This window comes from Meriones unguiculatus, chromosome 11, assembly GCF_030254825.1.
Source record: "Meriones unguiculatus strain TT.TT164.6M chromosome 11, Bangor_MerUng_6.1, whole genome shotgun sequence".
NCBI classification, from domain to species: Eukaryota; Metazoa; Chordata; class Mammalia; order Rodentia; family Muridae; genus Meriones; species Meriones unguiculatus.
Window position 1 is genome coordinate 94,227,440 of NC_083359.1, and position 116,900 is coordinate 94,344,339.

The window sequence follows — 116,900 nt, forward strand, 5'->3', positions numbered from 1 at the left end:
CAGTAGTAACAGCTACAGAGCATGTGAATGAGTAACAGAAAGCTTTGTAAGGCAGCAGAGATTTTACCTAGAACAAAATATTTATGTGAACAATTTGCTTCCATCCTTCAAGAATGTTCATTGCTTACCCTATAAGTCTGCTACATGTACGGTTAGAAAAGTGTTCTGCAGAATCTGCTTATACCGAGACACACTGGGAAGTCCTAGATGGACTCTAAGACTCTTGAAAACAATAAGGTGGCTACAATATGCTCCATACCATCTTGGACCTCCTAATGCCACACCAGAAGAGCTCTATGATTTTCATCACTGTCACCCAACATCATATCTCATTATTACCCTGATAACTGCCCCAAATTGCCAGGACATCAGCTCGGTGGAGCAAAGCTGTCAACAGTAGTAACTAACAATACTGATGACAAAGCCCTTAGCCAACAATGAAATTAAATGAACACAAGGCTGAAACTGGAGAAAGCCAATCCCTCTCCCCTTCATTTGTATTAAATGGTAGTTAGGGTCAGAGAGATTGCTGCCTGCATAAATGGAGTTTATCCAGTGGTACGGATAAGATAAATGCAATGTGGAGAGTCAAAGCTTACCGCTGGCAAACTTTCCCCCAATTCTCCAAGTGTCATTTAAAACTGAAACCCCATATTGACGGACCCTTGCAAGCCTATGTTTGTGACAGTGCTTTTACCTTGTCCAAAATGTCATATGAAGCAGACATAAGCAGCATGTCGCCTTTGACTTCTTTCTCTGCATCTGACTTTCATTCATGCTGTTGTGTGTACCAGAAATTCATTATTTTCATTGTTGAATCACTCATTTCATGAATGTACCAGTTTATATAGTTGCCAATCAGCTGCCATTTAGATGGTAAATTTTTACTTTTATTTTATTTTATTTTTAGTATTAGTTACATTTTAACTCTGTATCCCAGCTGTATCCCTCTGCCTCATTCCCTCCCAATCCCACCCTCCCTCCCTCATCTCCTCCCTGCCCCTTTCCAAGTCCACTGTTTGGGGAGGACCTTCCCCCCTTTCATCTGACCCTGTTTTATCAGGTATCTTCAGGACTGGCTGCTAAGTCCTCCTCTGTGGCCTAGCAGGACTGCTCCTCCCTTGGGGTGTGGGGAGGTCAAAAAGCCAGTCATTGAGTTACTGTCAGAAATAGTCCTTGTTCCCCTTACTATGGGAAACCAGTTTGTTACTGAGCTACCACAGGCTACACCCGAGCAGAGGAAATTTCTAGTTTTATGAACAAGATTATTTTAACTATTTTATGACAAGTTTGGAGAAAAAAAATACATTTAAATTTTTCCTGGGTAAATATCTTGGAATGGGTTTCTGGATGAATAATCAACATATGTTTACTGTTGTGACAAGCTGCTTCTGTACTGACTGGAATATTTTACAGTTCTATCAGCAGCACATGATATTTGGTCATTACACGCCCCTTTCAGACTTAGTATTTTCAGGTAATTTGATAAAATTTATACTATAGACATTTTGTATTTCTATATTGACATTTTAGCTAGTGACTACTGATGCCACTGTGTATATGCTTTGCTCAATCTTGAGCTATCACTTTTTACAAAAAAAAAATTAATCAAATTAAAGTTTTTAACTGTATCCACTTGGAATTAATAGATTAATGTTCTTCCTCTGTGGCTATCAATAAACTGTTAATTCTTGCAAAATCATCTTGTAACAAAGCAATACCTTCTTTTAACTGGGTCCTCAGATTTATTTCTTTATATTTTCTTTCAGGAAGGTAAGCTTGGGCTAAGTAAACATCATTAATTCAACTTAAGGCATCAAATTTCAACTCAAATTGTGTATTTAAAATGATGATGTTCAAATCTGATGAATTAACTGTGATATCAATGAACTTTCTTATGAACACTTCAGTAAAATATTTTGTATGCTATGTATTCTCAGACACTTAACAAACAAAGGTTTTACTAGTCTGATAGTGCGAGGGAAGACTTGAAGCCCACTGTGAAGGAATTATCTCTAAAAGTAGGAAAAATGGTAAGAATGATATAGTTTGATAACTTTATAATATAAAAGTTACATACACACATTTGTCCATTCATATTCATGAACTGTTTCCATGAAAACTAAGATCTTCAGAGTTGCAAGATTTTCAGTTGTAATAATTCTGTTCCTTAAAATCCGAAGGATTAGTGTCTATAAGGCTAACCAAAATGTCCTAATTTTCTATATGTTCTTCATTTTCCAAAAGCTGTTAAAATGGTATTTGTCAACTCTAATCAGTAGAAACCAGTTGTTAAAATCATTTTCACGTATGTTTTTAGTAGTGAGATGCCTAGAAAATCTCTAATTATGCCAAATGATTTTTATTGGCTTTATCTATGTCTCACATTTTTTTCTCATTTGAATGTTTACAGTTTTTTGTCCAATGCTATATGAAATTTATTTAAAACTGTTGATTAATTAAAACTTATTTGTTTTGTTAGTGGGAGAACATATGCATACAACATAAAGAAAGGGCCCTAATTATCATATGAGTTCATTTTTTGGAGGAAGAAGGGTTGCTCACAGTTTGAGGGCAGAGTGCCTCGTGGGAGGGAAATGATGACTTTAGAAATGTGGGTGACCAGTTACGTTGTAGCCACAATCAGGAAGCAAAGAAAAATGAAGAGCTCCTCCTTTTACTCAGTTCAGGACACCAGACCATGAGAAGAGTCACCCACAGTCAGGGCCAGTCTTCCCTTTTCAGTTAAACATTCCTGGAAATGCCCTCATAGACACACCCAGAGGTTTGCCTCCATCATAATTCTAAATACAATCAAGTTAACAATGAGAATTAATAATCATGATACGGAGTCCAGAGAACTTCCAGAGGGTCACAGAGAGTGTAGGCTGCTTTGTACAGATGGGGTGGAGTAAGGAGGCCTCCTGATCTACGGGAGGAATGGTCTTTTGGACAAGATACCCACAAGTCAAATGTGTAAAAGCCATCAACATGATTCATTTACAGATTTCCTTGTAAATGAGTTATAAATATGCTTCTTTGATGACTAACTTGTTAGTCAGGGCAGCATCTGAATTATTTGGATGGTACTTTCTGGTGCTGCTTGTAAATTGCTTGGCACTGCTTCTAGAGAGCACAGTTCAATGCTACATGGCATTTTCAAGATACCTGGGAGCAAGAATTGCTCTATAATCCCACATTTGGCTTTTTTCACCTTACCTTTGCATGATCTTTTTCAGGATTCAGACTCTGAGTGGGGAGACTTTGGTAGTCTCTCCTAGATTAATGCTTTAGGATCCAGATTGAAATCTGCATTTCTCAGTGAATACATCTTTCTGGGCTCATTGGTTTCTGCTGGATTGATTTTTCTGCCTCTAGAAATGGTTTCCTACCTACATTTCACACTCGTGTGGTGCCTCAAATTGGAAGGGGAGCTATTTTTATGGGCCGATGAAAGCAAAATTCAGGAAACTTGAAATATTCAGCGTAAGGCAGAATACATCTTCCTATTGGCTATATGGACAGTAAGAGAACCAAGTACTTTATCTCATCTTTGAAGAACCTTCAGTGAATGTTCTTTGATAATGTGGCTCAAAACAACTTTAAAGTTAATATAAAAGTCAAATTTTATCAACCCTTGTTATCTCACTTTGTTGTAGTTATTGTAGCTTCTAAACTCTACTTTTTGTGTTTCTGTAAGACTGAGTTTTCTGTAGAGCCCTGGGTGTCTTGGAACTTGCTCTGTAGATCAGGCTGGACTCAAACTCAGAGATCCACCTGCCACTGTCTCTCGAGTGCTGGGATTAAAGACGTGCACCACCACTATGAAGCAAACTTTACACTTTTGATGTGTTAATTTCATATTTATTTTTTTTGTTTTTTGTTGTCTAGGATGGAACCCCAGGCTCTGTGCTTGGTAAGAAAATGATCTACCAATGAGCTACAGCCACACTCCATTTTTTACTTGTATTCCTCATTAGGTCATAAATTTTATGAAGATAGTCTCTTTTCTTCACCACTGGAAACAACAAATGCATAGATAGCTCAAGGACATCCCTGGTACCAAATGGACATCTACTTACCCACGAATAAAGAAAAACACATGATTTTTATGAATCTTGATTTCCTTTTTCTTCTTGCATGAACCAATATGTCTGACTTTTTACATTTTATCTAGGAACTGAGCTGTGCATTTCCACCCAGGAAAAGAAACCTTGCTGAGACTATAATGAAAATTAACAGAACCACTTCAGTGACAGAATTTCTCTTCTCTGGATTTCCCCAGTTTGAAGATGGTAGTTTCCTCTTCTTTATTCCTTTATTCTTTATTTACATATTCATTATTATTGGGAATCTCATTGTGTTTTTTGCAGTCAGGATGGATTCTCGTCTTCACAACCCCATGTATAATTTCATCAGCATTTTCTCATTTCTGGAGATCTGGTACACCACTGCAACTATTCCCAAAATGCTCTCCAATCTCATCAGTAAGCAGAGAACCATCTCCATTATTGGCTGCCTATTGCAGATGTACTTTTTCCATTCACTTGGAAATTCAGAGGGTATTTTGCTAACCACAATGGCTATTGACAGATATGTTGCTATCTGTAACCCTCTCCGGTATCCAACTATCATGACCCCTCGCCTCTGTGCTCAGCTTTCTGCTGGCTCCTGCATCTTTGGTTTTCTTGTGTTGCTCCCAGAGATTGCATGGATTTCCACACTGCCCTTCTGTGGTCCCAACCAAATTCATCAGATCTTCTGTGACTTTGAACCTGTGTTGCGTTTGGCCTGTACTGACACTTCCATGATTCTGGTTGAGGATGTGGTTCATGCTGTGGCCATTATCTTCTCTGTCTTGGTTATTGCCATCTCTTACATCAGAATAATCACTGTAATCCTGAGGATTCCATCTGGTGAAGGCCGTCAGAAGGCTTTCTCTACTTGTGCTGCCCATCTTGGTGTCTTTCTGATGTTCTATGGCAGTGTCTCTCTCATGTACCTGCGTTTCTCAGCTACATTCCCACCGGTTTTGGACACAGCCATTGCACTGATGTTTGCAGTCCTTGCTCCCCTTTTCAACCCTATCATCTATAGTCTGAGAAATAAGGACATGAAGATTGCAATTAAGAAGCTTTTCTTCTCTCAGAGGATATTGTCTACATCTGCCAGTTAATCTGGTCATAGATAACTCTCTCTGTAGATTTTGCTCCAACATATCAAACCATAAAATTAGCACATAATTAGCACATTCATTGGTACACTGATACTCTTCATGTCTTTATTATAGATGTGCTGTATTTATTGTTTAAACACATTTAATTTAATTCAGAAAGCAAATACTTGTCTATGTTATAATGAGAGGTGAAATATACAAGGAAATAAGAATGTCTTGGTAGTAACATGCTTTGGAAAATGAATTTTATATAAAATTACATATATATTATGAGTAACAAACACAGATTTTGAAATATAGTACTTAGAAAAATATAGATAGATGGAGATGTTAAAGTTTACACTTAAATGGTACTGCAAACTAACTTTGTTTCTTCAAAGACATGAGTAATTAATAATTTGCTTTTAATTTTAATGTCTGCAGTTTTAAAAGTAATATATTTTTAAATTAGGACAACATATATTAATTTAAAATTAAATCAGATATTCAAAGCTCTTTTGCAATATTATAAAAAGAAAATAAAAGGCAACTTTTAGCTGTTATTATTTGTCATTGATAGTGGTTGTGATACTATAATATAAACATATTAAGTAATGCTATAATATAAACATATTAAAACCATATATTTAGAAATCTTACATGTGGTTATTATTTATAGTTTCTGTTGTTATTATTTTTCTGAGGTCAGGAAGAATTCCACCTTCAATACCTTTGAATATTGATTAAATTCATTTAACTTAATTTAATTGCCTGTTTGGTTCAAAATAATCTTCATATATTCTCAAAATAGAAATTGATAATACATATATAGAGAGGAAGTGAAATAGATATAGATAGATGATAGATGGAAGATATCATAGACAGATGATTGATAGATATAGAGATAGATAGATAGATAGATAGATAGATAGATAGATAGATAAGAGGAACCTCCGGTGAGCTGCATTATTTTTGTGCCTTTTGGCATGGGTTTTATGCAATGCCACCAAGAACTGATTTTCTAAAATTCAAATGTAGATTTTTCTATTAATAGAGCAATTTAAACCCATATATTACAGCCAATGGACATGAAGTTAAGATTACTGTAAGCAATTACTGTAAGTAAAAATTGTTAAAAATAACAAAGAGTAAGATATGTACAAAATTGCGTGTTTCACACTGTACCTGAAGTGTATAATTATTGCCAAGTTATATACTACAGAGTCCAGTTGGTAACAACCTCAATACTACACATACCAAGCTGACATCCAAATATACATTTTCAGAGTGAATCTGCTCATAAAAAATGCAAAGAATACTGACCCTGAGATTTTACCTCACATCCATCAGAATGACTAAGATCAAAAACTTAATGAATGATACATGCTAGAGAGGATGTGGAGAAAGGGGAAAACTCCTCCATTGCTGGTAGGAATTTAACATTGTACAACCACTTTGGAAATCAATCTGGTACTTTCTCAGGAAATTAGAAATAGTGATACCTCAAGATACAGTTCTACCACTACTAGGCATATACCCAAAAGATGCCCTACCAGTCAATAAGGACATTTGCTCAACTATGTTCATAGCAGTTTTATTTGTAATAACCAGAACCTGGAAAAAACCTAGATGTCACTCAACCGAGGAATGGATACAGAAAAGTGTGGTACATTTAAACAATGGAATACTACTCAGCAACTGAAAACAAGGAAATCATGAAATTTACAGACAAATGGTGGGAACTAGAAAAGATCATCCTGAGTGATGTAACCAAGAAGCAGAAAGACACATATGGTATAAACTTACTTATAAGTAGATATTAGCCATGTAATACAGGATAAACATATTAAAATATATAGGCCTAAAAAAGCTAAACAACAATGAGGACCATAAGAAAGATGCTTAATCCTCATTCAGAGGGCCAAACAGGACAGACATTAGAAGTAGGAGAAGACAAGGAACAGGACAGGGGCCTTCCACAGAGGACCTCTGAAAGACTCTACCCAGCAGGGTATTGAAGGAGATACTGAGACTCACAGCCAAACTTTGGAAAATCTTATGGAAGAGGGAGATAGAAAGACCTGGAGGAGAAAGGAACTCCACAAGGAGAACAACAGAGCCACAATGCCTGGGCCCAGGGGGGCCTGCAGAGACCAATACTCCAACCAAGAACCATGCATGAAATGGACCTAGACTCCCTGTTCAGAGGAAGCCCATTGACTGCTCAGTTTCCAAGTGGGTTTCCTAGTAAGGTGTACAGGAGCTGTGTCTGACATGAAATCAGTGGCCGGGTTTGGGAGAGATTACAAAAGGGTCAGGAGTTGAAGTTATCAGAATGATTTGTATCCACATATGAAATTATCAAAGAACAAATTTCACAAAAAGTATAAAGCACTTACAGATGCCATGTAAACCCTATTAATAGAACAGTAACATTTTTCTCAGAAATAAAAATAAATTTTAAAGGTCATATGGAAGCACAAAGGATAAAACAATTCCTAAGCAAACAGATAAAAACTGAAGATAGCACAGTTGAGTTTTTGACAAACTTCAGAACTGCAGTGAACCAAGCAGCATGAAGTTGGCTTAAAGCAAATACAAAACCCAACCCAAACAAACAAGAACAATAGAGTCCAGAAATAATCCTATGCATCTGTAGTCAAATGATTCTTAACAGAACTGCCAAAAATATGCATTCAAGAAAGTATGTCCTTTTCAATAAATTAATGTGTTGATTAAGTTTTGGTCCCTATTTTACCTTATACAAAAGTCGAGTCAAAATGACTAAAATCCAAAATAAATCTTTGTTTCGATTTAAAAAAAAAAAAAATGACAACAGTTTCACAAGACAGCGAGTTTTCTTAAAAAAAAAAAAAAAATCACACTTAAAACATGAGTAGAACAGAAAACGTGACCAGAAAGATGGCTCTGTAGGTAAGAACACTGGCTGATCTTCTAGAAGATCAAAGTTCAAGTGGCAGCACCTAAGTGGAAGCTCACAAATGTCTGTTAATTTCCAGTTCTAGGAAACCCAACACCCTTCTCTGGCTGGCATGGGCACCAGGCATGCCTGCATGGTATACAGACAAACATATAGGAAAGCTGAAAAGGACTTTCCTCAATTATGCTTATGTTTATGACTAAATTTTCATTGATTATAATTTTGTTTCTTCTCATTGTTCCTTAATTTTGAAAGCAGTAGGTATACTGAAAGGAAATAAAAAACCTCTATTATTTTGTTTCTACTGCTACCTACTTATGTCAATCTTATATATGAAATGAATCTTCTTCTCCTATAAATTGCTACTATTTTATTGTAAAACAATCCCATTTTTTCCTTCTTATCTCAAGACTATACACCTGATCCTCTAATTAATCTTGGCCTTCCAATTATTGTGTATGTTACATACTCCGCACACATAAATTTTATTGAATTTGCGTCTGAATGGCAAAATAGTCATTAAATTAGAACAAATAATGTCCTATGATAATCATTCTCCCCATGCAGAAAAATCAATTCAATTTTGATGGTAATTCAATTCAGTAATAATTTTTTCACGCTGTTTCCTCTTGAGGAATATGAAGGAAATATAGAAGTAAGAGAAGAAAATGAATAGGAAGACACAGTCTGTGAAAAGGGAAATGGCAATCATCCATTGACACATTTTGTGGTGAAAAATAAGAAATATGTAGAGTTCAGAAGATCAATAGGACAAATTTAGTAAGACTTTGTACAGCCTTTGAAGAAATAAAATGTGAGGGTTTTTTTTTTGCATTTTTGTCTTTGAAACTCTCATGATTTTCTAACAGGGAAATTTTTAATAGAACTCACTTTCTAATTCTACTCATTAATTTAATTAATTTATTCATGATCTTGGCACAAAATCACCTTCAATATTGCCTCACTTATTCTTTTATTTTAATATATGTGTGTTCTATTATAAATTGAATTATATATAAGTTGGTTTACCATCTATGTGTACACATATACAGTATTTATACATACATACACATACATATATATACAAAATGCACAGATACAGATATATACATACATAATGTATACATATGTATGATGACAGCATCTTTACATGGCTGCATTTGGCATAGCAGTCCTAAGTGCCATGTCTAAATGGAGAATTGGCTTTTTCAAGTATAACAGCGATAAAAGAGGGAGAAACAAGGTTTAGCTCAATCTGCAGGGGTCCCACTGAGCACTTACTTTCTCTTATCTGAGGCTCTAATAAACAGAAAGCAAAGAGTGTGATCTTCCGTCAGTTGACCCCAAGAGGGAAGTGTTTTCTACCTATTATTGAGGAAATAAAACCTCAGTGGGGTTCATATTTTCTTCATGATCTCTCCAAAGATGATTATAAGAACCCGTTAGAGGTTTAAAAAGAGCACATACAGAGATACCTAGGGATAAAGGAAAGAACCAGACAGAGGTGAGTTTGGTTTTCCTGAGGTCAATGGAATGAGGTTCTCAGGAACTGAATGCCGAAGGTTCAAATAATGAGAACTTTGGGTTGTGTGGAGCTTAAAACTTGGTTTGGGTTTATGAGAAATTTCGTCTTTGGATCTCTAGGCTCTGTAGAATTGCATGATAAATAGTAGTCAGTTATACATCCTGTGTTCAGCTTCTTGGGTGTCAATGATGACAGATTCCCTTCCCACCTGTCTTTGTTGCAGATTTCTTCTGTTTTAATTGTGCCTTTAAGTCCAATTTAATTTTTTTATTAGTAAATAAACTATTTCCAAGTGAGTAATATCTATCAGGAGTAAACTGTGCCTTAATAGAACCCAGTGGCATTAAAAAAATAATAACAAGAACTGCAGTGACAGTGTCAGGATTATGGTATTGACTATCTAGAAGATGCATGTAAGAGTTATAAGCTAAAAAGTTTGCATGTGTGTGTTTGTGTGTGTGTGTGTGTGCTCACATGTGTGCATCTGTGTGCGCATGTGTGCACATGTGTGCGCAGGTGTATGTGTGCGTGCTTAAATATGTGGAGGAGATGATATTAGTAACAGTCTTCTTATGAGAGAAAAGAGATTAATTGAGACTTGTGGTAAGATCAGAGCTAACCAGATAAATAAGCATGAACAAGGGGTATCCTAGGAAGAAAGCTAAATGTCACCAAAGCTCTAGAGAGTAGATCATGGTGAACTTTGAAACTGCCACAGTCAAATAGGAGAAAGTGAAGATGGAGAGTATTATATAGATGTGTCAAAGGCTTGAGATTTGAGATAAGGGAAAACTATGGGAGACCATTTTCTTCAACAAAAAGTGTGTATTGACCACATCCTAAGGATCAAGACTTCAGTGTTCCTGCAGACATACAGAACAAGTAATGAACATGACATTTAATACATAAAAGTACAGAACAGTGATTTAAATAACAAATCATCAGAAAGAAAACATCACTATAGGACAACAGAAATGTAGAAAAGATGATTTTGTAGAAATTAATAACAAAACCTTCAAAGAGTAGTAGGCTGCTATGCCTGATTCAAAGGTGTAATCATAGTATAAGGACTATGATTTCCATTTTTTTTTGTGTGTGTGTTATTATAACAGGGATACAAAAGGCAGAATGTATTCTGAGTAGCCAAAAGGAACAAACCACCTAATAAATGGTTGAGGAGGGAACATGATCTGTAGAACACATAATTACCATAACTCTGTGAGGTATCTGCTCTATAAAGAAATAGATAAGATAAATATCAATAATGGGTTCTTTTATAAATTAACTCATTCGATTAACATTTCTCAACACAAGTACTCTACATGCACAATGGAAGACATAGATTCAGAGAGATTCTCTGCCTTGCCCACTCTCCAGTTAATAGTGGACAGGATGAAAATTCAGGCACAGTATGTTTGACATGAATCCACAGAATACACGCTCACCCAAAAAGCAAAACTGTGGATACAGGCAAGTTACTGCATGTTTTGAATCTTAGACTTTTCAAATAACAAGTTCCATTTAAAGAAAGCAGCACTTACATTTACATGTAAGTATTTGGTGTGTGTGTGTGTGCATTTTTCCATGTGTGTGCAATGAGATACTTGCAAGTGTGCTTGTGCAGGTAGAGGCTAGAGGTCAAGGTTAGGTGTCTCCTTCCAACATTTTCTCCCTTATTTTATTGGACAGGTACTCTCAGTGAACCTGAAGATCACCTGTTTGGCCAATTAGCTAACTAGCAAGTTTCTGGATTTGTCTTGTCTCCACCTCTCAGCACTGGGGTTATAAGTGTGGATCTCAACAGACAACATTTTCACATGGACCCTGAATTCAGGTCCTCGTTCCGGTGTGACAAACATTTTACCAATTGAACCATCTATTCTTACATCTCCAGTATTTACATTTGTACTGCTTTGACTTTCATGATAGCTGAGTGTGGACTTTCCCTCATCCGTGGGTCACTCAGATGGGACTATGGAAAATGGAAGCCTATCCTTGGTGACCGTGTTTGTCTTCAGTGCATTCCCCGAGCTCAAGAATGGCGGCCTCCTGTACTTTTTCCCTTTACTTTTCATCTACATCTTTATTTTGACAGGAAACCTGATGATTTTCTTTGCTGTAAGGCTGGACTCCCGTCTTCACAATCCCATGTATAATTTCATAAGTATCTTCTCATTTCTTGAAATGTGGTATACAACAACTACTATCCCCAAGATGCTCTCCAATCTGATCAGTGAGCAAAAACCATTTCTTTCATTGGATGCCTCTTGCAGATGTATTTCTTCCATTCACTTGGCAACACTGAAGGGACTCTTCTGACCGTCATGGCTATTGACAGGTATGTTGTCATCTACAGCCCCCTCCGCTACCCCAACATCATGACACCCTGGCTGTGTGCTCAGCTCACTGCTGGCTCATGTATATTTGGCTTCCTCATCCTTCTATCTGAGATTGTGTGGATTTCTACTCTACCTTTTTGTGGCCCCAATCAAATCACGCAGATATTCTGTGATTTCACCCCTTTGTTGAAGTTAGCCTGTACGGACGCCTCGGTAATCTTAATTCAAGATGTGATTCATGCTCTTGCCATTCTGATAACAAGTCTGATTATTTCTTTCTTATATAAGAATTATTATGGTTATCCTAAGCATCACCTCAACAGAGGGTCGCAAAAGGCTTTTTCCACTTGCGCTGCCCACATCGCTGTCTTCCTGTTGTTTTTTGGCAGTGTGGCCCTTATGTATCTTCGATTCTCTGCAACTTATACACCATTCTGGGAAAATACCATTGCTCTTACATTTTCTGTATTTGCCCCTCTTTTCAATCCTATTATGTACAGCCTGAGAAACAAGGACAAGAAAGATGCAATTAACAAACTCTTTTGCTCTCAAAAGGTGTACAATGAATCTGGTAGGTAATTTAAGTGGATGCCTTTTTAACCTAAATAAGATCTATATTAAAAAACTGATTTCAGAGAATGCCTACAACTTAAGAGATTATGCAACTGATCAACCACTTTCTCAAATGGGGTAACAGATGAATACATAAATTCTATCTTCTCAGAATTCACAGGGACTATAAAATTAACATTTTTGTCTTAATTTCTCCAACTATTGAAAAGGTTTTTACTTACACACACACATGCACACACACACATGCACACACACACATTTAACTTTAGAATTGTTAAGTGTACAGCTATGAAGAGGGCTGGCACCTTTGGATTCTGCTTCTTGGCCTCTTCAATCTTCACTATTATCTTCACAATAACCTTAGAATTCTTGCAGACGCATGTCAAACAGTGACTCTCTTTGTTGGTGAGTGATTAGTCTAAAGCCTTTTGACAAGTTTTGGAGAAAGAACTCTTTCTTGCATCCAAACTATAGAGATTTTCCTTTTGTCTTTGTCTCCTTTCCAGTTAGTGCTCTAATTTTTAAGACACGTGTATCTGTGTGATGTATGGATAAAATTTCATCAGCTGGATATTATAGGTTATATCTGGTATTGTATCAATCACTATAAAAGGAAACTGGATTTTTATAGAGTTAATATGAGTAAACTGAGATGGGATAAATACACATATCTTGTTCATTACTCTAAAATATTTGCATCTTTTTCCTTTGACTAAAGTGGCAAAATAAATAAATATTTTTTATTTAAAAAAATAAATAAAATTTTCCTCTTTCTTTAGTTTCCCCTCCCCTTTCTTCTCCTCCTCCTGTTTCTATTGTGGTCTTCTCTAAACTCTATCATGTATAAAGAAACATCTCATCAAGGGACAAAAGTGGCTTCCGTTCTAAGAGTAGACATCTGGATGTTCTTTTAAGCCCTTAAAGTGGGATGGATATGTCCTGTGAGATATTGAGAAGAAGCTGACCCAGATAAAACAAAACTGGATTCTCTAGTGGAAAGTTTGAGGAGGAGGAAAACTGAAAAAAGATGGAGCAAACACTCAACAAATAAAAAATTGGAAATCACATGTGGTGCAGAACAGCAGCTCTATGTTGAAAAATGAGACTACTGTGAAGATGGAACCCGAGGCAGATCAGAAGTGGAGCCTAGAAAAGAGTGATGACAAGGACGAAGGAGATGGCCATTTGATGTTCATCAAGGATGATGTGTCTGAGGAAGGAGAGCATGACAGAGATGGTGTCAATGATGACGAGATACTTAAATACACAGAAGGCTTTAAATACCTTATATTTCTTTTCCTAGACACTTGTCCAACATGAGAACTATACTTATCTCCTCTCTTTAAAAAATATTTATTTTTTATTAATTATGGTTTAATCAATTTGTATCCCAGCTGTATCCCCTCCCTCATCTCCTCCCAATCTCACCCTCCCTCCTTTTTCTCCTCCCATGCTCCTCCCCAAGTCCACTGATAGGGAGATCCTCCTCCCCTTCCGTCTGACCTTAGCCTATAGGGTCTCATCAGGACTGGCTTCATTGTCTATCTTTCTATCTCCCCCTTCTTTTTATTCTGTAATTTATTTATTTATATCTTTACAATTGAATTTATAATCCACATTACTCCTGTTTATCCTTTTTATTCTGCAATTTTTGCTTTTAGTTTTGACAACTCTTTGATTTTTATTTTGATGAATCTTTATGACAATAATATAGCACATTTTTTAATCAACTGTCTCCAAAGTAACCTACCCTTGTGCAGGAAATATAGTTCTTTATATTTCTATATAATTTTATTCGTTGCTTCCATGCATGCAAAAGACATATCATTTAGTTGTAGCAGCTGAGAACAACTTTTAGTTACAGCAACTTATGCTTTCCCCCTGAGTACCCTGTTCGACACAAATGTAGCAGTGTAATTTTGTGAGTGGGACTTGTTCTGTGAAACATAACCTTTAGAAAAATGGTATAATAATCTTTATGTTTATTTACTCGAGAGGATATTGTGGATTTATAAAGAGACTGATTTGTTGAATCTTTTTTTTCTCAAAATAAAAAAAAAAACCTTATTAAAGCAATAATCTGGAGAAGGGAAAATGTCTGCCACATATTTTATTAATCTTACACTGTTTGAAACTATAAAAGAATAGTGTATGCACGATATATTAAAATTTATATGTTAAATGTCATAATTTATAGATATTTTTCAAATAAATTTAAGATACAACTACTAAATCTCCTAGATATATCATTATACATGAATGGGAGGCCACCAGTATTTAAGTACATAATTAATCACCATATAATACAATGTTATGTGCTTTTAACAGCACATGTCTTGAAGTAAATAGACTCTTTGTTTTACAGAGTTTCAGAAAACATATGCAATATCAAAATTATTTTGGTCTTAAATTTAACTTTGAGAACAACATTTTATAATAGGAGAGGTTGTAGAAGATGCCTTTGAGTCACGTGTTTAATCAAACACTGATAATGGAATTTGATGTTTTCAGTTGCAGTGTTCTTTATTCATTTTTCTTAAGGGGACTTATCACTGAGATGTAACCAGAAATATCCTGGATCGTTGAGGGTAATTATTTCTGTATTCTAATTACATTTTTTTTAATGTGCAAACATTAAAAACTGATTTAGAGATACCTCACCTGTCATGTAACATATTACTCAAAGAAAAAAATATAATTTATTTTCATAAAATTTATACATAGGTTTCAAATTTTCTTTTCCATACAGGAAAAAGGGCTTTTTGAAGAAGAGCTTATATCAGATTATGGGACAAGAGATATGCAAATGGAGAAAAACAAAACTCAATTGATTGTTTAAAAGTTGGGACTATAATTTATTCTTATGAGATCATCACATGACGTAGCATTAGTCTTTGGGAACCTTTCTTACCAGTCATTTGTCTTCATTGGGAAGTCCTGATCTCAATGCATAAAGTATGTAAAGAAAAAATGAATAAACAAAAACAAACAAAACAACCCACCCCCCCAAAAAAACACTGTTGCCCTAAATTCAATAAGAAGTTAGTAGGTGAAATATTCAAATGGCCAACTAAGTTTCTAAAAACTAAGCTGAATGGTCTAGAGATAATCAAGAAGTAAGCCCAGCTCCCCCTTTTCATCATTCCACAGAAACCCCTTCTTTACTATGCTAACATCCCTCAAATGTGAGTCGTAGATATTCTTGATTTTGATTCATTAAACATCAGCACCATTAGGAGAGCCACAGAAAGGAAGGTTAAATTAAATTAAAAAAACAAAAAAAAGAAGAGTAAACTGACTCTGATGTCTACAACTCCCAAGCCCATTTGAAATGAGCTGGAGATTTTGGGGGCTGAGATTCTCCTAATTACTAGGCAAGGTTTTTCCCAATTGAAGCTCTTAAGGGGATGATTTTTTTTCTACTAATCTTGAATCGCTTTTGTACAATTCCCAAGAGAGTCAATCATTTCACTCATCTTTAAAAAACAAGAGAAGGAAAAAAAAGGGGGGAGAACCACAAGGACAATCAGAGCTATATATCAATTTCTTTAATAATGAAAGAAACTGAGGTTAGATAGGAGACTCAAATGGAAGATAGTAAGGAAAGATAGTTCTGCGGCACTTAGAGACCTCACACACATCGGTGTAGCAAAGGAAGCATCTTCATCCATTTTTATTCTGACTTTGGACTCCAACAGCCAAAAGGTCAGTGGATTGAATATTTGAAGGGGTGATGGGAAGCACATAGAGAAAAAAACAACACTCCCACAGTAGCAGTGGACAATGTCACCAGGTCTGCAGGTACTGTAAATAACCTTCGGGGTGGCTTTTAAGAGACGTGAAAGAGTATTCAAGGCTATCCCGATATAACACACAAAGGTTTGGATTAGTAGATTCCTCACACGGAGGTCTGCTTTTAAATTTAACACAGACAGACATTGAGTTTGATTTCTGAAAATTTTCAGGAGTATGTGTATAATTATATGTGCTTTCCAGTTAGGATTTGGAAGTTGATGTCACTGATAATTGTACTAGACTCATTTCTACTGTAATTTGAATAAGGAAAGCAGAGGATTCAGTGGACAAAGATGAATACTGCTGCTTTTGGTTCAGAGTTTCCTCATGCTTTTTGTTGTGTAACAGCATAAATTTAGAGATTACAGAAAGGTCTAGACCTACTTAGAAGCTACTTTTTTGAGCAAGTGTGTGATTCATATTTTAGAACCATATTCTCAGGGCCACAGTTAAAAAGATGTGCTGGCTACAGTTGAGACTATCAAGAATTATAGAAAAAAAAACGTTATGTATATTTAAAAACTCAAGAAAAGAAAATTTTAAATTATGAGCATGAATATATAAACATATAGATAGATGATGGTAGATGATGCTAGAATGATAGGTAGATAGATAGAGATAGATAGATAGATAGATAGATAGATAGATAGATGAAAGATAGACCAATAGATAGATGATAGATAGATAAGCACAGGTAAGAGAATAAGCCACATTCTCCTACCACATAGCACAAGTAAAAGAATAAGCAGACATACAAAAACTACAAGAAACACATGAATTTGGTTATAAAATAAAGAAGCAGAATTTGAAAAAAAAACAAGATATTTCTGTAAAGAGAGACTCCTCTTACAGATTTTTATAAACTAGAAAATGTAAGTTACATGAGTAGAATAATAATGACTTTTCTAAACTGAATGGGTAAGTAGCAAGTTACTATAGCAACGGGAGATAAGGCAACTTTTATTTCTATAGAATAACAACTATTTTCAGTATAGAGTTAAAAGAAAATGGTATGGTTATTTTATGCAAACAAAAAGAGTTTGATGGGACTTAATGACATAATCAAGATAGTGAAAATAAAAGAGATTTTTTATATAATAAGAAAAAAATAAATAGAACTTGACAATTGATGTGATTTGGAAACTAATGAAAAGATAGTCATAAAATGAGTATGACTGTATGAAAGTCAGTGAAGATACTGGCTGAATGTTGATACCAAGTCATGTACCAGCTTGTTAGGGGGGTATTTTTAAGAAAGAAATTTAACTTTCCACTATTTGGGGAACTAGAAGGTTGAACTCAGGTTTTGACATAGTTGCTTTATTCTGAGGCCTGTCAGCTTGTCCATCTTTCATGGAGTCTTCCTTTGCCTTGCCACTGAAAATGCTTATATTTTTTTCTTACAGAAATACCAGTCAGTGTGGAGTAGGATCAACTTTAGTGGCCTTATTTTAACTCAAATACTTTCTTAGATGCTATGTGTAAAATGCAGTCATGCTCTGAGGTCCTGAGGGTTAGAAAAAGCTCAGCATATGATTCTCAAAAGAGATGGCCTCATGGCTCAATAGGTGATTCTTAAAAACTGGGAGAAGATAAAGCTTCCGAGGTGAGAGTCAATGTGGGACCAAGAGAGATAAAGAATAGGGATTCACAAAGTATTATTAATTACAAAGAACAACAATCAAGAGAAACTTGGAATCTTGACTAAGTGAAATGTTGAAATAAAAAGACTTTTTGTGAGGAAAGGAATAGATGTGAAGAATAATATGAGATCAGAATTTTGAGTTATCCATACACCTGGGGGATGAGAAATGGAGCATCTCAGATGGAAACCTAAGTAGGATGGTCTCAATAGGCAGAAGACTGCTGAGAGTTGAGCACCTGGCCTTTGGAGGTGAGTGGAAGTGAATATAGAAAGATGTAGGTAATGTATTTGAAGAGGTTGGAATAAAGAGAATAATTATCCATAGCATTAGGAAAAACTATATATAAAAAGGCTGACTAGATATCCACTGTCCTCTGAGTGAACGTATTTGATACTAAAAGAAAAATAAGTCAGTAAAGGTGAAACAAAGCATTGTGAGAAGAGAGTAAATTGCCAGGTCAATGCCCTGTACTGTGTTATGTTCTAATTAGGGTCACTTTACATCTCTCCCTTTCCATTGAGCTGCTCCACAAAATTATACAGACAAGCCCACATGTATTATGTATATGTATTATGTATAACTTAATACATTCAATTTTTAAAAACTGTGTAATTCTATCAAAGGCTTTTTGCACAAAACACCTTCAAGTCTCTTGTACATAAAAGATAAAAGGAAGAAGAGTGGAACATCATTTAAATAACACCAAAGAAGCACAAAAACACCATTGTAGTTTATCCTCAGAATCATTTTAAGCACAGACATATAAAGAGGTGGTGAGCTAGTTAAAAGAAAGGGCAGAAGATGGGTAGAAATCCCTAGTAATGCCTTATTATTATCCCCCAGGTAGCTGTTTTCTAATAAGAGACAAAAATGTGTGTAGATCTGGATGAGAGGGAGGATGAGGAGGAACTGAGAGGAGGCCGCAAAGGGAATAAACACACTCATGATTTTAAAAATGACAGCCTATTGATTGGGAAAGAATCTTTATCAACAACCCTATATCTGACAAGGGGATAATATCTAAAATGTGTAAAGAACTTAAGAAGTTAAATACCAAAAAAAAAAAATCAAGTAATCCAATTAAAAAATCGGGTACAGAGTGAAACAGAATTCTCAACAGAGGAATATCAAATGGCAGAGAAACTTAAAGAAATGGTCAACATCCGTAGTCAACAGGGAGATGCAAATCAAAACAACCCTGAGGTTTCACTTTACAACCATCAGAATGGCTAAGATAAAAAAACTCAAGTGACGACACATGTTGGAGAGGATATGGAAAAAGGGGAACCCTCCTCCATTGATGGTGAAAATAAAAATGTAAACTTGTACAACCACTTTGGAAATCAGTCTGGTGCTTTCTCAGAAAATTGGGAACAGTGCTACCTCAAGATCCAGCTATACCACTCCTAGGCATGTATCCAAAATATGTTCAACTATACAACAAGGACATTTGCTCAGCTATGTTCATAGCAGCTCTGTTCATAATACCCAGAATCTGGAAACAACCTAGATGACCCTCAATGGATGATGAATACAGAAATTGTGTTACATTTATACAATGGAATACTACTCAGCTATTAAAAAAAAAAAAAAAAAAAGGAAATCCTGAAATTTGCAAACAAATGGTGGGAACTAGAAAAGATCATTCTGAGTGAGGTATCCTAGAAGCAGAAAGACATTCATGGTATATTCTCACTCATAAGTGGATATTAGCCATACAATATAGGATAAACATACTAAAATCTATACTCCTAAAGAAGCTAAACAACAAGGAAGACCCTAGGGAAGTTGTTCAATCCTCATTCAGAAGGACAAAAGCGATAGACGTCGGAAGCATGAGAGGACAGGCAACAGGACAGGAGCCTACCACAGAGGGCCTCTGAAAAACTACTGATCGAGGTATCAGAGCAGAGGCTGAAATTCATAGCCAAACTTTGGGGAGAGTGCAGGGAATCTTAGGAAAGTAGGGGGAGAAAGAAAGACCTGGAGGGGACAGGAGCTCCAAAAGGAGACCAATAGAGCCATAAAAACTGAACCCTGGGAGTCTTGAAGAGAATGATACCAGACCAAGGACAATGCATGGAGAGGACCTAAAATCCCTGCTCAGATGTAGCCCACACACTCAGTCTCCAAGTAAGTTCCCTAATAAGGGGAGGAGGAATTTTCTCTAGCATGAACTCAGTGGCTGGCTCTCTGATCTCCTCCTTCTGAGGTGTGTACTTTTGCCAGGCCACAGAGGAAAACAATGCAACCAGTCTTGATGAGTCCTGATAGGCTAGGGTCAAATAGAAGGGGAGGAGGATCTCTTCTTTCAGTGGACTAGGGGAGGATCATAGGGGGAGGAGGATGGGATTGGGAGGAGACAAGGAAGGGGGTCACAGCAGGGATACAAATTGAACAAATTGTAATAAATGATAATAACAAGAAAATTTTTCTAGCAAAAATTTCTAACCCCAAATAAACAAACAAAAAAAAAAACCAATAAAACAAAAAAAAAAAATTCAGATCATATGCAAAGAGTCAGATGCACTGGGCTGAAATAAAGAATTTTGTTGGGGAATTAAATCAGTAAGACTAGAACTCAGAAATCATTTTTTCCCCCTATCTCCTCAGGTCCTCCTCCAGACATCTAAACATGACGGTTTTAAATTACTAGTTTCTGACTAGCAGGATCAACATTGCCTGTAAATCTTCATTCTCTACCTCAGACATCCTGAATACGATTTTCAGTAAGGCCACTGGGAATCTGAGCTTTGATAACCCACCCACCAATTTTGATTCATGCTAGGACTTAAGAGTTACTAGACTAAATATGGATTGTGTTTTCTATCTTTTTTTTTCTCTCCTGTGACAAATTTAATTGAAAGCCAACACTGAAGGCACATGATCTCATTATTCATTTCTCTTCATCTAAGTCCACAGAGCAGATGTTTTCTGAAAGACTGCTTTTTGCTTAGTGTGTTTTCAGCCAGAACTGTACTAGACACTTTCTGAAAAGCTGGACTTTACTAGGAGTTGTTGACACTCACACTTCTTACTGAGAGATGGAGTTCTCCAATTGGACCACTGCTCAGGAGTTCATTTTTTCTGCTTTCCCTTGCTCCTGGGGAGATTCTGTCATCTGCTTCATCCCACTGCTCTTCATCTATGCTTTCATTATTGTTGGAAACCTTGTTATCATCACAGTGGTCCAGCTAAATGTGCACCTCCACACACCCATGTACTTTTTTATCAGTGCCCTGTCTTTTCTGGAGATTTGGTACACCACAGCCACCATCCCAAAGATGCTTTCTAGCTTGCTGAGTGAACGAAGGAGTATTACCTTGAATGGTTGTGTCCTGCAGATGTATTTCTTCCATTCCACAGGCATAAGTGAGGTTTGTCTCTTGACAGCTATGGCCTTTGATCGCTACCTGGCCATCTGCAGCCCTCTTCATTATCCTACCATCATGACTCCTAGGCTGTGTGCCCAACTGACCCTAGGCTGCTGTGTCTGTGGCTTTCTCACACCCCTCCCTGAGATTGCCTGGATCTCTACATTGCCTTTCTGTGGCTCCAATCGCCTTGAGCACATCTTCTGTGATTTCCTCCCAGTGTTGCGCCTGGCCTGCACAGATACCCACACCATCGTCATAATTCAGGTGGTGGATATTGTCCATGCTGTGGAGATCATTACGGCAGTGATGCTCATTTTCATGTCCTATGTTGGTATTGTGGCTGTGATTCTGCGCATCCGTTCTGCTGAAGGCCGCCGCAAAGCATTTTCCACCTGCGTCTCTCACCTTACAGTCTTTTTTCTCTTCTTTGGCAGCGTGGCTCTCATGTATCTTCGCTTCTCTGCTACCTACTCCTTGTTCTGGGACACTGCCATTGCTCTGGCCTTTGCAGTTCTATCACCCTTCTTCAATCCCATTATCTATAGCCTGAGGAATAAAGAGATAAAAGAAGCCATTAAAAAGCACATAGGTCAAGCTAGCATCCTAATTCATAAGAGCAGGAACCTCACATAACAACTCTTCCTTGGGAGGGCCTGTTTTTTATTCTCTTTCATTCTCACACCTCAGATTTTTTTATGACCCTATTACTGAAACTTGTTTCCTAAATGTCCCTGATACGCCAAATTTACAAATAAACTAAATTATGCATATTATATATTATTTATCGGATCATGTGTTCGTGTGTGTGTGTTCAAGCATGTAGAATGCATGTGTTTATGAGTGACAAGGCTAGAAATAGACATTAGATGTCTTCTTCCATTGCTTCCCTACCTTAATTTTTTGAGACAGTGTGTCTCACTGAATCAGGAGTTCATCCACTGACTGAACTGGCTGGCCAGGAAGCCTAAAAATCTATCATGTCCCATCCCAGCTGCTGGGCCCAGCTTTTGGAAATTTTTGTAAATCTGATGGATTCTTTTAATATTTATCCAATCCATCATATTTTGTGTATAACTTCAAATGTACGTTATGCCACTCCAGTTACGTGTAGTGACTTCGTCTTACTGAAGTTATCTTGATAAATACTTTAATTTTAACATAACCTGAACAGTTATTTGAAGAGTTGGAGTGAAGCTCAGTTGATAGAGTGCCAATCTAGCAAACATGAGGCCCTGGGAATGATCTTCACTTAGTACAAATAATAAACAACAAAAAAGAATGACAGCAAAGCTGATGTGGCAGTGCATATCTTTAACCACAGAACTTGAAAAGTAGAGGCAGGCATATCTCTGTGAGTTCAAGACCAATTTCTACTTAGAGAGTTCCAGGACAGCTGTGACTACATAAAGAAATCCTTGCTGATTGAGACTATACTAAGTTAGAGTTTTCATAAAACTACACTTTCTCTATCATGCCACTGTGTATAGAATTGAAGGACAACCTTAACCTAAAGACTGAATATTTGAATTTTGATCAAGAATCAACGAAGTTAAGTTATACACCAAATAATCATTTTTTATAATAAATTAAAATACAACCTTTTTTCAGTATGCTCTTGTGTCATGCATATTAAGCAATGTATATTAGTTCTATAAATGTCTGTTGAATTAACAAACCAGCATCACAAATCATCACACCAAACAAATCATCACACCAAGTTTTAATTGTTTTAGCCAATAAGCCAACATAATGAAGAGAAATCTACATTCAAGACACTTTTTCCCATTGGCTTTAACAATTCCATATTCTTTATGCTGCAGTGTTGTGGATTTCCTCTTTGGCAGCATGTTTCAGAAAGCCATTTTCTTGAGGACCTACACTTCAGTTTGGATGGAAGGAAGCTCATTACTCTGTATATACTGACAAAATATTACCCCTTTTCTTTCCTTCATGAACACAAACCCCGTAGTTGACAGCCTGCTTTCCTTGCTTCTGTACTATAAGCTTTCACTTTATTCCTAACTTCTATGGAAAGTAAAAAGTAAAAAGGACGGTCTTACATTTCAACAGTTAATGCCATTTATTGTTAAGCTCCACTGAAGAAAAGGAGGAAAATGAGAAAAGTTATGTGCTGTGAGAAGTCAAAGGAAGACTACACAGGATACTTCATTTTGGAAAGAAGAGAAAAACAAAGAAGGAATTCAGTCAATAGTGTTGGACCATATGATTATTTTTTTTCTTTCTGAGAATGTGTAACCTCACTTAACGTTATGAATTCCAAGTCATTGTATTTTCTTGAAATTTGTGATTTCACAAAATTTGCAGGAAAATTGTGTATTTTTAATACTCCTTACATACAAGTTAATATTTTTGCAGTATCATTATTAAAGTGACACTTAAGACTAAGTATTGTATGAAGAAATTATTCCATGTACTTTTCTGACCACTACATTCTTAAATTTTGTAATATGTAACTATATTTTAGACACAGACAATGCCTTTAGAAACTAATATAGCTAACTCTTACCTCTACACTTTACTCCATTGAAGCCACCCCTTCCTGATCCACACAGAATGGGTTATTTCTTAAAGTTTCGATATTGCCAGTTTGCTACCCTACCTAAGAACCTTCCACAGTCACTAGAACTTATTTTAGCACTTTCACTAACATGTGTGTGTTTGTGTATACATTGTAAATACAATCTTCATGAGTACATAGAATTTAAGACACATGCTTTCTGACTTGGATATAATGGATGTTACTAATGCATTCTCTGTTGACATTGAACATACTTGTTTAACAAAAGAGTCATTGAATTTATTAACACGATATTGTAAAAATAAAATAACAATGTGATTCCATACTTATATTTCTATTTTTTATAGTAATGCAATTTTCTACTTATTGCACATTAATATTTTTAAGATACTGTACTAATTGTCTCTTATATATTGTTTTTAGGAATAATTTTCAATATTAATTTTATTATTTCTGTTTTAAGAGGGACAAAATTGGCTTATGGTAGTTAAGTGACTTGACTAAGTGTATTTATTTTATAAAAAGCTAAGCTATAGTTCAACTCAAATCTAACCTTCTGCAGAAGCTTTGCTTTAACCACCATGAAGTATTTTCTAATACTCCTGCTTTGAGAAAGCTGAGAAGTACCATATTACCTGGAATATTAATCAGTTGACTGAGGCTCTATTTGATCTGTCTTGATGGGAATCACAAATAGTCAAGGCATTTGATATGGCCTGAGGTATGTCCAGGGACCCACGATGTCCCAGCCCAAACACTTACGGCTCTGGATCTTAAGAACTAGGAGCTTTTAGCTCCAAACTTCGGAATTCAGAAATGTTCAGTTCTTGATATTTAAGTCAGAGGCTACCTGTAATGGTTCTTGAATCCCAGTGCCATGCACTCACTGAACAGTGACCCACAACTCATTGGTAGTTGGTGATGGCCAGTGAAACAGATTTAAAATTCTACTTGTTAAAATCCTCAGGTCTTGGGTTCACATTATGGTTTTCAGGTCTTGAGGATCAAGACCCTCTCTGTTCTTGAAGGTTGGCATATCTGTGGGCATTCTGGACACTTCCAGGGATCAGCGCCTGCAGTCTCTCATCTTCAGCGCTTGCTTACAGCTTTCTGCCTCTCACACTCATTGCTTTCTGCCTGCTCTTCCTTGTCTTCTGCCAATTTTGTCTTCATGGTCCCTGCTCCCTAATGTTTCTATTCCCCTTTGCTGGAGGTTTTTCAATGCCTTCTTGTTGCCACTATTACTACTTCTCAGAGGCTGCTTTTGCTGATATCACTGCCTGCTCTTTGTGTTACCAGCTTAACATGCTCTACCAATTACACAGATCACACCAACGCAGGGAAAAATCTGCCTATTGAGCTGAATCTCACAAAACCAATAGAATGGGCTGACTTTTGGCTCACTCAATAAAGGAACTGAAAGCCTGATTTACAGAGGAAATTGTATTTGTATCAATCAACAAGGCTCCATTAGTCACAGTCCCTGCAGTACTAGATATCTCACTAATCACTTGCTTCTTACCAAGTTACTGAGGAAGTATTTTCCTTGAGTGATGATAGGTTCAGAGTCACCTATGTTTTCAGAGGCTTATCTTTATTTCAGGGCTCTTTCTAAAACCTATGTATTAAGTAAAATTTGTACATAGCTATCGTGACTGGAGAAAGGTCTTCTAAACAGACATCATAGCTTCAGTATTCATTACACCTGGAGTCAGGCTGTTACAATAGCATCTGTCCAAGCAAGGTCTTCTAAAACAGACATCATGACTACAATATTCATTGCACCTGCAGTCAGGCTGTTATAATGGCATCTGTCCAAGCAAAAAAACAAATATCTCAGTTAATTGTTCTCTGTTTGCTTAATGTAATCAGGCATATAAAAAATTCTAACCATTGTCAATCAAAGGTTCAAATCCACCCATCCCCCAACATTTAGTTTTATTTGAAGGAAAAAAAATGGCCTTGCAATAAATTTCTCTCATTAATATTAGCATTTTCAAAGTTATGTAGCAGTGTGTAACTGCTTACAAAGTGCACCTAAGAGGGTTGTGCCCCTCTAAACTCTCTTAAGGCTACATTAGAGAAGTGGTGATTTGGAATATCTGGGGCTCACTAAAACAGTGTATCTGTTACTTTTCTATTACTGTTGTGAAATACCATGACCAAGGCAACTTATAGAAGAAAGAGCTTATGGTTTATAGTTCCAGAGTGTTAGAGTCCATGATGGAGGAGCAGAGGAGGTAGGTGTCAGGCATGGCGGCTGGAGCAGTAGCTGAGAATTCACATCTTAAACCACAAGCATGAAGCAGAAAAGGTAAAATCAAAATGGCTTGAGTCTTTATATTCTCAGAGCCTGCCTCCAGTGAGATACCTCCTCCAGTGAGGCCTCATTTCCTAAATACCCCATATAGTACTATGACCTATGGATCACAGATTTTGCAAGACATCTTATTTAAAGCACCACAAACACCGAATGAGGAAACCATTCCTCTCTTGAATTTTTTTGGCCTGCGGCATCTGGTAGGATCTTTGCCCAATACCCATTATAAATTAAGACTCTTTAAACTTTTATATATGTGTTCCTGTGTATTTGGGGGAGCTTCTACAGTAGTAAACTTCCATATGACACTTTTCAAACATTTTCAGGGTTTTTTTCCCCTTTATTCCTCTTCTCCTTTTTTATTCCCCACCCTGATTTAACTCTTCCTGCTTCTCTTGTCCTCTTTAACTATACCACAGCATTCTTTCTTGGCTCGCTTGAAATGTCTCCCTTCCTATGAACCGTCACTAGTTTCCCAACTCCAGTAGGTACTCCATGTCGAACACACGTCTTAAGATTCAAGGTTAATACTCACACATAAGAGAAAGCATGAACACTCTGTTTATTCCTCTGGGCCTGGGTTAGCTCACATAGAGTGATCATTTCTTCCTCCAACTAGTTACTTTCAGCATTCATAATTTCATTTTTTAACAGCTAGATAATATTCAAATATGTAAAAAGTGCACATTTTTATTATCTATTCACCAGTTGAGAGAAATTTGAGCTGTTTCCATTTCCTGGCTACTGTGCAGGTATCTCTAGAGTAGGAGAGACTCCATTTGGGAAAATGGTCAACCTTGGTCACATACATTTCTGTTCATCATGGCAGCAGGCAGTGGAGGGATACCTAAGTGGCCAAAGTGCTGAGAATAATAAAAAAACAAGTGGGTACTTAGACCTAAATAGACCATTTATATTAGCCGCATCCCACCAAGGCTCAATGAACATGGAATACAAGTAGGTGGAAAGAATGGAAGAGCCAGAGAGTGATGGGTGGTACTGTGAAAATATGTACACTTCTGGCTCTCACACTTATACTAGATGTGAATCCAGCATCTAGTCTTACCTGTATAAGACCCTCATACGACCAAGCCAGCCAACATTCCTGCATAGACTGGACAGATATCTCCATAGCTTGCTCCCTACTGAGGAAGTATTTATTGTTGAGTTTCCAAGGAAGGGGAGACCATTCTTCTTGGAGGATGAGAATAGGTTAAACAACACATATTTATTTTCTCATAGGTCTAGACGTTAGAGAGTCTAAGATGAAGGTAAGAGGTAATTCACTTCTTGGTGAAGGTTCTCTTTCAGGATTATAGATGTTCACCTTGTATGTTTCCTCACATAGGAGGGAAGGAGGGAGAGAGGAGACAGAGAGAAAGAGAAAGAGAGAGAGAAAGAAAGAGAGAGAGAGTCACAGTATCTTTCTGAGAAAACCTGCTTTTTTCAATTTTTAAAATGGTTTATATTTGTATGCATATGTACTTGAGTGTGTGTGTGTGTGTGTGTGTGTGTGTGTGTGCGTGTGTGTGTGAGTGAGTCTGTGTATCACTTGAGTGTAGGCTACTAAGAATGCCGGAATAGGGTGTCAGATTGCACAGCACTGTAGTTACAAGCAGTTATAGTTGCCTGATATAGGTGCAGTGAACCAAACCTAGGTCCTCTGCAAGAGCAGTCAGTGTTTTTATCTGCTGAAACCATCTATCCAGCCCCAGATTTTTTAAATTACATATTCACAGGCTGTAACAGGCTGTAGATTGCCTACATAAATATATTAGTGATTAGTGTAAGTTCAGCTTACAAATTTGGTTAAGAGAGGGTCACAAAAATTTGGTTCAAAACATGGAGTTAATTCATAGCTTTGTCTTATTTTACTCATTTTTCTAAGCAAATGCACTATTATAGAAGCAAGAAGGCGCGGATGTGAATTATTTCCCAACAGAAAAGAAATGTCAGGGAAAAGGGTCCTGCTAATTATAGAAGCGTGCCTTTTGTAGCAGGGTTAATTAATTGTTCAAGGTGAATCTCATGGAATATATGGTTAGGAAACTCAAGCAATGAATGGATTTTGGAGAATTATGTATTCTTTAATGATTTCTCATTTTGGCACAATATATAGTACATGGAATGCAGCAAGCACTTAAATTTTGAATGAGAAAAAGAAAAATGAGGAAATTAGTAAAGTGAATAGTTAACTACTATTTAAAACTAGATGTCCAAGAAAACACACACACCAGTAAGAACTAGATAGTAATGGTTGAATTTGTAATCACTGTGTATTTTTCCCTTGTAGGAAAATGGGCTTTTGCTATCCCCCTTGCTTCTTGTCTACCTGATCATCAGCATGTGGAACTTTATGATCTTCTTTGCATCAAATTGGGCCCATACTTAGACAGCCCTATGCAATTTTTCATTAGTTTCTTCCTCTTCCTGGATATCTGATTTACAGCAACCATCCTCCCCAGAATGTCATCTGACCTTGTCAGTGATCAAGAAACCATCTTCTCAGCTGGTTGAATTAGCTAGATGCATTCCATTTGCTCTCTTGGTATCAGGTTTTCTCATGCTCATCAGTATGGGTGTGAAAAGATTTCTGACTGGGTTATGTGAACTGTAAACAGGGAAAACCGGCCTGGAGCTAGAGTGTAGTTGAGACATCCAGACCCCGAAAATCTAAATCTTGAGACCAGCAGGAGTAAAGGTTGCTTCCTCCCTGTTCTGAAGGTAATCATTTAGTCTAGGACCTGAAATCCCTCGCCATGCAAAGAAAGCATCCACAGCACTTCAGCCCCAGCTAGTAGTATACACTTGCCCCAAAAACCCCTACCCACTTTCCCAAGGTTTAGAAAGCCCTATTCTCCTCAATAAAGAGAGCTGTTTCACTGAATATCATCTAAGGGAGCTGTAACTCTGAAATCCTCAGAGAAGTCTCCCCTTTCCCCTCCCCCACCTAACCTCCCCCCCCCCCCCCCCCGGCACTTCCAGCAGGACTGGGATCCTGCAGACCCACTTGCTCCTGGCTTCGCTTCGTCCTTTCCAGCCTGGTATACAGTGGTGCCTGGGCGCCCCAGGAAGAAGCAGAATGCAGGACCACAACTGACTGCCTGTAACTTCCTCTAATACACAGGTTATAGCTCAGCTGTTCACCCAGCTGACCACTCGTTCTGATTGCCCATTCCTCTTTATGATTGCACTGTCATTTTATGGTTCAGATCACATTCAGAATATCTTCTGTGACACTGATCTCAAATGGGAATCTGGTGTGTGTGGACATGATTATAATAACACTGATCAAAGTTTGGACATCGTACGTGCTGTGGTGATCATCCCAACTGCAAAGCTCATGACCTTGGGTTGTGTGTGTGTGTGTGTGTGTGTGTGTGTGTGTGTGTGTAAGCCAGGATTCTCCAGGGGAGCAAAACTGACAATATATACTATAAAAGGAATGTGTAAGATTGGCTTCCATGCTATGGGCAGGGTATAGACTAACAATAGCTGTCGACCCACTGAAGAGGCTAGGAACGTGGTAGCTACTTAGTCAACAGGGCTGAATGCCTCAGCAGTCTCCGACACTGAAGACATGGAGAGCTCCTAGATAGCTGCTCATCTTCAGGCCATACTGAAAAACCGACAAGGCTTAGTTTCTATGTTAGCAAAGGCTGGCAGGAACAGCTATAAACTACATGCACTCACCAGCAATGATGGAAGACAGGCAGGCAAAATCAAAAACTTATTACATCTTGGCTGCCACCAAGAGGCGCTGCTACTCTGCAGGAGCAGTAAGCTCTCCTGGGAGAGCTCCAGTTATGCTCCTAGGTGATACCTTCACAAAGCCACCTGGAGATGTAGCTCTCAGTCAGATCCATTGAATCAAGTGAACAGTCGTATTTAACTATCACAGTATGGATCCCTCCATTAAGCATCCACTCTGCTGGCAGACACACAAAAAGGCCCTTTTAAACCTCAGCCTCCCACTTTGCTCTTTTCTGAATATTGTTTGAGAATGTGCTTATGCTGCTCAATTTTCCCTTTTCGGAGACACGGCTGTCAGCTCTAGGTTTGCAGTGTTTGCTGCATTCTTCAACTGAATTTCTATGCTCCAAAAAGAAAGAAAACCATAAAAAAAAAAGAAAGAAAAAAAGCTTAAAAATAAAAAAGCATGCATGCCATTCTAATGTACTGCTGCATATGTCAATTAGGACAAAATGCACACCATTTGCACGTGGAACTGTCTACAATTATGTTTTCAGTGTTTGTTGTAGCCGAGTTGGTTCTGTGCATAGATGGTCAAAGGAGTTCTTAGCAGCTCATGCTACAAGTATGAAGAGTAAATGTTCTCGGAGGTTGGCGAGCCACAGATGCACAGAAGGGGAGACAAAACAACACTCTCCTAACCAGTTAATTTTGAACCAAGGGAAGTCATGCAAGATGCCATATCTTCTCTGAAATTTTCTCTTCTAAACCACTGAAATATAAGTAAGCTTACCTTTCTGTTTCAATATTGCACATTGCTTAACCCTCTATTTAGCATGGTGTTATTTTCTTATCTTATAATTTACCTGGCCTATGTGCCTTCTGATTAAGAAGGTGATTTTAGGTACCCATTTAAATTATCTCCATATCCACAATGTCTGAGAGAATGTTTTATCTACCAAAACAATGAATGATGGTTTGTTAAAAGAGTAAATGAATAATTAGGGGCAAACTTTATCGTTGAAGTTATAGGAGAAGAAAACCTCAGACAATTCTCACAATTGGAAGAGAATCATAGGTAGCAGAGAAAAAGCAAAAAGAAAATGTATTTGTGAATAGAAGATTTTAGTAGCACAGCAAAGCCACAAGCCAATACAGCAACCCAATTCAAATCAATTGGCAGAGATTTGAAGGTATGACTATGATTTTCATGATAGATTGGAAATAAAGAAATAGAAATAAGGAATGAATTTTCAACCAGAGCTAAGGAGTGAATAACTTCAGTTGTTAGGAGCTGAAACAGATGGTTAACACAGAACAATCTTCTTTGCTTGTGTGGTAGTGATACCTGCCTGTAATTCCAGCAGGCAGAAAGCCAAGGCAGGGCGGACTAAAGTCCCAGGCCAGTTTGAGTTATGTTGGGAAATTCTATGCCGCCAAGGAAATACATTTTTTTTCATTTTCTGGACAACATGTTCCACTATCTTGACTCGTTTTGTAGACAAAAATCAAAGAAAAATTTAAATATGAAGTAGCTCCAGAAAAGTAAAGGTGAAATTTTCAGAGACTAGATGAATGACAAATTCTATTGTGTGGGAAATATTAGTTTTGCATTAAATGTAATGTGTTTGTCTGTATTGACAAATCTGTACAGAAAACTTGACTCCAGAATAAGTTTACAGTATAGAAACTGTAAATGTTTGACTGTGAAGCTCTTGGATCTGCTGAGCCCAAGAGGAGGACATCACCACCTCACTTTGTTCTGACGTCTGAGCCTGGCTGAAGCAAGCTGCTCAGGGCTGATTACTGCTATATGAATATAGATCTGCCCGGAGCTGATAACCAAGGCCGAGAACGACAGCCCTCCATATCACCCCACCCATGCACAGGAGACTTCTCTTGTAAAAATCGTTCATTTCATAATTTCCCTAAGGTTTGATTAAAAAAACAAGTCGGAAAAATAAACAATGTCATTTAAAATTTAAAAGTACTTTTTGCAGTCAATAATGGACCATTAGTCTTGTCATTAAAGGTCTTCTAAGGCTATTTTCCTGTAATTATATTTGAACACATTTGAATTACTCTAATTAGTACTTTTTAATTAAATAATTATCTCCCTGTGCCTTCTCATTAACCTACCTATACACGAACAGTTCTGGATTTTAATTAACAGATTAATATTCCTTTACGTACCTCACTAACTGAACAGTTTTTGACTGTTTAGTCTTTCTGTGGAATACGCCAAGCCCTCTTTTCTAAGATTTTATAAAATTTGAGGTTATGATTACAACATTTCTCTGTTCTCTTTTCTCCTTCCCAACTCTCCCATATATCTCTGATGGCTTGTTTTCAAATGTATGGCTTTTTACATTAATTGTTGTCACATGCATACACACACACACACACACACACATTTATACCTAAATATAACCTGCTCAGTAGATGTAATGTTACTTGTGTGTATGTTTCATGGGCTGACCTTTTGGTATGGGATAAACAATTGGTATGTTTCTTCTTGGAAAAGTCTACTTCTTGCACTCTCAGCACTCCTTAGTTGCCTGTAGTTCTTTGTCTAGGGTTAAGGTCTCCTGAGCTTTCCACCCGCTGTGACATGTCTATTGGGCTTATCTTTGTACATCTCATGTTTAGGTGTTTTGGTGAGACTTTATGTTTTAGTCAAATATATTTTAATTTCTTTCCTTCCCTTGTATAGGTTCCCCTGGGATTTTGTTGATTGCTTTCTTGACTGTTCAGAAGCTTTTCAATTTAATGTGCCGCTTGTCTTCCGTGGTTCCTGCTTTTTCATTTTCAGACTCAAGAGTTTATTACCTAGACCAATTTCATGAAACTCCTGCATATTTTATTCTAAGAGTTTTATATAGTTTTAATCTATTCAAATAAAAAATGTATGGAAAAACAAAGGCACCAGTTTAGTAAACATGTCATATAACATATATGCCTAGAGCTGAAATGAGGAAAAGAAAATATTTTATTTTTATCCCAGAGATGTGTTTAATATCTACCAGATAGACTGATGTGATTAGTTCATATTAAAATTATAATTTTAATTTTATGGGTGAAAACATAACAATTAGATACAATACAAAGATTTATCTTGTAGCTACGGCTTTGATATATTCAAATAATGAGTCAAGACTACACCAATACGAATGTCGTGACATTCTGCTTCTTGCTGTTTCAGTCAGTCTTCGGTTAGGCCATCAACATTTACGGTTCTGAGCTCTACTCTCTGGAGCCATACCACCCTAAGTTCAGAACGTTTAGCAATTTATAATCACATGGGCACACACACACACACACACACACTGACATACACAGAGAGAGAGAGTGGCCCAACTGACAGGGCTGGGTGTCAGGAAACAAAAGTGTCTTCATTATATGAAAGGGGTAAGTGTAATACAAAACTGTTGGAAGAAAAACTGGGAGAAAGCTTCATGACAGGCCTTGACAATGATTTCTGGGACACAGGAGCAAAAAGATGAAGGTGCAGCTGGCTAGCGCCACTGCCTTGTGGTAGAGTATTAAACAATGTTTGCTTATATTTTGCTTTCTTGTTTTTCTTTAGTAAAGTAACCTAAAAGAATAAACCTGGTAAAGGAAGTTCTGTCTACTTATATATGTAAAATAGTGTGGTTTCTGCCCGTATCTTAGGCATGTTTAAACATGCTATGAATAATTTATGTAGATTTTCAAATGATAATTATTGCTTCATTAATTTTAAAATAAACACATCTATATATCTTACTGTTCCGGTACCTTCTACTTGAATGATTAAAGGTAAAGCTAGAACATATTTTTAAGAATCTGTTTTATGAGGTCACAAATAACATCTTTCAATTTTCAGAAAGATCCTGAAGCAAAATTTCAAATAAATTATTGACTAAAAGACATTTTATTACTTGAAATTGTATCTTGTCAAACAAATTTAGTTGTACTTCCTAGAAAGAGATCAGAATGAGAAAGCTATGTCCTCACTGATTTTTTTTTTTTTTTTTTTTTTTTTTTTTTTTTTTTTTTAGCTCTTTAGGGTGGAATCAGAAGAAATGGCTCACTGGAAGTCATTCCTGGTTTATAAATTATCTAGCCTTAGCAGATTTAAGAAAAAATAAAACACAACCTAGCACAGTCACTTGCCTTTCACCAGTCACTGTTTTTCCTCCTTACTTTTGCATATGAAAACTTTTCTATTCTTTTTAAAATTCCTGTTGAGGTCCTGAGAGCCACAGCCCCCCAAAACTGCTGAGTCACCTTGTCTGTGGAAGTCAGCTGCTGCCTCAGCTGAGTATGTCCCCTGGAGATAGTGCTGATTGTCCATGCTTGGCGGGATTCTAAAACATTTTTTCTCTTGGTCTTTGCCACATTCACATTTCTGACATCCAATTAGAAGTGGACTTAGACACTCAAAGAATATTTTTTTCTCTTTTAGCTGCATTTCATCTGGCAAAGTTTTAGACTTTAAGGAGAGATGGAGCACCCTCCAAAGGAAACTGTGAGTACAGATGAATTCTCATCCCTGGGGATATTAGGAAAGCTGACTCCTCTGAACCTTCTACTCCATCTTCACAGGGCCATTAAAATTATACTTATTTGACCTTAAAGCAGCAGAGAACTTTGATTTTAAATCTTTTGTGAATGTTTCACTTCTAAAAATAGCCTAGAACTTTATATAATACATAATATAACCTATATAATAAGAAAAATTCCACAATTACTTGTTAAAGTCAGATATATCATATGGAAAACTAGTAGGTAATTTGAAAACAATTAAAATCTTTAAAAGTTTGTGTCTCTGTGGAATGACTTAATTTTATAGTCATCTCAGTAATTACTGTCCATAAAACTATTTTAGAAAGTTAAACATTGAAATATAAATTCTGTACTGCATGCTTTGGATATAAGAAGCAGGGAGAGTGGTGCCCTATAGAATATTTCATGGATATTGTTATACACAGCTGGCTTTCTTTAAATGAAAGCATAATTTTCTGTTGACAAATAATACAGTATTTTAAATTCCCCAAACCAATTAGTAAAACATTATTTACAATTTGTAACAAATGAGTAGAATACAGGTTGTATTTAGATTTTTTTTAATATTACTTTTAGTAAAAAAAAAAAAAAAGAAAAGAAAAGTACATAATACATGAGCTAGACTTTTAAGTAAGAAGAAAAGCACTCAAATTTGTGTGTGTGATTCCTTAAAGTAATCGCAAACCAACCCTGACTATTCCTTAACTTTACAGCATGAGCCTCACTTATTAATGCTGTTTAGTCTTTGAAGGGTATAGGATAGCATTTCTTTATTGTCTATCTAAAATTCTGTAATGTTGCTTCAGCAATCCAAATATTTTCTTTCTATAGAAAATGTTGGATGACTAAGAACAATTAATCTAAACAACAGCTATTTACACAGTTTTAAAAATTATACTTAAAAATTTATATTACAGCCCCCACCAATGATATGAAATTAACAGGCCTAACAATGTGCACACATAGATTCTATGTGGGTGAAGCCTTGGGATATATAAGAGAGATAGTATTCTAAATAACTAGCAACAGTTAGAGCCATTACTTATTTTTCTTTGTATAATTTTTAATTGACATAGTAACAACACTCATAGTATTTTGGTATACAGAATAGTATTTCAAAACATGAAGAGACTTTTTAACTTATAGGCAGGGGAAAGCAGTGGACCAAAGGTTTTGGAAACAGCAGAAGAAATCCAGCAGAGACGACAGGAGGTGTTAGACCAGTACCAGAGGTTCAAGCAACGCGTTGCTGAGAGGGGTCAGAAGCTTGAAGAGTCTTACCACTATCAAGTTTTCAGGAGAGATGCAGATGACCTGGAGAAGTGGATCATGGAGAAGCTTGAGATTGCAAAGGATAAGTCCTATGAACCCACAAATATACAGGTGACTCAGTCCCCCAGATGTTCCCAGAAGTGACCCTAGTTCTCTAGAGAATGAAATGAGCCTTTTACTCTATGATAATATTGAGGGGCGGGAGTAAGTACTACTTGATTTCTATATGTACAGAACAAAGCCAAACTGTGGAATGTGAAGTTGCAAAGTTCAGTTAAGATAGAAGCTAAAGTTACTCCTTCTTTATAATGTTTGAAAGATGAGATAGAAGAAAGAAAAAAAATGACAGTATATCAGTTGTTGATAATACAGTCGTACCGCATCAAATTGAAGTCATTCAGAACTAACATTTTTATAATTATGTAGATGTTTTAGAAAGATTAGTCTGTTATAGATAAAAGGTATACCTCTAAATTTTCTAAGCCTCCCTCTTCTTAACTTTTAGAATCTTATCTGCAAATAAAACTCATCCTGGACATCATTTTATAGTAGCTTATTAGACAAAATAGTGGCTGAAAGTACAAAAACTTTCGACATACCATGTGTTTTCAATATTGTGACATTAATGATGAATCGGTTATTTCTAAACCGCAGGGGAAATATCAAAAGCATGAGTCCTTTGTGGCAGAGGTACAAGCCAAATCAAGAGTGCTTCCTGAGCTTGAAGAAATCAGGGAAACTAGATTTGCAGAAGATCATTTTGCCCATGAAGCCACCAAGGTAAATGGATGGTAGAGTCTCAATTTTAGTTGCTGATTGTGTTATCAGGGTTTCAGTGGACTGTGCTGGATAAACGTCAGTGTAGCTGCCTTAGAACAAAAGCTAAGAGCTCTTGCTCCTTATTGAAATTGTCACAGATGAAATGATAAAAACCCTTGTCTTGAATAGGTGGAGAAGAACTATGGTATGGAAATACCATTGGGCAGTCCTTTACACTTGCCTTATGTCAAGATCAAGCTCACTTCAGCCTACCCCACACTTCCCAGTTAAAATGACTTTTCTAAAGAGTCTTATATTAATTATCAATTTTGAATTCAAAGTGATGTTTACTCATTTGATTCTTCTTTGATATCTTCGTGTTTGCCAGTGAGGGTTTTTTCTTTTTCTTTTTTCTTTTCTCACACAAGACTCCTCATTTGTGAAAGCATACTTTTCTTCCTATTTACAAAACAAAAAACAGAACAGTACCAAAATCTAACAACTTCAGAAAAATTTTCCTTGGATAGACTTAAAGATCACAGTCATTTTAACAACCATTGACCACCTATTCTTAATGACACAACTACTTTCGGAGTAAATCATATATTCTTCCTTTTGTATGAGTAAAATTTCAGCTTATGTTTTAAAAAGCAATTTATAAGACATAACTTACAACTGAGGCTTGTCTTTCTATATGCAGCATAAACAGCCTATTTTATGTTAATGTTAGCAAAAAATAAAATAAACTAAATTTTAACTAGAAATATAATCTAATTAGAAAAAAATGTATAACCAAGAAAACATCAAGTCTTTTCCATTTGTTTAAAATAGAAAGAACATTTATATTATACTGCTCTGTGTAAACTCTTATATTAATTAAAGTATTTAAAACTGGATATGATGGTGTATGCCTATAATCTCAGAGTGACGACATGGAGACAGAGGGTGGTAAGTTCAAGTCTAGTCCAGGCTACTGTCTTAGTTAGGGTTTTACTCCTTTGAAGAGACACAATACCATGACAACTCTTATAAAGGAAACATTTAATTGGGGCTGGCTTACAGTCCAGTGGTTTAGTCCATTATCATCTTGGCAGGAAGCATACCAGCATGCAGGCAGACAAGGTTCTGGAAGAACCAAGAGTTCTACATCTTGATCTACAGGCAGCAGAAGGAGACTGTGCCACACTGGGCTTAGCTTGAGCATGGGAGACCTTGAACCCGCCCCTATAGTTTCACACTTCTTCCAACAAGGCTATACCTCCTAATAGTGCCATTCTCTGTCTGCCAAACAAACACATGAGTCTATGGGGACCATACCTATTCAAAGCATCAAATCTACAGAGTGAGACGTTGTTTTCTAAAACTTATGAGTAAAACAAAACAAAAATGTCTGAGAAGTGTTTAAAACAACCATCTGTTACCACTGCTGAGGTTCTGCTGGACACCACAGCAGAGTTCAGAGTAATATGTCCTATGTACTACACTGAACAAAGGTCAAAGATACATGGTTCTTAAAATGACGGTTGGGTGCTAATCAGGTTCACATAATTAGTGGATCAGGATGTTCTGGTCTGCTCTGGCATTCAGTTTCCTCTATACGTTGTCAAACTATGTAGTACCAAAGTGTTCTTTCCGTTTTAATGAAAGCGTTTTCCAATTATTCAGCAAAACTGTTTTGTATGCTACACTTTAACCATTCTCTATCTACTGTCTACCCATCAGGAGTCTTTCTGTCCTTAAGGCTCAATCAGGAAGAGTGCTTCCCCCAATGCAAACTTCCCCCAAGTCATGGTTTTTCCCATTTTGCCATCTTACTGCTTGTGTTTTTCAATTCTTTACAAGGTCAAGACATTTCAATAGAATTTTCTCTTATTGAAGATTGCATTTGGTTTAGCTTAGTTACTATTTTCATTCGTATTTTTCTCTCATTAGATATTTGTTGAGCAATTAGTACAGGAATGAATAGGAGAGGTTGTTTTCTATTACACCCCAAATACTGTTTCTCCCCTCCCCTTCCCAATCCTTCCCCTCCACCAGTTGCCTGCATCCACTTCTTCTCCCTTTCTCTTCAGGGAGGCCTCCCATGGTTATCAACCAGCCTTGGCACATCAAGTTGCAGTACAACTAGGCATATCTTCTCCTCCTGAGGCCAGACAAGGCAGCCCACTGGGGGGAACAGAGTCAAAGAAGACCCCTGATCCTCCTGTTAGGAGTCCCACATGAAGACCAAGCTGCACAACAGTTACATGCATGCAGGGGGCCTCGGTCAGTCCCAAGCATGCTCACTGTTGGCAGCTCAGTCTATGTGTGCATTTCTGTATGTGTTTGAGTGTGTGCCTTTAGGTGTGTGTGCATGAGTGTATGTGTGTGGTCTGTAGCATAGTGCGTTTTTAGAGATCAGTTTTCTCTTTCCACCATAATTTTCAGGGATTGGGTTGTAGGGTTTGGAAGGCAAAGGCTTTTAACCCCTGAACTATTTGCTAGCCCAACCGTTCTGTCTCTTTCCCTTAAAGACCCATCTGAAGGAACTTCGCCACCTGTGGGATCTGCTCTGGGAGTTGACCCAAGAGAAAAGTGATGTGCTGCTGCGGGCGCTCAAGTTCTACCAATACTTGCAAGAGTGTGAAGACATCCTGGAGTGGATCAAAGAGAAGGTACAGGACTACATACTTGTGGGTGCTCTGGTGGCTCCGTCCAAACACTCCAGAGTAACTTTCTACTTCTTACTTTGGTAGCTTTACTAGTTGAGAAATCTGTTCCTAATTTTCATTATTTGGAGAAAAGGTAAATTCTGGCAAAGATTTGGGAAGATTCTGAAGATTAATGGTATAGGGAATGAGCCTAAATCTATGGCCATGATTATGACAAAACCAAGCCTCATGCCACACTTTAAATATGTATGGTCCAGGCTCATTACTCTTCCTATGCTGTTTTTCTTACACTCTGAGACTTGACTGAACTAATTTTCAACTATTGTTTCTCAGTATCTACAACCATGGCTTTTAAAATTTTCTCTAAATACTTCAAATATAGTACCTCAGTTGGGACTGGAGTTTTACACACACAAGAGCTCAATGCAGTGCTTCTTGAGGATGCTTGATTCTAAAGGAGGCAGAGTGGGGGGATTTGTTCCCTCATCTTCTAAAACATACAAGAAACTTCCAGAGGCTTGACCAGCAATACCTTTAATCTCATAAAAAGATTACCCTCAAAAGACACTGGTTCCCAGACCAAGGTGCCATCCCAAGACATACTCCTGCTTTTGACTCTTCTCAGAAAGGGTTCCCATATGAGTTATCCTGAGAAGTAAACAGGGACTTGGGGCTTTTGACTTGCAGAAAGTTCTGAAATTGACTAGTGATTCTGTGAACTTTTCCATGATCTCAGGAAGCTATAGTGACATTAGTGGAGCTGGGTGATGACTGGGAGCGAACTGAAGTCCTACATAAGAAGTTTGAAGAGTTCCAGGAAGAACTGACTGCTCGGAAGGGAAAAGTGGACAGAGTGAACCAGTATGCTAATGAGTGTGCCCAGGTAAGGTGGAAACAAAAGAGGCCTTCCAGAGCAAGAACTCCTTTCGGGCCTCTAGCAGACAGGATACAAGGGAAATGTGTCATTGTAAGAAAGCAGAAGGATGCACGTGCATGGAGCAACATGCCATGAGCAGCTTCTTCTCTCCTCCAGTGCCACCTTCCCCTCTCTGGTCCATGAGAATGGTAGTACACACTTGTCTCTGTGTGTGTTTAAGAAAAAGAAATAGCGAGGCAGAGAAAATTAAATCCTACAAGTAGCAGAGGCCATTTCTGTACCACAAAGCTAATTGATTGAGTGCTTTATTATTAACTACTCTTCATGAGAGACGTAAGACTAACATAGCATAGAATTTATAATAATGTTTGCCTGTCAACATATATGTGTCATATATCTGTGTGTACATATGTGTGTATATTATATACATATATGATACTTACATGCACTGTCAATAGATAATATTGTATAAGAGAGTGAGAGGGGGATGGAGATACACTCTCATCTAATTTTAAAGCAATGTTCACATAAGTTCACAATGTTGAGTTAACTAAGATTTAGTATGAGGTTAAATAACCCTAATATACAAGACAAAATTGAGACACTTGATTGTATGTCTGTATGTATAATAAGACTTATATTTATGCATACATACAGGTATATGTAATAGTATAATATAATATATGCACATTGTACAGAGTATTTAGGTTTCATGTGCTCTCGGCTCTATGGTGAACTTATTAACAGATGTGTTAGCAGCAGCAAGGATTCAGAATGAACAGAAACTAGAAAAAAGTAAGGAAATAATTGCTCGCCAATTTTCTCAAGGCCATTTGCTCAGCCGTTCCTACATTTTTTTGTCTTAACCAATTTTTTTATATTAAAATCTCTCGTTTATTTATTTACTACCTTCTAAAACAACCACCATAAAACTTAGAATGAGTGTATTTTTGTGCATGGCTCAGTGAGCCCGCTGTTGAGCTGCTTGGCTGGGCCGTTCTGATGTCGCCTGGTATGGTGCATGGCTGCAGTTAATTTGGCGGCTGAGTTGGAGTAGAGGGCATAAGACAACTTCATTCTGATTTGAGGCCTTGGTGCGTATGGCAAAGGCTTTCTCTACGTGGTTTTCTATTGTTTAAAGGGTCATGTGTCGTTTTATACCGGGGTGACAAGGTATGATGTACAAAGGTCACTGCTAAGGTGATTTGGGGTATGATATCATCTTCATTGGTCTCCCTTCTTAGGAAAAGCATCCCAAGTTACCTGAGATAACAGCAAAGCAGGAAGAAGTCAATGCTGCCTGGGATCGTCTCTGGAATATGGCTCTCAAGAGACGAGAAAGTCTGTCGAATGCCGCAGACCTCCAACGATTCAAAAGGTGTGGTGCTGAAAGTGTAGCACAGTGTGCAGAGGGCTGGCCTAGCACAGCAGGGGCCCTGGTTCTGATCCCCATCACCACCCGAAGTAGAATATACAGGCCAAGAAACTGTAATCCATTCCAGAAGTGGAAGCTGCTGGCTGAAGGCTTCAAAAAGTGTGGGCTTGGCTCTTGTTGATGCATGGCTCTTGATTTAAAAAAAAAAAAAAATAGCGCGGCTGAATTAATTGCCTCTGTGGAGTGTAAGAATTAGATGAGTTGGAGGGCAAGAGTGGCATTCATGAATAACTTCTCACAGGCCAGACACGAGAAGTGTCTCTGGCAGCTAAGAGTCAAGAACCTTTGGCGAGAACATCTCAGTGGGGAAAAATACTGACAAAACAAGAATTTTTTAAGTCTCCCATAAAACTCTAGTTTGTTGAAAAGGAGTTGTTGTTACCTGTGGTAACTAAGCTAGTCCTATGGTGAGTGCTGTGGGTCTGTCTGGCCTGCCATGCCTGTCTTATTGGTGCTCATGACATTGTCTGGTAGGGATGTCAATGAAGCTGTCCAGTGGATGGAGGAGAAGGAGCCTCTCCTCACCTCTGAAGACTATGGCAAAGATCTTGTTAGTTCTGAGGCACTGTTTCACAGTCACAAGAGGCTGGAGAGGAATCTTGCTGTCATGGATGACAAGGTAAGCCTCTGTTGGGGAATGGCTAGGCTCCAGGCATAGAAAAGGTGTGGGGTGAGCCTCCTGCCTAGTACATCTTCAAGAAGACACAGTGAATTCACTCTTTTCAATAAAGGATGGATTCTTCTGTGGCATTGTAGTATGCCTCCTCATTCTAAGTCATATTTGTTCATCAACGCCACTTATTTTAACTCAGGTTACACACGCACACGTACACGCACATGTTTCATATGCTGTGGTGTTTTGTGTTATGATTTACAACTAAACAAAATACCTCCGAGGACAGTCTGTTTATCTTTCTCATCTTGGGACTAGACTATTCCCTCTGAACACAGTTCTTCTGTTGCAGGTGGACCCTGGTTTTTGCCCTTTACACTGTAAATCAGAGAATTTTCTTCTTTCATAATGAACTTTAAATTCTACACTACATTTTAATCTTCCTTCTAAAAGCTGAAAAGCTGTCATTTCTACATCTAGAGGAACAAACACAGGCATACTAGAACTCAGAGCAAGCCTATATTCGTCAACAATTTCCATCCTTTATTCCTTCCTCTATTACTGACATTTCTACCACTGTGGCCACAATACCCTGCAGAAACTATTCAAGGGTAGACACACTTACTTTGGATCATAGTTTCAGAGACTTCAGTCCACAATTTCTTGACCTCATGTGCCTTGAAAGAACATCATGGTAATGGAAAAGTGTGGTAGAGAAGAGCCGTTTACTTCATGGCTGATGGGGAAGTTGAGAAGACTTCACAATAAAGGTATAGAGTAAAATAGAGCTCCAACAAACATGCTCCCAGTTACCTGCTTTCTGCAGCTAGAAGCAGCCTCTTATCTTCAACACCCCCCAAATACAAGATTATGAGTCCCTCAAGAGATTGATTTACTGGCTAGTTAGTTAGTTAGTTTGTTATTTTCTCATTATCTCTGGAAACACTGTTCTCACAGACAGCCATAGAGGTGCTTTACTAGGTTAGAACTTTATCAACCCAATCATATTGGTAGTTAAAACTTAACATAATACTGCATTCATAACTTTACCTACAATTAAGGTAGATACTCTTGTTTCCAGTGAAGAGCCAGAATACAGAAAGATGACACCTGTTTGGTTTGAATAAAGCCATGTTCCGGTGACCATTTCCACCATTCTGCTTTCATTCTTCTTCATTTCTTGTTTTGTTCTTAGCCTTTTTTTGCAATAATAAATGCTGGAGTTACAGGATTTAATGTCTTATGATAACAAAACCTCAAACTCTCAACAATATTTTATTACGTTTGAGAATAATGGCAGAAATAACAGTGACACATGAAAAGTCACCTGTGTCTACACTTTTCTATAGTATCCCTGGCCTGCAGCCCTAAAGGAGTTATGTGGTTTTTTGTTGTTATTGTTTGGGCAAAAATGTCCTTTCTGACTATGCGATAACAGCACAGAGAGTTGATGCAATATTAACTTTTTGTTAAACCTTGCTTCAGACGAGAGCTAAATGACTGAATGAGTCAAACAGTACTTCTCTGTTGTCACTCATATAACATAGGGATAAGAACAATTTCTCAAAAAAGAGAAACAAAAAAAGAAGAAAAAACCAGTTTTTTATGATATTATTAAATAAACAATGTAAAATGAGGAAATGTTTGTAAAATGCTATACATGATAAGGATTTGAAAATTATTGTTCATGGGCTATTTTGTATTAATCAAGTGTGTTAATATAAATATACTCTTCAATTATTACTGTTCAAATGATTGTTTTTATTACAATTTCTCCCATAAAACTCTTCCAGGAGTCACAGTGCTCGGGTTTTTTAGTAGGCTTCTTTTTTATTCCGAAGGTGAAGGAGTTATGTGCCAAAGCAGACAAGCTGATGATTTCCCATCCTTCAGATGCCCCCCAAGTCCAGCAGATGAAAGCAGATCTGGTCTCCAACTGGGAACGCATCCGTGCCTTGGCCACTAACAGATATGCAAAGCTGAAGGCTTCCTATGGGTCAGAACTTGTGCATGTTTTTCTACCTCTTCCGGAGGGTGGGGGAGCAAAGGAAAAAAAATGCTGAAAGGACTTAGGTCTCCTGCCTACTATTATAAAGTAGCCTATAAAACTGGAAAACTCTTGACTCCAGGAAAGAAAAAAAAAGGTGTAAATTAAGTTTCAAGGTAAAGAGAGTCACAGTAGTTCCAGAATTCTGTCTTGTTAAAAGTTATTAAAAAGTAATCTGTGATAATAAGGCATCGTTTTAGTAGTTAATTCTTAGAGTCAGGAATCCAATCAGTAAACCATCAGGAAATACAAGATAGCACTCATGTTATTATGATTTACAAACTAATGATGAACTTTTCACTTTTTCAATAGACAGTGACCTCACCAGCATTCTCGATTAATAGAGTAAATAGTAGCTAGGATACTCAGGGAAATCCCAACTCTAGCCCCACTCTGATAATTGCATAACAAGTATCCATTTTCTGCCTGGACCATGACACTTTACTCTGATGTAGGTGTGACATTAAGGTGACAGAACTGTAACACACACACAGTGATGTACCTACTCTAGGATCTCCAGCCCGTGTAGAAAGGCTTCATAAACTATTCCTCTGTAGGGGAGGGGAGATATTAGGAGAAGGGGAACACTGAATGCCACAGCTTATCCCATTTATAACCCTTTGTTCATATTCTTTTTAAATCAGTTAACTCATTCCTGTCTTTTACCTTATTTTTCCCACAGGTACCATCGGTTCTTATCTGACTATGATGAGCTCTCAGGGTGGATGAAGGAAAAGACTGCTCTGATCAATGCTGATGAGCTGCCAACAGATGTGGCCAGTGGTGAAGCCCTACTAGCCAGGCACCAGCAGCATAAGGTAAGGAGCAAAGGCTTCCAAATAGGAGAAAGAAGGGAGGGTTTTTGATCAATGTTGAGAAATCTAGGTCCCTTGACACATTTGAGTCATTCTGTTTTATGACTGCAGCATGAGATTGACTCTTATGATGAACGATTTCTATCTGCTGATGCAACTGGCCAAGAACTTCTGGATAGCAATCACGAAGCTTCTGAGGAAATTCGTGAGAAGGTAGGCTGCTTTTACACAGTGTGTGAAGTTTCAGTAACATAGTCAGGCTTCATCTAGCTCATGTTCATATGGTAATCTCTTTGTATAGTGGTCAGTGGGCATCTAAACATGATAATGGTGTATCTGGCATCCATCTGTTTCTTATCATATATGCTGGCTAAACTGAGTCATATGAAATCCTTAGAAGATGAGTGATCGCTCTATTTTGGGCCTCACTTCATAAATTTTCTGACTTCCATCTAATATAAAACCTTTATACCATCTTATCTCCTTGCTTTATATTATCACATTCTCAAACTCATGCTCTAGAGGATAAATTCAGTGATATGTGAACTTCAATAACCTTTGGGTCCCCTACAGTTTCTAGTCCATGATGTACCCTTTGTACAACCTCAAACTAAACTGATTTTTCACCACTGAGGAAGTCAAATGTTTTAGGCCCTACATTTATTCTCCAAACAACAATGTATAACCTAAGTGCTCATATCCTGACATAATTTTCTTATGTTCTGATGTTATTCCTCATCTCTGATGCTCTTCACTGTACATTTCTTGGTAAAATAGTCTTTCTACTTCCTGTATTTTCGTTCCCAAACTGAATTAATCTTTTCTTTGTTTATACATATTAAAACATCCCTCTTTTTCCTACACTGCACTTATTTGCTCGGATGTTGAGACCTTAGGAGAATAGTTCATTTCTTCTTCACTTTTGAGCTTTCAACTGGCATTTCATTTATTTGCTGCTAAGTAAATATAGAATAAAATGTGTTAGTTTATTGGTTAATTTTTTTGATACAGTGTCTGTTCCTTTCTTAAGATGACAACACTTGCCAATGACTGGGCGGCCCTGCGGGAACTCTGGGACAAGTGTCAGCATCAGTACCGCCAGTGCCTGGATTTCCACCTCTTCTACCGAGACAGTGAACAAGTGGATAGTTGGATGAGCAGACAAGAGGTAACAGAAGACAATTGGACAATCTTCAGATACCACCTCTTCTACTCTTTATTTGACTCTTTGACTACTGTCAGCACCCTCAAAGTCATTTCTTTACAACAAACTTGTCTTGGGAATTGAAGGTTGATTTTAGATGACAAAAAGTAAAGGCAAGATTGTAAAAATCCCTTCGTGTGCAAAGGCGGAGAAAGATATTGAAGTACAAGTTGGACAAGGTAGGAAGATCTGCAATTCCAGCACTCAGGAGGCTGAGGCCACAGCAGCATCAGAAGTTTGAAATCAGTCTAATCTACCAAGTGGCGCTCTCTCAACAACTGCGGTTTTAAGGATGTGGCGTAGAGATTTTGACGTCAGTTAAAGGAAATTCAAATGAGTATCAAATTGGTAAGGGTTCAGGAAGAAAAATTTATAATAAGTCAGACAGGATTAATGAAAGATTTCTTAGGGAGAAAGTAGTCTTTTGGGGTAGTTTTGAGAATTTGAATAATAGTGAATTTCTTTTTAATTTAATTTTTTTTTTCAATGCAGTTTATTCAGGAACATTGAACAATCCTCGGACCCCGGGGAAAGCCAGCCCACAGCTTAAATAGCCTCTGGGTAGCCAACCCAGGCGTGCCACGTGGGCAATGCAGATAGGTCCACATACATGGAAGCAAGCCAGATCCTCGGCCTTAGCCAAATGTGGAGTTGTTCGTGACAGAGAGCACTCACCATCGGGAAGGTGGAAGGTGGAAACCAGCTCCATCTTTAAGGCATAGCATTCCGCAGCTCTCTACAGTTCCCCCTTTTTGTTTTAGACGCATCAGGCAAGAGTAGAGGTCTGATCTCTGATATTAGAAATAAATTGGGACTTTGTACAGATGTTCATTTAGGTGTCATCCACCCAAAGAGCATCAGACCCGTCCGATACCTTTTTCTCAGAGGCGGGACCTGGGGCATCAACCCGTATGCAATCAGACATGCTCTTCTCTGGGTCCAAAGCGGCTGACCCTGAGTGCAGTGCTTAGCCTCGCATCCTGAGCGTATCATTTTAGCTTTTTATGGTATCCAACCATGCTTGGGGAGAATGTCCTGCTTCAATGGCTGTAAAGGCCTGAATGATCATGGCTGCATCACACTGTTGTGAGACTCTAATCTTGCATATATACCACAGGCAAACCAAGGAGACCAACACCAGAAGGCCTGCTAACACTCCCATGCCCGCCCATTCCTTCAGATGATTCATGGCTGCAGCAATCCATGTTGATAATCCTGTGGCTAGTCCTGCGTCCACTCCGGTAGAATTTACTGTGACAATGGCCACTCTCAGCTGCTCCATCGTAGTATCGAATTCTCCAGTCCAATTACCTAAAATATAGCTCGACAATTGTTTAGACAGATTTGCAGCACAGGAAAAATTCTCATGTTGTATGCTAGTGACACAAAGTCCAGCATACTTTCATTGACAGCCAGGTTGAGCGATTTGCCATAGGGTATCAATTTGCTCCTGCAAGAGGTCAATCCTCTGATTGAACACCATCAAGCTTCCTTTTAGTTGAGCATTAATTCCTTTATGTACAACTAAGGCATGAGCTAGATTGGCTAAATGATTATTCAGGGTCTGAGCAGTCTGCCCAGTATGACTCATGGCTGATGCCCTGGTGGTAGCTCCAACAGCCGTCAATGAGATGGTAGTAACAATGGTGGCTGTAGTTCCAAGATCCCTTTTCTGTCTGAAGAGAGTCATAGCGTGAGGGGCATCAATGGGCATAGGCACCCAGTGAGGCATGCGAGTAACCAGGGCATACCTAACTTTACTAGCATTCCAGCACTGGGCAAAAAAGCAAGTATCATTACCACAATTACTTGGCTCTATCTGGCTAATAATGAATAAAAATGGGGGATATAGACAAACAGGTGTGGGCTTATAGGAAATATTATGAGAAGCCTTAACCCCTCGTTGGAACATCCTGCGTCAGTTCTAGAACTAGCAGTGGTGGTGTCCGAGGTCTGAGTAGGTTCAGGAGACCATTGCCCCCAGGGGCGAGACGTGCTCCATGCCAATTGACTAACTCCATGTTTTCCTCCAATTTTGAAAGTCATTTAAGGTTCTTAAATTACTTTTTTCCCTTTTTTCTTAAATTTTTCATCAATTACACTTTATTTATTCTGCATCCCCCCATAAGCCCCTCCCTCCTCCCATCCCAATCCCACCCTCCCTCCTCCCTCTGCTTGCATGCCACTCCCCAAGTCCACTAATAGTGGAGGTTCTCCTCTCCTTTCTGATCTTAGTCTGTCAGTTCACATCAAAAGTGGCTGTATTGTCCTCTACTGTGGCCTGGTAAGGCTGCTCCCCCCCCCCAGAGGGAGGTGATCAAAGAGCAGGCCAATCAGATTATGTCAGAGGCAGTCCCTCTTCACATTACTATGTAACCCAATTGGACTCTGAACTGCCCTGGGCTACATCTGTGCAGGGGTTCTAGGTTATCTCCATGAATAGTCCTTGGTTGGAGTATGAGTCTCTGGGAAGTTCCCTATGTTCAAATTTTCTTGTTCTGTTGCTCTCCTTGTGGAGACCCTGTCCTCTCCAGCTCTTACTATTTCCCAGTTCTTACCTAAGATTCCGTTCACTCTGCCCAACAGTTGCCCATCAGGCTCAGCATCTGCTTTGATAGTCTGAAGGGCAGAGGCTTTCAGAGGCCCTCTGTGGTAGGTTCCTAGGTTGTTTCCTGTTTTCTTCTTCTTCTGATGTCCATCCTCTTTGCCTTTCTGGATGGGGATTGGACGTTTTAGTTAGGGTCCTCTCTCTTGCTTAGTTTCTTTAGATGCACAGGTTTTAGTGGGTTTGTCCTATGTTGTATGTCTATATGAGTGAGTATATACCATGTGTGTCTTTTTGCTTCTGGGACAACTCACTCAGGATGATCCTTTCCAGATCCCACCATTTACCTGCAAATTTCATGATTTCCTTATTTTTCATTGCTGAGTAATATTCCATTGTGTAGATGTACCACAATTTCTGCATCCATTCTTCAGTTGAGGGGCATCTGGGTTGTTTCCAGCTTCTGGCTATTACAAATAAAGCTGCTACAAACATGGTTGAGCAAATGTCCTTTTTGTGTACTTGAGCCTCTTTTGGATATATGCCCAGTAGTGGTATGGCTGGATCTTGAGGAAGTGCTATTCCTAGTTGTCTGAGAAAGCGCCAGATTGATTTCCAGAGTGGTTGTACAAGTTTACATTCCCACCAGCAGTGGAAAAGGGTTCCCCTTTCTCCACAACCTCTCCAGCATGTGTTGTCACTTGAGTTTTTGATCTTGGCCATTCTCATGGGTGTAAGGTGAAATCTCAGGGTTGTTTTGATTTGCATTTCCCTAATGGCTAATGAGGTTGAGCATTTCTTTAAGTGCTTCTCTGCCATTCGGTATTCCTCTACAGAGAATTCTCTGTTTAGCTCTGTTCCCCATTTTTTAAGTGGATTACTTGGATTGCTGCTTTTCAGCTTCTTTAGTTCTTTATATATACTGGATATGAGTCCTCTGTCAGATAAAGGGTTGGTGAAGATTCTTTCCCAATCTGTAGGTGGTCGCTTTGTTTTGATGATGGTGTCCTTTGCTTTACAGAAGCTTTTCAATTCATGAGGTCCCATTTATTGGTTGTTGTTCTTAGAGCCTGTGCTGTTGGTGTTCTGTTCAGGAAGTTTCCCCCTGTACCAATGAGTTCTAGGGTATTTCCCACTTTTTTTTCAAGCCGATTTAATGTGTCTGGTTTTATGTTGAGGTCTTTGATCCACTTGGACTTCAGTTTTGTGCAGGGTGACAAGTATGGATCTATTTTCATTTTTCTACATGTAGACATCCAGTTAGACCAGCACCATTTGTTGAAGATGCTATCTTTTTTCCATTGTATGGTTTTGGTGTCTTTGTCAAAGATCAGGTGTCCATAAGTGTGTGGATTTATTTCTGGGTCCTCTGTTCGGTTCCATTGATCCACCATTCTGTTTCTATGCCAGTACCATGCAGTTTTTAAAACTGTTGCTCTATAGTACAACTTGAGATCAGGGATGGAGATACCTCCAGAAGATCTTTTATTGTAGAGGATTGTTTTAGCAATTCTGGGTTTCTTGTTATTCCATATGAAGTTGAGAATTTTCCTTTCCAGGTCTGTAAAGAATTGTGTTGGTAATTTGATGGGCATTGCATTGAATCTGTAGATTGCTTTTGGTAAGATGGCCATTTTTACTATGTTAATCCTACCAAGCCATGAGCATGGGAGATCTTTCCATCTTCTCATATCTTCTTCTAATTCTTTCTTCAGAGATTTGAAATTTTTTTCATACAAGTCTTTGACTTCCTTGGTTAGGGTTACTCCGAGGTACTTTATATCATTTGTGGCTATTGTGAAGGGTGTTGTTTCCTTAATTTCTTTCTCAGCCCTTTTGTCTTTTGTATACAGGAGGGCTACTGATTTTTTTTGAGTTAATTTTGTATCCTGCCACTTTGCTGAAGGTGTTTATCAGCTGTAGGAGTTCCCTGGTAGAGTTTTTGGGGTCACTCACGTATACTATCATATCATCTGCAAATAGTGATAATTTGACTTCTTCCTTTCCAATTTGTATCCCCTTGATCTCCTTCAACTGTCTTATTGCTCTAGCAAGGACTTCCAACACTATGTTGAAGAGATATGGAGAGAGTGGGCAGCCTTGTCTTGTCCCTGATTTCAGTGGGATTGCTTTAAGTTTCTCTCCATTCAGTTTGATGTTGGCTATAGGCTTGCTGTATATCGCCTTTACTATGTTTAGATATGTGCCTTTTATCCCTGATCTCTCCAATACTTTGAACATGAATGGATGTTGGATTTTGTCAAAGGCTTTTTCAGCATCTAGGGAGATTATCATGTGGTTTTTTCCTTTCAGTTTGTTAATATGGTGGATCACATTGATGGATTTCCATATATTGAACCACCCCTGCATACCTGGGATGAAGCCTACTTGGTCATAATGGATAATATCTTTGATGTGTTCTTGGATTCGGTTTGCAAGTATTTTATTAAGTATTTTTGCATCAATGTTCATAAGGGAGATTGGCCGGAAATTCTCTTTGTTGAGTCTTTGTGAGGTTTAGGTACCAAGGTGACTGTGGCTTCATAGAATGAATTTGGTAATATTCCTTCTGTTTCTATTTTGTGGAATAGTTTGAAGAGAATTGGTGTTAGCTCTTCTTTGAAGGTTTGGTAGAATTCTGCGCTGAAGCCATCTGGTCCTGGGCTTTTTTTGGATGGGAGACTTTTGATGACTGCCTCTATTTCTTTGGGGGATATAGGTCTATTTAGTTGATTTACCTGGTCCTGGTTCAGCTTTGGTAAGTCAAATCGATCAAGAAAATTGTCCATTTCATTTAGATTTTCAAATTTTGTGGCATATAGACTTTTGAAGTAAGTCCTAATGATTGTTTGGATTTCCTCAGTGTCTGTAGTTATATCCCCCTTTTCATTTCTGATTTTGTTGATTTGGGTGGTGTCTCTCTGCCTTTTAGTTAGCCTGGCTAAGGGTTTGTCGATCTTGTTGATTTTCTCAAAGAACCAGCTCTTGGTTTCATTGATTCTTTGAATTGTTTTATTTGTTTCCAATTGATTGATTTCAGCCCTGAGTTTGATTATTTCCAGCCGTCTACTCCTTCTTGGTGTGTCTGCTTCTTCTTTTTCTAGGGTTTTTAAGTGAGCCATTAGGGTGCTTAAATGAGCTGTCTCGAATTTCTTTTTGAAGGCACTTAGTGCTATGAACTTTCCTCTTAGCACTGCTTTCATTGTGTCCCACAAGTTCGGGTATGTTGTGTCTTCATTTTCATTGATTTCTAGAAAGACTTTAATTTCTTTCTTTATTTCTTCCCTGACCCAGCTGTCATTTAGTAACAAGTTGTTCAGTTTCCATGTGTGTGTAGGCTTTTTGTTATTTCTGTTATTGTTGAGGTCCAGCTTTATTCCATGGTGATCAGACAAGATACATAGGATTATTTCAATCTTCTTGTATTTGTTGAGGCTTGCTTTGTGACCCACTATGTGGTGTATTTTGGAGAAGGTTCCGTGAGGTGCTGAGAAGAAGGTAAATTCTTTTGTGTTTGGGTGTAAAGTTCTGTAAATGTCTGTTAGGTCCATTTGATTCATGACCTCTGTCAGAGACATTGTTTCTTTGTTTAATTTCTGTTTGGTTGACCTGTCCTTTGTTGAGAGTGGGGTGTTGAAGTCTCCCACTATTAATGTGTGTGGATCTATATGTGCTTTAAATTTTATCAATGTATCTTTCACAAATGTGGGTGCCCTTGTATTTGGGGCATATATGTTCAGGATTGTGATGTCTTCCTGGTGGAAGTGTCCTTCCCCATCTCTTTTGATTAATTTTGGTTGAAAGTCTATTTTATCAGATATTAGAATGGCTACTCCTGCTTGCTTCTTGGGTCCATTTGCTTGGAAAGTCGTCTTCCAACCCTTTACCCTCAGGTAATGTCTATCTTTGTGTCTTAGGTGTGTTTCTTGTATGCAACAGATTGCTGGGTTTTGTTTACGTATCCATTCTGTTAATCTGTGTCTTTTTATTGGAGAGTTGAGTCCATTGATGTTGAGAGAGATTAATGACCAGTGGCTGTTAGATCTCTTGATTTTGATGTTGGCTGTGGTCATCAGGTTGTGTGCTTGGTTGCTTTTTGTTTTACTGAAGTGAGGTTATTTATTTCCTGTGTTTTCTTGAATGTAGCTAGCTTTCTTGGGTTGTATTTTCCCTTCCAGTGTCTTCTGTAATGCTGGATTTGTTTGTAGGTATTGTTGAAATTTGTTTTTGTCATTGAATATCTTGTTTTCTCCATTTATGAGGACTGAGAGTTTTGCTGGGTAGAGTAGCCTGGGCTGACATCTGTGTTCTCTTAGGGTCTGCATGATATCTGTCCAGGCCCTTCTGGCTTTCATAGTCTCTGTTGAAAAGTCAGGTGTGATTCTAATGGGTTTGCCATTATATGTTACTTGGCCTTTTTCCCTTGCAGCTTTTAGTATTTTTTCTTTGTTCTGTATACTTACTGTTTTGATTATTATGTGGCGGGAGGATTTTCTTTTCTGGTCAAATTTGCTGGGTGTTCTGTAGGCCTCATGTATTCTAATTGGCCTCTCCTTTAGCTTGGGGAAATTTTCTTCAATGATTTTGTTGAAAATATTTTCTGGGCCTTGGAGAAAGGAGTCTTCTTTTTCCTCTATACCTATTATTCTTAGGTTTTGTCTTTTCATATTGTCTTGCATTTCTTGGACGGTCTGTGTCAGGAATTTTTCAGATTTAACATTTTCTTTGACAGATACATCGATTTCTTCCATTGTATCTTCTACACCTGAGATTCTTTCTTCCATCTCTTGTAGCCTGTTGGTTATGCTTACCTCTGTAGTTCCTGTTTTCTTCCCTAGATTCTTCCTTTCCATTATTTCTTCCATTTGTGTTTTCTTTAATTTTTCCAATTCTATCTTCAGGTCTTGAGTTGTTTTGTTTACTTCCTTCACCTGTCTGATTGTACTTTCCTGTTTTTCTTTTAGTTCCTTCAACTCTGTTTCTTTCATTTCATTCAGTGTTTTAAGCATTTCCTTTCTAAAGGCCATAAACTGTTTGGCTGCAGCTTCCTCTATTTCTTTACGGATGGCAATATTCTGTTTGAGTTTATCTTCCTCTATGTCTTTACGAATCTTATTTGTTTCCTCTGTTATCATCTTCATGAGCATACTTGTTAGGTCACCTTCTTGGATTTCAGTTATGGTGGGGTGTCCAGGGCTACTTGCCCCTGGGTAACTGGGTTCTGGAGATGCCATATTGCTCTGTCTTTTGTTGCTTGAGCTTTTACGCTGGCCTCTACCCATTGTGTTATCTTAGGAGTTTGGGGTTATTTTCTGGTGGTTCCTGGGGATCCTGTGGTGGAGAGAATCCCCTTTGCAGAAAGCTGGATTTTCCTGAAGGATGTCTTCTCAGCTTTTTGGGTATAGTCCCTGGATGGCTGGTGTTTTTTCAGGAGTTGCTCACCTCAAGGATATAGACCTGAGTGGTAACTGTGGTCTTTGTTTGTCGAGAGGGTTCTCCTCTCACCCAGGGAAGTCCTGAGGGCAGCTGCCCTGTTTCTGGGTTTCTTGTTGCAAATTTAATGATCAGCTGCTGTGACCCAGTTGGACATCAGGCGCGCCTCAACTGTTTTGTGCTTGTGTCTGGAGCACAGCTGAGTGCTGGCGCCTCGGCCCCACTAGACTACTAGACTTTTTCTAGGGAAGGATTGGGTGATTTAGATCAGTACAGTTTCCTTCCTTCCCCGTGGATTCTCTGGAGACACGGACTCCTAGTGTCTTTTTTTTTGCCCTGGTGCACACTGCTCAGTGTCCGCCAGCTGGCTGGCCACAGAAATTTGCCTGTGCCTGGAGCACAGCTGTGTGAGGGCGGCTCAGTCTCTGCCAGCTGTCTGGTGTGCAGAAACTGCCTGTGTCTGCCTTTGCGGCTTTTGGGGGCCCGAGTGCTTCCCTCAGATGGGTAATTTTCCGGGGACCTTTTCAGGTTGGGGGTGAGCTGAGTGCTCTGAGATCAGACCCGCCGTTTCTATCTCCGGCGGCGAATCAGGCGCGCAGGCAGGCAGGGCTCTGTGCTGGAACCTGGGTCCCCGGCTCTGGCTCCGGGCTGGCTCCTGGGGTGCCCGTGGAACCCGCCCGAGTCTTTTCCAGGGGATGTCTGGGTGACCTAAGGCCGGTCCCAGTCGTTTCCTGTACCCTGGGGTTATCTCTCGACTGAAAATTCCAGTCTCTGATAGTGTGGTGCCCAAGGTTCAGTCTGGGACCGTGACCAGAGACACTGGCTTGTGGCTCTGGGCTGGGGCTGGGGCTGGCGGCCGGCAGCCAAGCGTCTGGCGGAACCGGGATCTCTTCCGAGGTTTAGCCGGGTGAGTTAAAAGCTGATTGAATCCCCCACCGTGGGGTATCCTCTCACCTGGGAAACACAATGACTGTGTTTTATGGCCGAGAGTTCTGATTGCTGTTCACTGTGCTGATCCTGCTGTGCTGCTGCTCAGAATGAGAGTCCTCCCGGCGCCGCCATCTTGCCCCTCCTAATTTAAATTTTTATATTAATTACAGTTTATTTACTTTGTATCTCAGCTGCAACCCCCTCTTTCACTCCCTCCCAACCCCACCCTGCTTCCCTCATCTCCTCCCTGCCCCTCTCTAGAGAGTTTCATGTAGATAGGCCCACACATAAAGTTAAGAAAGTTGTGTGCAAGCACTAAAGGATTGGGGTCTAAGATCATGGTATTACAAGTTACTTTCTATGCAATGCCTTTATTTGTACAAATTCTCACCTTGCTCTCTAGTTTCCTAGACTCCTTCCTTTGTCCTTGTCTCAGAAATATTCAATATTGTCTCTTGCCAATGAGGAAATCTGGGATGTATCTGTCTTCTGCAGGCCTTCCTGGAAAATGAGGACCTGGGAAACTCAGTGGGCAGTGTAGAAGCCCTTCTTCAGAAGCACGATGACTTTGAAGAAGCATTCACTGCTCAGGAAGAAAAGATTATAGTAAGTAATGCTTCTAGCTGGACATTTACTTCCTAATTACACACGCTCTTTACATACACACCTCTAAAGAGAGTCACCTCTGTGACTACAAGACCTAACAGGAGGGCCGTTCCTTATAAATTGTCACTCCTTCCTTTGTTGTTGATGATATCTTCTTAATATGACTTAAAACATTGTGGTTTGATTTTGTGAGCATATAGAATTTTTATATAGTGTGAAAGTGAAAACCAAATCAAGACTTACCTTTTGGAAAAAAAAAAAACAGGGAGAATATCCACAGCAAAAAAAGTTATCCATTTTATCAATCAATTTTATAATCTTCAAAATATATTTAGGAAGGGGTTTCAAGGTTACAGGACATCATTTCTTCTAAGAAAGTACATATTTTGTATTATGTATTTTGAATTGCAAATAAAAATGCTATGTGTATCTATCCAACATAGAATCGTTACTTACATATTTGAAAGACTTTTTCATTTTCAATAATATTTTTTTTGTTTTTTTGTTTTTTAACTTTTGACTTTATTTGGTTATTTACATCCCAATCATAGTCTCTATCCTCTCCTCTTATTCCCACTCTCCTTCCTTCTTTCCCCGCCTCTCTCCTAGCCCTCAGGAAAGGCCTCACCACCACCACCACTAACCCACCCCAGCACTTCAAGTCAAATCAGGACTGAGCACATCCTCTTCCACAGTGGCCAGGCAAGGCAGCCCCACAAAGGGGAAGTGTTTGAAAAGCATGCAACAGAGCACATGTTAGAAACAGCCCTGCTTCCCTTACTAGGGACCCACAAGAAGACCAAGTTGCCCATCTGGTATATATATGTAGGGGTCCTATACAAAAATCCATCCAGGTGCCCCATCATATAACCAACCTGAAAGAAAAAGTCACATGGTCGTCTCATAAGATGCAGAAAAAGCATTTGACAAAATCCAACACCCTTTCATGATAAAAGTCTTGGAGAGATAAGGAATACAAGGCCCATACTTAAACATAGTAAAAAGCAATATACAGCAAGCCAATAGACAACATCAAATTAAATGGAAATAAACTCACAGTAATTATACTAAATTCAGGGACAAGGCAAGGCTGCCCACTTTTGCCATGTATCTTCAATATAGGACTTGAAGTTCTAGAACAATAAGACAACTAAAGGAGATCAATAATATTTTAACATACATTCCACTCTCAGAATTTACATGTCAATCATAATAATTTTTCCTAAAGAATTTTTTTTATATCTTCAGTTTCACATTTTAATTTTTCTGTCTAACGCTATTATGGAACTTTTATTTAGACCTTAGGTTATAATACTCCATAACATTTATCAACATGTGACAGGAACTCAAAGAACATGATGAATATGTCAGGGATATAAGACTCTGTCTTTGGTTGTCTCATAGCGTACTACATACACACATCTGTGTATATGTATACGTGCACGTGTTTGTATATGATATATGTGTGTATGTATATGATGTACATGTATGTAATATATATGTAGACGATGTCGATGGTGTAGAAATAGATAATGTTGGGATGTATACATATATGTATATGATATACACACATATACATATATATATATATATTCTTACCAACACTTTATAGAAAACAATAGTTCATTCCAAATCTACTGCATTAATTAGTTTCACACATAAAGTGATGGCTTATTAATTCATATGCTTGTGTTATAAATTCTCCCTGGTAGAAAGCAGAGAATAAAGTAATTAATTTTATTGTATTACCACATTTTAAAAAGTAATTTTAGTATCCTAACTAATAAATCCATTCAGAGCTTTAGCATTTTGAAGGAATGAAAAATGAATATGACAAAAGTACTTTTATACTCCCTGCTTCCTTACCCCAGTGTAACTAGAGACCGAGTCATAGCTACAGGAGCATATAATACATTGCTAGGTGGGATAGACAGAAGAGCTGTAAGGAAGTGAGACTGACTCTACCTTTAGTAGTACTTCTCCTGTATTTACTCATAGTGACATCTGAAAAAATTTACAGTGCAGTAAAGGTAATCATAAAGCCTAGAGTGCACATTTTGAAGTACAGGTATGCTAGAACTCACAGGGAGAATCTAGATCTTCTAGCCTTCAAGCTTGTTGACTTGTTACATTGATATTCTTTATCTTAAAGAGAAAGTCAATCTGGGGCCACTCATTCATCTGTTGCTGAGGAAACATCATTGTATTTTTTTTTCCAGACCTTGGATGAGACTGCGACCAAGCTTATTGACAATGACCATTATGACTCTGAGAACATCGCTGCTATCCGTGATGGGGTATACCCAAAGCCCAGAGCTTTTATCTTCCTGTCTTTCTCTGTTGCTGTGATAAAACACTAAAAGGGAAGAAAAGGGTTTATTTGGCTTTCAGGTTACAGCCCATTATAAAGGAAAGCCAAATCAGGGATCTGGACTTGGGAACTGAAGCAAAAACCATTGAGGAATGCTGCTTACTGACTTGTCCCTGATGGCTTGCTCAACTTGTTAATTTATAAAGCTGAAGACCACCTGACCAAGGGTGATGCTTCCCACAGTGGTCCTGGTCCTTTCACATTAATCATTAATGAAGAAAATGTTCCCACAAACGTGCCCACAGGTCAATCTTATAAAGGCAATTCTTGAAGTTTGATCTTCCAAGATGGCTCTATTTGTACAAGTTGACTAAAACTAACCAACATACTGCCTGTGCACCAGGTCAGAAAAAACACTGTGGGAAAGATGGCCAGGATAGCACTGATCTAAAGTGTTTATATGTGCTTTTGTCGGCCATGAGCTTATGCACAGGTTAATGGGTTTGTTGTTATCACTGTTTTGTTTTTGTTTTTTTCTTTGTGTGTATATGTATGTGTGCTTTACAGCTCTTGGCCAGACGTGATGCCCTGCGTGAAAGGGCTGCCACTCGAAGAAAATTGCTGGTAGATTCACAACTTCTCCAACAACTGTATCAAGACTCAGATGACCTTAAGACCTGGATCAATAAGAAGAAAAAGTTGGCTGATGATGAAGAGTACAAGGTAGGGAGAGTTCTTGACTTCGGTTACACTCATTGGCAGTTGGTTTCATAGACTCATAGTTGGTGGATGAAGACAACTGATAACCTTCATTTACAGATGACAAAACAGAGCACGAAAAAATGTGATGGCTCCCCAGGGCTGTACACTTTTAAAACGCAGGGATCTGGATTCTGATTTTCAGACCCTATTCTTTCTCCCCACTCAACTGAACCACCTTCTAGTGTCCTTAACAGAATTGGAGGAGGGGACACGTATTCACTTTACTTAGATGTTCATTGTCCTAACACTCCTACTTCTCTCCACACCTCTTTAATTTATCTTACCTAAAGAAAGATGTGTGTGTGTGTGTTTCCCAAGCATGCTTCAAACACAAAATCCTCTCAAGTAGCTGGAATTAAAGCTGTATGCCAATACCATACCTTATTCTCCTCTATACCTTTGTAATATTATGCCTGATTCAAATGATGCATTCTAAATTTTAAAGCCGACATAAGCTCAAAAGTAACATAAGCATTTGGATTATGTAGGCCTACTATCTCAGCATTATGGCTGAAAGGGACCAAGTGCTTTATTTCATGAATAAAGAAACTAGCTTCTGAACTGAACTGTTTCCAAAGTTATCCAGGTATCTATAACATATTACCCATAAATACTGAAAACACATGGACCCTCAAGTGCAAACCTGGGCTGGAATATTTGCCATACATTCTTATAGTTTCTATGACTATGAAAGTTGCTGTGGATCTTGCACCACTATTTTCTCTTCCTTATAGGTGTACCAATGCATAATTTCACTCACAGATGTAATGATATAATCTATTATGTACACCCATATATGCAGTTTCTAACCCTTTACATTAACAGTCAAAGCTCAAATTAATCTCTTGATTTCTGGGCTAGTAATGAAAGTATTTAATTTTCAATATATGCTTTATTAATAAATGTACACTTCTAACCCTTTTATTCATACTTTACAGAATTGTGAATATTTTGCTTTACCTTTTACTCTGTGGAAGTACAGAGCATGCACATTTTCTATTCAAGTAACAGTTCTAATGTTCCCAGAGTAAAAAGAGCTCCCATATGCAAATGAATGCATTGTGTACGGACTGAGAGAGAAATGAAAAATCATTTTCATGTCCCACAACAGCTCTGACTGATGGCTCATTCCTAAATGAGGGTCACATTCAAATAATCTTCATGACCTAGTTCCAGAAGGCTGAGCCATTCTGCTCTGTGTGTAGAAGAAACTGCCACATGAATTTCCCAGCAATGGAAAGAAAATTTTTGTCATCTCTTCTTTGTTATGTTTCTTTTATTTTGAGACTTTCTTACATGAGCACTGTATTTACATAACACCCCACCCCACTCCCCCTCTAACTCCTCACATGTCCTTGCCTGTATTCTTTTCTTAATGTGTATTATAGAGTAACTCCTTGCCCTAAAAAATTTGTTTTTTAAATAACTTTTATTGGGTTTGTTCTTTGACAATATGATGGATGTGTAATTTTATTATTTCTAATCTTTCTAATAAGCATTAGTCATTTTCTAATAACCTCTAATCTAACCTTTCTAATCCTTCCCCCACCACTATTTGTTCCCCTTTCCCCTACAAACTCTTTTTCCATATTCATGAAATTTTGTGGTTGTTGTAGTTTGGTGTCTGTGAGTTTAGTTTTTGTTAGCTTGTGTGTGTGTGTGTGTGTGTGTGTGTGTGTGTGTGCGCGCGCACGCGCACGCATGCACTACTGAGTTTGTTAACCTGGATCACCTATGGGAGCATGGATTTGGAGCTCTGTGTATCGGAATACAGTAAGCTCCACAGTGGACGAACATCTGAAAACAATAACTACTCTTCTCTATGGTCTGTTAGTAACCAATAATTCATCAGTGATGGGTAGGACCACAGAAGTTCCTCCATATCTGTGATTGACCATTGATAGGGCCACTCTAACGCAGCCCACTGCAAGCAGCCATGTGAGATCATGACCACATTGGCTGTGTCGTGCCCAGCATTTCACATCCCTCCTTCCTATTGAATCTTATATTCTTTCTACTCTCCCTTTTCTGATGGTCCCTGAGCCTTATAGGTTGTATATAGCTAAGATCTTGACCTTTTTTTTGTTGTTAGCACCTTCAGAAGCCATGCAATTCCTTCATTCACCATCATTCATTGCAAAGATATTTTTGTCTGATTCAAGCTGGAAGTAACTTTCATCTGTTGGAATAAACATAAATATTTATGAGGCAGCTGACACCATGGCAATTTACAAGTGTATTAAGTTTAGCCCTAGAGACTGAGGCCTCCTCAGAAATGAGATTTTGACCAGCTTTGCAGCACCAGATGTGAGTTCCCTCTTGGAGAACAAGCTTCCAATCTAAGCAGAGACTGGTTGTTTACACCTATGGCAATCCTGCCACTATTTCAACAATAGCCACATTTTATCCTGCAGGTTAGTGTTACAGATAGTAGAGTTCATAGCTGAGTAAGACATTTGGTACCTTCCCTCTCCTAGTCTGATTGATACTGTTTGGCACTAAGAATGATAATGAACATGGAGAGAAGCTTCTGGTACAATTCCAGTTGGATTTTTATATACAGAGTCTTATTGTCTGGTTCTGGTTGCCCTCCAAATGTCTGACCTTCCTTCTTCAAGCAATTGTTTCCTTGGTCTTCACACAGGATGTACAGAATTTGAAGAGCCGGGTCCAAAAGCAACAGGACTTTGAAGAGGAGTTGGCAGCTAACGAGATAATGCTCAATAATCTGGAAAAAACTGGCCAGGAGATGATTGAGAATGATCACTATGCCTCTGATGCAGTGGCCACTCGCTTAAGTGAGGTTGCAAACCTCTGGAAGGAATTGCTGGAGGCAACAGCCCAAAAAGGTTAGAAGCAGAGGTTTTGCTCAAGGGTAACTCAATTCTTAAGTCTTTAAATCTTCTATTTCTGTCTTTATCATCAAGTTATTTGTTGAACTATTGCAATGGGAAGCCATTTGCTTCTCTGTGTCATCTGGTCATCAACATTTTTAAATCTGCACTAAATATATCACATTGTATATTTAATCCTTTAAATATTTTCTTTATTTACATTGGGTTTTTTTAAACTTTTTTTTCTTAAATTTTCTGCTAGATTTTCTTTTCTTGAATAAAAGTTGAAATATTGAAAGCCATGAATTTAGTATTGGCTTTGTATCTAAATCTAATATGCTCGAGTTATTTTTTATGTATTTTGGTTCTAAAAATTACAAATATAAATGAGTCATAATATTAAGCATTAAAATTGACATTAAGAGTTTAGAAATGGGACCAGGTACGGTGGCTCACCCGGTATTGAGGGAGGCAGAGGCAGGCAAATCTCAGTGAGTTCAAGGTCAGCCTGGTCTACAAAGTGAGTCCAGGACAGCGAAGGCTGCACAGAGAAATCCTGTCGTGAAAAATCAAACCAAACCAAATCAAACAAACAAACAAAAAAAAAAACCAAGACTTTAGAAATGAAAAAAGTTATTGATACCACATATAGTTCGGTTTATTTTGATCGTAAAGTGTTCTATAAGATGCTTCTCTTGTTTTGCCTGTCTAGAAAGGGATCAGACCTTGTTGTAAGTTTTCAAGTATATATATATATATATATATTCTGACTTAGGTTTTATCTTGCCTCTTGTATTTGAAAATTAATAACTTGTCTGTCAGCAATTATTACAAATGATGCTTTCTTTGGTGTTATATTCTTTGTTATGACTCTTATCTGTAGACAGGTTTCTGACTTGGTTATAGAAGTTGGAGGTCATATTGGTTTCTATGGATATCATCCTGACTTGGGGCTTAGAGAAAAATATAATGTTACTTTAACAGTAAGATGTCACGGCTACTTTTCACAGAAGAAGACATAGTAATTGTTTTAAGAATAATAATGCAAATGGCTACAGGGTTATTGAATAATGAGTTAGCCGAATATAATGGGAATTATCAAGGCATTTCTAGAAGATGAAATAATGACCTGGTTTGTGATGAGAGATGGTCACTATCACAGCCTCAGAATTTTAAACTTACCCAACTCCAGATTTTAGAAAATGTGATGTTTGGATTTGAATGTCATCCAAAGAATGGTCTGAACAATGAGTATCAAATGGCAATTGAAAATATCCAAAAGACTTGACAACTAGCAAGTAGAACTACATTTTTACCAGAGAATTCAATTGATCATTTATGTTCTGAAAACATCTCTGTATTTAAGATCAAATACTGCCAAATTTCTATTCATGTAAGATGACTTCTTCTGTAATGGAATGTGAGACTGTTCTCTTATTTTTATCTTTGGAATATCAAAACATATTCCTCCTTAAGTTGAGGAATGGTGGTACAGTGTTCAAAGAGCAGCCGCAATTCTCAATGTCTTCTACTGAATATCCTTCCCTAGGGACTCAGCTGTATGAAGCTAACCAGCAGCTACAGTTTGAGAACAATGCAGAAGACCTGAAGCGCTGGCTAGAGGAGGTGGAGTGGCAGGTTACCTCTGAGGATTATGGGAAAGGCCTGGCTGATGTGCAGAATCTACTGAGGAAACACGGCCTTCTCGAGTCAGCTGTGGCCTCTCGTCAGGTTTGTTTTCAATTTTTTGCAAATTGTATAAAACTGCACATTTACTTTGTATATTTTCATAGTATGCAATTATTAGTATTCCTGTTAAGTGATCAGGAAACCAAAGGAAGATATTCGGACATTTTTAGTTTGGAGAACTGCCTTTTCCCAATATTTCCCATGTCCTCTCATTCTCCTGAGCATGTGCCACAGGGAACTGATGACTAACATCAGCACATATTAACTCTTCCATGAATCATGACATCCCCTCAGTCTAGAATCCTAGGTTTTTCTAGACAGCCTTCACACTTCTTTATTTGTCATTTGTAACTCATGTCACATTAGTTTGTCTCAAAATCATTCCCTATAACATAAGAGCTCCATGCCTATCCTGGAATTCTTCATCCATACAATCTTACCAATCTTTTAAAAATATTAGAATCCATAGATATGAAGTGACTTTCCTAGTGTCACAGCGAAAATGAAAATAACAGGGCTTGTACCTCTCAGCACATGGAAATCTCACCAATTTCTAATAAATTATATAATTTCTTAACTCATTTTGTCTCTCTCCCTCAGAATCAAGTGGACGCCCTTACAGACATGGCTGCACATTTTGAAGAAATAGGCCATCCTGATGCTGAGAACATGCGTGCAAGGCAGGAGTCCTTGGTGTCCCGATTTGAAGCTCTGAAGGAGCCATTGGCCACTCGGAAGAAGAAACTCATTGACCTACTGAAGCTACAGCAGATTTGCAGAGACTCTGAAGATGAGGAGGCCTGGATCCAGGAGACTGAGCCCTCAGCAGCTTCTACTCATCTTGGTTAGTACAGCATAATCACCTAAGCAATCAGGAAAGGATCAATTTCTCCAGATAGAGAGAACAAAACTACAATAGCAAGAGAATAAAAGTTTACTCTCAGCTCTTTCACCCCAGGCTCATGAAATTTTATCCTGACCTCCATAAATGTCTACATATTTCAAAATCATGCCAACATGTTTGCCTTATAAAATAGACATGAACAATGTCATCAATTCAGGCCTCTAGGAAGACCTGGAGTGCTTAGCTTTTTGAGGATTCAACTATGATTTATTTTTCCTCAAGCTTCTTAACTGAGAAGTAATGGTTAATGCTTAAAGAATCAAGTATGTTTCTCTGGATTATTGGTGATCCTTTGAGAACTATAAGACCTATTACAAAGATGCAAACGTGATGCATGGATATACAATTGCCTTATAATTTAGAACTTACCAGTTAATAAGTTAAACTTCCAGGATAGTTGCCTCGATGTACAGAGTAAACACATACAAATACTGGAGAACTATATGGAGATGTATGAGCAACATATATGAAAGGCCATAGCGAGATCAGTATACATCAATGTCATAGAAAACTCTGATTCTTGTGGAAATATCATGGAGAGTGTCTGGTGAGTTGCTGCAGTGACAAATACAGGTAAAGGAAGTCTGGAAGGTAGAGGGGTGATGCATAGTGAAGGTGTAGGGATGCTAAAGATGGATGCAGTTCTCAGTGTTTATATTTGTGTGAGGTTAACGTTAGGCAACAGGTGAAGTATGTTTTATAAGCAAGTTCCATCCACAGGGATCATCTCGAACCTTGATTTTTTTTTTTCTCCGTAGGCAAGGACTTGGTCGTAGCCAAGAATCTTCTGAACAGACATGAAGTCATTTTGGCAGACATTGCCAGCCATGAGCCACGCATTCAGGTGATAACGGAAAGGGGAAACAAAATGGTGGAGGAAGGTAGGTGTGACACTGATTGACTTGCCCAATGCCTCACTATGACAGACCTTGGGGGAAAATTAGATAACTTTAGTACTTAATGGGAATGTAGAAAGAGCTGGCATTCACTTTCCGATTTAATGATAACCTTCTTTGAGTGTTTCCCATAGAGCAGTATACCGATTTCTGTTTTTACAATTCAGCTGTAGAAGACGTCCAAACACATTTTTAAATGCTTTCTATTGCAAACCCAAATTATTAAAATAAAGCAATTGTAGTCTCCTTATCAATGCACTTCTTTATAAAAGTTGAGGAATTCAAATCTAAGCTCCAAGCCTTATAAAACACAGACTTTTTCTATGTGAGAACATCCTAATATCTAAAGGCTTTGCTTCTCAGGGAAATATTATAATAATATAATAAAAAGGTCATCCCTTTAAATTTCCCACTTCATGCAACTTCAGTGCCTGTTCACATACTGGTCATCTATACTTATAAACCTCCGTTCTCCAAATCAGATATTTAGTTTTGTGCACCTTATGTCATGTGTAGGCAAGCAATCTAGGTTACACTATTGTTTTCCTCTGTTAATTAATCAGTAATTAATATCCAGTTTTCAAAAGTATAGATTGAAATAAAGTTTGTTGAGGAAATTTGAGATCTTAACTAAGTTATTCAAACCAATGAATTTTTCTCTTTTATTTTTCTTTAACCATGTGTTTGTTTTTAATTTTACCTTGCCATAGAAATAAACTCTTTCTCTAAATCTCTGACTATAGGTGTTGCTTTTTTCTATTTCTTATTCTATTCTCATCTATTTGTATTTTATAATACTTTGAAAGATTGTTATATGCAAATATAGCTGAGGTATTTGTCATTCTAAACAATTGTAATTTCTACAAGATGAAATATCCGTCCTTGTTCCTGGAAATGTTCCTTTTTCTGAAATCTACTCAACGTTTTTTCAATGCAATCATTTTGATTGTCTTTTAATTAGTTTGTGCCTCAAAGTTTTATGTTTAATTTTTTACATAGGAATTATTGATAATTATAATCATATTCACGGCAGCTTAATAGATGTATTCCACATTGCTTACATTTGTATAGAGATTGTGAGAGCAAAGCATTGGAAGTGATTGTTCTAGGATTTAAAATACATAAGATATGACAATTTTACCTCAAACAGTATAACATTTCATGTGCAAGGTAACAACCTTTAATGCATTCTTCCATTTTCCCCTTTCTCCTGCTCTTCTTAATTTTACTTTTGTTACATTATAAATCTTCAGATGCTTTAGCATTATTTTGATTTTCATTTTTAATTAGCTTTGGATAAAATGGAGAAATAGGAGAGTTGTCTCTATATATTTACCTCGTCTGCTATTCCATGCTCCTTCGTGCTGGGCAGGGTTACCGTCTGCGCCGCTTCCCCCCGACCTGATGAAATTCCTCTGACAGCCATTGTAGTGTAACTAGCTAACCGTCAATCCCTTTGCCTCTGCTCATCTGAAAGTCTTTATTTATTTTACATTAATTTTCTCAAATATATTTTCACTACACGTAAACATAGGCTTTTTTTTTTTAGTATAAAAGATACAACTATTTTGGTCTCAGAGTTGCAATTTCTGATTTGAAGCCTGATGCCATCTGCTCTCAGCAGTGACTCTTCTTTACCAAGCTTCTTAAAGTTTTCCATTTACCACTCTTATTGATTCTTCAGTGTGACAGCCATAGGGCTTTTTGGGTCTTCATTTTGATTCTTCATGTGCACTGTGTCACAGGACTATTTTAGAGATGAGTGCCGTGCTAAGATACCTTTCTAATGACCCTACTTTGGGTTTGATGGTTTCATTTACGTTTATTGAGTTGCAGTTTTAACTATCTGCAGAGTAAAATACATCCTAAGGACTGTGGGATGGCTGCCTTCATAACTTTTCTCATCATCTCTCAACACGTATACAAATGACTTATCACTCAGACACGATAAGATACCTCACTGAGTGTTTCTGAAGCTCCAACTCCAGGAAAAACCTTTCTCTGATGCTCTCTGCCTCACAAGTTCTAGTTGTCATTAATTTCACATTGTCTATCACCTCAGCTCAGGTTTAGCTTGGATTAGTCTCCTAGCATAGAGCCTCTAAACTATCCAGGGCATAAGGGGCAGCATCATTAGGGCATTCCTTATTTCTTTTACTTTTGATTAATGCTCTGAAAATCATTGTGATTTCCAATTTCTCTCATTTTCTGCTTTTAAGGGAGAATGGAGATCTGCTAGTCCTTCTGTTGAATCTAGAGAAATAATTATTTTCTTCCTCTGAGTCTTAAAACACTTGTTGGTGTTTTGTTTTTGTGTCTGTATTTCTTTTATACCAGCTCATTCATATATATGTCTGTCCCTCACCAATTGCTGCTCAATCTCACTTAGAACAGAGACCTACAATGTAATCTTTACTAAATTCGGCATCATCTTCTTGCCTCTTGGTTTGATGAGGATTAGAACGTGGCAGTTATGAATGAGGGTCATACTCACCATGCCTCTACCTACTCCATAGGACACTTCGCTGCAGAAGACATAGCTTCTAGAGTTGAGAGCTTGAACAAAAATATGGAGTCTCTCCGTGCTCGAGCGATGAGACGGGAGAATGATCTCAAGGCCAATGTCCAGCTCCAGCAGTACTTGGCGGATCTGCATGAAGCAGAAACATGGATTAAAGAGAAAGAGCCCATTGTAGACAACAGGAACTATGGAGCGGATGAAGAAGCGGCTGGGGTAAGGTGGGGTAGAATGACCATGGTCCTGTGAATATTCACCAAATTCCATCAAATGCTACATTATCTAAAGTTTCAATTGTTTTTTTTTTTTTTTGCTTAGATATTTATTTATTTATCTATTTATTTATTTATTGCTGTAATATACCCACATTTAACAGCTATCCCAAAGGAGCATCACATTATTTTCCAATCTTATAAAATTCCATCAAGTGTCCCAAAGTTCAATGTCTGTGGTCAAAATCTATACTTTTACTAATATCTCAGAACCACCCTGAACGTTCATAAGCCAACTGTGCCTTTAAAATGAGCATCTGAATTCCTTTATTGAAATAAATGAGACAGACATTTTGGGGAGGGAATAACTTTAAGGATCATAATTATTTTCATTCCCGCTTACATCCATTACTATGATTTGTCCAGTGTCACATGGAAAGACTTTTTAGATTTCACTAACCTTAGAAACAGTGTGTGTTTTAAGTTTTTGCTGATACCAATTCTATGAAGTAACATTATCCATAGGATTGTCTACATTAGCCCACACTCACAGCTGTGACATGCCTTGGTTAAAATCTGTGTTAAGCTAACTTAATTGTGATTTGAGAAAACACTTTGAAATTGTTATTAATTTGTTTACTGATACTTCCTTGAGATTTGCAAAAAAAAAATGGTATGAAAAGGGATTTTCTATTGTAGAAGTAAGTGACTCTTAGCAGGATTCAACCCAATCACATAATTCATTAAGTATAGTAGCCAAAGCACCTCCCAGGTGTTCTAAGTGTTTCTCTGGTATTTGCTCATATTTCTCTGATATTTGCTCTAATCATCTTTCTATCAATAAATCTAGGCCCTTCTCAAGAAGCATGAGGCCTTCCTGGTAGATCTCAATGCATTTGGGAACAGCATAAAGGATCTGAGGAATCAGGCAGAAGCCTGCCAGGTGAGAAGAAATGGATTATGATAACAATCACTGTTCTTGGTATAGATGTAAAGAAATTCAGTTGCAGGCTTTTTTTTTCTACAAACCAAGAAAATTTGACAATAAAATACTAGTTCTATAAATATTTTAGGTAAGAGTGCTAACCTCTTCCTAGCATCTATAAAGATGTTTGCCAAAGGAAACTTTCTTTTTTAAAAAATTATTTATTACAATTTATTCACTTTGTATCTCAGCTGTACCCCCCTTCTTCATCCCTCCCAATCCCACCCTCCCTCCCTCTTCTCCCATGTACCTTTCCCAGTCCACTAATAGGGGAGGTCCTCCTCCCCTTCCCTCTGACCCTAGCCTATCAGGTCTCATCAGGACTGTCTGCATTGTCTTCCTCTGTGGCCTGGTAAAGCTGCTGCTCCCTCAGAAGGAGGTGATCAAAGAGACATCCACTGAGTTCATATCAGAGACAGCACCTGTTCCCATTACTAGGGAACCCACTTGGAGACTGAGCTGCACATTGGTGCAAGGGTTCTAGGTTATCTTCCTGCATGGTCCTTGTTTGGAGTATTAGTCTCAGAAAAGACCCCTAGGACCAGAATTTTTGTTTCTATTGCTGTCCTTGTGGAGCTCCTGTCCCCTCCAGGTTTTCTGTCTTTCCCTTCTTTCATAAGAGTCCCTGCACTCTGCTCAAAGTTTGGCTATGAGTCTCACCATCTGCTTTAATATCCTGCTGGATAGAGTCTTTCAGAGGCCCTCTGTGGGTAAGCTCCTGTCTTGTTCCTTGTTTTCACCTCTTTCGATGTCTATCTCATATGCCTTTCTGAAGAAAAGGACTCCTACGCAGGGTACTCCTTCTCGCTTGGCTTCTTGAGGTGCACAGATTTTCTTATGATTATCCTAACAGTATTAGGTGTGTTACTATACTTTTTGGCTTTCTCCTTTGCCCTTTTTAAAAAAATCCCTTCTCTTTTTTTTTCTCTTTCATTTTTTTATCTTCTTAATCTCTTTGCTTTGTGACTTAGCTTTTGTTTGAACATCAAGATTTATTAAATATGTAGATGCAGGCTTGAATTAAAATAAACATATCAGAAAATTAGTCTTTCAAGGAGCTAGAAATATTTTTTAAATCTATGTAATACATATATAAACAGAAAACAAGACCACCAACCACTGTAGAAAAGAACGGAAGTGTTCTCCCAAAATATGAGCTCCAGAAAAGAGAAACATTTTTTATAATCCATGAAAACAGATTTAAAAATTAAAAAAAAAGGCTGAATGAGAGTGTTGGAATGCAAAGAAGTGGATGAAAAGGTTAATCAAGAATGAGAAACTTGGAATTATGTAAAGGATAAAACATCTTGTATATAGGGGAAGAAGAAAAAAATAAACATGTCTTTTTCTGTTTAAGGAAACATTCTCATGAGAGATTGAGAATTCATGTTCTCTGCCTAGACACAGACTGGAACTAGCAACACAGATCCATAGCACTCCTGCTTGTCTGTGTATCAGGCTGTGGACAGTGGGTGGCTGGACACAGACAGACATACTAGTGTTTCATATATCGTGGGGAAATGCAACAAGCGAGGGGCATTAAGTCAGACGATCCTTAGGGGGAGATTCACCCTCAACACGAAACTGAACGGGGTATGCTTAGGAGACAACAACACTTAAAGGAAATTAAAACAGAGTGGGCATCCTGCAACAGTGACTTCTTAAAAGAGAGAGGCATTTTAAGGAACATGCTCACAGTTTTAAAAATTTTGTTGCTATTTCTCTGCTATGGGTTGTGAGTCTCTAAAGCACAAATTTCACAATTCCTTCACAGAATAAATGAAGGATGAAGCAGGTGGGGAGAATCTTCTTAGTAAAGAGCCAGAGAAAGGAAAAAGTGAAGGATGGAGAGTGTATCACGTTCTCAGGTTTTTGCCTTGTTGGTGAAAGCGGTTCTTTTGAATCTTCACAAAGAAGTATAATGACCCTTTCCACTGTAAGAACAGTGGAGCATTCAGTGCTTCTGACAGAAAGTCTACACGCTGTTGAATGTGTTCAGACTTTCCAGTCTGCAAGCTCTTTGATAGATGCTTGCAGTGTGGAATCCCTGAGGACCACTGTCATCAGACCTGGCAGCCACATCAGAACTCCTGCCAAGGCTCCCTCTCCTGGGTTACTCTATAAACTGCTCAGCACTGGTGAGCCTTACAGGGAAAGGCTCCAGTGTGCAGCTTGACATCTGGTTTGCTTGCTTCCCTCCAGCAACAGCAGGCAGCACCCGTGGACGAGGCTGGTCGGGAAGCTAGGGTCATAGCTTTATATGACTTTGAGGCTCGGAGCCGGAGAGAGGTCAGCATGAAGAAGAATGATGTCTTAACTCTGCTCAGTTCCATCAACAAGGTGATTTTCCTTTGAATTTTCTTATCATCTCCAACATGGTTCTTACACAGCTCTCTTCTGATTCTACCAGATAGGTGTTTTTGTTCTTTTGAAACCCTAGCAGTCCTATCTAGAACTTCACACTGTAGACCAGGCTGGCCTCGAACTCAGAAAGATCCATCTGCTGCTGCTTCCCAAGTGCTGGAATTAAACGTGTGTGCCATAACCACCTAGCTCAGATACATGCTCATTTTTAATTAATTAATTAACTTTGCATCCCAATTGCAGCTTCCCCTTCCTCCTCTTCTACAGTCCCTCCCTCTCCTCTCCTCTCCCATCCTCCCTTTCTCCTGAGGAAAGGGAAGGCCTTCCATGGATATCAATCCACCTTGGTATATCAAGTTAGAGTAGGACAAGGCGAATGCATCTTTACCTATTGTGCTAGACGAAGCAGCCCAGTTAGGGAAAGGTATCTCAAGGCAGGTAGCAGAATTAGAGACAGACCCTGCTCCTGCTGTTTGGAGACCCACATGAAGACCTTGCTGCCACACTTGCCTGGCACCAGCTAGTAGATTAGTTGATATCAGGGCTGACCTCTTCAATGCCTACAACTCTTCCTTGACTTTTTAATAATCCATGGAAAGTATGAGCCACCAACAAGTGACACTTACCCCTTATCAGCCAGCTTTACCTGACCCTGGAGACTGGTGAGAGAATGGAGACCTTTATGGTTTGGGGCTTTTTGAGGGATTAAAGAAGGAGTGGGAATCTGTCCTCGCTTTAGGACTGGTGGAAGGTTGAAGCTGATGATCACCAAGGCTTTGTGCCAGCGGTCTATGTCAGGAAACTGGCCCCTGATGAACTGCCAGGGTTCCCACAGCACCGACGAGAAGAGCCAATCAACATCCCTCAACTCCAGCAGCAGATCGAGACCCTGTAAGTGCACGGGACTGAGACTTTCATGGGGGTTGGCTGAAAAATAGTACTTTCCCCTCATGGTCCTGCATCTTTCAGTTTAGAAATGTAAATCCACAAGAGTTAACCTTCACATACTATTCTGTATATGAAGAAAGGAAATCCTAGGGACATTGTCTCAGTTTCAGACACTTTATAGAGTCATGTCTTCTGACTCCTTGATGAGCTTCCATCAAAGTCTCTTCCAGACATCCATAGAATGTATAATGTTTCATATCTAGTTGGCATGTAAATTTTCATTCTACTACCAGCCATTCTCTCCAACCATTGATGCTTTAAAGATACTTAATTAAGATATAATTACACAGTCTTTTTTTGTCTCTTCCCTCTAATTTCTCCATATCCTCTTGATCTCAAATTGATGGTCTGCTTTTTTTTTTTTAATTTTAGATAGACAGACCAACCGACAGATGATAGATAGGTAGATAGATACATATATAGATAGATAGGTAGATAGATGGATAGATAGATAATATAATATAAGATAAAAAGATAGATACCAAACATAGAAGTACAACCTCCTAAATATATTTTTCTTGTGTGTTTATGCTCACAGTTGACCACTTTGTATAGGATAGCTGACAGAAGGCTTTTCCCTGGAAATGCCCAATTCTCCCTCTCTCAGCAGTCGTTAGTCTTCTAGTTTTTGTCTAAAATCCTGACTTCATGAGATGTTCCCCTTCTGTGTTAGCATGTCTGTTGATACTGTCATTGTCCCGGTCTTGTTTAGGAAGCTATGTGTAAGAGACACACATATTCTGGTCCTCTTGCTCTTATAATCTTTCTTCCCCTTCTTTCAGGATGTTACCTTAGCCTTAGGTGCAGGAGACATAAAGTGTTCTTCATCTGCCTGCTCTTATTGTTTATATTATTCCTAGTATATTCCTTTTCTCATTTACTTATTTTATCTTAATTTGCACATCCTTTCATTTTCCTCCATTTTATTCTCTACTTTCTTACACTTTCTCTGTTTCTCCACCCATTATTTTTCTATCTCTGCAATTCCGCCACTAAGGTACCAGTCCCTCCTGGAACGGGCCGAAGAACGCAGGCGTCGCCTGCTGCAGCGTTACAATGAGTTTCTGCTGGCCTATGAGGCAGGAGACATGCTGGAGTGGATCCAAGAAAAAAAAGAAGAAAATACTGGCGTGGAAATGGATGATGTTTGGGAACTACAGAAGAAGTTTGACGAGTTCCAGAGGGTAAGCGAGGAGACTTTGCTTAGATGTCATTTTGGAGGTGTTTTATTTCATATTTGTTACATATTCTCCACCATTTTTGAGACCTATACAGTTCACATACCCATAGCTTTCAATTAGAAAAAGCAATGATATATGAAACTAGTCAACTACCTTTTCAGCCCAAGCTCCTGACTCTCCAAAATCTGCTAGAGAGTGCAGGGGCCACCATGATTCTTCAATACTACTTCTCTGATGTCCCGTTCTGTAGAATCTCAGACTGAGGTGGACTCAAAAATGGAGTAGCAGTAGAGAAGAAAAGAGAAGTGACCTGCTTTCACAGCCAGAAAATTGCTATTTACTTCCTGACAACAATTTTATCAAATTTTCTTCACTTATTTTTATTCTATTGTCTCTATTAGCATGAAGTATATAAACTGGTTTCTTCCCATCTTTTTCTTTTCTTATTCTCCATGTGGCGAGATACACACACACACACACATAATGTGTGTGTGTACACATGTACAGTCTACCAAAATTGTGAAATTCTCTGATGATATAAATTAATACAAGGAAAATAATTTAAGGAATTTAGGATATGCTCCAGACTCCAGATGAATGACGTTTATGGCAAGTTTTGGTTGTCTGTTTAGTATCAGATTGTTTAAGGGCACAGTATGGTGTAAAATGAGAGACTAGCATGTGTATCACTAATGATATATATCATTTGCTTTAATAACATTTAAAAAATGCAAACCCAGGTGGCAAGCAGGTATGGGATGTCTGGGGAAAAGATTCACACTGCTTTGGGTGAATTTTCTTATCCAGGATCTGAAGAGCAATGAACCTCGGCTAAACGATATCAACAAGGTGGCTGACGAACTGCTATTTGAAGATCTCCTAACTCCAGAAGGAGCTCACATCCGACAGGTAAGCACAGGTTCCCTCCATTCCTCAACACCAGGTTGGGCCCTGAAGTCCTCATTTTACGTTGGCAAGTTCAACTTCCTATTCTAAGGAAGAAAATGTAAATGCAGTATGAAACTGATTGTAGAAAAGGCCAATGACAGCAAGCCAAATAGTCCAGTCATTGTTCTCGCTTCGGTGAACTTGAATGAAGCAAATTTACTTAGTGACATTTATTGAGTGTCTTCTGCGTTTTCTCACATAGTTTTTGAATGGTGAAGGCAGCATCAGAATTCTTAGGAACTACAGTGATGTTTCTTTGGTAGAGAATTTGCAGACTGAGTCATGAAGACCTCATTTTGGATCTTTATAACTCAAGTAACAACCAAGCACTATAAAGCATGTTTTTAGTCCCAACACTGGGAGAAGGTGGGTGGACACAGGAGTTCCCTCCAACCAGATCTTGCTTTTTTAGCTACTCTACCCATTTTGATTGGTTCTGGGCTCAGTGAGAGGTTCTGTCTTAAAAACTAAGGTGGAAAGTAAATGAAGAAGAGACCTGTCATCAACCTGTGCCTGCAAATGCATATACATGTACACATGTATACTCATACACACACATTCACATATGAGACATACATGCCTAAAGAGAAAGTTTAGAAGATATTTCACTGGCCATCAGGTAAGTTGCGTTTATGTCTTGGCTTTACCCTGTCTGTGTGTTCTTTGTGAAATTTGCTTAAATTATAAGGACCTCAGGGATTGAGTAAAACACTCTCTAAACTTTCTTTCAACTTGTATTACTGTGTTCCATCAAATGGATTATAAAATTCCTATCTTCTGGCCTTACCCCAAAGTAGATATTTTGTATTGAAATTTCAAAAATTAATTAATTAATTAATTAATTAATTAATTGCAATTCATTCAGCTTATATTCCTGCTGCAGCCCCCTCTCTCATCTCCTCCCAGTCCCACACATCCTCCCTTTTGTCCCCCTATGCCCTTTCCCTAGTTTCCTGATAGGGGAGGACCTCCTGCCCTTCTATCTGACCCTAGCTTATCAGGTCTCATCATGGCTGGGTTCATCATCTTCCTCTGTGGCCTGGCAAGGCTGTACCCACCAGAGAGAGGTGATCAAAGTGCTGGCCACTGAGTTCATGTCAGAGACAGCCCCTGTACCCCTTCAGAGGGAACCCACTTAGAAACTGAGCAGCCTATGGGCTTCCTCTGAGCAGCAGGTCTAGGTCCACTCAATGCATAGTCCTTAGCTAGAATATTGGTCTCTGCAGTCTCCCTGGGCCCAGGTATTTTGGCTCTGTTGTTCTCCTTGTAGAGTTCCTGTCCCCTCTAGGTCTTTCTATCTCCCTCTTCCATAAGGTTTCCTGCACTCTGCCCAAAGTTTGGCTATGAGTCTCAGTTTCTCCTTCAATACCCTGGTAGGTAGACTCTTTCAGAGGTTCCCTGTTGGAAGCTCCTGTTCCCTGTTTTCTCCTATTTCTGATCTCTATCCTGTTTACCCTTCTGAATGATGATTAACTATCTTTCCTAGGGTCCTCCTTGTTGTTTAGCTTCTTTAGGACTATAGATTTCAGTATGTTTATCCTATATTATACGGCTAATATCCACTGTCTTTCTGTTTCTAGGTTACCTCATTCAGGATGATCTTTTCTAATTTAAGCTGTATGCCATTTAACTCACATGACATTTGGCCCATACTCACTTACCTCTAACTGCCACACATCAGAAATACAGTACTCAGATACAAGAACACAAGATAGTACACACAAGAGATCAGTGATTGTGGGAAGAGGCTAGTTCAGAAAGAGTACTGGAAGAGACTAGTTTTGATCAGCATAATAAAGGAGAATTTAAATGTCCCTCCCATCATTTGTAGAGATGTGTGTGTGTGTGTGTGTGTCATGGAGGAGGAGTTTTCCATGAATTTTGTCTAGTGCCACAGTTCCATAGTAGACCTAATGAGCTTTTATTGCAATGAATAGCCTTGCAATCTTGGTTGTCTTAAACCAAGTGAGGATGACTTCACTTCCTCTTTCTTATCTTACTTTTCCTGGAATTGGAATGAGAAAGAAGAGTTATAAAAATGCTGTATTTATCCCCTCCAGGAAGCAACGCTTTGAAAGGCCGCTAGCTCTATTGAATTCAAAATGTAGAAAGCTATTTTTTTTCTTAAATAAATGTGCCAGCATCTAACTACAAAGTCGATGATTTTAATCCATTTTAAGAGGTTCTAATGTACTCTTTGTGATAATAGGTATTTATGCTTGCCCTGGGATCAGTAATCTACATATAACATCAGTTAAAAACTAAAAAAAAAAGAAAAAAAATTCTGTGGCACTGAATTAAAAGCACACTATTCTTGGATTATGCAAGAGAGAAACAGAGCTATGTGCATGCTAAAGGGGTACTGGGAATGCAGGTGACATACCAGCTAGTCACCGACAGCACTAAGATGTCAGAACTAGCTCTCTGACAAGATTTGTGTGTCTACTTTTAGGAACTGAACACCCGCTGGCATTCTTTGAAGAGGCTGGCAGATGAGCAACATCAGCTGCTAAGCAGCGCCCATGCCGTTGAGATGTTTCACAGGTAAGCACCTGAACACTGAGATGGCACCACTCCTCTGGAGCCCACTCTAAGGACTCTTAAGTCTAGTCACTATTGAGAACCATAGCTGATGCTATATAGCCCTTTCCATCAAAAAGATACAGTTTATTAACAGACCAGATTTTTTTTTTCAGCAAAAATTTCCTCAGTGGATGCACTGGATACTCCAAGACAAAACCAAGTTTAATTTTCTGGTTGAACAGGCACATAATTCATAGTTTAGATATGATTCTATAATAGGGAATCAAATTTGAATTATAAATTGGGCTTATTTCATTTTATTCTTGAACTATAAACCAAGGGTCAATGACAGCAGAATCACAATCTCAATCTACTTCATCAACCTCTTCAATGCTTTATTATCAAATTCACAGCTTTACTAACAAACACACACAAAATAATAAAGCAAACAAAAAAGAACCCTTTCATGCGTATCAATGTTGTTTTGAGGTTGCAAGAAAGAAAGAAAGAAAGTGGCTGTATACAGCCACTTTTGATGTGAACTGACAGACTAAGATGAGAAAGCAGAGGAGAACCTCACCTATTAGTGGACTTGGGGAGTGGCATGCAAGCAGAGGGAGGAGGGAGGGTGGGATTGGGAGGGGAGGAGGGAGGGGCTTATGGGGGGATGCAGAATGAATAAAGTGTAATTGATGAAAAATTTTAAAAAAAAGAAAAAAACAAAAAAACTGCATATTAAAACCAATTTAAAAAGAAAAAAGAAAGAAAGAAAGAAAGAAAGAAAGAAAGAAAGAAAGAAAGAAAGAAAGAAAGAAAGGGAAAACAATGTCATCGATGGATCTAGCTGTTTGGAGTAGCCTATAGTGCAAAGGTATAAAATTAATTAATCAAGTAGCTCTGCATGTAGTGCACCAGGTTCAGACTGGGGCCCCACCATCTGGCAGTAGTATCATCTTGATTCATAGAATGGAAACAATAACAGCATCTATGGCTTTAGACTAAAGGAACCTCAATGCGTCTATATCCTAACAGATGAGAATAATGTAGAAAGTGGTGGCAGTGACTTTCTTGTGGATCACCTTCTCGGGCACATTATTACTCCTACATCCTTTATTCTTTTGTGTTCCAGGGAAGCAGATGATGTCAAGGAACAGATCGATAAGAAATGCCGAGCTCTTGGTGCTGCTGACCCTGGCTCTGACCTACTCAGTGTCCAAGCCCTCCAGAGGCAGCATGAGGTCTTTGAGAGAGACATCATACCCCTGGGAGAAAAGGTGAGACACATGCTGTCACCTTTTCTTACCACTTTCTCCATCTTCATGCCTATAGCATTGTGCCTTTCTTTGGTTCTCTTGCCAAATGCATTGTTTTTATGTTTCTCTTTTTACCTCCCATTATACTAATTTTTGTACTCTCTTCCAAAGGAAAATCATTATAATATCATGCCCTCATGACCATTAACATAGGAAAATTATATTAATAATTTAATTATATTATTAATTTAGATACTTTATATCCTTTTGCCTAGTTAGAACATGTCAAGTGAATAGACTAGCGGCCAGTTGTAGAAACCAGTGCCTTGCAGGGGGTACCTATATGCATTGCTATCTATATCTAGGAGAGTGATACTAGATATAGATACTGAGAAATGTTTCCTTAGTCAGTGATTAAACAAAATTATCCCTAGCTCAGAACCTCAAAGGGAAGAATGAAACATTCCAAATGCACTGGATCCAACCTATAGCCTGGCATCGTCATGCAGAGCACAAAGAATAGCCTTATATGAAGAATTAAGACTCCAGGGTTCCAGATTGATGTATCACTGAGCATCAGAGTGCCTTATCCCCTCTGGTCTATAACTCCTTAAAAAAACAAAGAAAAACAGCAAAGGCAATTCCACATGGTTATCAGAATGCTTGTGTTTGCCCAGGTGACCACACTGGGGGAGACAGCTGAGCGTCTCTGTGAGTCCCACCCAGATGCCACCGAGGAACTGCAGAAGCAGCGAAGAGAGCTGAATGAGGCCTGGGATACCCTACAAGATCTTACAAAGGATCGAAAGGAGAGTCTGAATGAAGCCCTTAAGTTCTTCCTCTTCCTCAGCAAAGCTAGGTAAAGCTCAAAAGGCTGGCATCCACCAAACAGCTTGTCAGTTTCTGTGCATTGCCTTGCACAGAGGCTATAGGAATAGCCTGGGTTATAAAGACAACACTATATCCAAGTGTCATCTCCAGTAAGGTGCAGAAAAGGTAGGTTTAATGCTTTAGGCTCCAAAATACCGATGCTTTAAGGAATGTGAGGTAAGCATGCCAACTAAGAAAGCTTCTATAAAGTACATGTTATACATAAGATGTTGTCAGGAGTTTGGGGGATGGGGTTTCTTTCTGCTGGTGAGACAGGAAAGAATAAGGACAACCATGACTGATCCCAATGTATTTACTTCTATAGTGACATAGAGAATTGGATCAAAGCCATTGGTGGTGTAATATCATCGCCTGAGCTGGCTGAGGACTTAACTGGCACAGAGATCTTGCTGGAGCGACACCAGGTACACCTACAAAGTCCATAGCCACTAACCACTAAGGTAAGATTCTCTTCTCACTTCAGGAGTTTCTACAGTAGTCACTAGCTCCTTCCCTGCTTTCCCACAGGAACATCATGATGACATGAAGGCAGAGGCCCTCACCTTCCAGGCCTTAGAAGACTTTGGCACAGAGCTGATAGACAGTGGCCATCGTAACAGCCCTGAAATTGAAAATACTCTCCAGGATATTAAATTAAAGAGAGACGATCTGGAGAAGGGTTGGGAAAACCGCAAGAAGATGTTGGACCAGTGCTTGGAACTTCAGGTATAGCGGTTTCTGGATAGCTGGCTTTTGCCACAATTACATGGGAATGGTTTTATTTGTCACTTGTGGGCATGCAGTGTATTAGACTCTGTACGCTGTATGGACCGGTGAATCTTGATCATTTGGCACTGTACACCGAGTTACAGAGTGAATATCCTTGTGTTCTGTTCCCTTGTTACTGTTAAAAGATACAAACAAGTGCCAGTGAAGTGGCTCAGTAGGTAAAGCAATTTGCTGAACATGCCTGATGATGCGAGTTCTATCCTACAATACATGCAGAGAAGAGAGCTGACTCTATTAACCTCTCCTTTGACTTTCACATGCACACCATGGAATCCCCTACCCTCTCTTTCATACACATGCAGACATACTACTACTAATAATATCAAATAAATGAAGTTTTAAAAATTATAAGCTTTTTAAAAATAGAGAGCAAAACAAGATTGCAAGCAGTCTTGCACATGAATGGGATTATTACCATTAAGTATTTAAGTTAAAGATTACCATTCATTAAAAACTGCAGGATGCAAGTCCTTCCACTAACAGTATCGTTAGAGTGTGTTTCTTTACATAAGTACAGATAGTTCTAATGTAGAAGATGTTTACTAACAAAATACAATGTAAGAATGCTTTGAGGATAAAGGAAAAAGGAATAATCACGGTATTTGAGGGAAGAGTATGGCAATATCAGACACATCTATGGCTAACGTATGGCAGAGATTTAAAGAAGTAACCAGCTGAAAAATCAGACGCATCTATAATCTCAGAAGTTAGATCAGTAGCCCACGGTTATCTCCAGCTGCATAGTGAGCTTGATGCTATCCTCAGCTACCCGAGACGGTTTCAAGTTTAAAGGTCATTCTTGGCTACCTAGCATGTTTCAGGCTAGCCTGGGCTTCTCAAGATTCCATCCTGGCTTCTTGAGACAGACAGACAGAGAGTGCTTGTCAGTATTTACTAGAGGTACCATAAAGGGTCAGCCTTTACTGTAGCTTATAAAGCAGACAAGACATGTTTAAAGCAAAAGTGAAGTGACAATATACTTAATATTCATTATAAGACTGCTTCATGAGAGAATACATGAATTATACCAGCCCTAGCAAGATGTTTTGTGTTATCACCACTGAGGAAGGTGAAGGTCATTTCCTCAGCCCATCTAGAATAACCATGTGCTTGCCGCTGATCTCACCTACCCACTCTCTTACAGTTGTTCCGAGGGAACTGTGAACAGGTTGAGAGCTGGATGGTGGCACGTGAGAACTCCCTGAGGTCAGATGACAGGGATCACTTAAACAGTCTGCAGGCTTTGATGAAGAAAAGGGATGATTTGGACAAAGCAATCGCTGCCCAGGTAATAATCAATATAAAAACTCAGATAATTACTATTAGAAATGACAACGTATACTCGGCACCCTTATTTAGAGTCCTGATTTTTAAGATATTTTAACTCAAGTTTGTTTCCCTTTAATTGCTGCTTTATTAACATGTGATTTATACATAGGAATGGTTTTCCTTATAATGCTTCCATGTATGGACAGTGTTTGGAGTATGTTCACCTCCTGTTTCTCACCCTTGTCCTTCTCCCACTCCTGCCTTTATCACCCTCTTCCTCATGTTCATGTGGATGTGAACATATTTAAAGGCAGAAAAATCAAAAGAGGCCTATCAGAGATATAAAAAAAAGATTCTGTAAGCACATGCATGGAGAAGATGAAGGGATATGGAGAAGAGAAAGAAAGGGATGGGGAAAAGGGTCAACCAAATTAAATGTGTAGAAAAGTCACAGGGAAATTTAACACTTGATAAGCCAATAAAAAATAAAATTAAATGGTTTGAGTGGCTATACCCTGTGTGGGTAGATGCCATCGCTCCCAGAAGTCATAGGCCATTAACCCCCAAATGACCTTTGCTTCTTACAGAAAATGTTGGGGCAGGAAGGGGAGGTTGACAAATTACATATGGACACCCGACTTTCTTGTGGCAAGGCCTCCATTACTATAAAGCACAGGTTTTAGGATTAACTGTGACTTCTTGTTACTATCTACTTCAACATCTTACACAATGCAGGATCCATCAGGAATCGTTTTCCCAAAAGCCATGAGAAATGTTTGCTCTGTAGGGAAGTTAGTATTCTCCCAGCATGGCAGATGTTGCTTGCTCTGTGTGACAGGCATTTACTTTTTGATTCTGGTTCTGTCTTCTGAGGAAACACACACACACACAAACACACAATATGTTTATCATTATGGCAGAGCCTGGAATTATATGAAAGATCTAATCGCCAGACATCTGTTCTTTCATTTTCTCTTTCTTATTCAGGAAGGGAAGATTGCTGACCTAGAGCATGTTGCCACAAGGCTCATAGATGATGACCACTACGCCAAGAAAGAGATTGCTGCTCGCCTCCAACGTGTGCTAGACAGGTCAGACTTGCAAAGTCCCTTCTCTGCATCAGCACCATGATAAGGAGATACCTTCATGTTCCTGTCTTTTGACGTGTGTTCCTTAAGAGATCTTCTGCTTTAGCCTTATAGAATGAAAAGCATGGAAGATACATCATGGATTACTTTACTTATACACTGTGTTGTATGTCTAAACACAGTGAGAGTATGAGAAACGCAAAGCATTAGAATGGAGGATGGAAGATGCTATGCATCTGGAGCAAAGGGGTACTGGATAGAAAATGATGCAACCTCATCCTTTAGGTGGAAGGCCCTCAAAGAACTACTGCTGGCTGAACGTGGAAAGCTCGGGGACTATGCTGACCTGAAACAGTTCTATCATGACCTGGAGGAGCTAGAAGAATGGATCAATGAGATGCTGCCCATAGCCTGTGATGAATCTTACAAAGATCCCACTAACATTCAGGCAAGCTCAAACTAGAAATCTTAGAAGATGTCACCGATCTCATTGTTGGTCACTGTGAGACAGAACACTTCCTACAATGGTTGTCTTAGTTTGAGTTGGGGGTGGCACAGTGGTTCTTGTGTCCTTTTAGTCTAATCACCATTCCCTGGATGACGAGGTGATATAGTTTTTGCTTTGCCTTCAGAGGAAGTATCTGAAACATCAGACCTTTGAAAATGAAGTCAATGGTCGCGCAGAGCATGTGGACAGTGTCATTAACCTTGGAAACTCCCTGATTGAGCGCAGAGTGTGTGATGGTGATGAAGAGAACATGAAGGTAAAGTTTTTACTTAGATAAATTTGGCCTCCAGAGACCTCTGAAGAGAAATCCTCCACTCTTTCAGTATTTTGTGGGTAGAAATATAAATATGATCGTACCCTCTTCCTGGGTGTGTCTTCTAGACTTCTGTCTTAATCCTGCCTGTTGGGCTTTTTAATTTTTTTAATCTTTTCTGCCAAGAATATTTTGGCATTTGGAGACCAGTCACTGAATGCCTGGTTTCCAAACTTTTCCTTTAACTTCACACCTTCTGTTTTTTCCAGACTCAGCATCACTAGTGAGAAGTAGGTAGCATTCAAGTGAGACCCTTTCCCTTTATCAAGACCCTCCCACATTTTCTCTTCAAGTTCTCACCTTCAGGATCTCATAATGAGTTCTTACTTTCTTGGAGCTAGGAGCAAGTGGACAAGCTAAAGGAAAACTGGGATTATCTCCTAGAGAGGACAACTGACAAGGGACAGAAGCTCAACGAGGCCAGTAGGCAGCAAAGGTTCAACACAAGCATTCGGGACTTCGAGTTCTGGCTTTCAGAGGTAACTGTACCTGAGGATGATTGGAACTTTATAACTTAATAAATACCTGTTATGTAATTTAATTTATATCTGAATGGTTACCTTGACCCTTCTTCTTAAGTAACTGAGTAATTGGATACTAAATCTCGCTCTCCTTATATGAAGTTTGCAAATGAGAATCTTTTTGTCCTGCTTCTCTGTCCCCAGGCGGAAGGCTTGCTGGCCATGAAAGATCAGGCTAGGGACTTAACTTCGGCAGGAAACCTACTGAAGAAGCATCAGCTTTTAGAAGCAGAGATGTTGGCCCGGGAGGTGAGAAATGGCGGACTCCTGTTCTTTTGTATAGAGCGGAAATATTTATGACCTCATATCTTAGGAGAATACTCAAGACAACAACCTTGAGGATGCTACCAGGTCAAATCCCTGGGTTGCTGGGCCATTGTGACAGTCATTGCCAATGACCAGTGAAGCACTCTGTGGAGGGGACCCTGAGAGTTATTTATAATTTTACAGATACATAAACTTACCACTTTCCGAAGCTATAAATTTGAGCTAGTCTTTGAAAGAAAAGAGAATTTGACACTCTAAAGGAAAGAAAAGAAATAAAGTCAGATGGGAGAAGTTGCATCTCCTCCCATCCTCCTATAGGACCTGTGGAGGACTGCAGTTGCAGCCTAACATGGGCCAGGAACAAAATTTCTGACAGTACTAATAATTAATTTCATACCAGATAATTGTATAAAACTAGTTTTACTGGGTAATAAAGATAAAACATTATAAGGTCTAAAAGCCAAAGGCTTTCTGGGCTTGACATGTCAGGATTTTGCACTATTTCCCATTATATAATTACTGGAGAGCACTAGAATGAACACAGGCATAAAGTGCCATGAGTGTGTTATATGGTGAGCCCAAGAATACTACCAAACACAGTGCTAATGGATATTTTGATCAGGTAGTCCCAAACTATCAAGTGCAGTACTGTGGAGACAGTTCTTTGTAGGACAAGCTATTATTCTAGTTGGTGATAGCAGGCAAACACTAAAGAACATAGGAGGAGGGATCAGTTAACTAGGGATAAATGTGATCTGGAATGATATAGGATTGGTAAAGGGTTGCATATTAGGTAGGTGTAGGATTGTATGTAGGATTGATATAGGACTGATATAAGATTGCATCTCTTACCAAAACACATTTGTGTGAAACATTTAGTCATGTCTATCAAAGTAGATGCCTTCAAAAGCAATCTATTTAACCTAAAGCCTAGGGTTCATGTAACACCATATTCCTCCATTCACTGACCATTCTTGATGTTCTAGGACCCTCTCAAAGACCTGAATGACCTGGCTCAGGAGCTGATCTCCAGTGGGACTTTCAACATTGACCAGATAGAAGAGAAAATGAATGGTGTCAATGAGCGTTTTACAAATGTCCAGAGCTTGGCAGCTGCACACCATGAGAAATTAAAAGAGACTTATGCCTTGTTCCAATTCTTCCAAGACCTAGATGATGAGGAGGCCTGGATAGAGTATGTATCCTCAGCTCACTGGGCAATTCAGCAAACAGATTCAATACATACTGAAGTCAAATTGTCATTGATTTTTATAATGATATTAAATCTCTTAATATCATTAATAACGATATTAAATCTCTTCCTTGACTGAAAGTAAACATTGGTTTTACTTTTTACTTCTGTGGATTCAGGCAAGGAATCAGTTTCAGAGAAAGACAGGAAGAAAAGTTAATCCACATTCTTGGAATAAAATTCAGATACCATACACATTTGTTTTAAATAGCTCATTGAATTGTAGGGCACAGATAGCTGCTGACCCTTTGCAGCTAATGAAGAAGACCACAACATTGCCATTATTATTTTCTTTTCATAATTGTTTTTATTTGTGTGTGTGTGAGTATGCTGCATCTATTTGTATTGGCATGCAAGTACTCATGGAGGCTTAAAGAGAACATATGGTCTTCTAGAGCTAGAACTGCAGGTAGTTTGTTGAGCCTTCTGACAGGGGAGTTAGGAACTATCTTCTGCAAGAGTAGCAAGTGCTCTTAACCACTGAGCCACCCCTCCAGTCTCCAGCCATTATTATTTCTATGCTTGTTACATAATAGGTTCCACTGGGCCGTCCCAGTATCTGTCACAATTTCATTGCCAATCCCATCCATTTACTTATCGCTAGGAAATTCTTAATAAATCAGTATTTTTTGCCTGCTTCATAGTTACTTTGTTCTTCATGTTTCTCTACTACCAATAAATTAGAAGAAAATAAATTATAAAGCAAATAAATTAAATAGCAAATAAATTAGAAAGAAACATAGTTTATAAGGTGCCAAATAGGACCTTTTAATGCTCATAAAATATCTTTTGCTGTTTAAACATTTCATGTAGTTTTTAATGCTAAAGATCAAGCTCAAGACTTTATACAGGTAGGTAGAGGAGTTTTCCACCAATATCCCCAGATGTTATTATTGGTATTAATACACAAAATATAATGAAACTCATATATTTTTATATTTTAAAAATAAAATATTAATACATGCTCTAGAGTAGAAATAAAAAGGCTGTTATAGCTGTTTTCATAGTGGACATTGGTAAACTATTTTAATTTTTGTTGACATAAATCAAGTTTTCTGAAATTCTTTTCCACTGCTTATCTTTTGGGTGATGGTTCTTAGGTCAGTAAATGTTTCTACTACTGTGATAAAACACCCTTACCTAAATCAGCTTGGAGAGTAAAGGGTTCTTTTCACTGTACAATTCAACAGCACACTTCTTCACTGAAGGTAGCCAGTGCGAGAACTCAAACAGGATAGGAACCTGGTGGCAAGAGCTGATAAGCAGAGGCCATGGGGAAGTGCTGCTTACTGGCTTGTTCCTCATGGTCCACAGTGAACTGGGTCCTCCGATAACAATCAGCAGTCAAGAAAATGCACGAAAGACTTACCCACTGGCCAGTGCTGTGGAGATATTTTCCCAACTGAGGTTCCCTCTTCCTAGAGACTCAAGTTTCTGTCAAGTTGTCATAAAACTAGCCAGCATAGTACCAGAGATCTTTAGAATCTAACTCACAACATACGTGCATATATACATACACAGAGAGAAAGGGAGAGAGAGAGAGAGAGAGAGAGAGAGAGAGAGAGCTATTGTACCGGGTTGATCTGATATGAATCTAACCTATGATTTTCCCAGGGAGAAGTTGTTGAGAGTGAGCTCCCAGGACTACGGGAGGGATCTTCAGAGTGTTCAGAACTTACTGAGAAAACACAATCGCCTAGAGGGGGAGCTGGTGGCACATGAACCTGCTGTCCAGGTAGAAACCGAATGCCAGACCTAAAGAGACAGAAATCACCTTAACACAGTTTTTCACATCATAGTTAGATAAGTCAATATGGGGAAAATGTAACAGCAGTGTTCAGCTATGCCTCATACGGTTCATGGGAATCCTTGTGCATATTTTGAATAGGAGATCCTAGATGGGATGGCATCCTCTTCCCTAGAAAGATTAATTCTGACACTGACAGACAGTCAGTGACAATTGAGATGTGTTAGGATGCCTTAAAAAAATAACTTTGGGTATGATTTAGCAGCAGAGTTCCCCTGGGATGATGAATACTCCGTAAGACAGAACAGTGGGAGTAGCCTACTGGTTTGGGGGGGATGTTTGTCAAAAATATTTGGGAAATCTTAGCATGGATATTTGCTATAGTGATCTTCATATTCCCAGTATCCCAAGACAACCTCAAGTCCCAGTAGCACATGGGTAATCTGACCCTAGGAAAGACTAGATCCTTTACCATAAATTGTGACTGACTTAGAGGAGGAGATTACAGAATAATGCAATGTGGAATATGTGTCCTTAGAATGTGTTGGATACGGCAGAGAGCCTGAGAGACAAGGCTGCTGTAGGAAAAGAGGAGATCCAGGAACGGCTGGCTCAGTTTGTCCAACATTGGGAAAAGCTCAAGGAGTTGGCAAAGACCCGGTAAGTAGGACAGCAGGAATCCCAATGAAGCTCCTGTGTTTGGAGCATTAGGCTGATGTTGAGGGATGCTTCTGTGTCAGTTCAGTATAGACTGTAGACATGGACTTTTTTTTTTCTAACTTAATGATTCCTGCTCAAAAAACAAGTTCTTTGTGAACGTTTTCTCTGGTGGCTCTTGGTAGACAGTTTTTTTCTGGGAAATTAGATAAATTTACCAGGGCTGGAGAGATGGCTTGGTGGTTAAGAACACTTGATGTTCTTGTAAACAACCCCAGTTCAATCCCCAGCACACATATTGGGTGCCTGTCAGCCCAATTCCAATTGTCTATCTGCAATTTCAGTTCCAGGGGATCCAGTGCCATCTTCTGGCCTCCACAGGCACCAGCGAACAATTGTTGGATAGCCACACTGTCTTAGAATTTCTACTGCTGTCGTAAAACACCAACACCAGAAAAAAACTTGAAGCAGAAAGAGCTTATTTTGGCTTAAAGTCCCGCATCACATTCTATCACTAAGGAATATCAAAGCAGGAACTCAAACAGGGCAGGAACCTGAATGCAGTGGCTGATGCAGAGGCCGCTAAGGGATGCTATTTATTAGCTTGCTCCCCAGGGCTTGCTCAGCCGCCCTCTTACAGCACCTTGGACCACCAGCCCAGAAGTGGCACTCAGGCACACACATGTATTAAAGACAAATAAATATTTAAATGGATCTTTCCTGGGATTGAGGAACTTTCATCAACGAGAAAAGGGAGTGCTCTACACAGGGAGCCACTGCCTCACTATGGAGAGTCTCCAAGTCTGAGACCTCTGTTTGGCTGGGATTTCCTTCATTCATCAAATTTCCAACGCTATTTCAAAATAATGTGGAGGGCACAAGTCTCTTTTGTGTCACAGGAGATCAGCATCACATAGATTGTGTTGTTGCCCATTTAAGCTATGGCTATCTGGAGAACCCGTGGTTTGCTAGGGTGCATTGGACACCCCACTGCAGTTTCACGGTTAACCTTTTCCTTCCTACTCCCATTGCGCTAACCACCTTGTGACAGAGGGGTGCAGTTGGAAGAGTCTCTTCAGTATCTGCAGTTTATGGAGAATGCAGAGGAAGAGGAAGCATGGCTGGGGGAAAAGGATGCTCTCGTCAGCCGGGGGGATTCAGGAGACACACTGGCTGCTACTCAGGTAAAGTCGAGGTCGAATGGGTCAATTATGCCATCTCTTTTGTTTGAATCTTTAATTAAGAATGTGGCGTTTTCACATGTAAAATTAGATAATATCTCCTGGGTTAGAAAAACATGGATGCTTCGGTTAATTTTAAATATGAGAAAAGAAGATCTGACTTGTCTCAAGCTTTGGAGCCATACAGCAATGAAAACAGAATTCAAAGCTTAACCCATGAGCTATTTGAATCAAAGACATCATGCTGAAAGGACTTTCCTCGTCGGTCTGGGTCCTTACAGGGTATATTTTCTAGATTCTCTCAAGTATCAATGTTCCAGTAATTAAAAAAATAATAATAATACTCATTTTCTGGAATTGGTTGCAGTTTCCAAATTATACAATTTTAGGAAAAGAAGAATTATAGCATGCCGATTAACTGAGCAGTTCCACACTGAGAGACATTCTTTTAAATTATTAAAACTGGGTTTTTTGAGTAAAGAAATAAACTGGCTCTGCACATGATCTTTAGTTACTATATGATTTGGCAACCGTGGAGGAAGCCTTCACAGAGCAGTGATGCTCTGATGACTCTGAGCTTGTTCTACAGCCTTAAGGACAGAGACTTGGTTAGGAGCTCTGTAGGGGGGCGGGGGGAAGGGTGAATCACTTCTACATGACAACATAAATCAGGACTCAGATTCGCAGGAAAACATCAAATGACTCAAAGTTATCAATGCTTTATCTAAAAATGTTTTATAACAGATTTTTGTACAAGCTTTAGCATTTTAATATTCTGTGTCAAATATTCTTAGAGTACTCTTTCTAGAAATTAAGTTTTTAGTAACTATAAATTAATTATTTGGGGGGGTTGTGAGACAGAGACTCACTCTGCAACTGTGGGACCCACACCCAGGTCAGTCTTCTTAACTCGGTCTTCCAAGTGCTTAGAGCCTAGCGGTGCTCTATCAAAGCCTTTTATTTTGAAAACCAAAGGAACACATGCCTTTAGAAGTAATAATGCAGAGATTTTATGTATCATTTTAATTGTATATAGCATAATTATGATTCTATATAACATAAATAAAAACAGCTACAGTAAAGCATCATAATATTTACATCTTCAAGATGACCATCACAAGGGCCCCACCTTCCTGTTTTTCTTCCATAACTGGCCATGTGTCTTCTGTAACTGCCTCACTTCTTTCAACCTCAAATTGCTATTGCTACTCTTTTGGTTGTGAGTCATGCTTTTAATGACTGATCCATCTCTCCAGCCCTCAAACGGATATTCATAACTCTTTTAATCTGCTCTCTCAATATATAGAAGAAAATAGATAGATAGACAGACAGACAGATAGAGATACCGCTCTCATATTGGAAATTTAAAAAATAAGGCTTAATTAGGAATGCACTATATCACAACTGTATTCCCAACCATTTTATTTTAATTTTTGAGACAGGTTCTCATGGAGTTTCTCATGTAGGCCTTAAATTTACTATGTTAGCCAAGGCAGGCCTTCAACATGTAATCCTCCTGCCTCATCTTCCCAAGTACCTGAAAGCACAGTCTCATGACACCAGGTCTAGACCTTTTAAAATGTTCTTTAATTTTATTTTCAAGAATGTCTTGAGCATTGTGGTTCACACCTTGTAATATCAGTACTTGGGAGGCTGAGGCAGGATAATTATTATGAGTTTAAGTCCATTTTGGGCTACATGAGCTGCAGTTTTGAAACAGTAACACCAACAACAAAAGAATGGATATGAAACCACGCGGAGAATAGTTGCTGTTTTAAAACAGAAACAAAAGAATGAACGTTAAAGCATAGGAGATGTTTGTAACTTTTGAAGAAGTTTGTTTGGTTTTTTTTTTTATTCAGCATAATTTAGTGATTAATTCAGCCTGTTATGTGCAAGAAAGTTCATCCCTCTTTATTCCTCAGTGGTTTTAAGGTAGGAACGTCCATGGCTTAACTGCTTACCTTGGTTGTTTGTACTATTCGTCTATTTTGAAAAGGGCTATTGTAAATAATAGTGTACATTTTTGTGCACATGTAAGTGAATATTTCTCTGGGACAAATACTCAGGGGTTAGATTGTTGGACTGCGTAAATGTTAGCATGTGCTCAGTTTTGCAGCAACAGTCATTAAGCTCAGTTATTTTCCAGCAGGTTGATCATTTAACACTCTCATAACCATTGCATAGGTAATGCAGTTTCCCTTCATGCTCACTAGCATTGTGTGATGTCATCATTTTGACTCTTTTCCAGTCAGGGACAAAAATAATACCATTTCCTTGGTGATTTTTGTTTGTTTGTTTGTTTGATGTCTACATATTTTCCACAGTGAAATGTATCCTCACATCTAGTGTCCATTCTACATGGATGATTTCTTTGTTTTGGTAATAGCATTGAACGTGAGTTATGTCATCAATAAAAGTATATATGCACAAGATATTATTGGTGAAGTTAGATACAATGTATATTGAAACTCTTATTTTCCTTGCTTGATGGAAACTTTGATGGATTGTTAGCAGCAGAGCATTTTCCCATTTTCATTCCTGGTAATTGCCACCCTACTCCGATTCTGTGAATTTTCACCTATAAGTTAAGTCATGCAAAATGTCTTAAATAACTGGACTATCTTACTTGGCACAAAGCCTCAAAGTTTATCTTGTTATTACATGTTATCAAGATTTCTCTTTCATAATTTTCTTAGGCCCAAATGTTCCATCTTATATGTATATAAAGGTGTATATTGCGTTCTCTTTATCTGTACATCAGCCTGTAAACTTTTAGATTGTTTTTACACTTTTTAATTTTTAATTTTTTATATTAATTATAGTTTTTTTTTTACTTTGTATCCCAGCTGTAGCCCTCTCCCACCTCCCTTCCCAATCCCACCTTCCCTCCTTCATCTTCTCCTATGCACCTCTCCTATTCCACAGATAGGGGAGGTCCTCCAAGCCCTCCATCTGACTCTAGCTTATCAGATCTCATCAAAATTTGATGTATTGTCCTCCTCTGTGACCTAGAAAGGCTACTCCCCCATCCAGGGGAGGCAATCAAAGAGCTAGCCACTGAGTTCATGTCAGAGACAGCCCCTGTTCCCCTTATTAGGGATTCCCACTTGGACACTGAGCCGCCATGGGCTCTGTGCAGGAGTTCTAGGTTATCTCCATGAATGGTCCTTGGTTAGAGTATCAGTCTCAGAAAATACCCCTGTGCCCAGATACTTTGGTTCTGTTGCTCTCCTTGTGGACCTCCTGCCCTCTCCAGGTCTTACTATCTCCCCCTTCTTTACTAAGATTCCCTGCACTCTGCTCAAAGTTTGGTTATGAGTCTCGTTACCTGCTTTTTAAATTTCTTTAATTTTTCTTTTTATTAATTATAATTTATTCATTTTGTATCCTCCCTGTAGCTCCCTACTTCCTGCCCTCCCAATCCCACCCTCCCTCCCCCTTCTCTACCCAATTTTTCTTCCCCAGTCCACTAATAGGGGAGGACTTCCTCTCCTTCCTTCTGATCCTAGTCTATCAGATCTCATCAGGAGTGGCTGCATTGTCTAAAGCAGATGCTGAAACTCATAGTCAAACTTTGGGCAGAGTGCAAGGAATCTTAGGAAAGAAGGGGGAGATAGTAAGACCTGGAGAAGATAGGAGCTCCACAAGGAGAGCAACAGAACCAAAGAATCTGGGCACAGGGGTCTTTTCTGAGACTGAGACTCCAATCAAGAACCATTCTTGGAGATAACCTAGAAACCCCTGCACAGATGTAGTCCATGGCAGCTCAGTCTCCAAGTGGGTTCCCTAGTAATGGGAACAGGGCCTGTCTCTGACATGAACTGATTGGCCTGCTCTTTGATCACACCCCCCCTCAACAGCCTTACCAGGCCACAGAGGAAGACAATTATCTGCTTTTATAGAATTCTGGGTAGAGTCTTTCAAAGGCCCTCCATGGTAGGCTCCTGTCCTGTTTCCTGTTTACTCCTTCTTCCAGTGTCCTTCCCGTTACCTTTCTGAGTGAAGATTGATCATCTTACCCAGGGTCCTCCTTCTAGCTCACCTTCTTTAGGTGTTCACATTTTTGTGGGTTTATCCTGTATTATGTGTATAGTATCTACTTATAAGTGAGTATATACTGTGTGTGTCTTTCTGTTTCTGGGATACCTCACTCAGGATGATCTTTTCTAGTTCCCACCATTTGCCTACAAATTTCATGATTTCCTTGTTTTTAATTGCTGAGTAGTATTCCATTGTGTAAATGTACCAAAATGTCTGTATCCATTCCTAAGTTGAGGGACATCTGGGTTGTTTCCAGGTTCTGGCTATTATGAATAAAGCTGCTACGAACATGGTTGAACAAGTGTTCTTGTTGAGCATATTTTTGATAGAAGCAATGTTCAGGCTCCATTCTCACTTCTCTTTCCATTCTTTGAGCTGCACAAATTGCATTTTTTTTCCAGAAAATAGTCAGAAGCAAAGAAGGTTTGGAATGAGATTTCATGATAACCTGTTCTCTTTAACTCCTGATTTTAGGAACTGTAGGAGAATTCTGAAATTTTGATTTCTTAAAAAAAAAAATTATAAGAACATGGTCTTATTTTAATCCAAGGTGTCGGGATATGGAGCTGCTTCTCAGAAGCTTACTATGATTTGCCTCATGTTGTAGCAGGGGCATGGTTTTACCAGCTGCAGATAGTTTCTATGATTGTGTGGCATTTTGATTTTGGTAACTTCTCAGAATGCCTGTAAGTGCTATGACCCAAGAGGCATTGGTGGTGGTTGTTGGTTGGTCACGGGGGTTGGTTTGCAGTTTGTTAGTAGCCAAATGCTCAAAAAAAGAAGCAAAAAGAAAGAAATTAGATTAAGGATTTTTAATTCTCTCTCTCCTCTTTCTTTTCTTCTATCTAGTGATTGGATGTGAAAGCAGGGGTATAACAGGTTGGATAAAGAAGAACTCACAAAGCGGTTAATCTGGCTACAAGGAACAGTTGTTAGTTTAGGGTGTTCTTAATACTTACTATTTTCTCAAAGTGTTTTGTAAAAAAAAAATTACATGAATCCAGGTATGGAAAAATCCTCATATTTTACTCCTAATCATTTGATTCCAAAATAAAAAGAGAACAGTTCTTAGAGCCATGTGGGATACTGAGAAACTGTATCCCTGGATTCCTGTCACTCCAGTAAGAGTACCCTGTTTGATGGGGAAAAAAATTAAAAAGATCTTGGTGGGGGGGTACAGAGGAAGTGTACCCTCATCCAATCCACTAATAAGGCTGGACCAACTTTGCTGAATTGTTGTGGACTTGCATATGGATAGAGATTGATCATTCTTGAACATTCTGCTCTTTGTTGATGTTTTCATGCAGAGTTTGCTAAAGAAGCATGAAGCTTTGGAGAATGACTTCGCTGTACACAAGACCCGGGTACAAAATGTGTGTGCACAAGGAGAAGATATTCTCAGTAAAGTGAGTTCTGGGGGTGTTGTGTGTTTTTCTGAAAGTGACTTTCCCAAATACAGAAACAAGAATAGTGATGAAATTCCCTTAAGAAAGTAACAACATAGAATTTTTTAGAGAGTCTTTTGAGACAGAATCCCACTGCATGGCACTTAGATGGCTTTGAACTTTCTGTGTTGACAAGCATGGCCTCAGAACCACAGAACTCTGCCTACTTCTGCCTCTGCCTCTGCCTCTGCCTCTTTTGCCTTTGCCTCCCAAGTGCTGAGACTGAACACATGCTCCACTATTCTCAGCCCACAACACAGAATTTTATTAAGCTCTTCAAAGCAGAATTAAGTTGTTTTCCCCAGCAATTCGTTACCTGTTTTCAATTGATATTTTCTGGAAATTACTTTTAAATCATTATATGCTCCCTTTCATCTTTCCTTAAAAATACATTGTTGACCTTTTTGCCAACCTTCATAACTTGTAAAACTAGGTTTAAATATTATATTAGAGTATCCATTGCTGTGATAAACGCCATGACCAAAAGCCACTTGAGAAAGAAAAAGTTTATTTCATTATATGCTTCTAGTTAACAGTCCGTCAGTGAAGGAATTCCAAGCAGCAACTCAAGCAGGGCAGGAACTGAATGAAGTAGAGGCCTTAGTGGAATACTGCTTGCCTGCTTGCTCCTTGTGTCTTTCTTAGCCTCTTATAACACCAGGCTGCCTGCCTAAAGGTGGCGGCCCCCACAGTGACCTGGGCCCTGCTGTACCACTCATCAATCAATATACTGCTTCCACAGACTTATCCAGAGATGAGTCTGGTGGTGGCATTTTCTCCATGGAAATTCCCTCTTCCCAAATGACTCTAGCTGTGTCAACTTGGCATATAACTAGCCAGGGAATCCCTGAGTACTCCATGAGCCTTAAATTCCATTTGAGAGGAATCAGCACCTTTTTTTTGGGGGGGGTGTCACACAAGGACCTCTTTATAATTTGTGAGAATTTTGCTTGCACTATCTTTACAAAGCCTCGACTCCCTAAACAAAGATGTCTTTCCCTTCTAAAAGCTTCATAAATAAAACCACACTTAAATAAACAAATATGCCATGATTGTCCAAATGTCAGAATGGAAATAGCATTCTTGAGCACACATGAGGATGGAAATAATTACAGTTGATCTAGAGGACAGTAGTTAGGTGTTTTTGGATAAGAGAACTGTGAGCTTTCTAACGGTTCTAGGGAATCATGTTTCTAGCTCCTTGGCATGGCTGTCTAACTCATCCTCTCAACCTTGGCATCACAGGAAGAAACTCAAAACAAGGATAAGATTTCCACAAAGATTCAAGTTCTGAATGAAAAGACAGCTTCTCTGGCCAAGGCACTAGCTGCTTGGAAGTCACAGCTGGATGATGAACATGCCTTTCAGCAGTTTAACTGGAAGGCTGATGTGGTGGAATCCTGGATAGGTACGAGAAGCCAGGGCTGTGCTCCTTTGTTCTAAGGGTACCATTTGAAGAATGGTCTCTGCATTGTTTTTCCTTTACCTTTGAAAATGAGATGAACTAATCCTTTTTATTCCTATCAGACACAATCACACATACACACTGACAATAGGGAAGTAAGTGTCATAAACTCACAGAACACAGCTGCTGGGGACTGCTAATTTTATATGTAGTATTCCCAAAGGAAAATCCTCCATAAAATATTCTAGGAAACAAACTACAGTGTGTGTTGATTTGTCTGTAATTCATATCCAACCTTCAACTTTCCTTCATTCTATGACTCAACATTTCTTTTGCACTTAGCAGTCTCAGTCAGTCAGTTTTATTCCGACTAAGGACATAAAAGCAAACCATTCTTCCCTCTGCTTCTGCACTGCACTGAGTCACCTGTTCTGGGAAGCAGAAAGCTTTCTCATTGACTACTGTTAGTAATCCTCAAATAGTCCTTCCTGCTGTTTCTTAGGCGACAAGGAAGCAAGCCTGAAGGCCAAGAGCAATGGCACAGACCTCACTGCCTTCCTTGCACTCCTGGCAAAGCAGGTGAGTAAAGGATGCTATGTCAGATGGGGCCACTGAGGCCCAGTATTTATAATTTAATTTGCTTATAATTTATGCTCTCTTGGTTTCTGTCTCTGTCTCTCACTTTCTCTCTCCCTTTCATCCTCCCTCCTTCTCTTTCTTTCCTTCTTTCTCTACCTCGATTTTCTCATACCTTTTTCCTGTTGTTAGATGTTTGTCTGTCATCTTGAATTTAGTCAACAAGTCAAATTTTGGCTTTTCTATTTTTCTCCATTTACGCCCCCTACTAATTCCTGTAATTAGGCCATTTTGTTACTATAATTAAATGCTTGATGGAGAAACTTAGCACTGAGGCGATGTCTTGGGGGGTAAAGAGCTTGGTACACAAGCATGACGACCTGAGCTCAGATATGGCACCAGCCCTGGGAGGAAGAGATGGATAGGTGTTTGGAATGTATACTTCTGCATTCAGTGAAAGAAATCTATCTCAAAAAAGAAAGAAAAGAAGGAACAAAGGAACGAAAGAAGAAAGAGTAGAGAAAAGAGAAAGACACCTGTTGTTAACCTTTAGCCTCTGCAGTTACACACAGGTGTAAACACATATGTACACTGCCACAGAGCCAATAAACAAGACTTCAATAAAGATACAGGTAGCTTGCTTTTTAAAAAGAATTATTTAGTTAACAGTGTAATGCTATTAGTCCAAATAGTACGAGAAATTACAAGTTCCCTGGCAAATGGCAAGAGTGTGGGAGGAAGGATAAAATCATAAAGAAAGTGGGAAAGAGAATGGGGCAATCCAAACCTCTCTTGAGGGCATGGCTTCAAGTGACTTAAGGACCTCTTATTTGGCACTGAGTCCTAGGGAGACCAAGGTATCATCACTGCACTGAGGATGAAGCTTCTCACATCAGTGTCTTTTATAAGCATTATATATTTGGATATCATAGTACTTTCTAATTTATTGATTTTCTTGGAAAGATAAATCCATTCACATTTAAGGTTGTTAACTCATGATGTTTGAAACTTTAACACTCACTCCACCAAACACTCTACATTTTGCGCCTTAGTTTTTGTCTCCCCTTTGGTTTCAGGACACGCTGGATGCCAGTCTTCAGAGCTTCCAGCAAGAACGTCTTTCTGAAATCACTGATCTGAAGAACCAGCTGGTGGCTGCTAAGCACAGCCAAACCAAAGCCATTGAGGAGCGGCATGCAGCCTTGCTGAGGCGCTGGGAGCAGCTGCTGGAGGCGTCTGGAGTCCACAGGCAGAAACTGCTAGAGAAACAGCTGCCTCTACAGAAGGTTAGGAAGGAGGGAAGGGGAAAGCAAGGAAGGGACTGACTAAGGCGAAAATGGAACACAGTGAAGTATCACAGGGGCTCAAAATTATCTGTTTATTAGCCAGAGAATTCAAACACAGTAACTAGAAACCCAATTTGGAAGTTTTATAGTCATTTTAAGACAGATCAAAGGAACAACAAAACATTTATATTGAGCAAAAAGAAATTCATTTTCTTAGAACAAATGGACCGTGGTTTGGGTTGTTTAGAAATGGATTGAGACATTTTGTAGATGATTAAGGATAAAAGCCAGGCACACACAGTGGGAAGAGGTGGATAGAATCAGAGCATGGACGTCTTTCATACACAAAACAAAAGCTGGCAGCGAGCTAGTCCTGACTATCTCCTAACCCAGATGAAAAGGTCACTGGAAAAGTAGCCATAAAACATATTCTCAGTGTATCTCCTTTTGCCAGGAAGGAATCCTCAGGTGTGACACTTATTGCTAACCCTTGTGTTTTAAGAAAGCTTGCTTTAAGAAACAGGAATATATTTTTATCCCCTTCTGCTTTGCTGAGTTCTTACTGTTAAGTGAGATAACAGACCTGGACATGCAGTAGTCTGTATAGATCTGGGAGACTAAAGGGTTTTCCCCACCAGTGGTAGCTTCTGAAGCATATTAAATAATATTTAATAACAATCATGAAACATCAATAATAAAGAGAAGCCAAGCTGGAGCGTGGCAGTGCATTCTGAAAATCCCAGATTTCTGACTCAGGCAGAAAATAAAAAAAGGATAAAGAGTTCTGTGCTAGACTGGACAACAAAACAACACTCTGTCTAAGAAAGTAAAGGTTGGTGGTGTAGGTCCATGCATAACTCAGTGATAGGGCACTTGCCTAGAAATCGCAGGGCCCTGGTTTGATTTTCAGCACCACAGGAAAACTGATCCAGAACAATCAGTGTTGTTACTACATGAGAGAAACAATTGTACTTGACAATAAAGGCAGCGTTAGAGAAGCACACAGTGAGTCTCAACCCTCAGTTAATTCCTACTCTGTTGAAGGATGTAGACACAGCAGTAACTTAACTGAGAAAGTAAAACAACTAGATTGGCAGCTTTATGAACATGTATACATTCTACATAGAAAGTTACTTGATATTCTTTTGTTTTTCTTAGTTTTAAATAGCAAAACATTTACTGTGAAGTTTTTATAAACATACAATCAATCCATAGTGTTCTTCCTATAAATGAAGTAGCCTGCAAATTGCATGTCCATCTTGTTCATTTTTCTTTGTGTTGAGTTATTTTAGCATATAGATTATTGATTGTGTTGAAAAGCCCCCCTCTCCATGTATAATCAATTTTCTTCTAAGTAGTTTAAATTTGAAGAAAGGAAACTCATTTTTGTAATTGCTCAGACAAATCATGTGGACAATTCAATTAGCTGAGTCTAAAACCTACTGTGTACTTTTGATCTGGAACCATTCTATCATTTGTGTTTGGAACAGTCCATGATTTTTCTGTTGTCCAGTCATATAAGTTCAGAGTCCTTTGAGCCTGTGGGTGGCCCCGGACAACAGTATAGGAGCATGTAGTTTGTGCATCGCGTGTAGGTCAATGTGTAGAAGATGGGTTTACTCGGTGGCTCTTAAAGTTTCAGTTAGGCATCAGAGGAGATCACAACAAGGTTTAGGAGGAAGACAGGAATGTGACTTGGTGTAGTGAAAGAATTGTGATGATATTCCATCCACAAAAGCTTCAGGAGAGAAAGAGGGAATAGATTAAAAAATAGAACATAGTCACTTGGTTTATTTCAGTCATTTTTCTCAAATGCACATTTGACACTTATTTCTGATTGTTTCCTGTGCCAAGTCAAACGTTAATACAGATTTCAGAATAGGAAATAATGCAACTTTTACTACTTTTACCACCCTTAGAATCATGGAGGTGGAGGTGAATGAACACTGTAAGCCATTCTCTTCATCTGTAAATGGTGGAACACTTGAGAAATTTCACTCAATTAAAAAAAGACTGGACCCTGGCAGTTTCTCTAACTTATATTCATCCCAGCCCATCACAGAGTCACTGCTAATTTTAGTCTCACTAGTTCAAATTGTTGCTCTGGAAATATTTGACAAAACTAATTTTAGCCTCAACGATATTCTCTTCTCCTAAGGAACTTTATCAGAGGCAATGAGGATGTCTTTTTTTTCTGCAGGCTGAGGAACTATTCATGGAATTTGCACACAAGGCTTCAGCTTTCAACAACTGGTGTGAGAATGCTGAAGAGGACTTGTCAGAGCCTGTGCACTGCAACTCCCTGAATGAGATTCGGCAGCTACAAAAGGAGCATGAGGCCTTCTTGGCCTCTCTGGCTGGAGCTCAAGAGGACTTCAACCATTTATTGGAGTTAGACCAGCAGATTAAAGCCTTAAATGTGCACTCCAGTCCTTACACCTGGTTAACAATAGATGTGCTGGGCAGGATCTGGAAACACCTGCCTGACATCATCAAGGTAACTTGGGGCACAGCCCAACATCTTCTGCATATAGGAAGTATGACCAGTGACCTATATCAAAATTGGGAGTGTTGAAGAAAAGAAGTTTGTCCTAAGTTTAACTGTGGTAGAAGTCATGAACCAAAACTATCTAAGGATAATTGAAAACTGTATATGGATAGATAGATAGATAGATAGATAGATAGATAGATAGATAGATAGAGATATGTGTGTGTCACAGTAGGTGTATTTTATAGTTTGTTACATTGTGGTTTGGGGAAGACTGAACAATGATTGAAGGAAGCAAAAGAAGATAGATAAATAGACAAAAAGACATAGATACATACATATATTTGATAGATAAATCAATAAATGATATATAGATAGATGATAGATAAATGATACATATATAGATAATAGAGGATATATGGATAGATGATAGATAATAAATTATGTATAGTTAGATGATAGATAGAAAGACAGACGATAGATAGAAATGAGTGATTGATTGATGATAGATAGATGAGCACATCACATGTACCTGTGGAAGATAGGATAGCTTTGGAATTCAGGTGTGTGCCTATACCTACAAAATGGTTCTTTTATGCCAAATAAACTTCTTCCATGTGAAGCCGTCCTGCTCTTTGTTGCATTATAGGAGCGGGAGCAGGAGCTACAGAAAGAAGAGGCTAGGCAAATCAAGAACTTTGAAATGTGCCAGGAGTTTGAACAGAATGCCAGTGCCTTCCTTCAGTGGATCGAGGAGACCAGGTAGGCTGTGCTTTCTTTAAAGCAAGAAGCCCACACATGCTGTTTTCAGTAGGGATGACATACATGGAAGTGCGAAGTTTTATGTACTCTGTTCCCATCACCATATTTTGGATTTTTTTTATATTTGTATTTAACTAGTTTCACAATTCCATTATTGTGTCCTTTATTCCCACCCTCATTTAAATTTTTCTTCTTGACACTCTGTGTACACTTACACTTCAAAACATTAACAGCTCTGTGACTGCATGCCACAAGACACTTTATAAAGTACTTCCACACGCATTGTCTTACTGAACTTCAGAACAACCTTGAAAGGTGCAGAGTGGATCTCATTACCTCTGCTTTCAACTGGGGAAAGTTCAATTTGATAAATTGTCTCACTCAAGGTCACATATATATTTATTAGCATGACCAAAAACAGAACCTACCATGAGTACCTAATAAAATATTATGTTGCCTGCCAACTAAATCCATAATGAGAACGAAATGGTATAAGGGAGCCTAACTTCATTTATTATATGCAAGATGTGTGTGGCGATAATGTGTATTACATCTTCTTAGTAAATGATCTGGAAAAGAGGAGACATAAAAAGTGTAATATGTTAGTATAAATGGTCCAAGTAGGAAGATTATGCCCATTAGTAGATCACTGATGTGATATTTTGAGGTTTAACGTTAGCAGAGTAATCCATAATTAACACTTCTACACTAAACAGAAAGAAAAACTGCACTATAGCTAAAAGCATACATTTGGCTGAGGTTGTGTGAATCGGCTCATCCCCTTCTGCCCCTGGTTCTGGTTGATTTACATTATTATCCTGTAGTCTGTGCTGTAGACTTGGCATGAAGACTGGTATGAGTGGTCTTTGTCTTGAAGAATGATGTCTCCATCGTTCACTGGGACCTAGATCTCTGGCTTATCCAGTGTCCTCAGTGTATCTACTTCCCGGACTCCCTCATCCACAGGAATGATAGGCTGTGGTTGCCATCCAAGCACATTACATGAAATTCTTCTACATTTTCCCAAAGCTTTCCAACAAGTGGGAATTTGTTCACCTAGGAGTCAATGGGCAAAGTGGCTCTGAGGGTTGGGTGAAAACTTTGATACTATAAGGCAGAGAAAATGTGGAGCTTCACAGAGGCTCTGTGTTTCTGAGTACTAGGGGCCTTGAAAGCAACATGTGGGTGTTCCTGTGTGGATGGGCTCCTATTTTGTGACCAAAACAAACACTTCAAATGTTTTGTCAATAATAAGAAGAAATTGTGCTAATATATGTTTTTCTTTTTTCTCTCATGATTCCTGTTCCGGTACACCATGTTCAGGGCTTATTTTCTAGATGGGTGAGTATTTTCTGTAATTATGTTTGTTTTCTTATATTGTCTTAGAATACTTAGTTAAAGAAACCATAAGGTTGAGGTATCCTAGCTTGTCATAATCTGGCAGGATAAAGACTCATTTCCTCCTAACCCTGTACTCACTCATAGTAAGTGGTACCTCTTTCCTATGACTTAAATGTATAGACTAAAGCCTTCATATTAATAAGATGTGAATCTGTATGTTAAACCAACTCTAAAATAACTAGGGCTGGCTTCACATTCCCTTTCATCAGTCTAGAAGGATTGACAGACAGAATGTTTGTTTATTAAAATTTGGCTTCACAAAACTTTACTTTATCAAGTCCATGCAATTGAGAGAAGCAGAAACAATAAACTGCAGAGGCTTTGAGGTAATGGTTCTGTGAAATATAGATTTCTCTTTTAACAAATAATGTTTTCTTTTGATTCTTAATTAGATCGTTGCTCAAGGAAACAGGAACTCTAGAATCCCAACTTGAAGCAAATAAAGTGAGTAATGTTTGTTCACTAGCTGAAGACACTGTTTGAATTTTAAAAAGCACAGGGAAAAAAAAAAAAAAAACAAAACAGAGGCAACCTGGTGTTATTTTGCATAGAGGTTACCCAAGGCAAAGAAACCAAGGCTGTAGCTCTACTCAGATCTCAGTTTTGCATTGTAACTTCAGACCACCACATTATTGATACAGGCTTCAGTTTACTTAAATCTTTGAGTGTCAGTTTTTGCAACAATAGGACAAATCTAATATATACATTAAAGATTGTTGAAGTACTTAACTAAAAGAGCGGATATACATATCCCTAGCCTATAACTTGGACCATCAATACATTTTTATTATTTGATGTGGCCAAATGATATAACTGAATGTAGATTCTCTCCTTTCAATTGAGGAATACAGTGGGTTAGAAGAGTATTTTTCAGTCTTGTATACATTATTGCCTCTTTGCAGGATTAAAAAGAGTATTTGGCTAAATATAACTTGTTCATAATGAGAGAAGAAAAAGATATTCAGGTAGCGGTGATGTGCCTTATGATACCTAAGTTTTCACCCATCCCTCAGAGCCACTTTGTCCCTTGATTCCTAGGTGAACAAACTCCCACTTGTTGGAAAGCTTTGGGATATTGTAGAAATTTTTCACCTAAATTTTCTACAATTTAGAAAATTTAGTGTTTAGATGGTAACAGCAGCCTGTCATCCCCGAGGATGAGGGAAGTAGACCCACCGAGGACGTTGGGTGAGCCAGAGATATAGGTCCCAGTGAGTGATGGAAATTATCCACAGTGTAATGGCTGGAGCTGGTGGTGTCTGAGTTCCAGGATGACAGACATCATCTCACATACACATCCTACTGTTTTACAAAGGGAAACAATGTAGTTTTCCCAAGTTGTTCATGTTTCATGGAGGATAAGAAAACCACTTAAAATGAACAAATTAGGAAAAACGAACATCTTTTCCTCCTATCTCTAGGTTTGTAACTGGTGGCTTGATTGCCTCTTTTTTATCTTTTTCCAGAGGAAGCAGAAGGAGATCCAGGCAATGAAGCGTCATCTGACCAAGATTGAAGACCTGGGGGACAGCATGGAAGAGGCCCTGATCCTTGACATCAAATACAGCACCATTGGACTGGCCCAGCAGTGGGATCAGCTGCACCAACTGGGGATGCGAATGCAACACAATTTGGAGCAACAGATTCAGGCCAAGTACTGATGGTTTAAACCCAGGGTGGGGAGAGGGATAGTTAGTGCTAGGTGTTGAAGCTTTACCAGGCTGTGCTTAGGGAAGTTGATAAAGAGCTGTTTTGGAGATGCTGCATTTACCTACCATATCAATATTCCCTCTTTTCTGTTCCACAGCTGAACTCTTTCTTTTTCTACCAGGGTCTACTATGAAACAAGAGTGGTCCCCTCCCTGTGTATATGCACATCCTCTTTCTAGACACATGAGGTCTTTATTCACTTTCAGGTTCCTTTTTAACATCTTATGATCTCTTCAGAAACCATTCCTTTTTATAAAATTCTGTTCAAGATATAATATCTAGAATGGAAGATTCACAAGATGGACTAATGGGACATAAGGGAAGAAATAAATTTTTCCTAGAAAAATTATACCTATCACAGCAGCTTTATGTCTCAATCGTCTTTGGAAGTATTTTTTGTATGTTAGAAATTGACAATCATCTTCTATAAATTACCTTGTTATAAGTAATTAAACCTCTTTGAACCATTATATTTCCGTTAAAGCTTTGCTAATGCACTGGAAAGCAGCCAAAGAAAATTCGTAACTGAATGAACATGGCTCTGTTCCAATAAAACTTTATTCATCAACATTGTGATTTGAAATTCACATGTTTTCTATGCTTTGTAGTTGATTGTTTACAACTATAAATAAATGTTAAAACCATTTTGGCACATGAGCAGTTTAAAAGCAGGAGGTGGCTGAATTTGGCTCCTGGACATAACTTGCCAACCTCTGAAATAGATAGCTCAAATAATACATTGTGCACTAAAATTCCTGAATTTCTCATATGGCATGTCTTTTAGCATTTCCTGTTTTATTTTCTGAGTTAATTTATATATTTTTTCCTTCCAGGGATACCATAGGTGTGAGTGAGGAGACATTGAAAGAGTTTAGCACCACATATAAGTGAGTATAAGTTCATAGTTGGCTGGTCCTTTTTCTTCTAAAAAGTTCAGAATACATTTACAAATAATAACTTCTCCCTCTATGCGCTTTGACAAGATCTTTAGAGAAGACCTAATGTGTATATGTTAATTGGCATCACTATTGGGGTTTAGTATCCAATTTTAATCATCTGTGAGATCCCTGAATTTAAAAAGTAAAGCATCTTTTTTCTTTAAATCATCACTGAACTGGTGATTATATTTGCCCTGTGAATTTTAACTGTTTCTGAGGGCAAAACTGAAAAGAAGAATATTCAATTCTTTATGTTATTCTTCCTGTTACTAGGTTTAACAAAAACACTCAGAGGTACAAATAGATTTTCTATTCTATGGTCCAACAATATTATGGCATGGCATTAAAGATCTACTCAATACAGCAAGACTTGGTCTATTCTGTTTTAACCTGATTCTTTTTTGAGCTTGATAAGATGCTTTTGTTCTTTAGGCACTTTGATGAGAATTTGACAGGCCGTTTGACTCATAAAGAATTCCGGTCATGCCTGAGAGGGCTCAATTACTACTTGCCTATGGTAGAGGAAGGTGAACCTGAGCCCAAGTTTGAGAAATTCCTGAATGCTGTGGATCCAGGGAGGTAAGAAAAAGAAGTTAGGGCTTGAGCCTTAACTGGAGATGAACACAGAGTGAAACGATCCATGGAACACAAAATTAACTTATTTGAAAAGAGGCAAAAAAGACAACTGGGAAGCTCTCCTCCCCCACCCTCCACCCTGATTGGCTCAGAAGTAAACGGCACTGGTTCTAACTTGATCCCAAGCTCTATAGTTTTCTCATTTGGAGATTGTCTCTTCAGTGAATGTAAGGTGTTTCTAAGAGAGGAACTGAGAGAAAAATCGACTCATGTCTGTGATCCCTTAAGGACAAAGTATTTCAAAGGCCACAGTTAATAATAATGTCTTGTGTGTTTTCAATAAGTATGACAGAGACATGCACAGGTCAAGTTACTGTAAGAAACTAATTCTTTCCAATTTTAAAGATGGAGGAAGATGGGGATTATTATCTGGGCACTAGCACTGATGGAAAAGTCCAAAGAAATATGAATGATGACTGATGAGGACACACCTAGAATTTATGAGACTAAGTATGTGTCTATGAGATGGCGATAGGGGGTCAGAGTAGAGAATAGAGCCCACGTGTCAGAGGGTGTACTTGAAAGAGAACTACGGAGGATCTAGTTTCCCTCTGCCTCTGAGATACTGCACAGGATGGAAGGGATATACTTTCTTGTCCTGAGAAGGCACAGAACCTGCTGTTTCCCCTACAGGAAAGGCTATGTCTCACTGGAGGACTACACAGCATTCCTGATTGACAAGGAGTCAGAGAATATCAAGACCAGCGATGACATAGAGAGTGGATTCCAAGCCCTGGCAGAGGGCAAGGCCTATATTACCAAGGAGGACATGAAACAGGTGAGATTCCCTTTGTTGCTTCTCCTGTGCTGAAACTGTCACCTTGGTTTGGGTCATCTTAGCCTTTGCTGTTTCCTCGAGAAGCTCTCACCCATATACCCACTGTATTGTATCAGACCTTCTCTTTGTCACTTGATCCAGTGAACTCATTTCCCTTATGGACTGGGATGCATAAACCTCTAGTGGTTTACTATTTGCCATCATAGTCAGTTAAAAATCAGTAACTCAAATTTTAAGCAATTTATTGTCATTTCTACTTAATAAGCCAAATTTAGGAAATAGAAAGAGCTAACTTCTAGATGTCCATAGCTGTTGAATAATTAAAAATGTGATTATATATACATATATAATATACATATATACATATATGTAATATACATATTCATATATACATATTCATATACATATATGAATATGCAGATTATATATGCATATATATGGATTATATATATATATATATATATATACATATATATATACACACATATTTGTGGACTTTATTGGGCCATAAGGAAAAACATGAAACTTAAAGGGAAATTGGTGGCCCTATGAACTATTGTATTAAGTGAGGTAACTGAATGAACATGGCTTTGTTCCAATAAACTTTATTCATAGACATTGAAATTTGAATTTAACATGTTTTCTATGCTTTGTAGTTGATTGTTTGTGACTATAAATAACTGTTAAAACCATTCTTGGCACATGAGCAGTTTAAAAACAGGCGGTGGCTGAATCTGGCTCTTGGGCATAACTTGCCCAGGACCCTAGACAGTGATATTTGTATGCATATTTGTATGCATATAGGTAGGCATGAGTAGATATAGACCAATAAACTAGAAAGAGAACCACAAGATGGGAAAGAGGGTGTGAAGGAGAAGTGGGAACTAACAGAATATATGTTTTACATAAAGAAAGAACTGCTGGGGATAGGAGGGCACAGGACAAAAAGGAAGGAGGTAAAAAGAATGGGTGATAGAGAGATAAACAAAATCGAGTTGGGTTTGAAACATCATAATGAAGCATAATACATGGGCGTACATGTTTGCGCTTGTATTTTTTCTCAAAATTTTCTAAATAAAACATGAAAAAAGACTCAGGTATAAATTTGAATCAGTTTTATTCATTGGAAGTAATAAATTTATGAAAAGAAAAAGCTGATAGGAGCAAGGCTGATTCTCCTGAAGGTTCTCCGTCTGCTACGGTAACCCATAGAAACAACTAGTGTTGGGTTTCTGTAACTGTGTCTTTCTCTTTCGATTCCTTCCAGGCTCTGACGCCGGAACAAGTGTCATTCTGCACAATACATATGCAGCAGTATATGGACCCACGAGGTCGGAGCCAACCTGCTGGCTACGACTATGTCGGCTTCACAAATTCATTTTTTGGCAATTGACAGGCTAATTCTTGTGCATTATAGAAGGTGATAGTGTGGCGGGAAATGTTGGGGATGGAAGGCACACACAGGCGTGGAAGAGGAAAAGATGGTGCCACATGTGTTCGTGCCTGTGAGGGGGGAGGTGGGTGTTCTGCACCCCTGTAGGATTTCTCTGATTATAGAAGAAGCATTTCGTTTTAAAAGGTAACATTAACTAAAATTGTCCTCCCTATTTCTGGAACCATATTATTCATAAATGTAAGCAGTTAAGCAGTCTGTGAAGAAGGACAGTAATAAAGTAGATAAATAAAATCCAGATGATTCGTTATTTGTTTGTAGTTTTTGAGTGTGCTTAATTTCTTACAATTTGAAAATAAAAATGTTTGTCATTTTATCTTATTCCATGAAGCAGAACCACATGAAGATACTGTAAAGCTTCTTTTCTTCTTGTCCAGGTTTGTTATTCACCATTATAGTGGATGTGTCTACTCTAAGCATGACACAATTCTGGCATGTTAGGGTCTCCTCTTACTCTAAATCTCTCAATAATCACTTACATTTCAATATTGTACAATTGATGTTTATATTTATTCATTACTATCTTTTTAAACAGTCATTAAATTGTCCAGAATTTATGAATTAAGTGGAAAATCCAAGAAGATATGTAACTATATCTAGGTATTTTCAGGACAGGTCTGTTTCTTTGGTAACTTTTTTGCCTTGTGTGAAAATTAGCATTTCATACTGACAGGCCCTCACCCATGAATATTGCCCCTTAAATACCACCTTAAGTCTCAGTTCTTTAATTTGAATAGAAAGTAACAGCTTCTCAATCTTTGGGGAAAAAAATCTGTCCTAGGAAACAGTTAAAATAATTTTGGTTACAAATAAAGATACTTGAAAATGATATGTAAGTATTTTTGTAACATTTGGTTTAAGGCATTAACTACAGTAGAATACAGTAATCAGAACATACCTTGAAAATGATTGCTTAACAATATGATATCTAAATTATTTATAAATAACCAAAATCTTTATAATTGAGGGGTATGACATAGTAGACCATAAAAATTAGTATGAGCTGATTTTAAATTGTCTGAAATTTGTCATCCCAGCCTACATTTATTTCTCGGGTCACTCATACTTCTATGTCTTTGATAAGTCTGATGGAGCTGGAACTTAGCTTTTCTAAACCTCCAGTTTTCTTCAGCCTAGGATGATTGATGGGTGTGATTTTCTTCCTTGTTTCCTTGGTTCTTATTTCTCTCTGCTGGAACTCTCCATCCTCCCTGCTCATGGGTTAATCTTTTTAAATCTGCTCACAGATGCCTCTCTGCTTTATTTACTGTGTCCTGTCTCCCACTTGGCAAAGGGATCATATCTGAAGTGAAGTGTTGAACTGATAACCATCTTCAACAACAAAAAATTCCCATGCTAAAACATTTCTCATTTGTAAGACTTTGATTTTCTCTGAGCAAACTCAGTTGGTTCTGTAATATAGCCACGGTGTTTTATCACCCAGATTCTGTTATATCTGTTATCTTCTCTGAAGGTCCTAGTCAGTTAAGGAAATGTTTCACCCACTCCTCAGGAACAAGTTCATTTACTGACCTAGGGATGAAGGCATCAGAGATTCTCACCCACAGTAACCTTTCCATAAACTAAAAGCCAGCATCGCTCTCTGTACAACATCATTAAAAGTAACAGGTGACATTTATTAGAATATGACTATGATGACTCAAATCTATTTACAAATTCTTTATATGTGCATGACACGTTTGCTCACTAACACAAAAGAATGAGATGATAACTGTTTTACAAATGATGAAGCTGAGAAACATGAGCTTACCACAGCTGGTTAGCTGAGGAGCTTATGTTCACACTCCTGCCAGCGCACTGTGGAAATTCACTTTTATTTACCCCCAACACCTACGGACATGTATGAAACACTGTAGGTGGAAGGAACAGACGAAATAAACAGTTCTACAACAAACCCAGAAAGGTAATAGCTAAGTTGAGGAGTGGGGAGCAAACGCAACAGCAGGGCTTCTGTCTGCCCTGCATCTCCCAGACTACACGCTGAGTTTCAGACCTCAAAAGAACATCACTGCTCAAGTGTTCTCGTTGTGCAATTATTTCAGAATTCTTCACAAAGCCCCTGGACCCTGACATCCTAGCCGTGAACTTAAACAGTCTGAAGTTCCCTCATCTTGTTTAGCTCAGCTGGGAAATTTATAGTGTTCTGAACAAACTAAGAAGATCCCTACTTCTAGATGAGCTGTGGTAATTGGGAGTCGTCTCTATGACACTTAAGGTGAATATTAAGCTTTTGAGCTCACTGTGGGCTGAACCCAATGAACAGAGCAGAAAATCCTGTCTTATCCTGTCGTATCCTTCCAGGCACCCTGGGAAGAAAAGCTGAGGAGGCATGTGGGCTTTTGGTGCAGCAGTTTTGCCAAAAATTTGCAATATCTTGTCCAATGGATTAATCCTGGTCCAGGACTTGCTTATGCAAAAGAGAGTCCTTGGGTCAGCCTTTATCCTTTACCTAGTAAACTCCCTCGGAAAGCGTTTCTCAGAGCTGATTGCACAGCCCGATTCCTGAGACTATAAACAATAGGATTGAGGAGAGGGGTTGCCACGGTGTAGGTGACAGCAATAAGCTGATCCCTCTCCAGAGAGTAGCTGGCTTTGGGCCGTAAGTACATGAAGGAGGCACAGCCATAGTGAATAACGACCACCGTGAGATGTGATGCGCATGTAGAGAAAGCTTTCTTCCGCCCCTCCGCAGAAGGGATTCTCAGTATTGCTACCAGGATGTAGGCATAGGAGACAGTAATTAAGAAGAAAGAGACCAAGAGAACCAGCAGACTGAGGATGAGAATTCCCAGCTCACTTAGTCTTGTATCCCCACAAGCAAGGCTTAGCACTGGAGGTGTGTCACAGAAAAAGTGCTGGATTTCATGAGAGCTGCAGAATGAGAGGCGAAAAATGACTAGTGTCATTCCCAGGCCAAAAAGGTATCCACTCAGGAAGGAAGTGCCAATTAGCTGGGCACAGAGGGTAGGATTCATACGGCTGGCATAGTGAAGTGGGGCACAGATGGCCACATATCTGTCAAAGCCCATGACAGACAGGAGGAAGCAGTTGGTACAAGCCCATGAAGCAGAGAAAAACATCTGGGTAGCACAGCCCATAAAGGAGATAGCCTGTCCCCCCATAACCAGGCCAGAGAGCATCCTGGGGATGATTCCCAATGTGTAACAGGTCTCAGAGAAGGACAGGAAGGAAAGAAAGAGATACATGGGTGTGTGAAGGTGGCTATCCAACCTGATCACTATGATGATGAAGACATTGCTGGTGATGGTGACAAGATACAAAGACAGGAACAAGACAAACAGCAGAAGCTGAAGCTCCCCAAAGCTAGAGAAACCCAGGAAGACAAAGCCCCTCCAGAAGGTGGCATTGTTTTGCACCATCCTAAAAGAGAGCCCTGCTGATTCTGTCGATTTCTTTCCCCATGCTAGGAGATGCCTCTCCAGATGAAGGTGAGATGGGTTCTCTTCGATTTGTGCCTGTTGGAACACACACAAAAATGTCTGGTTTAGACTGTAATCACGCTTTAGAAAACTATGTGCTGCATCTGACACAAGCATGGATAGGCCCACCCTTACATTCATGTATGTTATAAATAGCCAATCACTACATTCAAGTGAACATAAACTGCTCTATAAATATTTTTACATAGGCAAATACAAGCACACTGATTAATACATATATCACACACTTAAACTATGTGTTACACATCTTATATTACTTACCCCACTGCAAGTATGTTGTACTTTCATGTAACAGATGCACATATATTCACATACATGCAAGTTTGAAAACACTTGCATCCTGACTTTTTACCTAAAAATTCACATTGCCTATTAAAATATACAGTAGAGTGGGAAGGATTTGTGAATGTTTTGTAGACTAGGTTCCCTTGCCAAAGAGGTGACTTTTTTTGAGGTCAAACAGAAGAAGGGCAAGAAAACGGGTTTCCGGTATTATAATCTAGCATTACTTCTTCACACCATGATTACTCTCTTCAGACACTCTGGGACAATTATACTTAACAAGTATACATTAAGCATCTTGCTCGACACGAATTGATTGTATCTCTGCAATCACCCTCCAAATGCCTCAGGCTGAGTGGAGCAGGCTTGTTTTTCATGTCACCGGCATGCTGAATGCCGGAGGAAGAATGGAGTACAGCAAAGATTGTGAATCAGGCATCCCTTAGCCCAGTGATCACACCCCACTACATTTCCCATCCCTAGGTTTGCTGTGAACCACGGCATCAGTGAGAACAGGAGAGTGTGGACTCACATGAAGAAGATCACCGTGAGACTGAGGTCTGCTTTTTGGAAGCCATGCCATAGGCATCCCTCACAATACTGCTTTGTAGGAGTAAGATTTGAGGTCCGTCTCAGAACTCCTGTTCTGAGAAGAAGGATGTATCCAAGTGATTCCATTAAGCTTTCTCCCCTACTTTAGTGTCAGGTAGTGAACTGTATCTGCTTCTCTCCAAAGAGTTTCTCTCTCAGAGGATTCCACTGTCCCGACGGGCTCTGTTTCAGGAAACACATCTAATTGTGGTTCTTATTATCAGTTGGGACCATCCTTCTGGGGAAAGCAGAGAAGGGAATTGTGAACAAATAGAAGCTAAGATCATGAGTCAAGCCACAATCACTTGTGTACCTTTAATGCAGTAAATATATTACTTCCACACATTAAATCTCTTTTAAAACCTGGAATCAAGGAAGATAAGGTAAAATTAAATGTCCTGGATGAGGAAACTGAATCCAGTCAAGCTGAAATAACTCATCCAAGAGTCTATAATATGAGACTCATGCTTGCAAATCACAGATAAAATGTATGATTTATAAAATATACTTATAAGAAAACAGGAAGTCACATGCTCCTACTGTGGACTGAGGAGCTTGTTGCAACTATTTCACAGTGTGTCCAGTCTCAAAGTCATTGTGAAGACTATCCTGATCCTGCACAGTGTCAATATATTCCTTTATCCTCGCCTCTTCCTTGTTCAACATGCCTCTTTTATTAAGTAACATCACCTACTTTCATTTTTCCTTCTTTTCTACAAAGCTGAAATGTCTGTATCCAGATTTACATCCAATTACTACCCTTTGAATAACATGGGCACTCCAAAACCCCCAAAGTCAGGAAAGGTTAACTATTGCATAGGACTGGCATTTTCAAAATACATGATTCTTCAGTATGTGCACCTATAGTATACAGATTTACTCTCTAACACAGTGGAAAATCATAATTATACCTAGTAACCTGAGCTCAACACTACAATGATTAAGTTTGATTAAATGGTTAATAGGGATAGAAAGTTAAAATCCACTTTATGGGTCTAGTATTATATTTAAGAATTACTAATGTTACTGCTATTTTGAGAGAGGTAACTAAGGGAAAGAAAAATTAAATGCCTAAAATATGTTTTATGATAAGAAAGCCAACTGGTGACACAGTAGCATGTCCATTCAAGAGGCCACAATAAAAATATTATTTTAAAGGAAACATCCTTTAAAATGTTGTTTTTGTTGGTGCTCTTGGAATTTTTAGCAAGCACTTTCAGAACAATTCAGTTAAAGTTATTACAGAATTGTTTCCAGCAATATTTCTAGAATTGAGTCACTATAAACAAAGTGAGAGAACATATGTATGGTTATGCATGGTGCCTTATATCTAATCATTGTCTATCATTTCAGGAGTCTTCATTCTTTTCTGTAGCAAGTTCTCCTGGGTAAGTTCAATCCTCTGACTTAAAGGATGTACCTTAGCGTTTCTTTGCTTTCGTTAAGTCTTATTCCTATTTATGAGTGTATGCATGCTCTAGAGAATGGCACATGTGTACAGGTGTTCATGGAAACCAGAAGATGGCATCAGATCTTTTGGAACCAGAGTTACGTGCCATTGTAAGCGCCCAAGTGTGGATACTGACAACCAAAGTCCAGTCCAGTTCAAGAGCAGCAAGCATTCTTCACCGCTGAGTCAATCCTGGTTTGTCAATGTTCCTGTGCTTAAATAAGAACTGAACATTAAAAATATATTGATTTAACAATGCAAAATGCACATAATAAAACTTAATGAAGTCTTCTTGGGTCATAGTCGAACACTGAAGAGACAATGAGAAAAACACTTGCAGTTTACAGACAACACATGTCGTCAGATAACCTTGACGTTAGTTAGTTTAAATGTGGTATCCATTTTGGAGTGATTCTACTTACCTGTAACTATTTTACAGTGAGTAAGAGTTTAACTTAATAAAATATTGCATATGTCAGTTCTAAAATAAGAGATATTCTTTTTAAAACAAGCAAATTGCATTATGTTTTGCTATCATTAATCTCCCACTGATATGCTCAATAGTTCTACTATTAAATTCTTAAAATGGGGAGGGGCAAGATGGCGGCGCCGGGAGGACTCTCATTCTGAGCAGCAGCACAGCAGGATCAGCACAGTGAACAGCAATCAGAACTCTCGGCCATAAAACACAGTCATTGTGTTTCCCAGGTGAGAGGATACCCCACGGTGGGGGATTCAATCAGCTTTTAACTCACCCGGCTAAACCGCGGAAGAGATCCCGGTTCCGCCAGACGCTTGGCTGCCGGCCGCCAGCCCCAGCCCCAGCCCAGAGCCACAAGCCAGTGTCTCTGGTCACGGTCCCAGACTGAACCTTGGGCACCACACTATCAGAGACTGGAATTTTCAGTCGAGAGATAACCCCAGGGTACAGGAAACGATTGGGACCGGCCTTAGGTCACCCAGACATCCCCTGGAAAAGACTCGGGCGGGTTCCACGGGCACCCCAGGAGCCAGCCCGGAGCCAGAGCCGGGGACCCAGGTTCCGGCACAGAGCCCTGCCTGCCTGCGCGCCTGATTCGCCGCCAGAGATAGAAACGGCGGGTCTGATCTCAGAACACTCAGCTCACCCCCAACCTGAAAAGGTCCCCGGAAAATTACCCAACTTAGGGAGCCACTCAGACTCCCAAGAGCCACAAAGGCAGACACAGGCAGTTTCTGCGCACCAGACAGCTGGCAGAGACTGAGCCGCCATCACACAGCTGTGCTCCAGGCACAGGCAAATTTCTGTGGCCAGCCAGCTGGCGGACACTGAGCAGTGTGCACCAGGGCAAAAAAAGACACTAGGAGTCCGTGTCTCCAGAGAATCCACGGGGAAGGAAGGAAACTGTACTGATCTAAATCACCCAATCCTTCCCTAGAAAAAGCCTAGCAGTCTAGTGGGGCCGAGGCGCCAGCACTCAGCTGTGCTCCAGACACAAGCACAAACAGTTGAGGCACGCCTGATGTCCAACTGGGTCACAGCAGCTGATCATTAAATTTGCAACAAGAAACCCAGAAACAGGGCAGCTGCCCTCAGGACTTCCCTGGGTGAGAGGAGAACCCTCTCGACTAACAAAGACCACAGTTACCACTCAGGTCTATATCCCTGAGGTGAGTAACTCCTGAAAAAACACCAGCCATCCAGGGACTATACCCAAAAAGCTGAGAAGACATCCTTCAGGAAAATCCAGCTTTCTGCAAAGGGGATTCTCTCCCCCACAGGATCCCCAGGAACCACCAGAAAATAACCCCAAACTCCTAAGATAACACAATGGGTAGAGGCCAGCGTAAAAGCTCAAGCAACAAAAGACAGAGCAATATGGCATCTCCAGAACCCAGTTACCCAGGGGCAAGTAGCCCTGGTCACCCCACCATAACTGAAATCCAAGAAGATGACCTAACAAGTATGCTCATGAAGATGATAACAGAGGAAACAAATAAGATTCGTAAAGACATAGAGGAAGATAAACTCAAACAGAATATTGCCATCCGTAAAGAAATAGAGGAAGCTGCAGCCAAACAGTTTATGGCCTTTAGAAAGGAAATGCTTAAAACACTGAATGAAATGAAAGAAACAGAGTTGAAGGAACTAAAAGAAAAACAGGAAAGTACAATCAGACAGGTGAAGGAAGTAAACAAAACAACTCAAGACCTGAAGATAGAACTGGAAAAATTAAAGAAAACACAAATGGAAGAAATAATGGAAAGGAAGAATCTAGGGAAGAAAACAGGAACTACAGAGGTAAGCATAACCAACAGACTACAAGAGATGGAAGAAAGAATCTCAGGTGTAGAAGATACAATGGAAGAAATCGATGTATCTGTCAAAGAAAATGTTAAATCTGAAAAATTCCTGACACAGACCGTCCAAGAAATGCAAGACAATATGAAAAGACAAAACCTAAGAATAATAGGTATAGAGGAAAAAGAAGACTCCCTTCTCCAAGGCCCAGAAAATATTTTCAACAAAATCATTGAAGAAAATTTCCCCAAGCTAAAGGAGAGGCCAATTAGAATACATGAGGCCTACAGAACACCCAGCAAATTTGACCAGAAAAGAAAATCCTCCCGCCACATAATAATCAAAACAGTAAGTATACAGAACAAAGAAAAAATACTAAAAGCTGCAAGGGAAAAAGGCCAAGTAACATATAATGGCAAACCCATTAGAATCACACCTGACTTTTCAACAGAGACTATGAAAGCCAGAAGGGCCTGGACGGATATCATGCAGACCCTAAGAGAACACAGATGTCAGCCCAGGCTACTATACCCAGCAAAACTCTCAGTCCTCATAGATGGAGAAAACAAGATATTCAATGACAAAAACAAATTTCAACAATACCTACAAACAAATCCAGCATTACAGAAGACACTGGAAGGGAAAATACAACCCAAGAAAGCTAGCTACATTCAAGAAAACACAGGAAATAAATAACCTCACTTCAGTAAAACAAAAAGCAACCAAACACACAACCTGATGACCACAGCCAACATCAAAATCAAGAGATCTAACAGCCACTGGTCATTAATCTCTCTCAACATCAATGGACTCAACTCTCCAATAAAAAGACACAGATTAACAGAATGGATACGTAAACAAAACCCAGCAATCTGTTGCATACAAGAAACACACCTAAGACACAAAGATAGACATTACCTGAGGGTAAAGGGTTGGAAGACGACTTTCCAAGCAAACGGACCCAAGAAGCAAGCAGGAGTAGCCATTCTAATATCTGATAAAATAGACTTTCAACCAAAATTAATCAAAAGAGATGGGGAAGGACACTTCATACTCATCAAGGGAAAATTCCACCAGGAAGACATCACAATCCTGAACATATATGCCCCAAATACAAGGGCACCCACATTTATGAAAGAAACATTGATAAAATTTAAAGCACATATAGATCCACACACATTAATAGTGGGAGACTTCAACACCCCACTCTCAACAAAGGACAGGTCAACCAAACAGAAATTAAACAAAGAAACAATGTCTCTGACAGAGGTCATGAATCAAATGGACCTAACAGACATTTACAGAACTTTACACCCAAACAAAAAAGAATTTACCTTCTTCTCAGCACCTCATGGAACCTTCTCCAAAATAGACCACATAGTGGGTCACAAAGCAAGCCTCAACAAATACAAGAAGATTGAAATAATCCCATGTATCTTGTCTGATCACCATGGAATAAAGCTG

At 38.8% G+C, this 116,900-nt stretch overlaps 4 protein-coding genes and 1 pseudogene across 4 annotated transcripts; 4 read left to right on the top strand and 1 right to left on the bottom strand.

Moving 5' to 3' along the window:
• The first annotated feature begins 4,228 nt into the window (after window positions 1-4,228).
• LOC110544553 (olfactory receptor 6K3-like) lies at window positions 4,229-5,176 on the top strand. Its single transcript, XM_021630490.2, has one exon. The coding sequence runs from the start codon at window positions 4,229-4,231 to the stop codon at window positions 5,174-5,176; it is 948 nt and encodes a 315-aa protein (XP_021486165.2).
• A 6,419-nt stretch (window positions 5,177-11,595) lies between these two features.
• Window positions 11,596-12,539, top strand: LOC110566428 (olfactory receptor 6K3-like; annotated as a pseudogene).
• Window positions 12,540-20,965: 8,426 nt separating this feature from the next.
• Window positions 20,966-22,009, top strand: LOC110566429 (olfactory receptor 6K2). Its single transcript, XM_021664276.2, has one exon. The coding sequence runs from the start codon at window positions 21,019-21,021 to the stop codon at window positions 21,982-21,984; it is 966 nt and encodes a 321-aa protein (XP_021519951.1). The 5' UTR covers window positions 20,966-21,018; the 3' UTR covers window positions 21,985-22,009.
• A 12,273-nt stretch (window positions 22,010-34,282) lies between these two features.
• Spta1 (spectrin alpha, erythrocytic 1) lies at window positions 34,283-107,583 on the top strand. Its single transcript, XM_060364724.1, has 52 exons — window positions 34,283-34,413; window positions 35,598-35,834; window positions 36,378-36,503; window positions 38,996-39,136; window positions 39,870-40,016; window positions 41,255-41,388; window positions 41,920-42,064; window positions 43,900-44,054; window positions 44,788-44,923; window positions 45,032-45,133; window positions 45,951-46,088; window positions 55,528-55,638; window positions 57,858-57,935; window positions 58,517-58,672; window positions 61,356-61,560; window positions 63,095-63,276; window positions 63,835-64,078; window positions 64,897-65,019; window positions 67,551-67,768; window positions 68,615-68,707; window positions 70,952-71,089; window positions 71,853-72,004; window positions 73,059-73,245; window positions 74,050-74,151; window positions 76,643-76,734; window positions 77,843-77,987; window positions 78,644-78,825; window positions 79,162-79,261; window positions 79,365-79,562; window positions 80,770-80,913; window positions 81,882-81,985; window positions 82,268-82,430; window positions 82,615-82,746; window positions 83,145-83,282; window positions 83,469-83,573; window positions 84,578-84,786; window positions 86,458-86,578; window positions 87,129-87,250; window positions 88,299-88,431; window positions 93,780-93,878; window positions 95,163-95,325; window positions 95,825-95,901; window positions 96,975-97,184; window positions 99,385-99,681; window positions 100,322-100,434; window positions 101,758-101,775; window positions 102,228-102,279; window positions 103,302-103,489; window positions 104,379-104,432; window positions 104,916-105,062; window positions 105,753-105,897; window positions 107,165-107,583. Exons 1-52 carry the CDS (start codon window positions 34,390-34,392, stop codon window positions 107,288-107,290), a joined length of 7,251 nt encoding a protein of 2,416 aa, XP_060220707.1. The 5' UTR covers window positions 34,283-34,389; the 3' UTR covers window positions 107,291-107,583.
• Window positions 107,584-109,710: 2,127 nt separating this feature from the next.
• On the bottom strand, window positions 109,711-110,795 carry LOC110541841 (olfactory receptor 10Z1). Its single transcript, XM_021628540.2, has one exon. The coding sequence runs from the start codon at window positions 110,749-110,751 to the stop codon at window positions 109,810-109,812; it is 942 nt and encodes a 313-aa protein (XP_021484215.1). The 5' UTR covers window positions 110,752-110,795; the 3' UTR covers window positions 109,711-109,809.
• Between the last annotated feature and the right edge of the window lie 6,105 nt (window positions 110,796-116,900).

Bases quoted from the DNA above. Each gene is read 5' to 3' on its own strand.
- Spta1 (XM_060364724.1), top strand. From the start codon at position 34,390: ATGGAGCACCCTCCAAAGGAAACT. The intron at 81,986-82,267 runs GTCAGACTTGCA...CTCATCCTTTAG, and splicing joins CTCCAACGTGTGCTAGACAG to GTGGAAGGCCCTCAAAGAAC. The intron at 97,185-99,384 runs GTTAGGAAGGAG...TTTTTTCTGCAG, and splicing joins AACAGCTGCCTCTACAGAAG to GCTGAGGAACTATTCATGGA.
- LOC110544553 (XM_021630490.2), top strand. From the start codon at position 4,229: ATGAAAATTAACAGAACCACTTCAGTGACAGAATTTCTCTTCTCTGGA.
- LOC110541841 (XM_021628540.2), bottom strand. From the start codon at position 110,751: ATGGTGCAAAACAATGCCACCTTCTGGAGGGGCTTTGTCTTCCTGGGT.
- LOC110566429 (XM_021664276.2), top strand. From the start codon at position 21,019: ATGGAGTTCTCCAATTGGACCACTGCTCAGGAGTTCATTTTTTCTGCT.